Source organism: Anopheles ziemanni, chromosome 3, assembly GCF_943734765.1.
Source record: "Anopheles ziemanni chromosome 3, idAnoZiCoDA_A2_x.2, whole genome shotgun sequence".
NCBI classification, from domain to species: Eukaryota; Metazoa; Arthropoda; class Insecta; order Diptera; family Culicidae; genus Anopheles; species Anopheles ziemanni.
Window position 1 is genome coordinate 44677588 of NC_080706.1, and position 144179 is coordinate 44821766.

The window sequence follows — 144179 nt, forward strand, 5'->3', positions numbered from 1 at the left end:
TTTTCTCTTCATTGCCGTTTAGTACGACTACATTCTTGCTTCAACACACTGATCCTAGGTGGTGGTTGTGTTTTTTCTCGATTGAATTGATATGATTGTTTTGGAACGTGATATGTGTCCAACCATTTAGTCTTATGGTTACGGAATTATAAAACGCTTTTACTGAGTGGAAAGGAGTTTAAGGAAGGTTTGGAATGAGTGCTTATTGTGCATAGAGGGTATAACAGCTGATCCATGGATCCATTGATTTGTTCAGCGCATCTGTCATGTGTTTTGTGTAATTTCCAATGGTTTTTAACCCATTGATTAAACAAATCAATTAAAAGTAATCTGTTTCTGATAGGACTAGTCGCTCATTTAAAAGGCTGGGAAATGTTTTCAAGCTTCAACAAAAACGTGCGTTGTCAATCATACGCTTGTCATCTGAATCAATCCAAATTTTTCTCTGGTCACGAATATCGGTCGAACCTTCGAGTGAATCACGGATCATTTATCATTTTGTCAAATTATGTAAATTAATTACGAATGCAGTGGTATCCAGGGTGAACACTGGAGTTGTCGTCATATTGAGGTTTTGTGGTTTTGTGGTGTTGAGTGATTTCATGCGGGAACATTATTGTAAAGCAAATGAAAGGATTGGTATGAAGAAGTCATGGTTGAAACCAAAACTGTACAATCCCTATCAAGCGCTTGCTTCCGGACAAATAGCGCTAGTGATTGATGTATGAACAACAATGATATAAGAAAACGAGGTCGATTAGAAGCAGCTGCTTTAACACGTTTGACTCGTTATTGTTTTTTGTATAGGAAATATCGTATTCCATGAAAGGTAAAACCAACAACTGGCATCGAAATTGCTTAAATAATGCTGTCTCCTTTGCTTGTTTTTGTATTTTCCTCTTTACAAAGAACAACAGCTCGAGGCCGTAATGGTCCAAGGCGTGCACGAACGTGCTGTTACTACATAAAAGAAAGTCACAACATACTATTTTCTTCATCGTTATCATTTTAGCTTAATGAAATTGTATTTTAGTTGAAATGAAAAATAATAACCACAGATTTGAGATATGGCCAAAAAGGAAAACAAAATAAAGTTTAAATCGATTATTCGATTTAAGAGGCAAAAATACAAAATTCTTAAATGTTTCCAAAGTCATCAATGAAATAAAATCATTAAATAATCCATTTGGTCGGAAGTCAAACGGGCTCGTATTTATTATCATCTCTTTCGGATGAGGCATTATGAAATAATTGTTGAATTAATGTTATAGTCAGTCGATTTATTCCACCATCCATATAGTGTGGTTGATGAGCTGTCGATTCGCAAATGCATGCTTTTTGGTATGCAATACCACATCATCCCACTGAGAGAAAAACATTGGAAAAATTATGCGCAACTCATTTCACCGTGCAACAAATCGTTCATTTTGGTTCGCCAGTTGAATAGACCTAATTAACCATCCAGGGTAGGACATTAATCCAATTTCGTCCTACCCTGACTGCCACCCTCGGTAGCCAATCGAACACTACCGGGAAACTTGACAAAGTACGGATTTCATGCACTGTGGGAATTTTCTAACCACAGCTGCATATTGAATACTTCTTTGCTTTTTTTTCGTTTGAAAATATTTACTCATTATTGCTAATTGCAAACATCGTTCAATGGTGGTTGCTGTCAACATCATGGATGGATTATAATGATGCTATTTGTTTATTTGCCCTGTGCTATTATAATTTTTAACTTGAACAGTACCGTGTTTGATGAAATAATAAAACTTGGCATAGTGTGAGTAAAACTTTTTAAAAATAATATAAACAATCTTTGTGCCGTATATGTATTAACAAAATTATTCCTTCGTGAAAAAGTACTGATTGTATATAGAGTGTATTGTAAGAACAAATCAGAAAATAATTAAGGACATAAACAGTTTGGTACACAGTTACCGATCGATCCGAAAAACGTTCGGTAAGAGACAAATATTAAAACAAATTGAAAACCAATCAAAACCAATGGCAGCTTGCACAGCTACATTAATCCGATCCGGTATTTTGACTTTTCTCGAAACGATGAGCTCATGCATGCGTTCCTTTATTGACGGAATGGGATTTATTGTGACGTTTACAAATTGATTTCCTTCCCTTCGATCGACGGTACGCCGATTTCGGCCCAAACGCCCCACCGGGACAGTTCCAGCTTGAAGCTGGATTGGCCAGTTTACGTCCCTCCGGCCGGTACACGGTCGTACTCGGACTGGCGAAATGGAACGTTTTTCCCCACGGTTAGGCTTTTTTACATTGTTGTGGGCGCTGATTGATTGATTATGTAGAGCACAATTTGTCCGACTCAAATTCAATAAATGTTAATCATGCTGATGATGGTGAGGATGACACGACGGACGGAGCATCCAAAATGAATGTCAAATGTTTCGACTTCTTCAGGTCGGTTGGCAAGTGAAACGTGTATAAAAAAAGAACGACGTGGAATCACAATAAACCGTACAAAGGAGTTGGATTCACCCGGTAGTGACCTTGTCGTATGCGAAAAATGATGTCCATCTATCTTCCATCCTGAATGCCGCATGTTCGACAGCAAATGAATTGAGTAAAGGTGTTTTTCTTGGATATTTGTAGATTAACTATGATTGATCAATATTAGTTTCCTTGTATTTTTATTCGCTTACGATTAAGGTTTGATTGGGACTATCTGCGGCACACAGATTGCCTGCTTATTTGGTCAATCAACTTTTTCAAATAATATTCAATCAATTTTCAAGTATTTATTCAATTCGTTATAAAAACCAAAGCATGTACATTTTAAAATTTTCTACTTTGACATTCCTTCTTGTTTTCTCTCGTATAAAGTAACATTTTACTGCTGCAGATCTCAATTGCAAAATAACAAATGATAGAAATATTGAGTACTCAAAAACAGAAAAAACTTATCTTAAGAGAATAGTTACATAGGAGAGTTTGAACCACTTTACTAAATGGGAGATAAACAATAGCAAAACTATCATGTATTATAGGGCTTTCTTCGTTCCTTTCTTATGACTGGGAGCTAGTTTATGGATCGCAGCGAATTGTATGGTTGTGTAAAGACCGTGTGTATTATTTCCTATAGAACTGCTGAGATTCAACTGCTGCGATGTAAGGATTTATTTTCCCCTTTTTCTCGGGATGCATCCAATTTTTGCAAGCCAACACAATGCGTCAGATAATTTTATTGAAGTCCTATTGAAAAAGTAATTTATTGTTCCATCGAGCTGAAATTTAGAGTACCGAAAGAGCTATCGTATGAAATTGCTTTCACCGTACGATTTTCTTTTGGTTTGAAAAGGTTTCAACTGCAACTAGGTAACAAAAATAGAAAAGAAAAATAGATTGAGAGTCGCCAAATTGTAGCATTTTCGATCGAAAGCAAAAACACTCTCGAATATTTCTCCCACATTTTGCACAGTATCATGATGTGTGTGAAACTCAACTGTGTGCTGGTGATTGTTGATTTCACTTCCTGCTACATCCTCACTTCGCGCCACGTAACTGGTTTAGCATCCTGTGGGAGCTGCTAAGCAAATTTACTGGATTGGGTTCTTTCAATCCACATCTTCCTTCCTCTGTGTGTGTGTGAGAGTTCGTGGGCTTCTTTATTTTCCACCCGTGCATGCTTCTACCACGGCGTCTCCGATTTGGCTTCCTTTAGCAGAAATGGCAGGAAATGACGGAAAATCGAAGACAGCGCACACCGACTGATTGAAGAATATTGATACCGATACGGGGCGGAAACGAGAACATTACGTTTCCGGCGCGACGGCGTCGTGTTCGCGCGGCTTCGGCGGAAAAAGGCGTTATTTATCCTCAACGGTAACGCAATTCCAGTTTATTGGGGATGCTTTCCTTCCGGAATAGCGAAGCGGTGAACGTCTTCCGTAAGCTGAGTTGTTTTCATATTCTGATTCTGAGAAAACATTACCAGCGATTTGTTGAAAACTTGGTAAGAAGCTGATATGCAATCGATGCTTCGTATAAAATATTTTTATCTGTTGAAATAATGAAATCTACCAAAGATTCAGACATCATGAACAATAATGTATGTGCCTTTGTAAAATATTATTAAACAATTAAGTTGACTATATCGTTCAACATTTTGCCTGACTTAACTGTACATTTTAAAACGAGCTTGAAAAACGCACCTAAAATGCATACCTTCATTTTGCGGAAATATGTCTATTTCCTTCAGCAAACCATTCATTACGCATCGTCCATTGCCATATTGTTGCGTCAGAGCGATGTGTTTGCTGTTCTCCCCTAGCGAAAGGTTATCTTTGCCAACTGCCTCTAAATAATGGCGCTTGATTCAACTACGTCCGTGGCTCCAAAAGAGAACGTGTATGGTAACATCGAAGGAAGAGGAAAGAATCCCTGCTGAGTTGAATTACTACCCGTCTTTCCGTAAACCAAGCCCGTAGAAAACATGAAAAAAACTCAGGCAACACCAAATCTAGCTTAACAAAGGGCATCACGATGGCGTTACTTGTTAAAACACCGCACGATTTATGCCAACCGTGATGGCTGCGTTCGCTAGCACCAGTTGCACCAGGGATTCATGTCAGACGCTCCTGGGACCCAGCAAAAACCAGACCAACGTCGTAGATGCTGTAATTTGTTGCTACGGCTCACAGGACACGTAGCCAACGATCGTATTGACACACACACACACGCACACATGCAAATATTGAACAAAACTGTCTCAAACTGCCGGCGTGTGAAACGAATTCTGAGAAGCGCCACGTTACCACACGCGTAGATCATCAGGATGTGAAGCAGTTAAAAGGGGAAAAAAAGTAATGAAATGCAACTCGACGGACAATCAACGGATGGAAACGTTCCGGCGGGTGCGCTGCATTTCACAGATACACGAGGGGCTTGTAAACGTGCTGATGACACCAAGCCCTGGGAGTTGCCGTCGGTCAGGTTGGCACAATCCGACCGCTTCCATCACATCAGGTGAATGAAACACACGCGACGTTGCTATTGGAAACCGTTTTAACTCATTTGGTTTTTCTTTGCACTAGGCAACATTTTCCTGGCACAAGCAGGGTTGGAATGGAAAACGTGTCGTGGGAAGAAATCGTCCCTTATAGCTTTTGTGCCGTAATGTTTAATTGCTTAAGGCTTCCGATTGCGCATCAGGACACTGTTGCTACATGCATTGTAGATTGCTTCGCGGTACCCGAGACTAACGAGGAGCAGGGGCAGTTTTTCTGCTGTTGATTCGACGGGAAATGCAAACCGTAGCGCAATTAGGCACGCAAGGATTGTGTGCTGAACTTGTTGAACTTTCTCTTGATGGGTGTGTGCATCATGAATGTGCAGGTCAGGAAATGCAAGCAGTTAGACGAATCATTAAACCTGTAAACACCATTTGCCGGTTTAATTAAAATGTCTAACAAAAACCTGACAACTGAAAACTGTCACTTATTTAAATATTTTCAATAAAGTTCAGCTCAAATTATGAATATGTAGTTTTACGATGTAGTAATGTTACCTGCATTACAGTATTAGTAACATTTTTGTATAAAATCGTCTCTGGTTAAAATTAAACTATTTAAAACTTTTGTTTTCACGTTCAAAAAGAAAAATCATGATAAACAATACCTAACAACAATAAAATACAGCAAAAGACTCAAATATTTGCTGCTCACCAATGTTATGCGCAACTTCCGACATAGTCGCGTAACTTGCGTACTCAAAGTATTTAAATGGAGGCGCCTGGTTGTAATTACGAAATGGAGGCGCCTGGTAGTTCATGAATGTTTCAATTTTCAAAAAAAAAAAAAATTTCCCTCTAAATTTAATTTCAATAATGAATGACAAAAATGTTTAGTGAAGTTGCAGTTCTAGAAACTATTAAAATAAAAAAAATTCTTCGGTAATCTGTATGTTGCTTACTTAGCCGTAGGAAAACATCTCTAAGTACTGATACAAAATTGTTGGAAATTTATGTTGAGGGGTTTGCCTACATTGTAGCGCGTATTGAAGGGAACATAAGAGATCAAGGAATAAGGAAACACGAGTCGTAAGGAACTTAGTGAAAAGAATTGTCCATTAAGCCAAATGAGTTGTTTTGATAGAATAAATAAAGCAATAGCAAACTGAAGCTCGCGGTGTGAGCTTTCTTTGCACCACAAGAAGACCGTAGAGAAAAATTCTCTACAGAAATATATTGATATGGTTAAGAAACTTGTTTCATACAGCGGAGGTATCCAACGAAATATTTGTTATCGGTTTGTAATCGTTTCGCCGATGGAAGGATTTACGATTTTAAGATCGGTAACCTCCGGCGTTTGTCGTACACCGGCGAGAATATCGTAAAAAAATTACACTCATAAATACAGCTATCGTCGGCTTCATCGTCATCATCATCTTTATTATCATAATCATCATCATCATCATCTTACTTCACCGAATCCTTCCCACAACCATGGATATATGAACCAGCGTGAAGCATTGATCATACACATCTGATAGGCCAGGTTTAACTATGGTAATCGCAAAAATAAATAATCAGTTTAAACGCCAAGCGATTCGGATCGGCCATTAAATATCGATATCCGTTTATTTTTCACAACCTACCCAGCCACACGCCAACGAACTGAACGAGGCAGCCCTCACATCAATTTCCACCGAACCATGGCAAGAGGATTATTTGATGAGCGCTTTTACGGTGGGGTTGGTTTTCCCGCCGACGAGCGGGAAGGAAACCCGAGCGGCGGGAGATTTGTTCATTTCGTGAGGGTTATTATCGGGTTTTATGAGCCGTAGGGAGGCGGAAGGAGCAAAAAACAACAACAGCAAGCCGCCTCACACGATTCACAAGCGAGAGCGGGAGGAGGTTTTCCCGACAAGGGGTGCTCAAACCGGAGCATTAAATTGAAAGAAATCAGCTTCGGGGGAGCGAAGGGGAAACCGAGCATATCCACACGTGGAACGAGGGAGCCGTTTAAAGTTTAATCGAATATGGTCTGTTGTTGTTGTTTGGGTTTGTTGTTTGCTCCTCTAGCATAATTATTGCTGTTTTACTTTCCACATCTCCCACGCCCGCCGGCGGTGAGCAGATTGTTTCCATTTCCAGCACGTCGTTAACAGCGTCGATTTCAAAGCTTTCCCTAAGGTCTAACTACTCGTGGCAAAAGTTTATCTCCATCCCATTCCGGCTGCGGTTCGCTCAACAATCCTTTCCATTATGTCCCTGTGTGTTGACCCCACAGCAGTTTGCATCCGGTTGAAACCAATCTCCGATATCGCTCGGTCTGACCTTGGCAACTCTTTGCTGGGGAAGGGATAACAGAAAAAAAACGGCTTGTGAAAACTTTACGTATTTGTTTATGGCGGTCGTTGAGCGTTCATTTCAGCGTACCCTTTGACACACGCCCAGCCGCTTCCAGTGAACCGATTCAATTTTGGATAATCATTTTACCCTCCAGGCCACTTTCCCAAAATTCCAACTTCACGGCGTGGCGAAGCATTTTATTTTTGATTTCGGGAGGAAAAAGCTAACATGGGGCAGATGGAAAGGATGAAGAAACAAATGTTTCACGCCAATCGAATAAGGGTGCAAAATTCGGTCCTGCTTGCTTGGGCGAGGGCAGACGGTAAGTAATGTACTGCCGAATGGGGAAGGGGGCGGGGGTAAGTAATGACGCTGGCGGATTGCCACCTCGTCCGGAACTCGACCCACGGCGTTCGTGCGCCACGGTCCAGTGATTCCTTTTCCTCCAGTTTGTTTCGTTTTCCACTCTCCCCCGTTGCCGGCTGATTTATTTTATGAAGTTAATGTTTTATAATGAAGAAAGATGAGTTTTTCCAATCGGGATGGAAAGTCGAATACCAGACCGTTCAAACGATATTGGCGGTTTTGGAGCATTTGATTTTTCGTTTTCATTTTGCTTAACGCCTTTTTGTCTTAAATATCACAAGCCCTTTTCTTAGCAAAAAGGAAAAATGAAACAACGGACATCAGAAGAGCAAAAGGCCAAACAATGTGCTACTGGCACATTTGTTGCCATGGAAGAGATATCGCTTCAGATCGCTCCGTTCTCACTGGTCGTGGAAGAACGTGTCAGTTTTCGCTTGGCATTTTCTTTTGCTTTCACTTTTCTTGCAGGAGAATCAGATTGATGGACCCACCAATGGTTGTCATTGGAAATTTATCGCTAAACGACGCGTACCGGAAAGTTTTTCATTATATTTATGAGCTGCCATGACGACGGTACGGCTTGCTAGTCTTTCGGTTCTGTTCTGTGTTTTATCTTCGTTTGAAATTGTCGCATCGTGTCGTCCGGGGACCGGAGAACTTTTGGTTACTGTTCACACTATCATTACGACCGGTTCGGAAGGGAATTGAAAACATCGTAGACACTGAAATAAGCTTCGACAGCTCACAGTGCTTCAAGTTTTATTTCTGCACGATAAAATCTCTGCTGACAAAGTGTCTGCTGGTGTTAGCATAGCTTCGGTACGATTTGGTAATTTGAAGTACAGCCATTTTTTAGTAGCTGTTTTGGTTGGTATGTTAATTCGATAAAGTTTATTTTTCTCGATACACTGCATACAAGCTTTCTAACAAGACACCCAATATTGTGTTTCCAATATGTTAGTCAATTAAAACAAATATTATTTGCTTCTTACCCATTTTCTTTTACCAATTTTTGAATTACGAATTCATAAAAGTTTCTGGTTATTAAAGCAGTTTCTTTGAATTTTATCGTTACTTTTTCGTAATAAAAATCAATCGTCGTCCTAATGAATCGCAACAGAGTTGTAGATAATGAGGCAAAATTAACTACATCCAACAACTTGTAGTTGCTTAAAATCTGATGATCAAGCTGATTTTATCAGCACCTAAGGCTTCTAATCAACGCTCTTCGAGAACGCGTACGTAACGCGTGGAGTATGGAGCGTTGAGTGAAATCTGCATAATCCATCACCACTAGCGTCTAGCTGGCAGGTTTAATGATGCAACCCTTGGCCATACCATGAGAGACACCGGCTTTCGCTTTTGAACGGTGGACACAGAGGTAGGACACAAGCTGAAGCTCAAATCCACGGTCCGAAGTCTTCCGTCAAACGAAGTCCTGTACCAGCTCGGCCATGCTTGCGCTCCTGCACAAGGCTTTGTTAGTGCTGGAAACGCTTTCAGATTGCCAAAGCTCCGTTGCGACGAGCATCAGCCGGATGCAAATGACGCTGGCGCGTTTATGTAATTACGGAAGCAATTAAATTCATCGCTGCTTCGTCAGAGAACGGGACGAGGGGCACCATGCGACGTGCGAGCAGGTTAGGGCTACATTCCGGTAACTGAACCCATTACAACGCGTATCAGCTGCCGGTTAAACCCTGCTAAAAGCTTTCCCAAGCAACGGGCCAAAATCACTCGACAACATCGTTTCTTATTTGCAGCGATAGTGTAGGGTACGATAAGAACCCAGGTAAACGAGCGATATTAGCCTGATCCAACGCTTGTATGCGATTCAACGGTCAGTTGTTGCAGATATCATAAGCTGCAAAGGTATGAAGAGGAGAGTGACAAATTTCTTTACGTAAGCAGGACTGATCCTTTGGGATGGATGCATGGTTTTATGGTAGTTGATTTTTAAAGGACGATAGCGATGAATAGTTTATATTTTAAACTAAGTGCTGTAAAAATTAATTTTCAAAAATTACAATTTCTTGGCCCATAGTATTTGCATGTGAGCACCAAAATTAAAAACCCACGGTTTTGCTATGAAAATCGTTTTTAAAATTGTTTTAAAACCATATAAATATCGAACAACGTAAAAGTTAAAAAAAACTTGTGCCTGAGCATTTTATAATTTTAAGATACAACATTTTTTTTCTAAATTGTCTCTGTCGTTCCTTAGTCTGCTTTGTTTTTTAACAATTCTGTATCCCATAGAATATCTTTCTTAAAACATTACAAACAAAAACTGGTAATGATAATCTTGATCGTGTTGATTTACCTTTGAGGCGCTTTTTGATGTAAACGACCACGGGTAAGTAACACTTGATTTGTTGATTCATTGCATGAAATCAGCTCAGTGAAAGGGCGTGTCACGTAACTGTTCGGATAAACTTCTAACGCCACATCGCTACACACCAGCACCGCTGAAGCTGTAGCATAATCCTTCACTAAGCTCTTCGCCGGGTGCGCATCAGCTAGAGCCAGAACTAGCTTTTTGGTTCGGTGTCGCTTTACTAACAGCCGGTCGAATTTCTTTTCCATCCACCATTATGTTTTTTTTTTGGCTTCCGATAGCTTTATGTTGGAGACTAACTTTTCCCGCCCACTGTCAGCATCGATGGGCATAATTCGTCACGCTTGGAAAGTTTTCCGATCGCTTTTACAAAAGGTGGAAACTTGGAGGAAACGGTTTTTTCGCCTTTTACTTGCTTGGCATGGTGATGGGAAGCAAGCGGAACTGGTTTAGCATTAAAGTTTTGCGAAGATTGCGTGGGAATGGTTTTTGCTTCACCGAGAACGTGGAGACTATATTTTTCTGTTACTCCCTGTGAACCGCCCCCCTCGAAACAGAAGTAGATGAAAACAGTGGACTATGAAGTAATACGTTTTACGTGACTGAATGTAAAGGCGGCAGAACGCGCTGGACAGCAATAATGGAATGGCACCGAAATAGAATAAAATGTATTTAAAGGGATTGTGCGGACGTGAAAATAAAATAGAAGAATAGAACACAAAGGATGCAGAGTGGCTTCTTTGTCAATTCGTCATGAATAAAAAAGACTAAACCATCCTTCACAAATACTGTAGATTCGGTGTCTGGGTTTAACTTTTCTTTTCCTTTCCCTTTCTGATATCCCCTGGTCCCACGCAACCCACCATGTCTTGGCTGTGACAAAGCGGTTCTATTTCCCCCCATCTACCATCACGAATCTTAGCTATGCTTTGCCACAGTTTAAGATTGTTGGCGACGTTTTTTACTCTCGCTTTTCTTATCTCGAAAACAGAAAACCCTTAACGAAGGAAGGGCCTGAAAAGGTTGCGGATATGATGCGGTGACATTTTTTTTCTCTCTCTTTATTGTCGTTAGAAGAAAATATCCAATACCCCGTAGACGACCGGACACCACGTTGACAGGTGATTAATGCGTTCAGAAATTAAAATCCCTTCCGAAGGAAGAGTGTTTTTTTGATTTGTTTGCTCCGTTTTCGCCCACTTTGGACTTTTTGGTAAAAGTTGTGACACCCAAAGTCAGCGGTCAGATTTTTCTTGTTTGTTGTATTTTTTCGTCGGCGGTTTTTTCTGTTTTCTGAGCGTTTGTGAGCCGGCAACTCCAAAGTTCGGCAAACCGCGTGTGCCAGATGATGTGCTTGAAGCAAAGCATCGCGACACCGTTTTGGTAAAAATTAAGCGGTGATTATGAAAACGCTTCCCGAAACAAAACAAAACCGAAAGAATACAAACCTTCACACCAGGTGCAGCGCACGAAGGAGCGAGCGAAGCTCCAAAAACCATCAAATGACACAATCTGATAAGGGCGCTCGGGTTTATTCTCACCACCGTTGACCTTTCCCAACGGTAGGCGCGATGGGCAAAGAGATGGTCAAAGAAAGGTGGGTGATTTTTAAAAAATATCTCATTTGCTTTCCCCAAAACAACAAACACCAAAACCAAAGTGGAACAATAGATTTCCGGAGATTGTCCGAGTCTCCACGATGCGCCCGGTGTACCAGCGTGCGGCAGTTGACAAATTAATTAGACCGCCAAAAGGCCAAACCGGTGCAAAACAAATTACCTGGCCCAAAACCGGTATCACCGTCGTCAAAAAGGTCAGCACCGGTTCGCGGAACAAAAAATCAATTTTTGAACGTTTATCTTTCCATGTTTGCTGCACGATCTTTCGGGTGAAAATTCAAATCCTAAAGAAATCCCACCCAGCTTCAGCGATTTTTCGAAACATTCGAGGTTAAGGGTTATGGCCACGATATCAGATAAAATTGTTTATGAACGACCACCTGGAAGTCAAGGGTGGCGTTTATGCTAAAATTAGATGAAAGTAAATTCGATTGTCACGGGTCGTGGTTTGTCGAGTTTGCACTTTTTGTGCAGGAATGAAACGATCGATTAGATAACCAAAAAGGATGAGGCGAAAAATGTCTTCACCAAGTATAATTAAAAAAGGAAAGCTTTAAATGATAAGGTACAGTCGATTGGCAATATAATTGAGGGATAAATTTCAACTTAACATTGTATGTATAATTAATTTCACCACGGGGCGAATTGTTTGTTGCAATTGTTGCGAATTTAAGGAAAGGTATGGATAGAAATATTATTCCAAATCTAATCAAGTGTAAAAACATACATATGCACCCTCTATGCACGTTGCACTCGGAGGAGTTCTCGATCCTCTGCTGAGAGATACCGGTAGGAAGTGGCTTTGAACGGATCAGCGATCTCTTCACTCGTTTTGAGCATTTTCCTTTAGTGGCTACTGATTCCAAAAGGACAGTCTTTAAACTTATTCAGTTGTAACAGTTCGATAAACTATCGGAACGAGTGAAACATAAACAGCTCAACAATACCTTATCCCTACCGAAAATACAAATACCCTACAGAAACGCTTAACGAAGATCTTATCCTCAACATTTACCGTCAGCTTTGCGGCAGATGGAACCTCAAGTTCTCCGTAGGGAACCCGGCACCATTCACCAGTCGTTTGGGTTACTCTCACAACGATGGCTCCGTCACCATTCGGCTACAATCTACGTACATCTATAGCTCGGCTTCCCTTTCCCCACGATTATCTACAACAACATCTGGTGATCATGCCTAGTGAATTAGTAGTTTGATTTCCGTGTGGCTTATTGATAAATTTGTACTGAGCATAAAATCTCTTCCGTTTTCCCAGCGAAACACATTCACGATGTGCAATGGCGGGTGTGTCTGTGTAGTGTTTCTCGAACGTTTCGAACTAGCACGGTGTAGGATAATAGGTGATACTCTACCGTTCTGCATCTGCGTCTACGTGGCTTAGCCCGTTTGAGTTATAAACCTGTTGACACACTCGCACGATTTCTTACGTTTCTATTCCTTACTCGCTAGCGTTACTCTGCAGCCTACCGCCGCTAGTTAGTTAGTAGTTTGATTTTCTTGTTTAATTCTGCCACTAACATCCCGGACTATGTACATTTACACATTAGTAGCGAACGGAATCTTTTTCCTACCGCCCTGCGAGCGCACGCAGCCCGACCAGACGGATAGTGATGCATCAGATTATCGGCCCGTTGCCACACCTAAACACTAATCTCAATTTTTTGTCTTTCACTTTTGCATTGGTTTGTTTTGTGTTTTTGCTGTACTTTTGTGTTCGTGTGTGTCTTTTGGTTTGGTTTTTGAAAATAAAGTTTTGATCGGTTGTTTCGTTAGGTTCATTTCCATGTTTGATTAGGTTTGTTATTATGTCTCACGTAATCAGCTTTATACTTTTCTAATGTAGTTCTAGCAATCTTTCTCTAATCTTTCTTAGCAATGATCTACAGTGGTTTGGTTGTTTGTAGAATTCTATAAAAACCGTTCTACTATCCAGTGTTTAAAATGGAAACGATCACTACCAATATCGTTGTTGTCCTATTTACGTGTGAACCATCTGGGAGCGCCGTTGTTGGACCACCGAGTGCATATTTAAAAAAATGAGAGATAAAATATTTCAACATTATGAGACGGCATTCCCACGTTCCGCTGCTTTTACCACGGATTTATATATTTACTGGTGATTGTTGTTCGACCCCCTTATACATGCTTGAGTGTTCTGATTATTTGTTTCGTATGCAGAAGACGAAGAGTGGGACTGGTGCTTTGACAGCTTGGGTTTTCGTTTGTGGGTCGTTTAATCGTCACCCTAGTTTCAGTATGCTTTTTTCCACATTTTCATTAAACTACTCTCCGTCAAATTGGAGAACTTGCATTTTTCCTACCTGACATGTGCATTCGTGATAGTCTCGTTATGGTTTTCCTACACACTGTTCGTTTAGTTTTCGCTCATCGCAAGTTGTAAGCTTAAACGTAAGCGGTGCTTTATCTTAGAAAAAGTTTACTATTTATCTACATTGTTTATTCATTTTCCCTATGCTTTGGTAATGGTTGGCACTGGCCGTATAGAAACATTTGCTTTGCCATACATATGCCGATCCACATGCTCATGTGAGGAAGGACCACCCGATAGTCCTGTGCGTTACGGTTCGTTACGGTGATTATTTTGTTTTTTTTCACGATCTGCCTTATTGCAGCACACATGTTTTTCTTGTTTGTAGTTTGCAATCAAGTTTGTTTTATTTCTACGCGAGAGATAGTTTCTGTGATCCGTCGAAGTTTTCAGGTTGCAACCCAATGTATGTTTGTCTGATGGTCTTTGCGTTCGTCAAGAAATATGAATTTAAGTAAGATATTCAATGAGAGATAGAGAGAGAAGTTTTCCAGAGCCAGAGTATAAGAGAAGATTTCATTGAAAAAAAAAGATCATAAAGAGTTTAGTTCAATACCAAATGGGTTTAGTTGGGTAAATGTTCGCAAAGATGAGCATGATAGTGGTACACTCAACAACACATACAACTACCGATTCCGATCCGATGTTCTTACCGTGGCCATTGGTTACCGATTTGGTAGTGGTTTGTGGTCTGGCGGGAAAATTGAAGGATTTATTGGCTTCAACTGAAAACCGGTAGTCAATAGCTGTGTATCGTCATGTCGTTATGTGGGTCAGCTTGTTTAAATTTCCTTGTATGTGTGTGTGTAAGTGTGATTGAGTGTGCAGATTGAACACGTTCTTGCTTCTCATCTTGGCAGCGTTGTAGGTCTGGATGCAGTCTTTCCACAGTCGAGGAATGTCAGCAGCATGTCAGGATTAGGAATAAATAGTATCTACATCGAACTACGTCCGGCACAACGAGTGTCTCCGGGTAGCGAAGTAAGCCTTCGCCCACGTCAGAGTCTCCCTCTCCGGGTGGGTGTGGAGGAAACAGCGTGCCCACCTACACCACCACAGGCCTCCGGTCCATCTCGGGTGAGTTCTCCACCGCCCGGCGATGGTTGGCAGCGAAAAAATAGAACGGTTCCCTACCTTTCACTCTCGGGTCGTGTCGGTTGCAAGGCACACCCGGCCCTTCCCGGCCCCCGTTGGTCACACGTTGGTCCATTGGCTTCCCTCGGCCGGGCGCGGTCCCCGTTCGGCCCTGATCCCGCTTCGAGTCGTTCGAGCGACGGTCGGTGACGTCCGCCAGCTCGACGCACGCTTCCGGCTAGCTCCACGTGACGGTCCGTCGCTGGGCGGCGGCGCCTCGCTCGACCGCCACACACCGTCCGGAACGTTGGACGACCGTTTCCCGAGCGCCTCCACCCTCGTCGTCGTCCGCGTGAGCGCCCGGCCCGATCCGTCCCACTCACTCGATGTGCATGATCTTTTTGAACGCCTTGCGAAACTCGGGATTGAAGATGGTGTAGATGACGGGATTGACGAAGCTGTTCATGTACCCGAGCCACGTGGTCAGAATGAACACCGTCACGCCCGGCCGGCAGTCCTTCTCGAGCTTCGCGCACATTGCGTCCAAGATGTTGCACGTGAAGAATGGTACCCAGCAAAATAGGAATACACCTGCAAGAAGGGAGAGATAACAGTATGTAAATTATGCCTTTAAACCTAGTGGTTTTTCTTATGAAGTCAATGACGTCGATCATTTTTGACCTTACTATAATCATGTTTTACTTTTAAAAGAGGTTTAACGTTCTTCAATACAACCAAAAAAATATAAAATGATTAGTAAGCAAACATCTTCCTGCAGTAGCTCATGTACAATAATAAATTCATAAACCATATTTATCATGCACATTAAACATTCCACAGCAAACTGTTTTGTTGCTGGGTATTATTGAAACAATTATAAACTATTCACATTCTTCTATTTTATAGAAAGGAACCTAACCGCTTCGCACATCTAAGACACTTTGATAGGAGCTGTTTCAAGCTGGTGAGCATTGCCTTTGCTATGATGCTTAAACAAAAAAATCACGTTGCTGATTGACGAAGTGTTAAGGATACTAACGAAGTGCAGACTGTTTGTGTTCGTTCTTGCCAAGAGTGTACCGTCTCTGTTTTGATTTCTGTGTGCGTTTTATTCTTCTTGCAGCTTGTTAGCCAAATGTATCGCTTACGTGCCACAGAGTCTCTGCCCACCATTCGTTGGTTCATATTCCTTCGCCTTCAAAACTTGAGATAAAAAAATCGAAAATCATACATGCTGCTGATGTCAACACGTACAGCGTGAAATGGGACACGTCTGTACATTTTCGGCTCCCAAATTCAACTCGTGCTTGACAAATATTTCAAGCTTGACAATCAGCGTTAAAAAACATTTTTACTCAAGCCAGTTAAATTTTCCTTTATTTTAGCTATGCTTTCGTTACATGACTCTTTAATAAATTGTTAACATCACGATACTGCTGGAGAATTCATATCATGGGATCTTAATAGATTATAGTTTTCCGTAAATTATTTCTAAGTGAAAACCAGCTATTGATAAGTAATAATAGTTTATAACAAGCTTTCCACACTTACCTAAGACTATAGCTAATGTTTTGGTTGCCTTTCGTTCCTTTTTGGCTGAGGATTTTTCGCGCTTCTTTTTCGACGCCTTGTTTACTTTGTAGATGGTGAACCTGTGGGTGAAGTAAGAACAACAATAAGTGAACAAAGAAAAAGCTACATTCGAAACGAACAAAATAGCCTGCGCAAGAAGCAAGGCAGGAAGGAAGGAAATCACCTAAAAGCGACCAAAAATAGTTTCACAGAAATTGCCATGGATTCTCCGTTCACCGTTTGAATGGCTTCCTTTGGATGGCGTCGGTTGAGAATTGGCCGAGCAAAAATGTGACTTTCGGTTGGAAGTATAATTGTGGACGGTGTACACAATCGAATTGGCAAACCGTTCAGAAGGTTTCTCTAGTGGTATTTCATCTCCTGCTTTGGAAAAACTTTTCCAGACAGACTTTGACCTCCCCTGGTTGCCATTGGTTACGCGAGAAGTTTTAGATTGAATGAGAAGCTTTACGCGAGGCAACGAGGGCAAAGTTATACAACTTGGTGGATCAGAATCTTGTTTATCAGTTCTCGGCAAGCTGTCGTAAAACTAGTCATAACGATATTATAAGTTTTGTTCAAAATTATGGCTTTTTATTGAGGTATATATAGAGCAGGCCGATGGTTGGTTGGTCCATTTTCAATTTAAAAATCCAATGAAATATATTTCCCTACCAACCTTTCAGTCGTAAGAGTTTGCCAGAGATTTGAAGCACCTCTGAGGATATGAAAAAAGCGAGTTGACTTGTTCCCAGCCCCCAGCGGAAAATTATCTTCCATCATAAACTGAACGCCCAAGCAATATAAAGCAGTCCCGAATGTATAAGCAAAACCCATAACGGGACGAAATCAAAAAGTATCCTTTCAGGCACTGAAAACAACCATCACCGGGTCGTGCGGGAAAACTCACCTACCGTGCGAATGAATCCCAAACCGTCCGTTTGACCTTTACGAAGTTTGAAGTGGTGTAGCGTCTTTGTCATACGCCGGCAGAAGAACCACTTATCGTTTGCGAACGGGCTGTCAGCCGCACGCATTTAACGGCCGAAGTATTGAAAAAGCAGCGAATTCCGTCCATGAACCGGCAAAGTGCAGTATATCCACGCATCATTTCCCGAAACCCTTTGAATATGTGCGGACCAGCTGTCGGAGGCGTCGTTTCGAGTGTCCAGGATCTGAAGTGGCGTCCCGAGTGGCCCACCGGAGATTCGTCCTAACAACATCGACCATCGGCTTCACACTTTACCCCCGGATGACGTCAAGCGATGCAGTGGAACGTAACGGCCACACACGTGCACCATTCTGCACGGAGGCGGTCTTTTGCACTCGGACCCTCGGTTATTTGTTTTCCTTTCCCGTGCAAAATTAAAACCCGTTACACCTGGTGCACGTCTTTTTTTTTGCCAGGAGAGCCATCATGAATAAATGATTTCATTTCATTCGGGTGCCCACCTGACGGCCTCCGGGCGTTGTTCCAATATTCGATTGACAGCGGGAGTGGGGGGAAGGGGTCAGGTGGGGCGCGTTTCGAATAAATAAAAATGCATTATAATTTGATGGCTGGGCCGGATCGCGGTTGCGAGCACGCAATAAAGCGCGCTGAAATAAGACCCGGGAGGCTGCGTGATAGTAAAAAACGCTTGTTTATTCTTTCGTTTTAAGCATCGCTGAAAAAAGTGTCCCTGGAGCGAGATTCGGCACTGTTGGACCACCACGACCACCGATGGTCGGGTTAAAGGGCAAAGGTCTAACGGCCGGTAGGGAACATTATTACTTCGGACCAGTTCGGTATGGTACAAACTAAACCCGACTGATCCTACGGTGCTTGTTTGCATTTTATTGTTTGCCACTTCACGCTGGCGGCACAAGTGACAAACAATGTCGACCCCGTTTTTGGGGGAGGAAAACATTTTCCAGGCGAATTCGTCTCACCGTGAAGCATGTTTTACACCTTTCCACCAGAGACCGGTCGATTTCCTTCGGGGTGTGAAGGTACTTCTCGCCGGAATATATTTTATTTTGCACGCTTCATCTTTCTCTTTCAATTTTTCCATTAAATTCCGCAAAAAGGGACAAAAACCGCGACATACTTTCCTCGCGCGCGCGGTAACCAAATGTGACACAGTCTGCCGGTTTATGTGCCACAAACTGGAACGGCTCATAATGCACCGCGGCTGTTCGTCATTTTACTTCCATCCTAGCCGATCGTTTCGATGGGAGGAAAAGAACTGCTACGAAGGTAAAAAACTGAAATAAAATAAAATAAAGCAACACGGGAAGATTATCCATCTTCCGGCCCGACCGAAAGCTGTTAAAAAAGGCCGCCACGCGATGATACCAGCGGCTTCGGCAATGAGATGCGCCACCCGCTACAAATCATGGAAATTTCATCACTCGCAGATAAATTTTCCAGTAATTTAACAAAATTTTCATTATTATTTTTATTAAGGTAGGAACGCCGTACAATCCAATCCCATCCCCCCTCTGCCGGTACCGAGAGGATGCTGGAGGGGGTCATGTGAGGGACACGGGGAACAATGGTGTCCTTCGTGAGGTAGCGGAAATTGTCCCCACTGCAATAACACTAAATTTCTTCAACCCATTAAAAGCAACGATGATGGTGGCGTCGAAAGTACCTACCGGGTTGGGTCTTGAGACTGCTCAAGTTTTCCGCGAACCGGATGAAGTGTAGGGGCGGATTAGTGAAAGGATTTGGGGCCGCTTTTTTCCTCACACCCACGATCAGCGTACGATGAATTACGCTGCAGATTACCAACCGGATGGTAAGGAAAGCCTATTTCAGCCTCGTCAAGACAGACTTTGCATTTTGGCTACAAGTTTGTTTGAGCGACGAGTCATAATTTATTCAAGAGTTTTTCCCACCCAAACTGCAATAACCGTCCAAGGTGCATCCCCCACCCGGTGAAGGTGTTATATTTTTAACGAGTTCGGTGTAAAGTTTTCCGTACAGAAATGAAATAACGAAAAAAAACCAAAAATGACTCAGTTGTGATTTGTGACACAATAAAATAAATTACATGACGAGCGTTCATCAGCGGCGTAGCCAAAAATATGGGAAAAAGAACCTCGTTCACTCACAAGCGTTAGTATTTTGGATGCTGTGAACACCGCTTCATTCAATTTGCTTTTATTCAATTTGCAATTTGTTTCAATCAATCCGACAAAGCAATATTGCTCTGGTGGTTGACACATGTTGAGCGCTTTTCGATTTGGTTCGGTTACTTGTTATCAATCGAATAATCGTGCACACGATGGCGTGTGACTTACTGGCGTGACAACTTTCAATCAAACGTTCGTTACATCGGTTTATAATTCCATCACTTTGAATGCAATTTTAATTATGGTTGGTGTCCAATTAACACCATTTTATGGACGTTCATCGAAGAATCATCGATACGAAATCTTTTGGATGGTTAGGTTTCTCACCGTTCAATAAATATTGTTTGATAATGGTAAATAAACTATTTTGTCTCAGTCCAATGTTTAAGAGATCACCACGAGTGAAGCAGATTACCGTTGTTTGGCCATTCAGTCTATTACGGTTGAGTAATTAATCGATATACAAAAAATAAAAAGGTTTTTTAAGCAGTTGCTACCACAACATTGATCCAATCACTTTGGAAAATTTCAAATTAAATTTCATAGTAAGTACACATTTTCTTTTTAATTTTACCCTTAATGTGTTGTGATTAAAACAAATCAAATTAGACAAATGCTTAAATTTAAAAAAAAAATTGTTTCGTAAATCCTCTATAACTCCAGAAACGAAAACTAAGCAACATAATAATACATCCATAAATCAATCGTTATTTTCAAACATACGAAACCTATTTAGTATTGGTTTTTTGTGTGAATCAACTGATTTTTAGGTCTAACATAGATGTTGTCACTCGTGCAAGTCGCTTTGACTTGAGTGATTAAAACTATGTTTATGTTTCTGAGAATAAAACAAAAAAATCTTTTCGAATAAAGTGCTGTAACAGAATGTTTGCTTATGTTTTTATTGTTGTTTCATGTTTTTTGTATGGAAAAACGTTTGCAAATGCTACTTTTTAGCCCATTTCGCTTGTTTCCTCACATTGGAACAGAGACCAAATATCGCCAACATTTTAAATTCTCTTGGGTAGCAGTTACGGAAGAGAAGGAGAAGGAGGAGAAGGAGTATACAACATACCTGGACGCTTGTGTGTTCTTCTTGTCCTTCCGGGAACTGTCCCGGGAGTTCGTTGAGAGCGTCGAGTCGTTCCGATTGAGTGCCAGGGTCGTTTGAACACCGCATCTAACTAACGATAGGGGTTTCAGGGTTACGCTGGACCGAAGACAAACAGAAAAGCAAATTAGAGAGAAACGTTCGCCGCGTTCTGGTCCGGGACGCCGATGGACCAGTCCGGTGAAGCGGAAAGTCTTCCCAGCGACCCGGACTCAAACCCTTTTCCAACCCGCCCCGTCTTACCTGACTTCCTTCCGGGGCGAACCGTTCCTACTCCTTATGGTGGCGCTCTTATTTACAATCACCGTGGCGGCCGCCACGTTGAGGCTTTCCGGTGGGGTGGCAGTCACCGCCAGGGCGTCGGCAATGCTGGAGGGCGCGTAGCCGGAGTCGTGGTTCCCGTTCGGGTCGGACGGTACCTGTTGCGTGGTCGTGATCTGAGCCACCACGCTGAAAGAAGACGTCGAGAAACTTGGATGGTGAAAAAAACCCCCGCACCGATTAGTGTTTGCGTGAGAAACTGTTTGGCGCTGGCAGTGTCACAATTCCCGCTCCCCCCGCTCGGGGGGAGGCTTCCGTTACCCGCAACACCCGAATGGATCATCGTGTACAACAACTACAACGAGCAGCGCGTACATCGAGTGCCGGACATTGAAATGGTGATGGTGTCATGGTTGAATTTACGTTCGCGTGTGATACTATTTTTGCTTAAACTTCTTGTTTTCCTTTGCACCAAATATGTCCGACGTGAGGACAGCACAAAAGCAACGTGTGGATTACAAAATTCAAAAGTGTAAAAAATCAAACAAATAGTATTTTTATTGAAGCTGCAATTATGCTTACATTGTTTATTAAAGTGACTTAATTTAAGTGTGTAAAGCAACGAAAACATGTACATTTGTCCTATTTGGATCGACATTTAACGCCACTGAGCTTACCGAGGCCTCTTCTACCTCGTTTTCACGGAGTAGGAAACAAAACTTGCTACAATTTATTGATGGCGCGGGGTATTGCTTTCCATTGACAAATAAAAACTAAACCAAACACACTACTCGGAAAAGGACACAGTAGAGCGCACAAACACCAAAGGTAAGGAAAGAGCGAAGGGAAAAAACAATGATGGGAAAGGGTGGGACAATCGATGGACGGTGGATGGTGAACACATACTTTCCCGCCTCCTCCACGACCGTTGCCAACATAAATTCTGTTGATTTATCGTTCACAATCACATGACAGTCGTCAATGTCAGGGGACCTGTGAAGCGACCAATGAGAAATGAATTATCATCCCGCAAATGTGTTGAGTCGAAGAGTTTCCCAGCTATGGCCGGTATCTGCTGGAGCCGTTGCAACTATTTTCCGCAACGGTTGATGATTAATGATAGTTAGCACTATGACAGCAGTTGCCACAGTGAAACGGAAGCAGTTTCAGGCAGCCACGGAGACGCTGTGTATGAAACCATGGATAGAACTAATCGAGCAAAGAAACGGGGCAGACGCGAGAGATGTTTCCCTGCAACGTGCAGATGCACAGGCATAACGTACATTCAAGACTGGCAGGCATTAAGATCGAATAAATAATCAGATTGCACGACCAAACATATGGCATTCAAATTGCATCCCCAAAATCTGAAGCACTAAATAAAAGAAAATGTAAGTTTAACGAAGATTCATATGAAGCCACAGTATTCTTATGCTAAATTAATATTTAAATGTAAGTGCATCAACTCAAAACAAAAAACGGAATTGAAGTAAAAAACTAACAATATATTTTAATAAGACCAGCAGTTGGACTATCTCACATGTCTGAAAGAGTAAAGAAAAAAAACTAAACCTATTCTTTATTCTAGAAACTATTTAGAAATGCGTTCAGTTCTTCATGCATGTCAGTTGATGCTCCATGAATAAAGAGTGCATCAAACTGCATCAATCAAATCTCTGGTGAAGCTGCCGAATCGGAAATGTCCAAAGCATACACCAGGGGGCAGTATTAGAATCCGTGACTTGTTGTACACCCATTCGCTTCCTCGAATCCGTAGCAAAACCGACCCGTTCAACTCATGCACTTTTCAGCAGCGAACCAACGTTTGAGGATTTGTAAAAATGCATGCACATCACGAAAACAAAAAAACACAAACCGAAAAACTGTCATGCTGTGGACACCAAAAGCAAAACTACATACACAGGCACACACACACGTACAGGAACAACTCTACACTAGCTGGGTGGCAGATCAGTGCATTGCATAAAATTTATGACGTCCTCAGCTGGAGGATCGCTAGTTTGCTAATAAAACATCCACTAGCGGAGCGTGTGGAAAGGAAAGGCGCAAAAATGGCGTCTCGGCAACGCCAACAGCTTACCCGGCGTTCTCGTCGTCCTCCTCGTTCGAGCCCGACGCCGTGTTGGTTGGCCGCTCCTCGTCCGGCAGGATCTTCGAGCCGCTGCGCGTGCTACCATCCAGCTGCGTTTCCGCCAAGCGCTTCGTTTGAGCAATGTTCTCGATGATGCTTCCGCCGGCCGTGATCTCCGAGAGGTGCGGCTTCCGGGCTGCTCGTTGCTTTTTCGCTCGCGTCCTCAGCGCCTTCATTGAAGTAGATGAATTATGAAGAAGGAAAACAACGATACGTTGCAGCGTATAAGAATTGAGACGAGTTGATAGTATAAAACAAAACTAGCTATTATATGATATGTTTTCTATGGTTATAGTTTATGATTGAGATTCTCCAAATATTTATTGTAATATATTTTTCGATGGGAGTACGTTGTTAAACAGAGATATCCCGTGAATGAATAATAATATTAATTGGACACGTACGTGTACGAATAGATTGTTTGATGGAGCAATTGAATTAATTGAGTTAATAGCTCAAAATTAGATAACCAGTCCTACAAGGACTAGGCTTTTTTTTTGTAGAGGTAGGTAACCAGCATAATAGCTCTTAAATTTGGATTGAAACAGAAGCTAGATGTTTGTAAAACAATCAATTCAAAAATTTGAAAAAAGCAAAATCTACTATCTCGATAAGAACTTATTTGTCCTGTACAACCCATTGTTATGAATCATTTAAAACAATCAAATTGTCTTTTTATTAATACGTTTTGAACTAATTTGTTCACAATAAAATAAACTTTTCCTCTGTGATTTCTTGAATTATTGAGTTTGTATCCTCATTTTTCTAATGTCTTAGATTTTTATAATATTGAAGAAAATCTGCTCTGGCTCGAAATTAATAATTCTATTTACATGGAAATTATTGACTTTTCCAACTTAGTTTTGATATGTTGTTAGACAACATTCGACTTTATTTACAATTCGACTTTTGAATGACAAAATGATTCCCTATAAATATTCTTACGACCCAAGTCAAGAAGAAGCAACACACTAAGAGCATCTTTTCCCAACACGTGTGTTACAGCTGCATGACTTAATGAAATTCTGCTAGCGAAACCATTACCGCTCATTAAAGCAACAAGCGGAACGAGTTCGGTACATTTGTCGTGTTTGACATGTTCCACTACCAGCCGCCACGTCCGACCATCCCTCCAAGAAACGGCTCGAACGCTGGAGTGAGGACACACGCGGAGGCATCTTATTCAATCTGCGAACTATCGTCGGCAAACTTCACTGACATAAATATTTCATGCCCGAAACGGAGGCCCGGCGCCCCATTTGGCGGCAGAAACGGTGGAAGAAAGCTTATCCTCACGGGCCCGGGAAGGTGCGGAGGGCGAGCAGAAAGTGGAAAACACTTTGGGGGTTGGACAGACGGGCCACATGATATCAACAGCGCTAGACGTGTCGCGGTTCGGAAGCATTTCCAGAACGAAACGAAACGCGAAAACCATCCCTAAATCAGGGGGATACGAGTTCGCGTCATGAAATCCTTGAGTGGTGGAAGGAGGTTTGGTACACACACACACACACACAAACAGACAGTCACACGCACGCATCCAAACAAACTGCCACTAGTTTACCCTCTTAAATTGAAATTTTATTATTCATAAACTATCTACAATGTACGTAAAGTCGTACGGATGGTTCTGTCGAGTTGTTTTGGCCCGCTTCGTGCATCGAGCTTGACGGAAGGCGAAGGAAAGTCAACGACGCCCGAGGAAGGGAATGGTGTGCGCGTGTGGCATTGTTTATTTCACTTAGGACCGCTTCCTATTGCTAACACTCCAATCCTCGGTATGCCCTGGTCTAGTATTCAAATGGGACTCACTAAACGTCTTCATGACGATGGTCTCAAACGGAGGCACGGAAGAAAAGAAGCAACCCAACAGATCGTGCCTGTCATGAGCAGCCACATGGTGCCATTTTTGTGCCCGGTTGCGTGTGCTGTGACGAAAATAAAGATACGCCAAACTCCGTACTCCGGGGTGTAGCTGGTTTCTCCATCTCGCATTTCGTTTGGTGACTTATTTCGATGCGTACTTGCGAAGCAACAGAATTTGCATGGCGAGCTATAAATTATGGCAAATATCAGATTATGTGGTTTGCGTGGGTTTTGTTTTTTTCAAACAACTCCACCATCGTTATATTGTAAATTGCTTTATTTTCTATTTCCCCCACCGGCAGCACATTATCGTGCCGAAAGGCAAGAAGGGAAATCTGGAAGCCGTTCCTATTGTTGAAAGGTTTACGTTTCGTACGGTTTGTTTTTCCGCACTTCTCCGCACGGGGCGTATGAAAAATGGTAGGTGTTTATGCAATGCCGGGTTGCAGGGAAATGCTGGTTTTGCTTTGCACCTTTTTTGTTCCATTCTTTCCGTACCGGTTTTTTTTTCCATTTGCTATCGTCATTTGCTTGGCAGATGCAAGGGTGTGATACGTTCCCGCTGACTTTTTCCACCTTGCGCCGGCGAGCCTGTCATAATGCCGACGAAAAGTTCATTTGTTCCGCTTCCGCCTAGAGAGGTGCACCACCCATGTTTGGTTTGTCCCAGATCTACGGTTGCCCACAAACCATTTTTCATCCTTCCGCTTGCCAATGCATGACAAATTCCTTGCGACAGCAACCAGCTGGCAACGAACAACGGAAAGGACTCTTTAACATCAGCGGAACATAGTCCGATGAAAAATTGCTAACATATAAACACGTCCGACTCGTTACGGGTCCAGTCTGGCGCTGACGCTGTGGCTTGTTTTTGTGGGCCTTTGAGTGGTGTTTTTGGCCAAGAGTCTTAGCTGCTTTTCACCAAACCATTCGAGAATTGGTTTGCCTGGGAAAAATGTGCATGGTTTGTGGCTTGTGTTATTCTTTGTACGAGGACGTTGATTTACCCTCTTTCTAATTTAATTCATATTCATGACATATTCAATTTGAACCAAAACATTACTAATTGTGTGGAAAAATGTGTGGACATTGAAAGACACTATTGAGTTATTTGTTTGATGAGGATTCAAGTTTGCTTTCTCTCGCACACGTAGTATACCAAGAAAACATCTTTAAAAGTTTCTTTTTATGCATTTTTTTTAATGTATTGAACTACTGCCCTGCTGATTCTAGCGTGTACTTACCTTAAAAATATTCCAGTATAAAAAGACCATTATGATACACGGGATATAAAAGCTAGTTAGGGACGAGTACACTATAAAATCGGTATTGTAGAACACGCAGAGGGCGGGCAAACGGTCCTGCGTGTTGTTCAGTCCAAGGACGATCGGTGATCCGATTGCGGCCGATATCGCCCACACGAGCAGGATCGTCAGACACACCCGCCGGCTGTTTTTATGCTTCGCGTACTTGATTGGCTGCGTCACCGCAATATATCTGTCGAGAGAGAAGCATAACAGAGGAATGTTAATTAATTTTATGTTATTGCTAGTTTTTGGCATTGATTGTTAACTACGTTTGCAGCAATATGAATTACTTTAATGTACGGAAGACTTTTGACTGTTATAGCTTAATTGGTTCGGGAGAAAGCAGTCCCATAATGATATTTTTTTAAAAAGCACAATATTATTTAAGAAAATTAATATTCCAATAGTAATATTTGAGCACTCTCGAGTGTTTTACTTAATCAATTCATTATGAATTCAACCCTTTCTCTTCCATGCAGTGGCGGATTAACCTATTGGCGGAGTTGGCGGCCGCCAGGGGCCTCGCCGGTCAGGGGGTCAGGGGGACCTCGCCGGTCAGGGGAGCCTCGCCAGTCAGGGAACCCTATTAAACATACTACATAAATGAGAGTTAACCAAGCTCGTGTTTGCAAACAACCGATAGAAGCGAAGAGTTCTTGCAATTCTTGCTAGAAATTACCATGTTACTATGTTCAGTTTGATAAATGTTAGCGACATAAAAGTTTAATAACGACTTCAAAATCACGCAAAACAAGCGACTAAAATTAAGCGGTTTGAAAGTGGATCAGTAAACCGTTGAAAATTAAGAAAGAAGAAGTTTTTTTCATTCTCAAGAAAATGCTTTGGATAAATTTATGATGATTTAAAACAGTTTGAACTTGGTTGACAACAAAAATGCAAACTCTTCAGCCGTCTTTAGAGCACCGGAGATCCTGGAGCCAGAAACAACTACCATGTCTGAAAGCAAACAAGAAACTAAAATAATTGTTTCAACTTTCCAACAACTAATCTTTTCCGATGTTTTCATTTACCACGTAATGAAAAAAGCCTGCAGATTATGAGGATGACATTTACTGTTGAAAGTTCAATACAGTTCATCTATTCGTACTTTGTACGAGCCAGTTTTAAAACCTTTTAAAATACTATATGCAATATGTGATGATGATAGAAAGAACATGAAACTGCAACATGAACCAAATCAATTTATACATTTTCTTAAAAAATGAAATAAAATGTAATTCTTAATTTGTTATCGATGAAGTGGTTATGTCAAGCTAACCCCCCACCCCCCGCCCACCCGCCCGCCCACAATGGCTCGATAGTCTGTATTTTTACAATGAGTTATAATTTGAAGGGCCTCTACTACAATTCCGCTCAGGGCCTCCAAAGAGCTTGATCCGCCACTGCTTCCATGATCATGTTCTTTGCTTTGATTCAAGATAACTATAGAAATAAATCGATCACATTCCCACACTTGAGTTGCTCACGTTGATTCTTTAGATCACCGTTTTGTTAAATTTTCAACGGAAAATTTACAGAGGACACTTGTACCCGTACCCATTAATTTGAACAATATACGACAAATAAACAAAAGTCAAATATACCATTGGGACGCTGGATAAAGTATGCTACTTTCGTTGACTCGGAGGTGTTCCAACTCCATTGTTCTAAATTGTAAGCTCTCTTGGATGTTGTATGAATTGGAGCTGCTTATACATTTTCACATAATACAATACACTCCGAACTCAGGTACCAAGTTAGGACAATGGCCCGATGGTGACTAAGAAAAAATAAACAAGCCAAAATGATGATTGGTGCCCAATATTCCACTGCCGATTACCAGAGCGTACAAATGAATGACGAACGAAAGAAACGAATTGACCATATCCGACAGATATGGCAATTTGGGAAGAGACATCACACTCGGTCATCTATCATTCTACCGGCTGTCGGTAAGAACGGAAAATGATTGTTCGTTCAGAAACCATAGTGCCGTCAGCCGGTCTAAGTTGTGCTGCAAGAATACGAAAGCTTCGTCAGAAATTCTATGGTTATGATGGGACAATTTCCAATAATTTTCTACAGTACGGAAAGCTGGGCTATTTTGGGGTCGTTCTTCTGACATTTCGTTCGACCTGAGACATTGTTTTAAATGGAGTCGTCCCAAGACGAGTGTTCGTAAATTATTCAACATTTTGAACCACAGAGGCCACCAGTATCGTGTTGTACTGAATTATGTTCCTAACGGAAACATCATCTCAAAGAAAAGAAGGATCGAACGTACGTATATCTTTGTTAGATCTAAAGTTGCTACTTTTGAACTCCGTAGCCCTACAATGAACTATTTTTGGATAGTCTTCCGGTATACTAAGGGTGTTTTTGTATTTCTTTTTCGAACGATGTGAAGTAATCAATCACTCACTTCCTGAAGCAATGGGTCGCTCTGTGACCGAAGAGACAATCGTTCAGGCCGAGAAAGGTTCATCGATTGGCGGTCGGTTTTTAATCAAGTTGACCGATTGATTTATGCGTCTACCGGGTATGCAAGTGAGGTTCTTTTCATTCTCTAATGTCAAGCCTACATTGGCCAAACTGGACGACAACTGTGTGATGGATAAGTTTGAGAATTGCGGTTTTGAGAAGGACTCAGCTCAACTGGACTAATAAGAGTTGGTTGAAGGTTTATACTTTGTTTTAACATGATAGTTTTTACAGTGTTATTTAATAAAAATTGCAATCAAATTTACACAAGAAAATGCACAAACAAGGAAAAAGTAAATATAGTTTATAAATCTCTAATCTCCGTGGTGTTCCCTTTCTTTGCCAGATTAGTATTCAAGGATTAAATTTATTTATTTTACAGATGATTTCGAACATAGTATATCCTGAAAATATGATAACAAATAAGTAACAAATGATGTATAACTGTCCTTCATGTAACAAAACATTTCTATTTAGTTGTTGAAATACTCTGTGATTTATTTATTAATGGTTTGAGACGAAGAAGTTATGTGAAAACCTGTAGCCAAACAGATCATTCTAAAGCAAGATACATGGAGCAAAGTAAAATTCACAAGCGAGCAACAAAACTTATTCTAAAAAACTTTTCTAATTTTTCTATACATTCATAGTAAGTTACAAGGTACTGGAAAATTTGGTACTGTACCTTGTAAGTTACAAGGTACTGGAAAATTTCAAAATGTTTGTTACAAATTTGAACTAGTCTATCTAAGTTTGTGCTAAATAAATTTATTCTAAACTGAATGATTTGTAACTTTTGAACACATTATTATAGTAGAATCCAAAGATACATAAAGATCTTAACTGAAAACCACGTATGGAAATATTTCAACTTGACTCTGAGTTCAACCAAAACAAAGTGGCCACTATAGGTCTGAATTTTCAATGCAAGAAACTCCTCTGATCAACAGCAAAAACTTAAAGCATGTTTCAGAGACTCTTCCAGTTCGTGTACGTTTAAAGCTGATGTGGCAGATCTAAAAAAATCCTCAGTGTATTCAACAGTGTAATACACAAAGTATCCTGAATCGCTGTCCTGTCCGCTCCAATTTGTTCGTGGATTATTTAGCGATGTTACTCCGCCAGTACTTAACTTTGGCGCAAACCAACCCGTCCCAAACTGTTGGTAGCCGCATACAGTGCCGTCGTAAATTTTATCGCACAATTTCGTACATCGTTTTCGAGCGAAATAAATGTTGGGGATTTTAGTGAATCGCCGGGAGTTTCCGAGTGCTCCGCTTTGCATCGGTGCATCTAACTGATTGCAGCGCATCACGAAAGCAACATAAAATTGCTGCCAAACTCGAATGCAACGCTTGAGAAGCAGGTGCTTGTGCAGCTCGGGAACTAACAAAAAAAAAAAATTGACAAAACTGCAAAACACTCGAGACGAAAGGATGCTGTGTTTTTGGTAAGCATATTTTAAAAGTTTATCTCCATCTGTTCATTCGCCGAACGTTGTTGCGTTCTGCCGGGAGAGGGTCCGGTCCGCGTGTTTTGGGTTTTGGGTTTGACGGCCGGCTCAAAGTATTACTTTTTCGACCAGTTTTTATGTTTCTGCGTCCGGTTGTCCTTTGGGAACAAATAAATACAGATGAGTGGAAAAAATGTACGTCCGAGATGACCCAAACCATTCCCAGGCGCTCCCAGGGAACGCAATATAATGCAACACAATGTTTCGGCAGCGAACAGCATGGCATCGCCCGCTTATCCTTCGTTCGCTCGCGAAGCACGATTTTGTTTCGAAATCAACATAATCTGTAACTTTTACGAGTGAATGCACCCACCGGGCGATGCAACGTTTGCACATTGCCGCCGTCACCGATGCGCAAATCACGAAGCCAATCGTGAGCCGGGCGAACCATCGAGGGTTAGAGTCTCGCAACGGGGTGGGAGGGGAGGGGAGGGGGATTTACGGCTCGGCGGCTTGGCAGCATTGTAGCGGCAAGTCCGTGACAACTCGTGACATTTTACCCGCTTGTGTCCTGTGGGGTCGTTTTTGACGGCACTTTATGGAGCGCTCCGGCCAGGCTGGGGAATTATTTCAATTAGCCCGATTTATCTCCCCATCCGACCGTTCCATCACGAGGGGGAAAACTTATCGGAGAGTTGGTTTTATTCCACCCCTCCGTGGAAGCCATTTTTATGTGGCAGTCTCGTGTGCTTTTGTTTACAGTAGCGGGTGTTCGCCGGTCGTTGCTACTCCCCGGAGATCACGGACCACCGTCATAAACGTACCAGCGGAGGAGGAAAACAAATAAATGCATTTTTTCCACGTGCGAACGAGGTTCAAATAGTTTTTCCTGTTGTGCGAATAATCAAGGCATAGTTTTTGTCTCCCGTCTCTTTATTTCAATAACCTTTGCCATGTGCTACGCGCACAGCGCGGGTTTATATGTTGTTTCCTTTTTATCCCACACATTGTTGGCGGTTTGCAATGCATCGCAACTATTTGCATAACTGGTTTATTGTGCAGGTAAAGAGTGGAACGTGCTGAAAACGTGATAGTGAAATTGTTAGCTTGCAAGCAAACCGAATTAAAGATTGCTTTTTTTATCATCGCGAATGCAGTGTGCGCTGCATAAACTTATTATTTCGAATGTTAATTTCATCTGATTTTGTTGCCTGGCCAAAAATTCGGTAGAGTAAAAAGCGTGAAATAGTTATCTCCTAACCGAATGTTATAGCATGTTTTTGCAAACGTAGCAAGTGGAGGTATTTGTGGAAAATGTTACCAAATACCGTTTGTCTGGTGGCTAGTCATAAATTTTGAAAATGTTGTTTTGCTGTGATAGATGCGTTTAATTAAACTCCATTTTAACAAAAACCTCCTTTTTACATTCCAGCGATTACGAACATTGTTTTTAGAAAGCGTGAACCGAACCAAAACAATTCACACATATCGCTTGGTATTTCCAATTGTTTGGACCTAATAAAACTAGTGTATGAGCCGTATCTACAACTATTTGCAACTTGTTTTTGTTAATTTGTGTACACATGCTTTTAAGGCGCATGTTTTTTATACAACCAAAGGATAGATCGTAGTGCGATGAAAACATTTGTATTTGTAGCAGTTTGAATCGTTTATTTATTGCTTCGTTCAATTCATTTCCATTCCAGCATCGTTGATTTAGTGGAACACCAAAGCCCATAGATATGACGTTCGATTCAATGGCCATACCGTTTACGAATAGCGCCGAGGGAACTGTTCCATCGTAATGGAGAGTAAAATGCTGACTGGATTCAATTTTTTATGCAGCTACCTGCCATCACTACGCTTAATCTAACCTGTATGAATAACCTCCCGCATACCTCTGGGCCTCTTCTGAGGTCATCTACTACATATTTTAGGTTTTTTTTATGTATGGAGTTTTGTGTACACTAAAAACTCGACCAATACTGAACCGTCGCTTCTGAAACTTTTCACACATAAAGTACTGCAAATGTTGATGAAGGTTTGTTTAATCGCTATTTTTTTATAAAATCATCTAAATTTTACAATTTAAACTCAGTTTTACTAACCCAAACAAAACAAACATGTAAACAAATGTCAAGGTGTATCCAACATAATTACCCTATAGGTTTATACATTACGGGGAAATTGATGAAATATCAAACATTTTAAATATGTCGTTATTGTAACCATTAAATTCAAACATATCTTTCAAGTATTAGTTAAAACCATAATTCTTTTCTCAATCCCTTCGTCACCGAGCAACGCCGGGGCGTCAAGCTAGTATTACTTATTTTGAGAAGGAATGTGGTTGAAAAATACTCGACAATTTCGGATCTACTGCGAATTGCCCAAGGATGAATACATGCTCACGCGTTTGTTTAAAACCGCAAATACTACTGTTTTGAGAGAAACTAACCGTGATTGAAAAAGATGTTCTCTTTCGTGTATTCTATTTTGTTTTAGGATGGTATATTGCCATATATTTTTAAAACAAACCTCTTCACACCTAGCAATTTCTTAAACAATCATATGTGACCATTTTTTAATATCTCATGCTAAGTTTGGTGGTTTAAATAACTAATTTATTTATATATTTTATGTTTTATAATACCGACATAGTAAAAGATGTTGTAAATATCCATTAGCTTATAATAATAGTATGATTAAAACAGTAATTTCATTTTTCATCACTCGACGTTAGCTTTAGATATTTTATTTTAAATTTAACCCGTTTAAATATTATTTCTAATTGATTTTTGTTTTCAAATTCTTCTGATTTTACCCATCAGATATGAAGGAATCACATCTACATGAAACCAATATGCGCGAAAAAAATGTTATAAAACCATGGGCGTATCATCCCAATCTCATAAAGCGCATTCCATTATGCATTCTACTGCAGTGCTGTAGAATCATAGGCTGCACACTGCAGAGCTCGCCAACACCGTGGGCATCCCTTAGAGAGACACTCTCGCTACCAGCTGGTTGGACAAGAGCCGTGGTTTTACCTGGTACTTAAACAGATCCGAACATGGTTTCACAACCGTTCCGTGCACCGTATCCAACGCCCGTTCCCGAGTTCATAACGCAAAAGATGGCAACACTGAGCGACGATCGGCTCTTGTTTAACATTTTAATACAAATTTTAAATTAAATTTTTCTCCGCAACCACTTACCATCGGCACATCCAAAGCGAGCATCGACGCGCCGATGGTACCCAACGATGTCGTTATACGGTAGGCTGTATGGGTTGGGAGAAAGCGATAGCAGTGGGAACCGTGCGTTACGCGATCATAATGTTTAAAAGCCACCCGGCTCAACGAGGGTTACCAAAATATTCCCATTAAGTTTAATATTGAAATAATATAACGGTACCATCCCTACAAATAGGATGCTCACAGCATCCAATCCATAAAACAGAAAAAAACATACTGTGAATGTGTGTGTTTCACGAACTTATTTTGTGGTGTACAAGTAATATTTCCATCCAATAAAGTTTGTATAAGCATTTAAGAAGTTTAGAATCCAATATAATAAAGATCCAATCAATTAAATTGTATTATGACAGTTGGGATGCGCATTTTTATGTGTTAGGATTGTAAGCTTTGCTCTAAAGCTCAGTGCTTTTATGTCTGTCAGGTACGAGGAAAAAAAATAAATATCAACGTAGGGGTTTTCTAAACAAATTGTAATAATCAACAGTTCCATTCAAATAAGTAAAAATTAAATTAAATAATAATCCATGTTTAATGCAATAGAAGCGGCTTTCAAATATCTGTTAGCATCTTCATTAAACAATGTTTTTGTTTTATGTAAGAAAATAAGTTTACAATGCAAATAGTGTATAAAAATGCATGTGTACCGATATTTTTCTACTGCTAAAGTAAAACATTGCAAACCAGGGCGCAATCTCCGTGAACACCCGCACAAACAAAAACTGTGTCACTACTCCGAGAGCAAACATTCAATGTTGGGACGGTTTCATCCAGCGAACAATTGAATTAGAATCGTTTTCAACGCGGCTCTTTCTACGACGTGTCACGCCATGATGGGTGAATACGAATGCAACCGAAAAGGATTCTCATGTTGCGCTTATAAAACATATAAAAAATGAATCAAAATAAACACAATACCCTCGCAGGTGAGCACGTCAGGTGGAATTTCATTTTCAGCTCATCCGTTGCATACGTCGCTCCGGCTTGGTGGTTGGAGTGACGGCTAAGGATCGTAACCGTTTGACGCTTACCACCCACCAGTTTCCGCTTTCGTGTAAAACACGGGCCGCAGAAGTGTTTTTGCACGCCAGCACGTGACGCTAGGCGCCATCAGCCAGTCAACAGTGTGCAGTGCTGCATCGGGTTCGTTTAACACGAGCATTCCAGGATGCGGGGCTGGCGTTGGAAAAAAAGCTGTTTGTAAAAGAATAAAATAAAATTCACCACATTCACCGACTGTGGTGTAGTAAAGGATCAAAGGCATAAAAGTTCTAACGAACTGGTAATCGAATATTCCCGCCACACCGGTTGGATTCGATTCGGAGGTTCACAGGAAGGCAATTGAGGCCAACCCGAGCTGTGGGATAATGGAGTCAATTACCGATCAAGACACGCCAGAGCAGTCAGTTTGCAATTGCACTTCCGAGGTTTGAAAAAGGGGCAAAAGGTGAAGTCACTTACCGTTCGATTTCCCAACCCAAACCGAGCGCCTTTTTGTGTTGCTCAATTAAACTAGAACAAACTGTTCACAGGCAATTCCCGTCGGAGGGTCATGATTTTCGGTAGCTCCCAATGACCAACGTGCATCGGGCTCTATCTCGCCAGTTGGCACCATCGGATCCGTTCGCAAACAGTACCGTCGCTCGTTTTACGAAAATGGAAAATTGCTATTCCGGTGGAACGTCGAAAGACGAATGTGGAGCTTTTTGCGTACCGAGGTTTCGCTGGTTGTAAAATTCATTTGATCACAATTGAAACAAATCGTTGTGCAATGCAAACACGAGTGATAATCTAAGCGTAAATTACGACCCCCCAATGGTTGGGCGAGAAAACCGAGCGGGCATAATTGATCGTTAATGGGAGCACGAAATTGATCGGTGGTTTGGAAGTGTGGGTACGGAGCGGCCGATGTGGGCAGAGAGAAAGCTGACCGACACGATAATCCGTTTCCCATTTTCCACCCCTATTATATGCTTTTAGGTGGGCAATCCGCTTCACTGACCGCTTTATATATTTGTAAACACATTTTTTCCAAGCCACTCTTCGACATTAGAAGTGGAAGTGTGGAGCTTGGCACGGGGTTTCCCTTCGGGACCAACTTCCCGGCTGTGGAACAGTCGGAAGCATTGCATTTTCGGGATTTGCTGCCAAAGTTTATGGCAATCTAATGCGGTAAAGGTTCATGGCACCGGGCGAGATATTGAGCCCATAATACTAGATAATTAAGGCTAGCTAGGTCGATGTTTTCAATTAAAATGTTTGCAAGTACAGATGGTAATTAGTGGTTCATTACCGGATTGGATATCACGCTTGGAGCTAATTCTCAATCGAAATTTAATTGGTGTATTCATTGCATTTCATTGGATGAATATCATTCAAACTGGAATGTATGTCTACGGTGTGATGTACAACGGACACTTCCTGTCACTTTTTGATTTAGTTTATGTTGAATTTACTTTCCATAAAAAATGTAGAAAGTATTTGTTTCTCGACTCTTTTGGCAACTTCGTATGCCTTTTTTTGGTAATGTTTCTGTGAGTCTCTTTAATTTGACTTCACATCCACTTTAAAGCCGGCGTCAAGTACAGACCCAATAACTCTTACCTCGACCGACCTTTCTACATAAATTTCAACCTCCGGTGGAAGCACTGGGCCGGCCCCCGAAACCATATTGCCAAATGTGCAAGTTCAGCTCATATTTCACAATATTGAAGGAAAGTTAGCACCACCCAGCACGATAAATTACGCCCACCATTAGTTTCATGCCGGGGCCGGCAACGAAGAGAGCTCCAGGGATGGCGAGCTGATTTGCAGGAATACGGAACTGTTTCGGTGAAGGTGGTCGACTCCTACTGGGTATGTACGGAACCAGCTTCTTCGGGCCGTTATGAAGGCCGTTGCAGCGATCGAATGGGAAAATTTAAACACCCGTCACCCACGGGGGGTGTGGGAAAAGTTATAGGTTACAGAGCTGTTGGGTGGGGAATGTAGTTGAGATGGAAGAGTTTCACAGTGTGATTTCGGTGCGGTTGAAATTTGAGCCGGAGGGCAGCGATGTAACCCATGCCCCTTTAGCAAACACCCACCCCCCAATCCTGGAGTTCACACTTACCTGTCTATTGAAATTGCAACTAAATTAAATATCGACGACGTTGAGCATATCACATCCATAGCTATGTAGAAATCACAAGCAAAATTTGGCAACGTCCATGAACCTGTGTTCACCTGTGGGGAAGAGAGAGAGAGAGAGAGAGAGAGAAGAGAGAACCAGAACGAAGGCATTAGTGATTAGGAGCGATAGCATGGACGGGCAAGGACCGGCTGGAGATCGATGGGAAATGAAAAAGCAATGAGCACGTTACATAAATCAAGGCACATGAATGGCTAAATGGGGCTCTTAAAACTAAATTTAATGGTCGGGCAAAATGGGGAGGAAAAAAGTGGATGCTTTCAGCACCCGACCGATGACCCATTTTGAGGACCGTATGCCCAAGGGGGTGCTTCCACAAAATGAAAAATAAAAAAAAGTACACGCAACCGAGTAGATCGGCAGATGCTCGGTAATGGGAATAAAACAAAGCGAAAACAAGGGGAAGGAAAAACGAACGCCGCTTCGACCACTTCAGACTGAGAACGGTGTTTGTTTTTTTTGTTCTCGGTCCAATGTAAATTTTCGGGGTTTCAGCATCCGCAAGGATGCTTTAGTGTTAGTGGTCGCTGTCGTTGGCGCCGGGAGCCTCGAGTGAACGCAGGGAGGTTATCTGTCAACGGTGGCAAAGTAATTATAGACTTTCCGATGACCTCGATGACTCTCGATGACCCAATCGTGGAACCCCTTGAAGGAGGAGGCGGGAAATGTGCGGAACTCCTAGGGGTGCCGGATTTAACTGCAGACATTTTTCGCTCATGCTTTCCCGTCACGTCCTACCGGGGGGAGCACGGGAGGCGCACATTGCTTCATTGCGTCAGAAAACTGCAGCCGCTGGTTTGGGCTTTTTTTGATGAGCGGACGTTTTAATGCCACCGCCCCATTTTTGCTCCGTCCCGAAAACTCATCTTCTCCGGTGGCCCGATCACCGAGTGAATTGATAGGACATTAATGCCACGGACAAAAAGCTTTCCACGCGTGGTAGACAAGATTGAGATATTATATTGATTTTTTTTTAGTCGCATCTTACGGAAGACTGCAAAAAATTTCGAAGTCACGTGGAAAACTCACGTAATCGAGAGATAAAAAGAGTAGACTTTAGCAAATGGCAACCGTCCAGACGTCGACCGGGCTGAGATTTTGTCTTAATACGATTTTTATATCCCAACTTTAACTATTGAACATTGTGACAAACAACTGTTGTGGATTGAAAGATTATCAGATTATACTTATTAATCTAAGGATTTAAAACTGCCACATGCTGGTTTTTGTTGTTATTGTTCGTCCGCATAGTTACAACCTTTGGCCAAGCTTATCATTGGTAATTTACTATTTGGTGATCTTCTGGCTTTTAAATTTTTAGCCTGCGATGGAAAAAGATACCGGTTAAAGATAATTTAGTTCTATTTAAACAAGTTCACATTATCTACTGATATGTTTTTTTATACTCCCTCCATTTGACACCGCAACATATTTCTCATGCCTGTTTGTTGCAATTGATTCGTTTTAATTGCATGAACAAATTGTGCATAAAAGTGTAAGTGATCGTAAAGTTTTCATTTTTCTTATGGGGATGTTTGATGCCGAGCTCAAAAGTTTTAGTAAATAAAATTGGTCCATTATTTGAAAATGTACATTGAAATTGCATTATGATTTGTAGTAATTAACACAACACTACTAACATCTCGAACCATTTTACTTACAGTACTTTGTATGGAAATAGGAGTGTGCATCCATAATCGACAAAAATAATCTTTAAATAAAATGAACAGCTCCCATAATTCCAAACTTTTTTATTAACCTTCATCGCCCTTTAGAATTTTTTCTGTCACATGAACCGTGCGTTGAACATAAAAATGACATTTTATTTGACAGACTAGATTGTACGAACAGGGCACGTAAAGAACTCCTGTAAAACTTTATCCTTCGCTAGATCGTATGCATTCCATGGTTAAGCCTGGCCCGGGTACAATTCATTTGTTCGAGGACTTTGTGCACTTCTTAACGATCTCTCTCTGGTCGTCTACAGTTGGGGCTGGTAAAATCCGCTCTTATGGGAAAACCTGGAGCATTCAAATAAGTGCGCAAAACAGTCGTTCCGCCTAATGGAGCGGCGTAAGTATTTCGTGAGCCTATCCGGGTCGCCCAACTTCCAGTGTCGTGTTCCTTACGCCGGCCTCAGGTCGCAGTTTATCTGATTTCGAAAAACCGTTTTGTTTCGCCGGGAAAGCGAGCTACTGGACCGGAAAATGGGCAACGAAATTGCGGTTATGAACGTACTACGGTTCCCGGTCCCGATGATACTGCTAGCTCCGGGACGTCCTGTAGGAGGCCTCTCACTGTGCTTTCATAACTCTTGTTCACGTACGCCCCGTCCCCGGTTAACAAGAGATAAAACTACACCTGCATTCCCCCAACCTCCGTGAACATCGTGGGAAAGACGTCCTTAAAAACTTAAGCTCGCTTTACGCCCTCTCGGCAATGTCCGCCGCCGAGCGTGCGGCAGTAATCGGTCTATTCACATTTGTCACGGGGCATTCGGGAAAGGAAACCAAAAGAAAAAACCGAAAGCCCATACCGTGGGCAGACGGTAAAAAAAGTAACGGAAAACGACAGGACACCCCCTAATGTTTGGTAATCTGCCCCAGGTTTTGCGCGCGCTGTGCCCCACAATACAGTGATTGTTGTTCGCCCGAGATCCGCTCCGGGATACGGCTTCGAGTAATCGATCGTTTCGGCTAAACCGCCCGTAACTAATGGTACCATAATTTCCCTCGAGGAACGAGCCTCACCAAACATGAAAGACCTCTGCGGTGATGGCCGGCGGAGGGTATGTGAACTGGACCGGACCTGTCGGAAGATAAGCGCGTTACAGAACAAATGGTTAGGGGCTAAGAAGATCCGGGACGAACGAAAAAAAAGACTCGAATAAAACCAGGCCAAGGGAAACCTGCAAGGGGAAGCCAAATCCCTTACCATCAGGAAGACACGCAACAGAGGAGAACATCTTTCCAGTGTGTTCTTTCAGTTTTTATTTCAGATCAGCTCAAGCTGGCCGGGTTTGGGTCGCCCCCTCCGACCACTAGCGCTGCCGGAGTGAGTCAACAGATCTTCTTCCCGGACGGTCACTGGCGCCTGGCCGTACGGGAAGCTGTATTGTTAACGTCCGGCCGCCATTCACCGCAGGTCGAATTTCCTTCCGTCGGCCGACTATCGTTTCGGAAGTTATCTTTCCAGGAAAGAAAATCTCCCGGTGTTTGTCCGATCACGCCTCCAGGTGAAATAAATGTGTCATTCAGGGCCAACAAACTGCGCAAACGAAACCAATCCTCAAAACATGTCAAACTCCTGGGAAATCGAGTGCTCCTTTGTAGGTAACACATTTTAGCTAGACGATGAGACTAACAATAAGATATTTGACGGAAAGAATGATTTTTCAAACGATACATAAAAAAAGGTAGTTTTCTAATGTTGTATACAACCGGTGGGAGATTTAATTGTATACTTTTACTTAAAAACAACTTTGCATAACTCGTTAACAAGTGTGAGATATATAAGGAAATTTGGTTGTAACGGTTATAATGAAATTTAAAATAGTATCAACCGAACATTTTACTTTTCGATACTCGCCAAGCACACAAACTTCATAACAAGATTATTTTTTCACAAAATATTCACGCATTTATTAAGCAAAAATGTATCCATCTTCGTAACAATGCTGAAAGAAGTATTATCGCTCTGTTCGCTCATCATTCTAACATGACATGATGGATAGTAATATTGCGAATGTAATCCAACACCATCATGTAGGTGTAATAGTTAGTGCACACAAATGTTTCCCTCCATCGGCAATCTCCCGGACGACAAACATTGGTTTGTACACCCGCAGACGGAGGGAAAATTGTTGATAAGAAAACAAGCATCACAAGAAAGGTTCGTCCGAGCAATGTAATAATCATCGCCGGATGGATCAGTGGATGACCGGACCGGTTCTGCTGATTGGCAAAGCAACATATCGGTACGAAAACATCCCAAGCTCGCCCGGGGTGGTTCCATCCGCGGTGCATCCATTCCCAGTTGGATTCCCAACGCCCACCGGTCCCAAACGTCCTGCTCCGTGGTGGTGAAACATTTCTGACGACGTTCGCTCCTCCCAACCTCATCGCTCCCACGAGCTCAGCGCCCACGGGCGGAATTTGGGAAAATCATCAATATTCGGTTTCAAATGTACGCACCCGATGCTGTTACGGCGCGTTTTCGGTTTCGGTTTTCCGGTTTTCCCTCCCGCCCGGGACGGCACGGCATGACTATTACGCGTGGATTAGGTAGGGAAATTTAGTGGCACGATTTATGGAACCCAGCAGCGCTGCCCTCCGCTCCGGTTCTGGCAAATTCGCAACCCAATGACACGGAACCGTCGAATGGCTCTAATGACGTTTGCCAGACGACCCTGCGAACTGAGGGCTTGGATTAGCATTCAGCGGACGATTCCTAGCCCTGCGGGGGAAGATCTGCTTATCCGGAGCACTGGGAATTTCGTACAAGGTTGTTAATTTCAACCACGGTTCGCGGTGGAAATGTGTGATAATTCGAAACATTAGCTTGAACATTGCTTGTTATGTTTCTTGGTCGGTTAAGCTCGTAGCAGCATTAATCGGTTTACGGGTAATGGAAGAACTTAAAATAAAAAATAAAAATTTCTAAACATTTCAAAGTCTTTTTTTTAATCGAAGTAGAAAACATAATAAATAAGTTGGTTACCACAGTAGTTTTTAGAAAATACCATGCGACTAAATATTTCTTACAAGCACAATATGGTGTCATACCTCTTTTTGGTGTTTTTCTATACGTGATGGAATTGTTTGAGTTTTTATTGAACACGTCAAAAGTTTTAATTAAGATAGAAATTTCATCATATGTTATATTAATGAATTATTCGTCTAGTTTTTCAAATAAATATTTTTAATAACATGTCTTGAAAATAATATTTATAGTCTAAATTAATATAGACCAAACAAGGATACACAAAAGTTTATATTTATTTTGCATTAATTCACATTTTCCACGTTGGGCATAACTAAAGGTTAATTTTTAAATAACGATACGTTGCCCATAGAAGCGGTAATTAATCGGCTTGTAGCGTATAAACGATTCTCCGAAATCAATCTTCAAAACAAATGTTGCTTGCGTCAGTAAAAAGCGTGGGAATGTAAAGGTTGGACGGCACAAATCACTTCAGATTTCTGTCCACCCATTGATCTGACATTTTCCCGACCATTCCATTTCAATAATTGTGAACGGGAGAGAGAAAAGTTCATAAACAACGACACGGTGTCGTTCCTCAGCCTACCTCGGGAACAGGACAGTTCCTCCGGTTACTGTGTTGGCAAAGGAAACTCATTACTGCCACGAGAGATGGATGGAAAAAATGGACGGGGCAAATAAAATCCCCCACTCGATCGATCGATTCTCTCGTGTCCGTCGAAAGGAAAGCGCCGAAGTGACATTGCTCGATCGGGAGACAACGGGTGAAAAAAGGTGGCGTAGCATGAAAAATGAAGCCTTTGTGCGTCTCCGATAGCCAGACCCCGGTTCCAGCAACTCGGCGAGTGATTTACGACAATCTGAGAAAATCTATCAATTTTCATGTTTCCAGCCCCCGAATCAAAGGGGTGGTCACCCACGGAAAAGGAGCTTTTTTGGTACCCCAAACAAAACAACCCTCGTCTGGCCGTCGTCGTCTCTGAGGCCACCCTTTTGACGGTTGGTGAAAATCGGAAAGCGGGCTTGCACTGCAACTGGAGGAAGTCGGTATGGAGTCTAATTTTCTATCATTTCAATGGCCGGAAAAAGCAGAATTTTATCGTGGGCCAAGATACCTTTCTTCCACCGCATTTTGCCCCTCGTTGGTGAAAAGCACGTCCAACAGGATGAAAACGAGATGGTGGGTTTTTCTTTCTCTGGCAGGGCTTTTTTTCCTTTCGTTTACATGCTTGTATTTTCCTGCCGTGCAATGTTACTTTTAATATTCTACGTAGACCTCCGATCACGCTACCCCTGTGCGCTACTACCCCTCGCGCCATGATGACGCACTTCCGGGAAAATCTAATTTCGTCCCACGAAAGTTTTGATTAAAACAACCGCCATGGCGAGGGCCTTCGGTTCGCGAGGCTCGATCTTTTTCCTCAGCTACGCGTGCCGGAGGTTTCCTTGGCTTGAAGTGTATAAATATTTATGGCAGTGGTTGTGAAAGTTTTTATTGCTCCACAGATTTCATTTTGATTACAGCTAGTAACGTTAATTGATTGAACCAAAACGGTTATGGGCCGCGGCTGGCGTGTGGTGCATGGATATGTTTTTGAAGTCAATTTAAAAAGTGAAACAACCACCAGCTTGTAACACACCTTTTCATAGTCAAACATTTTAGTTTAATAACCATTAAAATGTTGTAACGAAAAGTTTTTGCTAATTTTTTTTAAATTTTTTGGGTGACCGGTTGAACTCATGATTAAGAACACAAGTTACAGGCAGAAAACCGGATATACTAGCTCCGCTAATACCTCTCAGGAACTAACCCCATTTCATGCTCATTTGACTCATATTGCATCTTAAAAACATACAACTCACAGAAAACCCACCGAAGCCCTCGCATAGCACTGAACTCGACGCTGAAATGACGATGGCAGAAGATCTTGGTTAAAGCCGCCAGATTTACGATCGAAGTGTTAAATTAATTACGCCGTAAAGTTCCAGGAATGCCCGCGGGCAGGAAACGCCCGGTCGATCGAGAGGTATTTTATCAAGATGGCCAGTAAAAGCTGACCGACCTGGAGGTGGAATAGGTTGCCACCGGCCACCGGGATGGCGGAGGGCTCGAAATAACAAATAGGGCGCGAAACGTGCCGCGAGGATTCAATGAGTGACCGGGCGCCTCCATCGTCTCTCACCTCCGACGTCAAATTGAATCTAAAAGTCCCCGCATCCGGCGCGGTATTGCTTTGCGTGAATAGTACACGTGCTTTTGGGGTTGTTTGATGCTTTATGTAGAAATAATATTGAAGCATAAAATTCACGCAAAAATTGAGCTACGATGGTCGGTATATTGCCAAACAAGCGAAAGCGGAAAAGGGGGACGAAATAAGTCCTCAATTCGACAAACTTTCCTTCCGGGATTCAATTTGGTGAGTTAACAGCAAGCTGTATTTTAATTAAGAGTAAAGAAAGTCTTCAAGGTTATCGAGGTATGCTGCTGTCACACTTATGGCGTTTGAAACATACGTTTCTTGTGGTATTATTTGTACTCAAAGTATCAGGATCTCTTCCATAATATGTCGGTGCATTACCATTTATTTAGACTCGTTAGACCTCACCACATATTGAACCGATATTTTTGAAGCTTGTAAAATTAGTTTTCCTGCAGCTTCTTGCTGGCAAGGTGACATGCTGGTGAAATAGGCGATATTCAAACCTAATTTGTTCGCGCATAAAATGCATCAAAAAATCTTTTCGCCTCGCCGGATACCACCGGTTGGGTACGGTACAGCATAACACTTGCTTCACAAATTGCTTGCCTAACTGCTGGCGGCACTCGGGTGAAGTAAAAATTTAATCTTTATGACCGTTTCGCAAAACTTTCGACACACCGTTCGCCAACGGGTAGCGCTTGAAGGTGATGGTTAAGATTATTCCAACCGAACCGTGGCCTCGTCCTCTCTCAGCAGCTTACTTCCCGCTGCTGGCCACAAGTTTAGCAGTGAGGGGCTGCGAACAATGACGAGCGAGATCATTTTAGTGGCCGAACAGCTGAAACACTGCCGAGCATATTATCGTCATTGTCATCATTATTAACAACATCATCGTTTCTTGCGGATGGTAATGGGCGAAAGTTAAACCCGCCGAACGCTCTCCTCTTGAGCGTGTTGGTAGGAGATGGAAATACTACAACCACTAGGTGGGGGAAAAAGGGAACTCTAAGCAACGAGTCTTCACGGATAGCATGTGTCCGAAAGGGCATAAGATTGTACTGGTAGCCCAAGCGAAGCTCAAGAGGGAAAAGGAGCGGTTGAAAAATGCGGCAAACGAAAAAGCTTAGCCTCCGCACTCAAAGTCTGTGATAAAAGAAAAAAAAAGGTAAAGAAAACATAACCTAACTAATTTACAGCATTTAGTAGCTCATTCATTTTCGACCCTACCCGTTGCTATGGGGGCTATACTTGGAAGAAATTTCAGCCTTAGTTTGTGGTATGGCTGTGAAACATCTTTAAAAAATATGCTTCGGTGCGTGAGAAGTGTCTGAGCCATGTGTACAATACTTTGAGGGTGTTGCGGACAAAATGCTGACCTTCATTTGGATCATAGAAGATATTTAAAAAGTAATTAAAACAAACAGCTAGTAAATAATGCCCCTAGTGGCAGCTGAATGTATCTTTATATTTTGTTTGACAGAGTAAGAAAATATGGTGTATATGGAACTGTTTTAATGATCTGTTTTAAATAAAAGTAGCCTCAGATAATGAAAGAATTTTATGTTTCAAGTTACCATCATGGCTTGGTCGAGGAACTCCATTAATTAGAAATATCTGACAATAAAGATTTAATTAATGATACAGATATATTCAATTTACGTTAAGTAAGAATCCACCGGTTCCCTTCAGCACTTTTCATTGTTCTTGTGAATTTTTAATTATTCGTAGTGTTAGTTATGCTTAGTAAAACAGTCAACTTTGAAGCATAGTTTGCAAGCTAACTCAAATAGCGAGGGTCATGCAAGACAATCAAATGCAATTCATTTACCTTTTTCGTTTAAAACATGCTGCCATTCCAAACATTTCCATTCTGTCGAGATGGTGTGTGAAATTTTGCGAATCGCTTGTAGGTTTATAGATTAGGGGTATTCAAGTTTTGCTACCGGAAAACTTATAGTTTCAAGTCTTGTTCGAAGCGCGAGACGTTAACTTATTATCCCATTACAATGATCGCTGGAAAATTCCTATAAATCCCGAAATCTAGAGGCAGCATCTCAGTGCTGACTACAGATCACGACACTGAGCAAAACGGGCCCCTAGAGGAAATAGAATTGCAGCGAACCTATGATGAACACCGTCGATGATACGCGAGCACTGGGTTCCATTCATGCACGGGAACTTTCGGGAACGTTAATTCACCGGAAGCGAAATGAATGTTAAATAAAGCCTTTGTCTCGGCACATTTACAGTTTGTATATCCCGCTGGGATGCTACCTGGTGGGAATCGTAACTCATTCCATGTTATCAGACGATTCCGCGGAATGAAATAGAGTGCTATCTGAAGGTATGCGGTGATTGTCAACCGCTGTGAGATGATTGTGAACCGAGAACTTTATTTGCTGATAAATGCAAGGATTTCTCCATCGCGGGCGGCACCGCCATGGAATTCGCCGAGGCGACACGTTGTGTCATTCGCAGAATGTCTGACATGTGACACGAATATGTTTGGTCGTGTTTGTTCAGAAAATATGAATTTTTAAGAATTTTTTAAATCAGAATTTTTAAAATTATGAAAATGAAACATTTGCATACGCATGGTGTTTGAATTTATCGTTTCATAAACTACCAACGTCTCCAGGAGAAATAGAAGACAGCATAAGGAAGATTGCTTGTGCTTCCATCATTAAACCATCTGGCCAGCTTCTCACGACAATCGTAATCGTTTCGTGCGAAGCTTTTCCACGGCGCAAGAATTTAATATTTCCTGCTGCATCGAGAGGAACAATAACATTTCCTTATTTAAAAGGAAAAACCGCACCAGCCACACCTCAACGCTATCGCTGGTCTGGGTTTCATGGCGAGAATGCGTTTCCTTGCGGTGGGTTCTGCTACCGTAAAACCACATTCACGACCTCGGTGGAGGCGTTGCTTTACGGTCCAGACATTGGTGGAAAATTATGACATCCGTCATCATCCGTTTGCGGTTCGAGAGCGTGGGTGAGAAATAAAAGCAAACACCACTTGATGGGGCGGACTTTCCACCATGCAGAAAAGTACAATTCGTCCATATTGTCCTTGTTGTACCGAGCGCTTAGTCCGTTTCATCGTTCACTGCGGGGCACACTGTGAAACGGTGCCATAATAGTAAAAACAGGCGCCATGAAACGCGCTGCAGTAATATTTTGCAATTTTGCATGCCGTAACGTTATTGTTAGTTTCACCTTTTTGCCTCTGCTGTCAGGAACTTGCTCTATCCTAATGTACTGCATTATCTCTCTTCTGCTTTGGTGCAACAAATTGGAAAGACACACGGGGCAATCAGATTAAAAGGGTTGTATCTTCCCGTTTGAGGCACTCGCTCATTCACACATTCTGGGGCTTTTGATATAATAATACACTTATGTGTATGGGAAACCCGTCCAAACTATGATAATCAAATGGGAGCGATTCTCCGCGCGTCGTCTGCTCGACAGTTTAGATAATCTGAGATGATGAGAATTGCAAAAGGCGGAAATAAATTACGCGTCCATAAACTAAATGATGCTATTAGCTGGCACTATCGTAGAGAGACTAGGAACCAACGCAATTGAATATTATCCCGACGAAAACAGGATCATTGAATTGCTTAACGATCAGCGTGAAACGTATCTATCGATCGGTTAGCAGGCGAGCCGTGGCCGACGACAAAGTACTTCCCATCCGAGGGTGTATAAGTATAATTAATGAAAGCTTCAAGATTTTCCAAGCACTAAAACTGAAAGCATTTCCAATGAGAGAGATGTTCCAGCCAATTTGTCGTGAGTTCAATTTACTTTCTCGCCGATTTAGGGATAGGAATGGAAAATTTATTTTTTATTGGAAAATCATTGATTTATTTTTCCATGACAGTGTTCAAGATTAGTTTGTTTTGCATTGTGTTCAATAATTAAATATGTTCACCGCAATAATGTGTACTCTATCTTCATTCAATTATTAATCTTTGCCAACATTTGCATAATAATATAATACTATCGTTCGTTTTATCGGTTTTTACTTGTCAAGGTATAAAATTGAGTTTAGCATAGTATATTATTAATTTGACAAACAACATTTATCTAAAAACTACAAATGAAACTTGCCTACATTGCATTAGGAACTAAGTGATAAACATTTTAAAAACACAAATATTGTGCAAATCAAAGAGCCTTTATTGGTTTGATAAGTACAACCTGTCTCATAAATGATAAAGAGATTTTTCCTTGCTTTCTTATTCTATTTGTGCATCATTAAAGAGATAAAAAAAAACACATACACCACTCAATATACTACGACTCGTGTGTAAATATGTCGATTTATGCTTTCAAACGACGTGAATCATAGACGAGCATTGTAGGTTCGGTAGGCATAATCTGCATATTTTGTAGACAAACTGGAAACGAACGGAAATTTTCTCTGAAGGATGGAAAAGCGATAAAAAGAATCGTACAACATTCACAAACTTGTTTTCATTCAAACGACCTGACACATTCTTATCGTCGTAGACAAATCTTATCGTTAGCGTGGGCGTGCATATGGATATGTTTGTGGTTGCCTTTTTACTAGTTAAGCACTGTCATGCAGAGTGGTCGGAAGAAGGGGAAATGAAAGTAGTGGTTTGTTGAATGTAAATGGGAAAGAAAAAAAAACCAACCAACGAACGGGAACGTATGCCGCTGCACGCGGGATCGACGAAGCCGAGAAAACTCCTAGGGTGGAATGGTTCATTAGGAAAGATTTATGATCAAAAGTGTGCAACTGAAATTGCATTCCACTTCCAGGGCTCGGGGATTCATGTGAATTGACGACGTCCTTGACATCGGTGGGATACGTCGTTGTCGTAGTCGACACCGATGTCGCAGCGGCTCGGTATGGTCCGCAAGTCGAGTCCTGCCAGCAGCGCAATCGGATAACGAAATGAAGTGTGGGTGCTGCTGGGAGTGAAGCTTGTCATGAATCTGCTGGGAGTGTTCCTTGAATTGAGTTGGTTTCGGAGCAAGAATAAAAATGAAATAAATTGAATGAAAGCGGAATGGGGCATATTTTAAGTAGTGGGGAACATACTACTGTCTACACTACTCTAATACTCATGAAAATGTATAATTTTAGAAATGTTTTCTTTTATTGTTTCTTGAAAGGGTGCTGCAAACGGACTGGCATGTATACTATAGGAAAATGTTAAATACATGTACAATAAAAATCATAAACATTCTATTCGTTTGAATTTGTGGATTCATGAATCTTTTTTGCGAATTAAACTCCATCGCATAAGAGAAGTGCTTCACAATACAAAATACATCTCGAGTGTTGGATTTAAAACTAAAATCCGTCAATCGTTGCCGAAGCATGCGAACTTTGACGTTTAGCAATGCCATTTCAGTCAAAAATAGAAGATCCGTTTACTTTGCTCTTCGCCAGCGGTTCGTTCCCGGAAGGCTCGGTAGTGAGTTTTTCCAAATGTCAACGCTATTTAGCGTAAGAAGGGTAATCTGCTCCGAAAAGCTCTTAAGTCTCCGCCGCGCGGAATCTGCTCCACTTAACGTGGGTGAATTTTCCGATTTTCTCGGTGAACCGTGAGATGAACTGAATCGTTTACCGATCAGTGTTTGATCAGTTCGCAATTTTGTCACAATTCGAATGGGAACGATTTGCGTACAACGTCGGGCACATACGCATCCGGAGCCGGCAGCGGAACCGGAGAACACTTTGCCACGGCCATCCCCACACGCGCCACGCTCGCCCCGTATGCGCCAAGCCTTTCGACGAGGGACAATTTCCTACCGGGCGCCCTTTGGCCCGTTTCGGTCGATTGATTTTTTTATATTGCTTTTCAACTTCGGCGACTTTTCTTGCGGCATGCGAGCAAACATATTCTGAAGGGTCTGAAAAATTGGTTCAGGTTTTTGGGATTCTGCACGAATGCCAAATCCCGGATTTGGTGGTGGTGGGTTTTATTTACGGTTTATTTTTTTTTGTTTGACTCCTTCACATATCTTAGCTACGCCTTGCAGTTATTGCGAACAACGCAACCGGTGGTTCCGTCTGCCGCTCCGACCGAGACGACTTTGCATAAGGGCACAAGCGCGCGATCGGGATTAGGTGGCTTTTGGGTTCAATTGGTCCCCTTTTTATTCCTTTAGCAATGTCTGTAAATGGAGGCAGAAAAAGAACCAGCACGTCCGTGATTTCGACATCTGCCATCCACAACCTTTTGGTTGGTTATGACGGATCGATACCGTGCTTTATGTTTGACTTATTTTATGTCCCACACTACGAGTCCCATTTGGGCCGGATTTGAGGAGAGTGAATTTAGGACTTAAAGCACATTATAAATCGTTTTGCAGACGGAGCAGAAATGCCTTTGCCAGAGTTAAAAATTGCTTCAGAATTATTGTTCCCGCTATGGTTGTATTTCTTTAATTTTCTTCTTTTCGATGGAGACGCCTGGTAGTTTTGAAGTTTGCTTCAGGATTTTGTTGGTATTCGATCAATTTTGATTTTCAAATGCCTCATGAGAGATAATTTGTTTGTTAATTTAAAAAAAAACTCCATAATTTCTCCCATTTTTGGCATAGTCGTGTGAGACATCATGTGGTGCAAGTTGACAAAGCAAACGAAAAACCCTGATGGCAACGCCACAAGTTGAGTATGATTTACGACGGTGTTCCTTGACCGAAATACTACAATCACCCCCAATCGACGCTGGCGAGTCCCCCCCTGAAGGGAACATTTTGGTGGCCATATTTTTCCCTCGTTACCCAACCATCTATCTCCATCACATAAATAATGATCCCAACAACGAACGGATACCAACGGCGGGTTTGGTTCGCATTGCGGTCGGTTCTTTTAGTTTGTTGAAGTAAACCTTACCCCCCCTCCCCCCCCCCCTGGTTGCTGCTTTTTACCCGTTAACCGAAATAACTCAAGCTAAGTCAAACGGTAAACCCCAGGAGCGCTTCGGTTTGGACAATCCCACGCGATTTGGGGTGGTGACCGATAGGTAATCGTGGCTGGTTTTCAGTTCTTGCCTCATTAAACCTTACATACGAGATCCTTCGCTGCTTGAAGACGGACAGAATAGACGCACTAAATTCTTGACATAGCATACTGACACACACACTCGTGGATTGAAAAGGAAAACGGGTTTGAATGGTTGAGTGAACGAAGGAAACGCTGATGGGCAAGATTGTGAGAACAGTGTGTGTACCAATAAAAATAAAATAAACATTATAAAGCGTCACAAAATGTACACGTTTTGAGTTTTTCACAAACAGTTGTTTCACGCTACGGTTATAGCGATAATATAGTTTGTTTTACTTGTACAGTTATTAAATTTCAGTCGATCGAATTAAGTTTTTGTGAAGTTGCTTAGATTTCCAATTGTTTGATGTAATAGTAGGATTTTGGTGATAATCATAAAAAGTTTTGGCAAGTAAAATAGCTTTAATTTTGATATGAAAAGTACAGCATCCAATCGTTGTATAATAAATAATCATGCTAAGTTCAGGTGAATACAAAATGGAATTGCCTTCCATGAAAGTATTGAGAAAGTTAAACACCGAACCAAAACGACATTAATACAAAAAAGTTATTGTAAGATAAATGATCTCTTTAGAAATTACACCATATTGTTTTAATGATTCCGTAATGTTTTTCTGCAAGTTTTTTAGTTTTTCAAGGTGCGCACACAAGTTTCTTACACCTCCAAAAGATTTATGATAATTTTAAAACAGTTGCTTGACATTTATCTTCACTGCTTGTCAGATAATATTTTTTTGTTGGGACCACTTATAATTGTGAACCATCTGTGGAGAGCGTACATTCATCATTTTGTTTATTATCAGTAAAAGTAACCATTACGATCTTTTGGTGGTAGCAATGTTTGGCTGAACGACACCGTTCTGGATTATGGGTTTTCCATTGTTTTTTGTTTTCCTTCCGGCGATGCTTTCAGCTGCCACGCCACCGTACACGGTTATTTGGAAACGAATGACTCACAGTTTACGACCCGCAGTGCCATGTTCTGCCCACAAATTTGGCAACGCTTAATCAGGTCTCGTCCCGTTAGAAGCACATCGCTCACGAATGTCGTTTAATCATATTCGCGCGTTGTTTTCTCTGCTCCTCCACCGTGCCATATATTTCGTGGGCTGGATGTGGGAAAGCCGCTCGGGGCGGGGCTGGATGTGAACGATTATTAAATTATTACCAGTACAAGACCACCCACGAATGTCCCCCCCTCCCCTTTCCTTCATGCCGGTGGTTCTTTGCCTAAGCAAACAGCGTGGAAGCAGGCCCGGTAATCTTTATTGCCCATAGGATCTATTTTATGAATTATAAATTACTGGATAATTGGACGGAATGTCGGCGGCATTACATTGATTTACACACATCGCGCCTGGTGCGGCACTTTCGTTCGTGCCTGTGGGACGAGCTTTTAAAGATGGCCGGCTCGAGAGGAGTTCCGCCAGCGAACGGAGAACGCGTGGGATCGGTTGGTTGTAATGGTTGTAAAAGAGTCAATAATAATACCGGACGGATTTGATGTTCGCTTCGTGCTGGGCACCAAATCCCGCACGCTAGCAGCGAAATGTCATCTGCACAGATTTATGCACCACCATGCGTCTCCATCATCCCGCGCTGTAATGGGACGGGTCGCACCGAACGACAAAAACCATCGCAAACTGTGAGGAAGTGAAGTTGATTTGGTGGACTGATAAAAAAAACACACACACACACACATAGAGTTTCAAAACCACAGACGCGAGCGGCAATGAGCACGCACGTCGTTTTCGGTGAATTTGTGGCCCAAACGTGTAGGTTGTTTGCAGGACAGAGGACCGACGACGGGAATGAACGATATTGGCCGCACAATCAAAGCACACGAACGTGGCGAATGGGTACACTGGCCGGCACCGATGGCCATCGAGTTCAATGTGCACCCTAATCGCTTTGATGCACGTTCGGACGGAAAGGGCCCGAGTGCAACGTCCGAATCCGTTCGCGTCAATAGCGCACTGAGCTCGAGTCAAACGTTCGAGTAGAGTTGTGATGTTTCAGGGGTTCCAAGCCTTACAAGCGCGAAAGATATGTTCATTGAAATGCGCAATCTGCCAATGGAAATGGAAAAACAGACGATTGGCGTTGGATGTGAATTTAGCTGGTCCAAAATTGGCATTCGTCATGTATCAAAAATGAAAACACTAAAGTTTATGCATAATTTATCTGCATCGTGAAAGCTGCTGTTATATAACGGCTTTTAAGATAAAATTAAATGTTTCTCAGATACTTTAAATCATTCTGTTATAATTGCTAAAGAAAGCTACGGAAAAAGCAAATAAGTTAAATGTAGTAATAAGAATTAAGGAAAGTAAAAACAAAAACCACTATGTAACAGAGAAGTGTCCATAACCTACTGAGACTATAGTTAAACAAAACGCAAATTTAATTGTATATACTTACTACTTAACAGAAAAAAATGTAATGAAACATTTATCATAACTAAACCGGGTGATGTTACATGCGCAAAAATAAGATTGCTTAATGCAGAATCTTGTTCAACTGTAGATTATGGAAAACAACTAAAACTAAAAGATTGTTATTCCTTTCTCCACATCACCTGTAACCGTCAGATCATTATTATCTTTACACATGTGAACATCAGCTTTTAGCAACTCATAAAAAGTGCTCACCCTTTGCTTGCAAATCGGTTCCTTCGTCCACAAAATGGCCAGGGACTCCGAGAAAAAGGCTCAGGAAGAATAACGAGTTAACGAAATTATTAAAAGCCAACTGTAACTAGCTTGTTATCACCATGTCCTCCAGCCGGTTGTCCAATGATAGGCGCTAAGTTTCCGTGTAATTTGTTCTCATGCTCCTTTTTCTTCCGCTCACTCTTTCCTTATCTCTCACAAGATGGAGTTCATTTTTCCCGACAGCAAGCGAACGGTTTTGGGCAGAAAGAAGTAATTACTGTCGGTCCTTTTAGGCCGCACTATAGACTGTCCGCTTCCTTCCACCATTTTACCCGGCCATAACCCGGGTGTCCGGCAGGCCGAGTGACAAATGGGTGTGAACTTGTGATAAATTGTAGCCATACATTATTTTCACAACTTCCCATATCGGAACACCAAACAACACTTTTTCCCGGGGTTCCGGGGAGGAGTTGGGGCCAACCGAAAGAGGGTTGCGAAATGGTGCACCAGAAACTGCCTCACACATACCCACATCGTTACACGATCGTTCTCTCTTGCGTCTATGCGATGGTGACACGATTTGGGCAGCCTTTTATGTTCTGCCTCTGGTGGAGTGGGAAATGAACACAACAACAACGTGTGCGGACACCGGGAGCTGGAGATGGTCGGGAAAGCTTTTCGGCCCTAATTCTCCCTTTATCAGCATGTTCCGGTCGGTGCGTTTGCGGGCCCGTTTGACGACCGGTTCGGTCGGCTTGGGAGTGTAAAAGTCAGGGCCAATGAACACCGCGCCGAAGCCCCGGAGATGTCGAAAATCATGCATAACGCAGCGGTAGGGATTGGAGATGTGGCACCGTACCATGTAAGCCAAAGGGCAGTGGGCCGTGCATGAGTTTCGCTCATCCCGGGGATCGCTACCCGGACTGCTCGAAACTGCTGGTTCGGTCATTCGAAATTGGATCGAAAGAGCGGAATAGAACCTTTTTTTTAAGGAGTCCCCAATCCGCCGTACATTACCGTCTTATGACCGAGCTTCCGGTTGACGGTAATGGGACACCTACACTCTTTTCGCACACGCCAACACAGCGACGTGCCGAATGGGACCAGCTAGGTCATAAGTTTGGGAGTATCAGCAACCCTCCCCGGGTAGGGGCGGTTGTTTATTTGACCGAGAGGAAGTCATTTGGGACCCTAGGCGAAGCAAATGGTATTATCGAACACGCAGCGAGACCGAGCAGCGTTGCCCAGCACGAAACAAATGAAGCTGACAGATAATACGTTCCATCGGCTGGGCGACCATTGTTAGGGGCATCAAAATCATTACAACTGCACGTAGACTTGGGAGGTAAAATTAGAGGTTTTTCTACTTACGATACAGTTGGTCACAGCCTTAAATTGAGCCTCTAGTTACTCAGTTTTTTGTTTACAGTCAAAATAACAACACGCTTTCAGGGCCAGATTACCATACATTCTGAATGAGGACTTGATGCACATCTTACCTGAAAGAATGAAGAGAATGAAAACTCGATTAGTATGTTGTTACTTTACCGAATATCTGGGAAGTGCATACTAAAGCAAATTTAAACCAATACAATATTAAGTGCTTAATATCCCGGGTTGAATAATTATGGCGTTGGTCTGCAACTTTTACTTTTGACAGCTCCGCTAAGCAAATGATTCGATGTATTTTAGTTAAAATTTGCGTCAAAATCAATGCATAGTTTTTCAAACAGTGATTTTATGCTAGTGTTTTGAGTTCAAGCAATAGGAAATTAGGAATATAAGCTGATATCTCCCGTTTTTGTTACATACTTAAAAGTTTGAGCTATTTATTTATTACTTGGAATTATTATTTAAAAACAGCTGTACGCTTTTTGGAACTGTAATTAAAATAATAATTACTATTCAGCCAAATCCTCTTCTATATTCCATCAGGAGGGTGCTAGTTCTTGTAAATATAAAAGTCCATTTGATTTTCGAATTCAGGGGAGTGATGTACTCTGTCACTTTTCGTAACAACATTTTCTAGACATACTACTCGAATTTCAAATTACAAGATTTAAATGTTTGTACTCTATCTTCATTTTGATAAATATAACCGCTTTGAAAACTGTTCGATTAATATATTTTGATTGAACGCTTGATATTGGAATATAATGTATAAATCGAGTTTGACAGCAATCATCATCATAATCATCATCATGTAGAAGAAATCCGCAGATATATTTTACCGAAAGATAATCATCATACATCTCAAACGGCATCTGCCCACTGCTGATGCATGCATTTTTACAAATTCCCCAACGGTCTCGATAATAACCACCATCAATCTGACATCCATTAGTCCCCGGCAAATCCGGCAAACCATTACTATGTATTTTTTGCGCAACACCGAACACGCCCGGGAATGGATTCGTATAGGTATGATTTATTTCCCCTTCGTCGAACAATCCATCAAGATCGGGCCGGCTCATGCGTTCGATATTGTATCGAGCCGATATTTAATAGCTACAGAGATTCACCGTGGTTTTACTGTCGTGTTGCAGGCTTTGATTCTGGGGTTCTTATTACTTCACCGGTAATAGTAATGATCAGCTTATCGGATAACGCATTTGAACGGAAGCCGGCCTACGGTAAGCCATGTTATTATTATTGCAATCGTTCACCGGGATGGAAACGGGTTAACGGGAAATCGAAGGTAACGAGTTCTTATAGGCATGTTCAGCTTGAAGCAGCAGCTGATAGAACAATGGCTGAAAGCTTCTAGATATGTTTTTGCTAAACACTTCCTGGAAAAGTCTTCAAAGTGCTTAAATACCATGTAAGCCGATTGGTTTTGCTTTTTCTGCTAAACGTTCGTCGTACCCTATTCATTTGCCTTTGCTAAAAACGATCACATCTGGTCTTATACGCTTTCATATCTGTCCTAATCATCAATTTTATTCATCAATATTTTGAAACGATACCATTAAAAAATTTAATCCAAACATTAAGCTGTTTTCATAGCTTTCAGCGTTTTACAAAACAATAAAAGCGCCTTCTTCCCTCAGAGAAAGATCTTTAACTATGAAGCGAATTTACGATATATATCGTATGATGTAATGTTGGCAATCTAACACTTTCTTGACCACATTGTATGCCTACGTCGACATTTTTGAGCACTCTTTCGAACAGGAGTTCGTTCGTTCCTCCAACAAATTTAGTCATGAACCTTCTGAGCATATTTACCATCGGTGCACATAACTTACTCATAACGAAAGGCAAAAATAGCCCCAATTCAAGACCCATGGAAAGGAGGGCCATCTGCTGCGTGGACCGCAAAAGCACCGAGGAAAAGTCAAGTTCAAGTTTGTCGCACCTTTTTCTGCGTCCCATCACGAACTACTTATCCAACCGATTAGTCGTTTGCGTTGGTTGGCGTTCTAGGAAAATACCTTTACTTTCCGTCCTTCGAACCCCTTCGGCGAACCGTTCTGCAGATGTCTAGGGCGTCGACGGGAAAACCTCAAACACGGCTACCTTAAGTGGCTGAGCGGTGGATCTGAAACATTCGCAGGCCTCGGGGAAGGATAAAGCTTCCCAAATGGAAGCACTGCTCAGGATCCGGTGCCCAAGGTGCGCGGGTAAACAATCAATATTTAAGCTTTTCCCTCTTCTGCCATCTACCTACTGTCACTCGATTCATGTGTTCAAGTGTCGAGAGCCGCGTGGTTTCTTTAACGTTCCAAGTGAAAGCGTCTTTTCGAAGACAAACGACGACCAAACGATGAGTCGAAAGATTTCCCAAACTTTCCCATCCTTTTCCACCCGATCTCTCCCACACTCCGTTGCTTTTCCCGAACTAAATCATTTTGGGCTTTTGCTGTTGTTTGCCACTCGAGCGACCAAACCCGTTTGACCGATGCGTCGTACGACAAACTCTACAAGCAAAAGATCCTCAGCTGCTCGTCGTACACCGACCATCCACCTTTCTTTCCGATATGGTCGCCTCTCCAGAGTCTTTACCGTGTCGATTGCGCCGGCTCTACCGAAGACACGGCCACTCAGGCAGGCAAATGAGTCCCCTGGTGCCATCGAAGCGACCACACTTCGGGGAGATTGCGCACCCCCAGCGGGGGTGTTTATTTGTGTCAAATTCGGGTCCCGGTTGCCGTCGAGCATGTGCAAATGTGTGCCTGCGATCGATGGTTTCGATGCCGGCGACACCGCCGCAACTGGCAATGAAGTCAGGGACAGTCCCCTGGTGAACACTTGAGTCTCAGGAGGGCAGGAAGTGGCGTAAAACTTTTACAAAGCCGCTGGTCTGTGTTCGGAAAGAAGTTTCTTTCTGGTTGATTTTTTACTTTTTTGTTGTTGTTGGTGTGTGATTAGTTTCAAGACAGGTTTTTCTTGGTTTTATGTTGATAATAGAACGAAACGCAATAGAGAAATGCGTAGTCTTTATAAAGTTTTGCTACTTTACAGAGTGACTATTTCTTTATTTGTTCTTCTCTGTTATTCTAAGGAAAAAACAATATTATCACAAAAAAGGTATATTGAATTTCTAATTCGATCCTCATAAGGACTAAGGTCAATAACTTAATTAGTAAACAAAAATCTTCAACTACATTAAAAAAAATAGTAGGGTTTATTGCCTCATCTCAGCAAATGACTTTGAAACTGAACTAACTAACTGTGTAATTGTTTACTAAATCCTTTTCTTTGATGTTTTACATAATCGTTTTAAGTGTCATGAAGTTTAAATTTTGTAAAATATACGACTTAGTTCTCAAAACCAGCTCTTGAAGTTATTTTCTTATTGAAAACTCAATTTCTCTTGTTAAAGTTACTTGCTCAGAGAACCATTTACTTTAACGGTTCACATTTCAACCAGCGTCGGGATTTTTCTTTCAAGTTTCTTTTAACGCGTGAATTGCCATACTGCTTAAGACCGTAATTGTACAAACAGGCCCCCATCGAAAGTTTTGCCCGAAGAGATTGATTGGGAAAAGTTGCGCTCGCTGAAGCTCACATACGCTTCCTGCCCATCACAAATACACACATACACTCGCAACGAAATTTGTCGAGCTTCCCATATCAAACTCAACTTCTCCCAGCTACCCACGAGCACACTTTTCCCTCCCCCACCGATTGGCACCTTTTCCTAAAGCGCCCGAGGGCAGCTCGTGGAGGAAAAGTTACCCATTCTGACAAAGTAGCTTTCCGCCCGATAGCCGCGGGCAACCAAAGGGCCCCGGTTGGGCGGGCGGTATTGTTGCAAATCGTGGCCACTTTCGACAGACACCCTAGCGTGGCGAACAGCACAATGGAACGCCGGTACATCGACCCGGAACCCAAAAAAGGGGTGAGAGCGGGCGGAAACTTTGTCTCACGGTGCCACAATCAAAACAACCGACCCCGGCGAACGTGAGCCGACGGCGAGGTTTTTAGGGAGTTTAGCGAAAATGAGATAATAATTATGCGGATTCACACATAATTTGTTTGCGAGTTACTAAACTCCATCGAGGTGGCTCGAGGGTACCGTCTCTGCTGATGCCATTCACCGTCGTGGTGCGAGGAAGGAAAAACTAATCAATAAAAGGCTTCTGGTAATACCATCCGGATTGCGCACGATTAAATGGATGGTAAGGGAAAGTCGGGTGTTAACTCTCTACTTTGTGCTCTTCGCTCGCCCGGAGTCAACCTGTATGTACGCAGCTCACTGTTTAATTCTACTCTACACAGGACGAATCAAACCAGACGGTGCATTTTCAATGACTCGTCGAGAAAATTTAAGTGCAACGGGTGGAAATGTATTTCACTAGCATTAAAATACCCCGAAGTAAGAGGGTGGAGCGTTGTAAGATCGATCCGATACATTTCGATTCCGATTTGACTCACAACTGCAAACGTTGCAACAGCATTCCTTCGACGGAGCGAACTATGGCGATTGCAAATGCGTCTTCTTTCCCCAGGAAAGCTTCGAACGAATAAGACGAAAGATGAATTCGAATGGAAATCGATTCGGAAACCGATTCACTCGATCCTTGACATGCTTGCCCTCAATCATCGCATCGAGGCGAGGGAAGGTGTATTTGATTTTGGAAATCGTTAGCCGAATGCACCCGAGCCCACAATCTCCCGGCAGACACGGCGTTCCGCGCTGCACATCATTTTTCCCACCCTGTTTTGGAGTGAAGCGATCTAGAAAAGCTTTCCAATTCCATGCAAAACCACCGGCGGTTGCTTTGAAACTAGCAGGAAGAAGGTAAACAAACGATCCCGAAGACGCTTGCTGGATGTTTCCATCGGCAGCGCAAACACGAATCTAGGAAGATTTGCTAACCGTTCCGTCACATCATTGCTTTGCTCAACCGGTGACCGTAAAGTTTGGTCCGTGTTTTGATCGTCGCTGTTTCGGTGCGTGGTTGAAACGTGAGCTGAAATACAAACCCATCGGCTTCACGGGGCTTTCGGATGATGAAGCGGCAAATTTGAAGCCGTTTAAATTTTTCAAAGTTTTTGTTCATCCATCACCATTCGTTTTATGCTGTTGTACAAAGGCACGGTAGCATTGGGAAGATTGATGTCGAATTGAAAGAACGGCAAGCGTAAAATCGGTTCCCGGTTTCGCTTTTCCCAGGGTTTTGCGAGCCCTCGCTGGAGGAGGAATAGCATTCCTGATCAGCGTATAAATATCGCTCGCGTTTCTCGAGAACGATTCGATGTAATGGTTGAAGTGAGCCGAAAAAAGAAGCCGGAAAGAATAAGTGGCCCTGCCTTATCGCGGAAGGATGATAAATTGTTCGAACCCTTTTGATTAAACTAGCGACGCTGGTTGATTTTTGGTCTTAAAATGCTAATTTCTCCGCCAGCAGGATGGGAATGGAACCCGGGAATAGATTTATCAATTTGAAAGCGACGCAAAATGGCCCCAAACCGAAACGATGGATCTTAATGATTAATTTCAATTATTTGAAAACTGTCATGTCATAGGCAAAGTGTTCTAGACATGATTTCTCATTTATTCAATACAGCAATCCAACATTATCGCGATCAAATGTCACGATAAGTAAATGAAAATCTTCAATCAAACACTAAGTTCACATTTAGTTTACTTAAAATAAATCAACAAAACTGATTTCTGAGGAATCCTGCAACATTTGGTTCTTTCCCCAGTTGGACAAAAATAATGTTGCGATTGAAGTACGTTATACACGTCCTCAAAAGTGTAAAAAACTACATGTTGTTTTATGATTCAGAGCCTTTTCAAAAGCTTTAGCGCGAAAATGGCCAGGTATGCCAGCGACACAACGTCTGCCGAAGGCGAAACAACGCGTCCCGCTGGACATTCCGCGTGGTAATTGGTTTGTTTCGGTATGTACAGCTTGACACCTGTCCGATGTCAACTGGCCGGGCAACCCTCGTCGCCTCACCCCCTCCCCACCCCGCGTTCGCTGTCGACTTCCAGCGCCTTCTGGGAGCAGAACCCATGTTCAAACCCATGTCAGTGCCCTTTTCATCCCGTGGACAGTGCGGAACAGGACTGCTGTACGATTTTCCCCGGGAACGGGAACCCCGATGCTGCGACATCGTCACACCGGGGCATCGATGAAGCCTGGGGTTGACAGGGTGTGAAATGAAAACTGATGACCCTCCGGGCGGACGTGTCCTGTTTGCCAAGGTGCTACAGGATGTCGAAAGGCTTAGCGAACGATGGTCGGAAAAGTGAAGCGGTGCGGGAAGAAACACGTTCCGACGGCGTGCCGTGCATGCTACGGACACGCGGGCATTGCGGACACGGTCTTTAATCTTACTTTGAAGTACGGCACTAATTAGTCCCCCATCGCAACAATGAAGACCCGCTGCGTTACTTCGGGGAAAGTAGTTGCTAAATCGAGTAATACTGGCAATTGTGGAGACTTTCATGTCCACCCTGAAGTTTTGCCCTCATTAAAATAATGACGTTTTAAAACGGAAGCTCATGAACTCTATTTAAATGTTGTCTACCTCTATAATTGATGATTGTATTGATCAACTGAATGACATCCGAATAAATAAATAATGAATAAAGCATTGCGTTCATTGTTTAAAACCAAAGCTGTAACCATCTACTACATATTTTAGCTTTTTTTTATGTATGGAGTTCTGTGTACACTAAAAACTCGACCAATATTGAACCGTCGCTTTTGAAACTTTTCACACATTAAGTTTAGGTACTGCAGATGTTGTTGAAGGTTTGTTTGACCACAATTTTTTGATAAAATCATCTAAATTTTACAATTTAAACTCAGTTTTACTAACACAAATAAAACAAACATGTAAACAAATGTCAAGGTGTATCCAACATAGTTACCCTAAGGTTTATACATCACGGGAAAATTGATGAAATATTAAGCATTTTAAACATATCGTTATTGTAATTATTAAATTTAAACATATCTTTCAAGTACGTAGGTTGCCTTTTAAGTTTCGGGATTTGAAAAAACTGGTGATGCAATCTACCAACTAACAATTTTATCGTAAAGTTTAACGTTTTTGAGGTTATACATACTCAGAACGTTTTGACATACGACCGCTATTTGTGTTGTTAAAAAATTTTTGAAAGTGTCAATGTCCGCCAAATTGTGGAATTGGGTCGTAAACATTTTCGTGCGATTATTTTTTGCAACTTTCGACGTGAATTGACACAGCAGTAGTGCATGAATGAACTTAATTCAACTTTTGGTGATAAAGCTCCATCAATGATCAGTATTTATCGATGGTTTGGAAAATTAAATCGTGGTCGGTGTTCACTCCAAGATGAATTTCGTGAAGGTCGTCCAAAATCAGTTGTCGTTCCGAAAACAATTGATGCTGTGCGTGAACGGATATAGCAAGATTGTCATGAGACTTTTTGTGAGATAGAGACAACCTTAGGTATTACTGGGACCAGCATATACTTAATATTGCATGAACATTTAACTGTCAAAAAAATTTGTTGATGTTGGATTCCACAAAATTTGTCAATCTCTAAAAAAAAGACTCGTGTCGATTGGTCGGAAGAAATGCTCGAAAAATACGATTGCGGTGCTTCAAAACTCGTCTTTAATATCGTGACAGGTGATGAGCCGTGGATTTACGCGAATGAGCCCGTAACTAAACTGCAATCGACTGTATGGGTGTTTCAAGATGAGGCGAATCCAACCAAAGTTGTTCACGCACGAAGCACTTCTAAGCAAAGGGTCGCATGTTTTTTCGGAAAAACTGGATATATCGCAACCAAACCTCTAGAACAACGCAGAACAGTCTATTCTGAGTGGTACACAACAATTTGTTTGCCAGTTGCCTTCCAACTAATCAGGAAATTCAACCGCTGTCGACGGATCACCCGTCATCACGACAATGCGAGCTCTCACACATCGGCTCAAACAACTGCATTTTTGAGTACTCAAAACATCGATTTGATGAGTCATCCGCCATATAGTCCTGAATCTAGCACCAAATGACTTCTTTTAATTCCCGTACGTAAAAAATAAACTAAGATTTCAACGTTTTTCAACACCTGAAGAAGCGAAGATCTCTCAAAAAAGACTGGTCTCGATTGAAACTTTAAACTTTTTTTTAACAACATAAATAGCGCTCGTATGTTAAAACGTTCTGAGTACGGATAACCTCAAAAACGTCAAACTTTACGATAAAATTGTTAATTAACAGATTGCCTCACCAGTTTTTCCAAATCCCGAAACTTAAAAGGCAACCCTCGTATTAGTTAAAACCATAATTCTTTTCTCAATCCCTTCGTCACCGAGCAACGCCGGAGCGTCAAGCTAGTTATGAATAATGTTACAAACACTTTCGACGGGGTGAAGAAAAGAAATGTTAGGAATCTTTTCGCAAAGCACGAAACCAAAATTTTACTATTTATTTCCCGGTGTTTGTAACGGAGTGAGGTTTTTTCCCGCTTCTTCCCTTATTTATCGGTTTGTTTATCTCTAATCGTTCCCTTTCATCTGACAGGTGCTGTTAGAGAGATTTCGGACTTACGGGTCCGAACTGTCTCTGACACATAACATTTCTGGCAAATGTTCTATTGTTCAATCCATTTCAATCTTACATTAATTGCATTGCATCAATGTTTATAACGTGATTGGAGTGGTATTAATTTTTAATATGCGTCAATTTTAACTGTTTGACATATGGTTAGATAAAAAATAAAAGAAGTAAAAGTTTATTAAACAGTTTCAGAATTGTGCCCGTACATGCAAAGTGTTACCGAAAAATTCAACATGAGTAAGGATCATTAAAAGGATCTTCTTTAACTAAAATATTAGGTGTTGAGAATAAAGAAGCGTCAAATAAAAGACTTTTGCAAACAAAATCTTACATGATCAAAATTTAGTTGTTTTCTCACTAATCGCTAATCTACTTAACGATAAGCAGAAGTCAGCTACGCTGAAGTAAACCTTGAAATTCTAGGACAAGGCTGCACTTGGATGTTGTACTATGTGTACGATATGCTAAAACTTTCCTCAGAGTACGGTTCTGTAATGTTTATTAGGTCTATGAATAACAAATGCACTAAGCACAACAAGTCTGATGATTGCATTATACATTTTTCTGCATAGTTTAAAAAATTAAGAATTAAATCAACATGTAATTCCAGCAGGACGGCTTTTGTTGGTTTACATGAAGATAAACTCGTTGTTTAAAACTGATATAAATATGAAAATACTTTTCGTAATCATATGTGGTCAAGTTGTTCTCCACTTCTGATAAAAATTAAGAATAAAAGAAATGTCAATCGTTAGAGCAAATATACTACGAGGTTTCCCCAATTTTTCGCGGCAAAATACAGCAGATACCCGGATCGGCGCAACGCCTTCGTGCCGAAATCTTTTTGTTTCTGCGACAATCATTTTCAATCCGCTTAGACAGGGCAGTGGAATGGGAGAGCATCACATTCGCTTGCAACGCGAAAGTAGCATTAATCTTTCCTTTGAATCATTAGCTCCGAGGCCACACCGAGATAATGCACGTGTCATGCTCAACGCAAACATTATCCCAAGGCTCCGGCACGAGCTCAAGCTTCCAGTTTCGCTGCTGTCAGCGCGACGCAAAACATTCGCCTCACCTTCACCTGGCCGTAAGTCGTTCACGTTTCGCACAAATCAACTAGTTCCACACGTTCCGGCAAGACCGGCGATCCGTTTTTGTGGTGGCATCAGCATTCCAGCCCGTTCCTCCATCTCCTAGCTGCCCACATCATGAAGGTACCGACTTCGCTCCAGGTCCATTTACACCGGAAGGTAAATGACTGCCATTGTCTAAATTGATCCGATTATTGCCGCGTACGGTCTAGCTCTGGTGGATGCGTGAGGGTGCGGGACGTCGGAGCATAGGTAGAACGGTCTTCGCCGTCCGTCCACACGCACGCACATTCCGTTCCGCTCGGATTATCCCCTCCGGGTTGGGAAGGAAAGGATAACGCTGGCGGCCGTCGCACGTCGCACATATTCATCTCAATTTTTCCTCGATTTCCTGTTTCGTGTTCCACCGTCTCTTGGCACCCCCTCCCGTGTGCCCCCTTTCTACTCCCACCTTCCCGGTTCGAACCTTCACGTACGCGCAAGCGATCAAACAAATGTTCAAACCGTCTTATGTGACTTTCGCACCTTTCCGTTGCGCAGGTTTTCCAGCCCCGGAGGCTTTTTTTTTTTGCTGTTCTTCGCTAGCCGCACACCCAGCACCCACGTAGGCTCTTTGTCCGGGCTAGAATGGGGATGCCATCACTCACACCTTAATCGGCCACGGGAAGGGTGTAAAAGTTTCCGCCACCGGGGTAAGCGATCAAGTCTTTCAATTGACAAAAGAAAGCGCAAAAACCGGAGTTTGCCCGGGGGTTTTCTTCTTTTTCCAGCAACCGCGGCTTGACTTTTCAGTCCGGGCGAGGAAAAAAGGATAAACGAGGGAAACAACGGGAAAAGATATGGAACACGATGGAACCGGACCGGGCTGGGATGGATGAAAAGAAATCCCTTTTCTAGGCTTAAGCGCGCGGTTCGGCCGATCAAAATTCATTCAACGTTACTCCAACCCGTCGGGTGGTTCAGGAAGCTGGGGAGGGGAGGGTTTCCCGGGTATTTATGGGTGTTTGATCCATTAACACATACAGGTGCCATGCTAGGGCCGCTTTATACAGGAGCCTATTGGCACGTACACTAAGCAGGTCGGGATACACACATTGAAAATTTGACAACCTTCTCTCGGGCGGGAGAGGGAGAAACAAGGGCGGGAAAGGGGGGGGGGGGTGCCCCACGCAAACACAAGCTTTTTTTCCCATCTGTGGTGTTTCCTTTGAAACACGCATGTCCTACCAAACATTCAAACTCCATGATCGAGTTTTATTCGGTTGTTTGATAAGATCCGGAAAGGTGGGTAACGATGATGGTGATGGTTTTCCCTCTACCCCTGAACGGTCGTCCCATCTGCTCCATCCGGTCGTCCATATTGTAATCTTCGCCTCTTCTCGTCTGCGAGGGACAGAGAGGAGGGAGGATAGGAGGAGAGGGCCACACAAGGGAACAATGTAAATCGACAACCTCCGACCGACCAGCTACCCAGGGCGCTCACGCACTTCAATCCACTTCCAAATGAATTGACATCCTCCGCTCGGGGTTTTGAAGCTCGTCTATTTGGATAGGACACGTTTCCTTTGAAGCGTCCGGCAAACCCTTCCCATTTTCCGAGACGCACCGGTTGCCGCATTCCGATCGTAATGCGAGAGTCGAATGGGAGAGCAGGGAACGGACCCGAAATTGACATTCCATTCCGAGTGGGTTCGGAGGCAAAAGTTGACGATACAAACGAGCCCTCCCCCCGTTTTAGAGCGCCAACCGTTTTACCGGACCGAGGTGGTTACGGATGATTGCCGGAAGTTGACGAACGGATCGAGAATGGGAGCGCGTTTTTGTTTGGGGAAGGATAATGATGCTCGAAAACGATGAACTACTTTCGGGGCACATGTTTGCATTGAGCGCTTGTTAAACATGCAAACTGGCGAATATTTGCCTTCCGTTGTTGTTGTTTCGGCATTCCGGAGGTCAAGCAACACTTCTTCCATACTTTGTACCTTCGTTGGAATTCTTTCCTTTTGGGTAATGAATTATTTGATGAGAGCGAGAAAAATGGCGGCACGGTTTAAATGTTCGTTATTGATATGCAAATGATTCTCGAAAGCTCGATAAATTAAATTCCTACCGCAAGTTAAAAACAGATAAATACCAAGTAAAGGTGGAAGGTAGGAAGTGACCGCAAACCCCATCCGCCGGAACCGTGTTGCGGTCAATTTGATTTCGAATTAAATTCGTTCCCCCGGCCATCTTGGTCTCGGTATTATAGCTTTCTCGGAATCGCTGTTTGTTTACTCACTGACCCTCATCTCAGCTTTCCTCTGCAATTGGCACGTACGGAACGAGCCGGCGTTCAGAATACGACTTCCCGGGTCACAAGGAAAATAAGGACGGAACCATCTGTTCGGTCACGGAATTTGAAAGGAATTGCTGCTTTCCCGAATCGCTCACACAAAACCCTCTAAAATGAGGGTGCCATATTTCAATCGCAAAAGTTTGCCGTTTCCAATAATGGGCGGGTTTCCTTCCCCCCCCGCAGCACGTGAACGAATCGTGGTGGTGTTGGGATAGAACTTAATTAAGACAAGGACACCGTTCGGTTCGGATAAGGTTGGGAAAGTTTTCCCCCCTCTCTTGACCGTTGGCCGACCCCGTCGAAGGCAGACATTTAATTGAAGTTGATGAGCGATCGTTTCACCGCGGTAATGGGATGCAATAAAGATGAATTTCTTCTTCAATGAAAGATTCATTTAAATAAATGCCATCCCCGGCCTCACCGAGTGTCGTGTGAAACCCTATAAACAAGCTACTTTTTACGATCCTAACGATGTGTTCACTTTGCCTTAACGAGCGATTAAGTTTGATTGTGAACTAGCTCTCATTCCCGTCGTGGAAACTTTCTTCCGTGCAACCGGAGCTCGTAGCTTCAAGACTTCCCAGCTCGTCCAAAAACATACCAAAGGTGCAGTGGCACAGGAAAGAAACACTGCACACACTCACACGCACGCCGATAATGCACTGTAATGCTGCAACATAGCTCGAGTTGCACGATTTATCCTCTCCGCCCTGTTTGTCGTCGTCAGGTGTGCGAGCTGTAAGCTTTTCCTATGCCCTCAGCTCCTTGGAATCTGGTTTTCTCCAACACCTCGAGAATGCGCTCGGCACGGGGATGGAAAGAACACACGCTTACAGCCAGATACGATTCAGTGTTTCCAGTGCATCGCCGTCCAACCAACAATCCACTCATTCCGGTCACGAACATGAAAGCAAATTCCCCGGCGTTTGTTGTTAATGTAAACTTTTCGCCTTCCTACGGTGGCTCGATCCCAGAAGGTGGTGTAGTGTTTGCTTGGCTGCAATTTGGAAGGTCTCTGCACCTTTCCATTGCCCTGTTTAAATCGTGGGCTGGCTCCTTCCGTTCGTGCGAGCCCCAGCGTTCGAGGACGGCTCTGGTGAACGTTGGTTTTATGCCACCCGAAATCCGGTAAAGTAACGGACGTATCGAATGAATTTTATCACCGTCATTCCGTTTCCTTTCCATCTCTACCTTCCATCGACCTGTTATAGCCTCTTTCTCTTACTCCATTCTATTTTTATCAACTCTTGTTCTGCTTTTGCTCGAAAGGAATAACCTTGTACCTGCTTTTCTAAATTCTACAAACACATTTCATGCGATCAAAGGGAATGATGTGCCAAGGGACACCTTTCTAAGATTTCTATTGATTGTTTTCACCATGTAAGGCAACGTTTGTACTGCTGAACATATAATAAGCATTAAGGAACATGTTGCAGTTTGTTTTACCCTGGTTGTTTAACAGTTTATAATCCAGCTATTTTCATTCTTTTCAAATGTAAAGTTTAAGAAATATTATGCAAAATCTTAATGAGAACGCTGATTCATGTAATAAAAATTGTATAGTGGTGTTCTTTCTGCAGATCGTTTCTTAGATTTGTTTTCTTGTTAATTATTCTCCATTCTTTATTCACTTTAACTTGACTGAAAAAAAGCGTTTGTGACCGCTTGCCCAGTCCTTTTATACCTGTTTCCTCTCTACCTATCTTTTATACCTTACACTACCTTTCACTAACACTTTGAACTATTCCTAACTATAAGACTTCCTATAAATATAATATTACTTAATGCCTACACAAAGCAGCTACAGTCTTTCAAATGTATGTGTCTCAAGTGTGACGGTTACACTCAATAAGTTATATAAGACGATTTATAAGTGAACTTATATGTATCCGAACTAAGAAACCCAATTTTCGAACTAAGAAACCCAAAGCTACCCATGCCCTCACAAACGTCTGGTAAAATCATTAGCCAAATCAACACTCCGCTACATATCAGCAAGTGCTTTGGCTTTCAACACCCTTCTAGAGCACAAACGAGTGACAAACGCACCTCGCACTCAAGCTTTCGATGTTAATCATGACTTTTGAAAACTGCCTTGGCTCGGTGTTACCAATTCGGTAGCACCATTCATCGTCACCGCCTCGAGATGGCGGGACAATGGAAATGATCTTTTTCCAGCACAAAAGCCTTCCAAAGCGATTGTCCCTCGGGCAGCAGAGTGTTGAACAAAATATCAAAGAAGTTCTCGCCGCTAACACCCGTTGGGGCTTCCCGTGTTCTTATCGCCAGGGGCAAAGGTAAACTTACAGGCGCGTGTAAGTGTATGTGTGTGTGTGTGTAGGTTTGTGTGTTTGAACGGTCTTGGCAGAAACAGCCAACCAAACTACATGTAGGTGCCCGATTCCGGAAGGAAGCAACTACTCACGGCGCCACACGTACGTTCACCTGCCCGTTTGATGTGTACCCCAGGTCACGAATGTCGTCTTTGTGAGGCTAGAGTGCCACTTAAAAGAGCTCCGCTAGCACAATGTGTTGTTGAGGGCGAAAAGTAAACTGTGGAAAATGTACACTTTCGAATGGAGTGCCCTTTCATCCTGCCAGCTTAAGCCGAAAGCGACTCCCATTGTGGGTTGGTTACGTCGCACAAAGGTTGCTGAATTGGCATCATAGAGCGTTCTATGGGATAATGACCAAAAAGGCTACGATGGAGCAGTCAGGAATAGTGAAGGGTGAAAATAACAATTGTTTCAGACAAGACAGTACAAGAAAAGCCAGTAAGTAACCCTTATCTGGTTCGTTCGATCGGAAATTAGTTAGATATTCCTCAATCCAATTCGTACCGTCACATTAAGGTCATTCACAAACTAACTAGATTGTCCACAAGATGTAAAAGTTAGAGCAAACAAAGGCCTTATCTAGAATATTCAATCGGTCGTATTGATTTATTCATCATCAACGCGACGAACAACCTGCGCCGTAATAATCACATCGCATAATTGCCCCGTCAAAGCGGCCCGGATCAATGGACCGGTAATAAGGCCCCTCCCGATATGCTCGACGATACGGTTCGGATAAGGTGCCAGTTGGACAACAACCGTACGCTCGATTACCGTGCGGAAAGATATCGCCGATAAGAGGCCCGATGACAAATGGGGAACTATTAGCGATACACGTAATCATAATTATCGGCCGCTCACTGACCGCGGTCCGATGCTATCGGCTTTCTCAATGCTGTCTTAATTGAGTTTCCTGCCCATGGGCTGGTTCCTTTAAGCCGACGATCGGTGACCGCCTCCAGCCAACTGTTTGATTTATTTGACATTGGCGTCCTCGGGGCTAACAATATCAACCGACTGCAAAATGGATTCTAAGGACCGGAGTCGACTGAAATCACTTACCAACGTCCTCTGGTGATGGAGTTAGTGTGTTCTTAACAAGTTCCAGATAGCTTTGTCAATATCTGTTGGTTCTCATTTGGAAAATAAGCTACATAAGTTCACAGAGAGGGACATAGAGTGAAGAAAGCTAAAATACTTCGGTTTTAACTTGCCTGCATGATTGGCATTGCTAAAGTAAACACCAACATCATTGAAATGTCTTCTGAGATATGTTTGCCTCATTTTATTTATGATTTTGTTTAACTAGTTTACCTCCAACACACCAATTTTCGAAGATTAATTTACATTTCATTAAATTTATAAAATAAAATATTGTTGGTTCCTTTTCGTCTGTTAATAACAACCGGAAATTCAAAATTCCGATGTTTTATTCTATGGAAAACTACGTTTACCTCAAGTGGCAGTTCGGTCATTATTAATTCTTATATTTTTAAAATAAATCTCGACTAGTTTCTATTCCAACAGTTCCTAAATCTATCTGATCTACTTTAACCAACCAATTAAAGTCGCCATTTGTTGGTGATATCGAATGGACATATTTTGGAGCAAAAACAAACTCCACACATACATTTTCATTTCGTACACTATTTGTCACCAAGCACATTGTTTGCGCTTGTTAGCTGCAACCGCTTCTCGCTTTCGTAGAATCGCCACGGCGGAAATCCAGTCACCATCAAACCAAGGACACCCGCAGATCAAATAAAACCGAGGAATTTGTGTCAAGCCGAGTAAGTATGGCGACGTGGACGCGAGTGTGTATGTGCTTGTCAGTGCCAGCTGTGTTCAAATTTAAGCAGATAAGGACCGTATGTTCCTAACAAGCAGAAAAAGAAAGCACAAACCGGTACTGCTCGTCTGGCCAGTGGAAAGCACTGGCCACATTTGGCAGATTGTTGCCAAAGGGCTGCAAACAACGGAGGGAATGTCGGTTGGAAGTGAACGAAAGCCCAACATGGGCAAACTCGGGCGTAAGCACTTCCGGCGTGCCCTATCACGAAAATAAAAACGTCAAATCGAGCACGAAAGGTGCGCTGGAAGGCGAAGAAAATGGGAAAGCAATAAGACATGTAGAGGTACCTCACTGAAGCTGGCGCAGGTTGGAGAAAGCGAGCAGAAAAAAGGGTATGAAACTCCGCGGGATCATAAATCCTTCAATCCGTCCCGGCAAGGCGGTTTAGCACACGGCATACGGTAGGGCAACAAATATGTCATCCCGAAAGTCGACCACTGCCGGGTCAAATGTGATCCTCGTGTCGTTCCACCCGGTGCTGCCTCGGAGTCGAATTGATAAAAGCTTATTCGCAGCCGATTCGTTGCGCCATCGAGCGGATTTCGTTTCACTTCCCTTTCCCCGGAAAGGAAGCCTCGTCGAGCCCGGATGGCCTTTGTTCAAGAGAAATGGCAGCACTCTCCGTACTTTGAGTGAGTTCTTTTTACTTCGGCTTTAGCTCCGATTCCGTCGAACGGTGGTCAGGATGTACTAGACTTAGCAGCACTTCGCAAAGATGGTTTTCAAATTCCAGCATGTTATTGCGCCGCTTTTCCAGCGATCACGGAGGTTCCTTCCGCATCGCACACAGCTCTCTTTTATTTGAAAATATAATCATTTTGCTCCACATCATACAAACGCCGGTGTACGTCGTGTTTGATGACACACCATCAAACGAAATCGAGCTGCTTACTCGACCTACCGGCACCGGTTAAGTCAGTTGAGCCTGGGGCAAGTGATTCTTGGTACCGCTGGCAAAACCCACACACACTCACCGTCCATTTGTGTTGGGGATTTTTGCCGCAAAGCCCGAGACCAAAACAGCTAAAAGCACCCGGAGGGCTACGCTTTGCGAAAGGATTTGGTTTTAAGGAATAAAAGATTTCCCTTCACATTCGTGGAAAATACTTTTAACCGCTCTAAACAATCAATACCCATCCGGTGGGTACTTGCAAAAATGTTTTTCCATCGTTCGTTCCACGAAACCCGGTATGGTACCGAGCGAAAGCCGATTTTAATTCACCATGACGCCATCTACACTGTTATGTTTAGGGATACGAGCGATAAAGAGAAGAAAAGAAAAACAGCCCCTATAGCGCTTCTTGCAAGCACGAGGAGTGGAGAAAAAAAGCCCCGACTGACAAACTGTGGCAATGGTTTTGGCGTCGGGAACAGATTAGAGGCAAATATGAAACGGCTTCTGGGTGTTAAATTTGATGAGTTTCGTAACGCAGGATTCGATTGAGTTACGCCACCGCCACGTCCTTCCAGGGGAGGTTCATGGCTCGCGGGGACGAGCCGGAGGGTAGAAAAAAAAACACACACGAAACGATTTACGTGGATAACATACGCACACCCGTAGGCATAGGGAGTTGGAGATAGGGCGGGAAAAAAGAAAATCGAACCATCCTTCCCATCCGGGCCGCAGCATCGCCCGCGAGGGAAAAGTGAACCGGTTTTCGCACGCAAATCAGTTCGGCAACGTTTATGACTACGCGGGTTTGCGGTACCGCGGTATTACCGTGATTTAGATGTTTTCATTTTGTGCCGCCACGAAACCGCCACGTACACAAACGTGCAATCACGTGCACCACGACAAGAGCTTAACGAGTAATGTGGGAAGCTTTCGGCCCGTTTGACATTTGCTGTTGGGCGGCTTACGCCGTACGTATTAAGCCTGACAGATTATTTGCGCTCTGCAGTCTTTGGGAACCGGTAAATATTCATATATATCTTTCTTTCTTGCATTGTTCAACCTTTATTTACAATTTCGTGCTATATATTCAACGGCAGATTAATTTTCTATGGTGTTTGGTCTATTGAATTGTTTTATACACCGTGATATTTTTAATGGAAATTTTTCACTCGTGAACAGAAATTCACTCAAACATTGCCTCGAAAAACGAGGCTACATATCGAAAACACAACAGTAAAGTGTGTAAAAATCTTCATTAGTATAAAACAGTATTATAAATGGAAAATCAAAACTAAATTTACAAAATAAAATATTGCTTTTCACTGCATGAGTTTGGCCACTACAACATAGGCAGTACCAACGCTAAATTCTATATCAAGTACTCACACAAAAGAATTGCAAAGAGTTTTAAAACAAAATTTATAAAACCAACATTTCACCCTGGTTCCACACTTTTCAACAACGGCTGCACTACATAGAGGAAGTAAAATTGCTATTACTAAAGAATTCGTAAAGTAGAGCAACAACTACTGTAAATGGTGTAGCACAGGTCAAAATAATGTAGGAAACCGAGCTTCCAAGTGGTTCTAATAAGGAGAAAGTATACTTTCATTGTAATTAAATAAGTTTATTGCTGGTTGGGATAGAAAAGGTAAGTAAAAATAGTGTCCAGCATTAATAAATATAATTTTGTTTTCTTTGGGATTTCTCAAATCCGTTTACTCCTTTCGATGTAAATTCACCGTAATGTTAAGATAATCTTAAGGATAGTAAAACTAGCATAACATTGAGCACCAATGAGGAGAGATGATACTGTACACTATTATATCCAAATTTGACTTCACAATTTTACAGACTTATATTCAACATATGAAATAAAAATATATTCTAAAAATATCAAAGACTTTTCACATATTCGCAAAATGCGGGTGGCATTCTATTGATACAGGAATCTAGGAACTCTTTCATAAGAACTCTTTCATAAGACTAACTCTATCAACCTGATTTCAAATTGAGAGAAAATAAGTTATTGAGAATAAATAGCCAAATGCTTTGCAAATTTTTATGAAGCAAATGTAAGTAAAAAGAAGAGAAAAGTTGATGATTATTTAATACACTAATAAAAATCTCACCGTTCCAGGTCTTACAGAGCATAACTTTTCCTGCAAAACTTCGATCAGTCCTAGAATCATTGCAAACCTTCAACGTATCTGATCTGATTAAAGTGTTCTATTAAAGTAACGTGAACCCCTCAATCGTTTGCCTCGTTTGCTGTCCAGAAACCGATAACATGATTGCATGCGTATAAACTCCTTGGGGGAACACCTCCGAAAACAGCAAATCTTACATCCCATTGATGCCCATAAATTGCCTTGTACCGTCCGCAACGACCGCCCATCGGTATGGCATCGCGGGCGAATACGTTCGGAAACAACAACGCCACAATAAATTAAATATTGTTGGATAAATTTCACCATCTCCAGCGCGATCTGGTGCGTGCTACTAACGTCGACACGCCCCAACACTTTCGCCAAGTGGTGTGTGTGTGTGTGTGTGTGTGAGTGAGTGTATTTCTTTTTTGCTTTTTTTTTGCTTTTCATGAGAGTATGGTGGAGTCGATCGCGCAGGATATACGGATCCCTTCGGCATCGTAAACCATTTAATACCAAGGTTTTCCCCCCAAATCCATCGAGCAGCATTCATTTGCCCATTTACGAACGTACTCGGTCGATTGATTTTTCCTCTCGATTGGTTATTGCATATTGGATCCGTGTGCGTTCGGTTCGCACGAAATCCTCCCTCCTCTGCCTTTCGAGAGCTCGATGGAGACGCCTGGTGGTTCAACTGCTCTGGGGAAGACGGAGTGGAGTGTACCGCAAACGGGGTCGAAGTGAAAGCAGATTGTTGCCAGAACAGACCCTCGATGTTGGCTGGAATCGTGTCCGATGCGGCAGAACGCCAGAAACGGGCGAGCAAACGGGCAGCGGCATCATTAAAGTGTCGCAAAATCATACCAAACTCATTGCCCACGGGTGACACTTTGTCTCGTTCCATCCCGAGGGGGAAACTTAGCCTCGTTAGGTAGCCCCAGGCGAGATGCGAGATTCCATTGGCACATGTTTACCACTCTTGCCTCCTTTTCAACCCAAGCACACGTTGAGGGCAACTTTCACCACCCGATAAACAGCCGAAAATCTGTTTCATTGACTGAAAATTTTTGAGCTGTGAGGAGCGTCCCGAGCAACGGCTTCACGGAAGGCAGCTGCAAGCGAACCATGAAAGTTGCAACCTTTTCGCCTCGATCCATTCAATGCCTCCCCTGGGATAAGAACTTGTGAAGGAGTGTGAGGAGAAGCAGAAAAACGCGTGTATGTGCCGGGAATTGCTGCCAACTTTTCGCATCGAAAATGCGCGTGCTTACTTTCCCCGTTCATCTTTTTTCCTTCGTTGTGCAACAACTTTACGGGGCTTCTATTTTGTCCGAAGAAATCATGCAATGATTTGGCGTACGCCAGCACAAGTTTTCTTTAAACATGGCGGAATGTTTCGACTGGAGCAAACAATATCTCGTCCCATTATCTTGCGATGAAATGTAGTTTTTCGTTCCGTTCTTCAACTCCTTTTCTCAAACGGATCGATTCTGTTTGACATCTCGTTGGAAGACGCGGGAAACTCCCTGGGGCTTTGCTACCAATTGGAGCGTACAAAACGACATCAAATTGCTCCCCGCCGGGCAATGGTTGCATTTTATCGAATCGTAGACATGATCGGTGGTTTTGCTTTCAAACTATGGTGGAAAAATAACACAGGAGAAGAGATTCAAAGTATTGATTTTTATTGATAAAATTATGTTTCGTGAACAAGTCATGTTGACAGAATTCTGTTGAAAAAAATTGGTAAATCCAAAGAAAGAAAATGTAAACATACTGAAACATTCTTTAAACATGCTTATTTATTGTTACACAACGATTAAATAAAGCTAAGTAAACATTAACCCTTTAAAGAAAATTAAAAAGTACATTTATATCGTTTACACTATTCATTTAATATAAAGATTTTATGATTTCTAAAAATTGGAAGGAATAATCTTTCATATTGCTCAAAATGAGTTGATACTAATATCAAAACTAAATGAAAATACGAACAATATTTTCAAGGTCTTATTCATTCATTTCCCTGCTTGAGCAACGGGCGGTTAATTTTCTTCATTGCAAAACTGTAGGATGAACATTTGAAAAGTGTGAAATGAAGCCTGACAGACCGCTAAACAGGGACGCGATAAATAGACCACACTGTTTTCCGCAGCTCGGCAGCGCTTATTTACATTCCAACTCCCCCTACGCACTGCGTCGCTTAGGAGCACCATAGTTCTCCGGAGCGATCGTGGATAACTCGAGCTTCCCGCGACCAAAGCGTAACCGCAAGTAAGAAATTGTGCACACAAAATATGAAAGACTGTCGCTAGATTAGAAAATCCGTTGTTGTCTTTTATCTTAAACATCCTCGGCAAATATTTGCTGAACGTCGCGCCTCGGTCCGTTTTAGCCGGGCGCTTCCCCATTTTGGAGGCATTTTCACTCGCAGGAAGGCAACGTGCAACCATAATGGAGGTGCAAGATATGCTTTCTGGGGCTGGGAGGGGTAAGGGTTGGTGGTGGATGCTTTTATGAAAACTCGGGTTTACCTTCTTTTCAACAGGTGCTTTGGGAATGTTGTTTTTTCCCGTAGCCCCGCGGCACGATAGGGAAATGGGTTTGCACGTGTTTTTCTTTTCTCAACGTTAGAACCGCTCTTCATGTTGCGCCTCCTTTGCTTCCTTTTATAATTGTGATGATTTTATCCATTAACGATGGTTATAAAAGACTATATACCCGTTATGATCGGGGTGTACTCGGAAAGCTAAAGGTGTGTTCGTTATGTTCAGTACATGAACGTTGTATTTCATAGAATCAGTCCAGTTAAAGTAATAAACCGGTTCTGTAACTCGTAAATCTGTGAATACCATATTACCAATATTTAAAAATCTGTATGCATTAATTGTTACACTAAAGACTAAAGCAATCAGAATGCTTAGTTAAATCAAACACCGAACATCAACAATTGCTGCATTGTTTATAAACAAGATCAAATAAGTTTCTTGGGTGTATAATCTATGTATATAAATTAATTAATATCTCTCCAATATCATATGATATTATTTCATTCATCACTCAATCCGTCTTCTTCTATTGTACTATTGATGCAGCTGGAGAGAGGGATGGCTGTTTATTATTATTAAAAGTTGACCGTGCCACGTCGCTGACGGCAGTTTTGCTCAACTTTTTCCCAACCCATCCACACAATCCACTCACACTCCAACCAATCCTTTCGACTTTGGCGATAAAAGCGACGTTGTGAGAATTCTTAACCCCCTCATCCGGTTGAGTTCCACGAAATGCAGCTTGAGATGCCATTTTCCGGACGGCAAAATGCAACAGGAAATGTGTTTCTTCAACCGACGAACGATGAGTGAGAGCCCGTTTCTGGGTTGATGCACTTGTCTCATTGTTCACACACAATCTTCTCGATGCAGTCTGATGTCAGCAGTTAGAAGGTATCCCGTCTCTATCTAAACCCCTCGTGTGGGGTAGAATTCGAAAGATTCCACCAGAAGCCCATGGCATGCAGAATTATGATGAAGCTGGGGTCATAAACTCACTTTTTCTGACAAAAAGCACCACTATGCATCAGAAGTTCCAAAATGTTCGCAAGGTAGAGTTGAAAAAAACCATGAAAAAGGTGCCTATGTTAAATGAACGATCAAACAAAGCATCTGCATCGCTGTATTAACAGCTCAACTTGTATGCTTGACTGCAACTCTGTTGCTAAGTTTCTTTCAAGGTCAGCCATAAACAAAAGCACCACGGAAAGGAGTAAGCGATGAAAAACGATTAAAAAATTATAAAAATGCGCAGACACATTAGCCTGGAGGTGGAACGTTATTTTCTTAGTCAACGTTACAACTCTCGCAATCGCTTTAAAGGTGTGTCTCCTGTCCATTGCCACTCGGTTGCTTACGGCACCGTGAAAAACCTGCACGTTCTTCCGAAGGCAGCCATCTCACTTTCGGTGAAGTTTTTACAATCACCGAAACAATGGTTGCGCATTGCATGCTTTTCATATTGTGTTCCGGGCTTGGTTTTGTTTCTGCTGCAGGCAGACAAGTTTCTTACCCAAAGGTTATTTTCTAGGCAGTTTTTTTTTTTATCACGTGAACGGTTTTTCTTTGTGAGGTATGGTAGCAGAAAATATTTCACGCTTGCTTTGTGTTGATTTTAGTTTTTGTATTACCATCTGCCATATCCACGTTCGGGCGTAACTCACGGAAGAAAAATGACGGCTCAAAGGATGGAGCATAAATTTTCCAGAAGCTACCCCTCTCTTAGAAAATGCTGGATGGTTCACATCTTTAACATCGCAACTGCCACTAACGCCAAGGGCATTGGTCACCTGTAGCGGGAGTGTTGTCGGAAAACCACTGGCATAGAAAGAGGGGGAAGAGAAAATGTTTCTTCCGCAAGCAAAAATCGGAGCATTTTAAACTGCAACAAGGAAAACCAGAAAAGGTGCAGTCACAGATGCCAACAGCGTTCACCAGTTTTGCAAGAAGCGTTGCTAAATGGTGAGTAAAACAATAACAAACTGAAAAACAACAGCCTGAAAAACGCGGCAAAAAAAACAGCTCAGTGAAAATAAACAATGCAATCAACGAATAAAGGGAAACGCAATGCAGCGAGGCGGTGGAAATGTAGCTCGTTTGTTCATTACGGCAAATTTAGCCTTCCTTTGTTTTTGAATCTGTTCTGAGCATCTGGGTAGGGTTTGTAGAGGAACGATAGTAAAATGCCAACTAAAGCCACTTGTTTGATGATTTCGCGCTCGTTTTGGTCGTCTGCAAACTGTTTGTTTGTTAGCAATAACATGGTATGTTGTACCATCTTGATTTATTTCTCGCTAAGGGTCGCACAAAACTACCATTTCGGTCTTACTGTGAATTTTGAGCAAACTAAGGTTGCAGAACAGTGGAAGAAAAAATATGCTTTTGATTATTGTGCTATATATTTTTGTAGTTTTTACAAAAACCCGTCACAAATATTTTTAGATGACTAGCATGTTGTAAAAATTATTTAGAAACTCAACTCATAGTTCCATCGAGCACAATGATGAGCATTCACTCTAATTGAAGATAATTAGTGATAGCATTTCTTGTTCAAATTGGAATCTACAGTTTTTATCAACCGGCACAATAATCTTGCAACTTTATCGTTATTTTAATTACTCCTTACTCTGCGGGAAATAATTAAGAAAGGAATAAATTGAAACACAAAAAAATGATGCCACGTACGCGACCAGCCATTACCATTTTCCCACATAGTACTTCATATTTTTTAATAATCATTTCTTATGCATCACACGATGCCAGCCTCATTAATGCCATTCCGGTGGACTGATCCGCAGTCGGGCGGACAGTTATGACCGCAGGAACAGGAAAATGTTCTCGCCAAAGTTAGTGGCTCTGCTCTGGGAAGTTTTCCTACCCTCCTCAAACCTCCCTCTCCTCCCCACCCTCTCACCCCTTCGATGCCATCGACCAACCCGTAGACCAGCAGACTTTTGAGCGGCGCTTTACAAGCATTTTCCATCGTGACGATTCAACAGCACCTTTCTTCGCCATTACTTTTCGCTTAAGACGCCGCTCGGTGCTCTTCCGCTTCGGAATACGAAGCAGGAGATGGCAGGTAGAGATGGTGGAAGTGAATGAGACTTTTTAAGACGGCAAAGTGGCTAGGGTGTGAAAGGCAGTGGCAACCAACGTCTTCGCTTATCATAAGTTACGACACGCGCACCACTCGGTGAACGTGGAAGGAAAGTGAAAATCTATTTCAGAAGGCACACCCCATTCTAGGTTTACTTTCGCACATCGGTGAAACCATGCCCGAAGCCGTTCGACTGCTACCGGGCGATGGCAATGAAAGTATCTCTTGAATGCAGCGCACTTCACTTTCTGCAACACGTCTAAATTAATTTCCAACCCATTTATATCAATCTTTTCCCATGACAAAAGAGCCTCCGCGTGCCTTGAGGAGGGAACCTTTTCTAGCGCAGCTCGGGTGCAATTATGACTTGGAAGTGTTGCATCGATCGAGTTTCAGTCGGAAAGGGGTGTTCGTATCGTTTGTCCGTTTAGCTTCGAGAATCTTTCAAAGAGAGAGGCAACAGTAACGGTATTAGCTGCCGGGTGAGTCAACGGGGCAATAATTACAAACTATAAAACTGGTTCCATTTGCTAGGAATGAAGTAATTTCTTTGAATACATTTGCCTTGAACCGACATCGACAACACTGTCAAACTAAAACAATTTATAATCATTATGACATTTCATCGCACGGATCCTGATGAAAACGGAGCTGAAATTCAATATCCACATGAAGTAACGATTGCTGTTATTCAATTAGTATTATCATAAAAGTGCTCAATAAGAACTAGGTGATGGGTAAAGATTGAAATACAAGAACAAATGAAAGAGTAATTGATGCCTTTTTTTTTATTTCAATCAATTCCTACAACCGATCGCACCGGCCGATGGAGGCGCCTTGTGCTTTGTATTGAAACGGTATGTTTTTTGTCCGTGCATGATACTAGTGGACCAAACAATAGATACATTTCGTTTTTCTTGTTTTGATAATGAAAACAATCAAAACTTGTCCCATTTCATTTCTATCCACAACTTATTCAACTTAACCTTTCACTATGCGAGGTAAAATTATGGAGGCGCCTAGTGGATTGTACAGAAATGACAAATGAAGAGAATCCGTTAAGTTAAATTGGGAGACAATTTTGCTTTCTACAATTTGCATAAGGAGCACAGTCAAAACAAAAATCTCATTAGTAGCTGCTAGCAGTATTCTCACATTTTCATTTTTCTTGTTATCAGTGAAACACTTTGATCATTGCATAAATTTTGTTTCAGAAATCAGTCTTTTTATATCTATTTATTGTGTTCTAGCAGCGACAACTCTAAAACAACATCATAATAATGATTTTTTTTTTTATTTCAGCATATTTTTTGTTTTCAAGCAGTTCAATCATTAATTAGCCCTGTAACCTGTAACATTGTTTCCTCAATTACTGTTACGCACATTTAAAATTCATGACTCAAAAACATTTATTCCGTTGACACTTGAGCTATAATCAGCACAACGACGGCTCAAGCGATTTCAATTGCTAAATTGGTTGTTTAACTATGAAAATATTTAAGTTTTCTACTTTGAAATATCGCAGGCTTTTATAAAATTTACCAATACGGCACCTGGTGAGACTGCTTTGTGTAAGCTAAAGATATTTTCTAAACACAAAACAACCATTCGAGTCTCTTCAATATGTTTTGAATGAACTTTTGCGGAATTGGTGAAAATATATGCACAACCATCCCACGTGCACACTTGACACCGACGATATTCAACCCGAGCAGCCCTTCGAACCATCAAACCTGCGAAAAAATGGTAATACCTTTACCTTCAACAACACTTTTGAGTACCCAAAAGGCTAAAAAAGGACGCAACGCGAATGTCATTCGATCGTTGTACCACAACCTCCCGGGCGATAGGCTCTCACAAGAAACAAACGAGGAAAACCGTGCGTATGATAATCAGTGCTGCTTTGGTAAACCGAATACGAAATGTCACCAAATCTAAGCCTACCAAACCCGACGCTCGCTGCTAATACAATCCATTTCGAGCCGACCCCGGCCAAACACTCCAAAGAGTCGTAGGTGTTATGCAAACAGTGCGTGAGAAAAAAAAATCGCCCCTTCGTTTGGACGTATTCGACGGTTCATGGGGCGGAGATTGGACACCGTTGGTCCAGGGTTAGCGTCTAGCCTAGGGAATCGCACGAAACAACGACCGCGATAACCAACACCGACCGAGACAATCGAGTATGTGTGGCATTCGCTTGTGGTCCTGTCAGGGTCGCTTCCTGTCAAGAGCCGGCCACTTCAGGATGTGCAAAGATGTGCGTTTTATCGATTTGCCATCTGTCGCTGTTTTATGCGCGTCAAGTTGCGTTCCGGGGGCACTATCGTTCATTTGGACGTTTGCTCGAATCTTCCCGACTGCTTTTAGATTCGTTTCGCTTTTTTCCTTTTTACTTTCTTCCGCCTTTTTTTTGTGCGTCGATTATTTTGCCGTGAGATGAAATGTGACCGGATCAGTGCCAAACCAACATGTTTTCGATGGCGTACGCAGTCGATACTGCACGCAACCTTAGGTCTCTTGCTGGATATTGCCTGCCAAAAGAAGCCCAGAATACCGGCACTTGAACAAAGCCGACTATCGAACGACACTCGAGCCGAACGCGAATGAAATTGAGCATTTTGGCCAACACTTCCCAGAAAGAAAAAGCAATGGTGAACGTGAACGCACCCAAACACAGACTCGGGGAGGGCACGAGGACTGCGGCCAGCGACGTATCGATAAATTTATTTGACACAATTATCTCCACGTGAGGCAGCATCCCGGGGCTGGGACAGCTGATAGCTTGATGGGTGGTCAGGGAAAATTGTTTATGGGAACTGCTACAAATTGTGGGCAAGTGGTGGAAAGGAATGGTCGCTGGGGGCGAAGCTGAGGTATAAATCTTTTCCAACGTGCTCTCCTGCCACGGAGCGAAGTGGAAGCGATCGACCGTAGACCACAGCAATGCGACATAAATACCAACTTAATGGAAACCACATTGAGACAGCCGCGTTTGGGACGTTTTTCTTGTTTTCTTTTTCCCCGCACTACGTTTCTTTCTTCCGTTTGGACTCTCCGTTTCATCCGAGACGGCGATCGTAGGCCCTTGCCGGAAGTGGTCGTTTCTGGTTCGATTCACTTTTTCTTCCTCTTGACTTCGCTTTTCCCACCGTGGGGCCTCATTGCGGTCGAGATGACCAATCCATCCACACGCAAGCCCCCGGAAAAAGGAAAATGTGTGGGTGAGTGTGTTTTATTTTCCTTTTTCTTTCCTCTCCACTTCTCCGACCGTGGTGCCTCCGGCCGTTCGCTCATTTTCTTTATAACAATCCCATTCGATTCGATTTGTCAGTGGGTGGTTATCTTTTCCGTTCCCGAATTCTTTTCCCTACTTCCTTTTTCATCTAGCGATTTTTTTTTCTTCCCATATTGACTGTCGGCACCACCGACCTCCACCGTTCCCGCAAGACATTTGTAAGATTTTTCTTTTGATCCTTTGACCACCCAGCGATTCGAAAAATGTTCGGTCCGGGGCGAAACTTTTCCTCGCTCCCTCGCTGGAATGGCACCGAACAGGATGGACCACCCGGAGTGGAACCCAGCGCTCGCAATCTGGAATATTCCGCCCCGCTTCCACTCTCCTCGCCGGTGCCTGTTGCCTTTGTTCGGGTGGCATCTGGGGCGGTTTAATATTTATCTTCACCCATCTGCAAAATTCCGCCTACCAATTTTTCGGAATGTATCCGAACACCAGATGGACGAACGAAATACGGCAGCTGCGGATGGAAATGAGGAAGGAAGTTGGGTGAGGGTGTTGTTTTTGTCAAAGCCCACCGGGTTTCTATTCGTGGCCAAAGATCAATGATATTGCACACGGTCGAATTTCGCTCTCTCGAAAGAAAACCGGAAAACCGAACGATTGCGTGGAGTGGAGTGGTGAAGAGAATTCGGTAATTCAATCCCGAAGCGGAATTAGCACCGTAGTAATAAAATAAACGCCACGTGCAACCAACGGAAACATCTGTCCCCCCCCCACATTACTACTCAACACAGTGAATGAGACAAACAAATATAATCAAGATGCTTATAAGGATGGCTTCGCTAGCATATCTTATTGTTTATTCTAATATTTTACTTTTTGTCTGTAGTATATTTAATTAATGTGGAATGAACCCTTAAATTGGACAATTTGCAACATAGTTTAAAAATACCTCTGCTACTTTTCCATAAATATTCCATTATTGAATGGTGAGATAATTAGATTATTTTTAAACTATTCTATGCTGGAACAGACGCTAAATTTTCTAATTATCTATTGTCAGACTAAAAGATCAAAGCTGAATTACAGATATTTTTATTAGCACAAAAGAGTAAATTTTGATCCATCCAATCGATCTTTGAAACAGTAATAAAGTAAAGAGAAACCAAACCAACAATAAAAAATGTTAAACTAACTGAAACAAAATTGCATAGTCTCTATTCAAATTGTTCAATACCAATAAAACTACGAGGGTCAATACTATATGTTTGTTGAATTCCTGTACGGCGCTCTTATTATTTGATCATATATTGTTTTAATATTTGTACAATAAATGATGGCTCTAGGGGATTATAATGTAGAGTTTTGATAAGAGGCATAAGAAAGCAAATTGAAAAATCAAATTAGATTTTCCAAAAACGAACCTCTAAATAAAGTAACTGTATTAAATTCAAATGAAATGTTCTTTTAAGTGTACAAAGTATGCAGCAAAATGCGTCAAACACAGTGGACTAAATTAAAATGTATTCCTCCTCATTGAGCATGATCCGCCTTAAAGTACAATACTAAGAAGTATCTCCAGCGGGCTTGTGACCAACAACCAGCCTACTTGTACCAACTTTACCCAACCGAACCAGCAAAGATGGTAGTCGAAGTTCACCGATCAAACTTTCTTCAAACGGCTCGCAGTGCGCCGCAACACTTTACCCATTACCACTCGACCGTTAAACAACAGCAAATCATCGACAAATCATCGCCTACCGTGGCAGTCGCGCTTTGGGCGGCTGGTGGGAGTGCCGAACATCAACAATATCACCACGAATGCGCTACCCCCGGGGACAGAGACGAGATGCTCGAGACGCTTCTGTTGACAGCAGCGGCAGCGAGCAGGAAATTATTTTCCTCCGGCTGCCCACGAGCCTCGGTTTTGTTGGGTCGAAAGAATTTACACGCGCGCCTCAAGACTTACTTCCGACGAAGAATGCGAAATGTCAGCCCGGAAGGCGCGTTTGCTTTCCTCTCGCTGATTCATTTTCTACTTCTGACTCTCTTTTTAGTCTTCTCTCTCACTTTCGTCGACGTACATTTCCGTGATCTGCATCCTACGGCTGGCTCTTATCGGCGCCTGGTAGCAGATACAGCAGAGTACAGCACACTGGCAGCACGTTAAGGATTGACGCCATAACCGTAGGCGCCCGTTATCCTCGTGCCTGGGCACAACCGTTCGCTTTTCCGTCACCAAGGACACCGGTCCGTTTCCGGTACGCCCAAAACCCAACCCATCGTGGTGGCACATCAAAGGCAGTTTAACTGCGTTGGAGTTTCGCCCATTCAAAGTCCTCCTGCGATCTCCCCCGTTCTTCCTGTCTCGCTTCCTCCCATCCCCTCTTTTCCCAGACGCAAAGAGTCGACCGACAACAACGAACTCTTCGTGCTTTCTCACGACGTTCCAGACCGCGTGCCTCTTTTGCTACCGCTTCTGCTTAACGGCATTCCGTTTGGCCTTCCGGGGTTATGAGAGTTCCCTGTAACCGACCCTGTCAGCTTCTTCTGCCATTTACGTCCCGTTCAGCCCTGGAACGTGGGATACGAAAACGGGAACGGTTCTAGGAAGCAGCTCGACGCAATTCATAATTCATGAAAACGTACGCCTTGGTTCGGAAATTTCTGAAACTAATCATATGGATGCCTTCGGGGCATCCCCTTCCTGGGAAAGTGGGCAAGTTTGCCAAGCAGTAAGGCTAAAGGTGGCCTCGGTGGCCTGTTTGCTTCCGCCAGTGAGGGAAGCGGAAAATATAAACTTACAAAATGTTACAACGGGTCGGAAAGCGGTCGGGAAAACCCCCTTTCCCACCCGAGGGAAGCCATTGTCGAAAGGTGCTAATGTAACACTAACGGGCCGGAGTTGCCAACGCGAAGCCAACAAAGTGTCGCCCGGTTGGGCGTGTTGGTGCGTTAAGTAAGTTCCAAAAACAAGCGGTATCGGGGTACCCGGCGTTCGCGTGGGGAATTTTCACAAATCTTACCACTCCCGGAAAGGACTGGCACAGGCTTCTTGGGCGAAATTGTGAAAATTGCGCACGTCCAAAGCGTACCGGCGTTAACTCACTCACGGAAAAGGCAAGAGAGACCGGTAAGAAAAGTAATTAAGTTTAAATAGCATTTAGCGTGTTCAGCTTTCCCGTCCCAAGAATGGACGGTAGCCTCCAATGCCTTTGATGCCACTGATTCGGTAAGATACCGAAAAGTGATCGGTGCCGGAAAATTAACCCACTCACACACCCACACACACACCCATACAAACGGTCAGTCACTACGACCGCACAGTGTCTGGCACATCCGGTGTAACCAAATTTTACCTTAATACCACCATTATCCCCATTACTTGAAGAAGAGTGGAGAAACCAGACGCAAAGAACCGGGGGATCAGGGGCTAACCGGGGGACGGCTGATTCAAATTGGATTTACTTCATTTATCATCAATTACAGTTTCCCGCCGGGTGAAGCACTCACGTGCTCATTTCCAGGAAAGAGTCAGAACCATCTTAGCCTAACGATTTCCATCCCTCGGAATCGCAACGAAACTATTCATCGCGTCAGTTGCATTCTTTTCTTTGTGGGCCGCACTGACGTCAGTACCATCTCCACTCTTCGAGAATTGATATAAACCAAAGGCAAGAGTCCGAATGCTGCCGAAGGCGAAATTCACTTCCAAACCAAAGATGATTGTGGATAAAAAGATAGCTCAAGAGCCACGTCTGAGAGACGCAGTTCTGATTATTCCTATTTTCATGTGTGCGTGTGTGTGTGTGTGTGTGTGTGTGTGCCAAGAAAGCAGGTAAGGATGAGCCAAAAGCTATCCCATCCAGACGGACGAATAAAAAGCATCCTTTCCGTTCAATTTGTCAAGCAGAATAAAAATGCTTCATCTGCAGAAGTCGGTGGCAATTTCTTAACATTTTCCTTCAGCACACGTATGTGTGCATTTTATGAAGCTTCCTTTCGGAACGCCAACGGAAACGGCTGTAAGTGAATTATCTGCTCCACAATATTTGTGCCCGTTTCCTCTACCATTTGTATTTGGAGCTCTGACGCAAACGATGTAGCGAGAAAAGTTGCTGTCATATGTTTACGACAAATTGACAAGCTAGTTGCATACAATACAAAATTTTACAGCAAGCAACATAGATTAAACGATAATATTTAAGTTGTTTGCAACTTTTCAAAATATGGAGAAGTTTATTTTATTTGATTGTTTCTTTAAATGTTTTACTCTTAATCTAATGAACATACAATTTATTGTGTAAATAATATATAATTCAACTAATAGCTCGAAAGGATTTATAATCCAAACCCTGGAAAGGACTTATATCCCTATTATTTAAGTACATAACATACATTTTTATATCGGGTTGCTAACTTTCCAGACGGAAAAAAACATTCGACCGGTTGCGCACAGCAATGCAGAGCAAAGAAAAAAAAAAAACCGATTCCTACCTAAATCAAACAAAATTAAAACTCACCACAAATGAACGAACGAGACCGAAAAGGTACCATGGATCATTTCCGAATGATATCTGCTTTAAACGCCTGGCCCACTTCGCCCCCTTTGCCGCCTTGCGCTCCTTTTTGGCAAATAAATTCACGAAGCTAATAATTTCCCATAAATTACCATCATTTCCCTCCGCTTCTGCGGCGCCCTCCTTCGTAAAGCCTTCGTCCCCGTGCCCGTGTGGCTTTCAATCGGAAGCAACATTGGTCCATAACGAACGGGGGCGCAGGGTAACGAATGCAAATGTTATGCAAATATATGGATCTGTTTCCGCCGCCCGCGCACGTCGATTGCTGACGCGGAAGCGCTCGGGCTTGGGGGGGGGGGGATCCGGCCCGCCCAAACATCGTTAATGCCATCGCGGTGCGTCAGCCTTGGAAGCTCATAATCACCACCGACCGGGTGGCGAGCCGGGGGCACGGTAGGGGACATTGGAGGCCGGCCCATTCAAATCACAAACACACACTCACGAAGCGCGAATCATAAAACGTCCGATTCCGGTCGCCGGATGAAGTAGCTCCGCTTCGGAGGGAATCCGAGCCGGGACCTCCCGTGGGCAGGAAGCAAATTTCCAATTAACCTTCAAACAAAACTCTTTCGCTCCGGCTTCGGTTTCGCAACCGAGCACCGAGAACCGCCCAGTAATAAGTTCCGAGCGAAGGAAATAAATTTGCCGGCAAAAGAAACGCAATTGGAAACGTGTCGTGAATGATAAAGACCCTCCAGGTGGTCTGCCCCTGCCTTCTTCGGGGAGGAGGCGGCGAACGATTAACTGTTACAAGGGAGCTAAGAAAGGGAAACCCCGTTTCGAGAACCATGGGTGCGTCGGTGGGAGTTTTCAACTCCCATTTCCATATCTATGACTTCCGGTGGACTGTTTTCCGTGTGCTGACTCGGTGTAATGATAAGCTTTCCCCTTTCCAACCGTGACCCAATTCATGTTTTGCTTTCCCTTTTTTCAAGGGAATTCATACCGTTCCCGAAATGTTAACTACCCACGTGGATCTTGTTAGGTAGACCCTATTGTGTAGTCAAAATGATTGAGATATGAGCTTCATCCGTTTTCGTAAAAATGAACCAACTTAATCATGATGTCAAGTTGAGTTTGCTGTTTACGTAAAACTAATGTTGCATCAACTTATAGACACGTAACTTAAATATTTAAAAATAATGTGGTAATTTTAAATCAACATTTATATCAAATGAAAAAAGTACGGTTATGGAAATGAAAATTTATGGGAAGCTGACCAAAAACCAAATCAAAATTTAAAAATACATTTCTACTTACAATATAACAAATTGAACACAATTTAACATGCTTATAACTAACCAAGCAATTGAAACATTTCAAAAGAAATTCGATTAAATGAAACATTAGTATACAAACAAGCGTAAAAATTCAAGGTAAAAATTCCCTCAACGTGAAATAAATTCTGATCGAAGATAACAACTTCCATAAGCAAACAACGTTCAGTAAATAATGAAAAACACGATACTTCGTAGCTCATGGAAGTGTTTTTAGTGAATCAGTCAAATAAAAACCAACACTTTATTGTTCATTCCGATACCAAACCGGACAGACGAGACAACAAATCAACCAGAGCACAAAACTGAATCAACAAAAGCTCATCCCCCTTTTGCCGGCACCCCTTCCCAACCCGAACATGATCCACCCCCAAGGTGGGTTGGTGTGGTTACGACGATGACCGCGAGCGAAGTGAATTTGTGTATTTCACTTCCACCGTCCGGCGCGTTTGGTAGTTAAAAATTAATCCAATTTCACAAACCGATTCGAACGCTGGTGCACCGGGAATCCCACGACAGGCGAATCTGTGCTGGGACGCTGGGACTCTACCGGGATCCGCTTTCCTCGGTCAGCGGGAAAAAGAGGGCGTGGAAAATTTACCCCAGGACGAGCTCCAGTGGAGGGTAGCGGTAGCGAGGTGCGTTCGTCCTATCTGTTCCATTTAGGGAATTTTCCACTGCGCTGTAAAAATGGCCCCGGGTGTGCTTTGCCACAAACAAACGCAGACTGACTGAGGTTGTTGGACTTGGAAAATAAATTAAAAAAAAAACACTCACACACACAACCGTCCCCGGGTTATCGTTGCAAGCTCGTTGTAATGGAAAATGGAAAGAAAGTGCAAATGAAAGATGAAGGGGGCGAAACGACCCCCACCCCGAACATAAAAGGGTAGTAATGGCAGAGAAAAACAACCCCGGAATGGCTGCCGGTCCCGTAATGAATGGCTTTGGTTACACGGCACACTCCACGGTTCGTTTGTTTGTGTGCTTGTTTGTCGGAAGCATTCGTTCAGTCGTCCCAAATTCGCGCTCAACCCCGTGGTTGTCCATTTTTCCCGGCATCTCCGGAACGTGGAGAAAAACTAAAAAAAAAACCCTCTGTAAGTGAGCAACCGAATGGAAAGCCATGGAAAAGATCGGCTTTGGGACGGAAACGAAAATCACGTGCCGATTGCATCGCAAAGGACATGCAACTTCTGACACCGTACCCCAAAACAATGCCGTTAAGCAGCGAACCGATGCGTGTGCTACGGAACTACGGTGCCATTTTCCGCATGCGTGACCTGCATATGGTGTGCAAATTCACAGGATGCGCATTGTAACAGCGTTTCGCTGTCTCCTTTCTGGGGTTTCCATGTTCATACGCTTCTTGAATCGGCAACGTTTAAAGAGATTTTCCGGCAATAGTTCATGGGGTTGGATTCTGCTTAGTGCGTCAATTTTATTTCCGAAATTGCAATGAACTTCATATTTTTCTGAGCTTTGAAACGTATCTCGGAGAAGAATTGAGGATCGTTTTTCAAAAACTTTTACTCTACAAAACATACAAGTATCTGAAGATTTTTATAAACAATATTAAGGTCAAACTTTTTTTTTTTCGAATTGGAGTAATTGCATTCAGATTAGCCATAACATCTGTCATGAACTTGTCACGAAATTTCTCACCAAACCTGAGTGGTTGAAACTGAGGTCAATTTCATACGGAGGTCAATTTGAAACTATTGACAGTTAAACCTCGAAGATGGAGCACTTTTCGCACTTTCCTTTAAAAACTTTACTGATTCATGGAGATGAGATCGTGAAAGTTTAAATTTGTTCAAAATGTAGACCAAGCTAACTCCACAAACTGTCTATTCAGGCTAAGAAACCGTACGTCCAAGAAAGTTCGTTCGTTGAAGTGCAAATTCAATCAACTTAATCTTCGTACGTCTGCTGCACCATCGATGCAACGAGCAAACGAAACACAATCTCTCAACATGCCACATGTGTGGAAACGATTCATGCAACCGCAGTTAGGGTGCGTTCTGTTGATTTCATTGTGGCCGATGTGGGACGTCGGTTTTTTTTTACTTTCTTCTCTTCGTCAAATCAACGCCAAAGTGGCATGATTGGAATGGAATCTGCCTGCGATCGAACCTATCCTACCAGAACCCTTCCGAAACCATGGTCCAATGCAACTGCGCCTAACTGTTTGCTGGTGGCTTTCCAGTGACTAAGACTTTGCCAGTACGGACCCGTCCGATAGGGATAGGAATTTCTCGGCTTAGCAGTTTGCCATTGACTTGACGCAGAGTTGCGACCACAACTTACGGTCGGTGTTGTTGTGCAGTTTGCTATCGCAGTTTCCTTACGCTGGGAAATGCCTCTCCGTTCGAGGCGACCGTCTTCGGAACAGGCCGAACTCGCTGCACTCGGGTGCACATTTCGAGCAGCGCAGGGCGTGCCGAACCGCAACCGTGACATCCATGACGATAATCACACAAACGTGTACTAAATATGCAAAGTTCCAACCGAAATCGCATTCACCGGCGCGTCGAGACCGAAACCGGAAAGCCAAAGTGAAGCTGCATCGCATTGCGGTTCGTTTGGGAAAAGGGTTTGGCTTGATGGCATGATGCGGTGGAACGGACGGGTAAATGGTTCGTTTATTACAGTTTTGCAATTTCATGCGGCTTGCATGCCATGTAGCCGTAATGCCTTTATGCTTGAAAACGAGTTTTTTGCTCGTGAAACCGCAGCAAAGAGTAAGGATACTTTAAACGCTTCGAGGGTGATCTGGAAAAGTTTAACGATACGATCGGATTGAGTTAGGTTTAAACTCTACCGTGAAGAAATAGCTTTAGTCATTAGTGATTATTTAATTAAAGGATTGAGAATATTGCTCATGCTTTGTTCTTTGCTAGCCACTGACGTTAATGACGTTAAAAATGCATACTAATAGACATCAGTTGCACTATTTCAAACCAATTTTAAATGAATGAGGTAGTTCTTATAAGACCAAATGTGTACATATTATAAGAATATGATATAAGTTAGATCTGAAAATATTTAAACACTAACTAATGAAAGAGAAACTAAGAAATAAACAAAATTGAAATTTAAATTAATTAAGAAATTAAATAAACAAAGCTATGTTCTGTTCCTACATAAATAACGTGATATGCAATTCATATTCTTCTGAATTTGTTTAGAAACATCAGAAACATATGATTGTCTCATTTTCCACAATTAGTGGTTTGATTATTAGCCAAACGTATACTAACAAATTAAAAAAAAAAAAGTTCAATCCTGGCCAAAATTAGTTTCTCAACCACGAAATGTAACGTTCTACGCCCATAGATTTTAATTTATGTAGCACAACTTGAAACATTTGAAAGCGAACCGGAAAACAAATGTTGTTTCTGATCCTAAAATATGAAAACCATTATTCACAATTGGAAGATAAGATTGTAAAATAAAATGTAGGAGTGTTTTGATCGATTCTGCTAACCTCAACCAAGAACGACCGCTCCGTGCTTGACCCTTTTAAACGGAACTAATTTGTAAGCGATCCGCACGAAAGCACCACGGACGACATGCCAGGCCTCGTGGAAAGGAAATTGGGAGTTGTCCAAGAAATCGATTGACCTATCGACTACCCGGGAGTGTGCCTCGCCACCCTGGCCAAGATGGATGGCCAGAGGATAAGACAAGAATGGCCGAAAGGGTCACTGTAATTGGCGACAGCAGTGCCGGCGACGCAAACATCGTCCATCATGTAGTCTATGAATAACAAATGAGGGTGCTTATATATTACGACCGGCCGTTCTTCTCACCCCGGACGGGCGGAGGGTGGGGCGTGAATGGCCACCGAAGCGGAATCGAAAAGAAAGCATCATCGCCGCTGGCAAACGGAAGCAATCGCCGGACCGGAGCAACTTGTTATAATGGAATGTCTCGCCGAGGCAGCACTATCATGGTATGTCACCAGCTGGGTCCAGCCTCACGGCTATCTGATGGAGACTGTTGGCCCCCGGCCGCACCGTTCTACACCGTTCTGCCATCCCTTGCGCAACTGATTGGGGACGGATCGGGATTTCACGACCGGTTTGAATATTTGATAAGTGTTTTGGTACGCGGTATCCGGGCGGGCGAAGGCCAAGGAGGCCCAACCGTTCGACTGACGTTCGGCATGGCAAAAGTCCTTTTCGCATCTTTTTTCGCCCATCGGTCTCATATTTCCTCTTCATAACTATCATTCCGTTGAGCTTACGATAAATCAACATTTGCGTCTCTTTTTACACGTAACTCGGAGTGTCTGTTCGGTGCTGTTTTTGTGTATGTAGGTATGTTTGTTCGCAGTTTTGCTCCTTGCACCACAACCGAAGGAAAGCACTCATCGCCATTTTTCGTTGGACTTTCACCGGACGCACTCTTCTTCCCTTTTTTCTACCGCTTCTCTCACGCTTTCCTTCCTCGAGCGTGATGAAAGAACAAAAGCACACCCGACGCTTTCCTCGATCGATTCTAGCACTTTGGCCGTGCGGAAGGAAAAGCCGTCGCGAACCGACGGAAAACTTCATCCCCGAGGCCGGCAACGATCTGGTAATGATTGCCGAACGTTTCGCACACTCTCAAACATTTACCGCAACCGGCAATCGATGTCGACGGAGTAAAGGAAAAGAAAAACAGCATGACAACGATGGTCTTAAGCCTCCGTTATCGACTGGGAAAGTGTAGATAAGAGCTTTGCGGGGGAATGCCCGACCGGAAGACAAAAAACTACATTGCATTGGTCGGAGAGAGGAAACGAAAGGGCAAACGGAAACCTTGGAAACAGACTAAAAAGTGTAGCGCAAAGAATTCACAGGACAACGGACAACAAGGCGGTGGTTCTATGTCACAAAATAAAAAGGCTACAGCGGTAGACCAGGGTTGGAAACAATAGGTTGAGAAAGGCGAATGTTCGCTTCTGAGTTACACTGTGTTTTCTGTTTTCATTTTTGTTTTCTTTACATTTTCTAGAGTCCACAAGATGGAAGATAACTACGATCGATATGGTGCGAAAATAGATCTTGTTGGAAAGTTTTTCTTCTTTCCCTCAAACTAGTCAGTGAGTTACAAGGAAAGTGGAAAAGAATCATTGCAATCTATGACAATCAAGGCGGTATCTGAACTGTTGGAAAACATTGTAGATTTCTTGAATATCCAACAGAATATAGTGCGCGTAAAACTAATTAACTTAAGTTAAATTTGGATAAACAAAACGGAAGAATTTCGATCTCTAAAAATATCAAAATTATGAAACTTTATCTATTCACAGCTACTCAGGAAAGCTATGTAAAAACCGAATCCTTCACCAAGGACATTAGTCAAGAGCTGAGGAAACTCACCAACCATTTTCCGGGATTATTGCAGTCGAAGTGGAGTGAGCTTTCAAGCCATTGAGCTACGAATGTTTTCATGCGAGGTTGCGTTCCAAAGCCATCTCTCAAAGCAACGGTGGCCAACTGGGACGTTCTTCCATCCTGACCCTCGGAACAGGCGATGTTGTCAAGCGTAACCAACAATTACGAGTCGTTAGCAGATAATCTAGGGGGGAGGGCCGACGAGCCGGAAACTTTTCCCAAAACACGGCACACCACTTAGCGTCGCATACGTCGACTTTAAAACCACGAGCCACACACTGTACATGCGGCCGTGTCGGGCCACAAACATCAATTTTCCGAGCGTAAACGCACAAGAAAACGGGCAGACTTCCCGGCGCGGTTGGCGATAACACGCGAACGAAGGGCAGTATTTAGCTTGCCACGACACATTCCATTTCGAACTAGTTAATAGGACTTAACGCCGACCGGTTTTCGGCCGAATAGGGCAGACAGTATCACCCCCTTTCCCCCCTCTCCCCATGAGGGAGAAGGATGGTGGTTTCACAATTAACCCCCGGCGCGCACCGGGAGCGCACTAAATGTGCTCGGGAAAATAAACAATCCCTCCCGGAAAAGGGTAAAACCGGGGTTGTCGTGTTTACGCCAGCCGAAAATTCCGAAAGGGTGGGCTTTTTTGGTTGAAATATTGGTCCATGGTTGCGGCGAGCAAACGCATTTGTTAAACGCCACTATCTGCTTGGCTCGCACTTACACACACACACACACCCACGGTTCCTAGCTCAGTAGGCAGCAAATCTCGGCCAAACAAACTGTCAAAAGTAGTTACCCAGAATTCGAATAACACCTGGCTGAAGGCTGGCGCTGGAGCGAAGTACCCACGTATCGTGCATGCAGGCCGATGCGGGCCGGAATGTTGGCCAACCGCGGCTTTTTCCGCAAATCTTGTCGTCAACTCGTCAGCCACCCCAAACCCTCACCCTCTTGTTTAACAGGGACCGTGGGAGCCCGGGCTAGGTGCCAGCTCGCCGTTAGATAGCCGGAAAATTGTCGGAAACAATTAGGAGAAGTTTTGGCACCGACCGCACCGCATTACACTAGCCCGGCCGAGGTTCGGTTCGGTGCTTCGAGCCTTTGCGATAGCCCGTGTTGGTCCAGGGTTCGCGCACGGTTGAGAAAGGCAATTCAGCTATCTTAGCCTCAACTTTTAACGCTCGTATGGTTCACGTATGGCGAAGGTGGGAGTGCGGTAATTCCTTCGCCTACATCGTCAACCGTTGAGTGAGAAATGTCCCACGCTTCGGACGGTGTGCTAAGCAGCCTTCCATTGGGAACGTTGGAAAACAGTTGTTTAATGAAAATCGCCTTCACCGACGGGAACCCCGCTAAGGCATTCGATTGGAGCATTGCCTTATTAGAAGGGATTTCTCACTTGCTAGTTCTAACAGATTTTTTTTCCCCTCAACGTTTTAATTAAGATAAAAAAAGAAAAAAGAGTACTTAATTGCATGGTGCAAATATGAAAGTTCCTAGTGCAATAAAAGAGCATAAGTAATATTTTTAAGTCGGTTTCCCATTCGACTACCAAAGATCGTATTCTCATGTGTATAATTACAGTATTTTCGTTAACATTTTTGGTCCTAATTCAATATTATTTTAACACTCTTTAATGTTTATACCATAAAAAGTAACAAATTACACGTGCAAACGAGGGGTAATTAAGCTGACAGAAGCATTAAGTAAAAGCAGTTGAAAAATGTTGCAGCTCTTGATGATGTTTAACGTTGCTGTTTATTTTACGACGACTAGGTAAAACGGCCCGGTTACACGGCCCAGTTACAGGACCCAGTTACAGGGCCCGTTTACAGGACCCGCTTACAGGGCTCAGTAAGGGGGCATGTTGACAGGTCCCGGTAACACGGCCCGTCTACAGTCCCGTTTATAGTGCCCGTTTACAGAGCCCGGTAAGTGGGTCCGTTTACAGGGCCAGTTTACAGTGCCCGGTTACAGGGCCCGGTAGCACGGCCCGTTTACGTGGCCCGGTAACACGGCCCAGTTACAGGACCCAGTTACTGGACCCGGCTACAGTGCCCGGTGACACGGCCCGTTTACAGGGCCCGGTAAAAGGCCCGTTTACTGGGCCCAACATTATGGATGTAGTTTTATTGTTGATTTTATTCTGCGTTGGTTATTTTCATCACGTTGCAGCACCACCTTTCCCAGTAGTAACTGCAATGTTCGAAAAAATTGTCCCCCAAATCAAAAAGTTTCATTTTCTTCCTATTACAAACTTTAAATTAAACTGTGTAGCAGATTTCCGCTTTGCTTTGTTTCATTTTCCAGCAAAGTAACCATCGATCATCAAAGTAACCATCGATTACCAAAAAATCGTTCAACATTCATCAGCTCGTGCAACAAATCAGAGCGCAAGGAAAATTTCCCCTTCCATCCTGCATCCTTGGTATCCTTAGCAACAGCAAAGCGCGTAGGGGAGGCTGACGCGTCAGCACAGTACATCTCGCTTTCGCGCTCGCTTCGCTCGTTCACCTTCGCTATTGCTATCTAAGCTTAAGGTCGAAATTGTATCTCGCTTTCGCGCTCGCTTCACTCAATCGTGCTATCTAATGGAACCACTCAGTTACTGCAATTTGTATAGCGACTAGGTAAAACGGCCCGGTTACACGGCCCAGTTACAGGACCCAGGTACAGGACCCGGATACAGGGCCCGTTGACAGGTCCCAGTTACAGGGCCCGTTTACAGGGCCCGGCAACACGGCCAATTTACAGGGCCCGTTTACATTGCCCGTTTACAGGGCCCGGTTACACGGCCCAGTTACAGGATTCAGTTCACAGGGTCTGGTTACAGGGCCAGTTGACAGGTCCACGTTACAGGGCCAATTTACAGGTCCTGGTTACAGAGCCCGTTTACCGGGCCCATTTACAGGACCCGGTAATACGGCCAATTTTCAGGGCCCGTTTTCAGGACCCGTTTACAGGGCCCAGTTACAGGACTTAATTTACAGGGCCCGGTAAGTCGGCCCGTTGACAGGTCCCGTTTACATGCCCTGGTAACACGGCCCGTTTACAGGTCCCGTTTACATGGCCCGGTAATACGGCCCGCTTTTAGGGCCCGGTAAGCAGGTCCGTTGACAGGTGTCCCCAAAATCTCGAAAACGTTTCATTTCCTTCGTACTGCAAACTTTGAATGAAACTGTGTAGCACGTTCACGTTTTGCTTTGTTTTATTTCGGCAAAGTAACCATCGACTACCAAAAACTCGTTCAGCGCAAGAAAAATTTCCCCTACCATCCTGCATCCATAGTATCCTTAGCAAAAGCACAGCGGCTGGGGAAACCTGGGGAAAGTGCGTGGGAAAACCGGAACGTCGAAATTGTCGAAATTGTGCATCTCGCTTACGTGCTCGCTTCGCTCGTTCACTTTTGCTATTGCTATCTAAGCTCAAGGTCGAAATTGTCCAAATTGTTTGCATCTCGCTTACGTGTTCACTTCGCTCAATCGTACTGTCTAATGGAACCACTCAGTTAGCGGAGTTTGTATAGCGACTAGGTAAAACGGCCCGGTTACACGGGCCAGTTACAGTACCCATTGCACGGGTCCCAGTTACAGTGCCCGTTTACAGGGCCCGTTTACAGGACACGTTGAATGTTCCCAGTTAAAGGGCCCGGTAACACGGCCAATTTACAGGGCCCGGTTACACGGCCCGGTTACAGGACTCAGTTCACAGGGCCCGGTAAGTCGGCCCGTTGACAGATCCCGGTTACAGGGCCCGTTTACAGGGCCTAACCTTATGAATGTAGTTTACTGCTTAATTTTATTCTGCATTGGTTATTTCCATTACGTTGCAGCACCACTTTTTCCAAGAATACATGCAATGTTCGAAAAAATTGTCCCTAAAATCTCGAAAACGTTTCATTTCCTTCGTACTGCAAACTTTGAATGAAACTGTGTAGCACGTTCACGCTTTGCCGTTTTCATTTCGGCAAAGTAACCATCGACTACCAAAAACTCGTCCAGCGCAAGAAAAATTTCCCCTACCATGCTGCATCCATAGTATCCTTAGCAAAATAACAGCAAGTGGGGAAACCGTACAGTGCGTGGGAAAACCGGAACGTCGAAATTGTGCATCCTACTTTCGCGGTCGCTTCGCTCGTTCAACGGTGCTATTGCTATCTAAGCTCAAGGTAGAAATTGTCGAAATTGTGCATCTCACTTTCACGCTCGCTTCGCTCGTTCACCTTCGTTATTGCTATCTAAGCTCAAGGTAGAAATTTCATCTCGCTTACGTGCTCGCTTCGCTCAATCGTACTGTCTAATGGAACCACTCAGTTAGCGGAGTTTGTATACGGGACTAGGTAAAACGGCCCGGTTACACGACCCAGTTACAGGACCCATTTTACAGGACCCAGTTACAGGACCCGGTTACAATGTCCGTTTAAGGACCCGGTTACAGGGTCCGTTTACAGGGCCAGGTTACAGTGCCCGTTTACAGGGCCCGTTTACAGGACCCGTTGACTGGTCCCGGTTAAAGGGCCCGGTAACACGGCCAATTTACAGGTCCCAGTAAGTCGGCCCGTTGACAGGTCCCGGTTAGAGGGCCCGATAACACGGCCAATTTACAGGACCCGTTTACATGGCCCGGAAATACGGCCCGTTTTTAGGGCCCGGTAAGTAGGCCCGTTGACAGCTCCCGGTTACAGGGCCCGTTTATAGGGCCTAACCTTATGGATTTAGTTTTATACTTAATTTTATTCTGCGTTGGTTATTTCCATCACGTTGCAGCACCACTTTTCCCAAGAGTAAATGCAATTTTCGAAAAAATTGTCCCTTAAATCTCGAAAACGTTTCATTTCCTTCGTATTGCAAACTTTGAATGAAACTGTGTAGCACGTTCACGCTTTGCTTTGTTTTATTTCGGCAAAGTAACCATCGACTACCAAAAACTCGTTCAGCGCAAGAAAAATTTCCCCTACCATCTTGTATCCATAGTATCCTTAGCAAAAGCACAGCGGGTGGGGAAACCGTAAAGTGCGTGGGAAAACCGGAGCGTAGGAATTGTGCATCTCACTTTCACGCTCGCTTCGCTCGTTCAACGGTGCTATTGCTATCTAAGCTCAAGGTAGAAATTGTTGAAATTGTCTGCATCTCGCTTACGTGTTTGCATCGATCAATCGTACTGTCTAATGGAACCACTCAGTTAGTGGAGTTTGTATACGGGATTTCAAACGGGAGGGGAGTGTTACACAAAATAAGGTGTTGAGTACATGAGTAAAAACGGTTAATTTTTATTGAAATGACAAAACTGATTTGATTCAACACTGCTTTTATAGATTTATTATCAAAAAAACTAGTTTAACAAAAAGTATGTCAACCGTTTTGAAGCTGTTTTCGGATGGATTATTGTATTATATTTAATTTTACTTTTCTTCACGTTAAAAAGCCGCATCCAAACTTTATTACGTCTCTAAATAAGCCTTCCAATAGTAACAAACAAAAAACTGAATGAAAAATAATTCCCAACACATCTTAACTCAGGGTTAGAATCCCATCATGGAACCTATTTCCGGTATTCTCACCCAAAAGGTTCTTCTCTAGGGATAATCCCAACGAATCAAATATGCTTTTCCACACTTTGTCCAATAGCATCGATCCACGTCCGACAGCGATGGGAAGAAAGAAAATCCCTAACCTCAACGAATGGAACATTCCATCCATTTCCATTTCGCCCGGGATCCTCATTCAATGGTGAATTATTCGCAAGCGAAGCAAAAAAAAACACAGCATACCACAGACCTCCCGCATTTGCAAAACATTGGTAAAGTTACCATTTTTTATGCATTATTTCGGTTGTAAGAAAAGGCCGCACCGCAAAAGGGTCCATCGCTATTTAACATGCATCGGATGAGCCCCGATGGAGACAGACGCATAAGCGCACCCACAATGAAGTTATTACGGTTTACGTTTGCTACGATTCTTCGCATATCCTTTCCGCCCATAAGCATTTAAATGGTCAGAAGTGAGGATAAAAAAAAAAAGAGACACTGCACAAGCGTTGTGTAATTCTCAATTTATATTCTGTAGGAAAGTTGAGCGTACAATCCCGCCATCTGGGGTTCTTTTTGCAAACGAAAAACCCTTTCCAGAGTAAATTACCTATTTATTAGCTGGAAAACTGGTTAAACTGATCAATGCATTTAGTGTCCAGCCCTCGAAAGACAGGACAAGTAAATGGCTAATGGCAAGGCCTAAAAGCTTCTCCCTTTGCGAACCGGCCGCAGTAAAGGTCTACTACGTCCAACTGACCACACGGCAGCCGATCGGGTTGGTAGATTGATTAACTTCTTAATCAACGGACGGAAAACTGATTTTCAAAGTCGTTTCCCGGCCGCCCAAATGACGCTTTTCCCAAAGCCCACCAGCACAGTAATTAAGCGTTCAATTAGTCATCGCCAGGCACACCCGCCAGGGGCGACAGTGTTGCATCCATCGCCATAAGCCAAAGTCCGCCCGGCCCAAAACGTGGACAACGGTAATGCATTATCGAATCTATCAAAAACTACTTCCAACCATCGAGGCCCCGGGAAAAAAAAAACTAGGTAATGACCGATGCGTAGACATGCCCGAGGGCTGATGTGTGCCCGGCACTCCGGCAGACACTAATGGGACAGAGTTATTTGGGTGTAGCTGAAACAAAGACGAAAAAAGTCTTAATAGAAAGGTTCTGCTCAAAGGCCACGTGGTACCACGAGGATGGCACGCATATAGGAAGGAGGTAGTATAATTAATGGATCGACCAGACACGTTGCGCAAACAAGGAAATAAGGAAGATGTAATTCGGGAAGAAAATTACACAGCTTCGTGCGAAATTCGTCAGCTTTTGCGGGGGGGAACCATCCCGATGAGGTTTTTCTGGAAGCACCAATTCCTAATCTCTATTTGATGAGATTGGTCTTTTCGATAGACCGGGTCCGATTGTGTCGAGGAAATGAAAAAGGACATTCTTTGCTGTCCCGGGCGATTGGATTATATCCAACGCTCTCGAATTCATCACCGTTTGACGAGGTATGCTGAAGGGCGCAAGGTGTGATTGAATGTTAGAAGCTTGAACATGTGGAGTTCGGAGTGAATCCCCAAATAAATTCATTAGAGGCATACGTTTAATTGTTACCATTGAAAATTTAGTACCCACCCCATCTACCTTTCCATCGCCTCCGGTAGGTTTGATTACCTCGTCGGAAGTTCTCGTACAACAGCTGCTAAGCAACATTATCTCATTTAATTAGACGGGACTAAAACGACACTTGGATTCAACTGGCCATCGAGTGTAAACTTGATGCGAACATACTGACCATTTTGAAGCAAATAGCTTCATTTCAAACGGAAAATGAAACGATCGGACCGACACCGGGATAACTTTTCCCCACAACATTCCCTGTACACGGTACGAGCCCGGAAAATTTCGTTTGAATTAAATATGACCGGACGACCAGCCTTTCCTTAATTAAATATCATCAACTATAAGTGGCTGTGTGTGTAAGTCTGTGCTCGTATGCATTGTAGACCTGTCCGGTAGGGGAAGAGAAAAGTTCCACACTCTTGCCACCGTTTGCAGTGACACAACACAAACCAAAGCTCGAACCCAAGAATCCATTAGACCGGAAACTCCGGTTGCGTTTTGGCAAAGGGTAAAAGCTGAAAAGGAAAGGAATTGTGTGATAAACCAGGACCAATTCTACGGCTTCCGTACTGTTCAACTCAAAAGTGGCCACTCACCGACCAAAGGAACGTTGGTAAGAGGCGCAAAAGTTGATAAATAAAATTGCTTATTAAACATTAATTTCAGTGTGTTGCAACATCTTAAGAGGCACACGTGCCCCGGGAAAGGTGGCGTGCTTTCTGCGGCCAAACTTTCCCAAAAACCGTTCGCAAAAGGTTTCATTTTCTTTCATTTCTGCTCCAATCGACAGCTGTTTCTGTTTATGTTGAAATGCTACCAGCCCACAGAGGATGAAATAATTTCGAACGTCTTCTGTTGACCGCTTTTCTCGAGAAGTTCTTCCAGAAGTTCCCATTGTAAATTTCTTCGGCATGAAAATGCCCCGAAGGTTGGCCACCGGTCGGAATGAGGGCTGAGAGTGTGGTGATGTTTGTGGAAAAAAGGGCAAAACATTCGGAGTGCTACGCCCCAAATGGAGCAGTTGTTCGAATTATTTCAAAACTTTTCTGATGCTTAGGCATAAGAGAAAAGTTTGCAATAACACCAAAGGCTGTGTACCGTTTGTCTGCCGGCTGGTTAGACTTTGCAGATAGAAAAATCCACCGGGTTGGTGATAAATAAATTAAACAATTCATTCATCAATCACAACATCAAAAATATAATATTGAAATTTAAATGAAACTATTTTAATCGCTGTACAATTAACTCTCCAAAACAAATTTTTCAAACACTTCCAAAACTAGTTTGGATAGTTCGAAGCCCTCGTTAGCGTCTTATTTATTTCCAAAATGATTACTTACAACTTTTTAAAAATGTCATTTGATGATCCCAAGACGATAATTAAATACATACAACGAACGAATGTGCGAAATGAAATTAATAAACCACTAATACCGTCCGGAATGTGAAGGTAAATCGAAAAAAGAACGTTCTAATTAATCCTACCAAAGACATTCGTGAACGCGATGGAATGTCAAATACGCTTGGAATTTCCGAAAGTAAATACCCTGAAACCGGAAAAATGCTACTGGTTTTGGAACAATAACGGTCGGACAAAGAATTCTCTCCTTCCGGGTTTCGATTGGAAGCATTGCATCGATAAACCAACATGTCAGCCAAATGAAACCGACACAATCATTCGCTATAATTTGTTTTCCCTCCCCACCCAAGGTACTTACCAAAACGTACACCGCAAACGGCATCACGACCACGGCCACTAGTAGATCGGCTATCGCCAACGACACTATAAAATAATTGGTCACTGTCTGTAAGGTCCGTTCGCGGCAGACGGCCAGTATCACCAGCACGTTGCCGAACAGCGTCAGGATGGGGAACAGCACCAGTATCAGGCACCAGTAGTGGTACTCTTTCACTGTGAATCAAAAGAAAGGGTAAAGAAAAAGTGTGAGTTAAAAAAGAGTTTGAATTATAGTGCAGACGTTAATCAAACGAGATCACACTACGAGTATGAAGGTACGGGATGGAAGCTAACGACGTTTGTCCGAAACGGATGTAATTTCACCACATAACTCATGGGCTTTCGTTTGCCGTCTCAAATCTCGCCGCAGAATGGTTGGTGAACGTGCTCCGGTGCGTTGCTGGAAGACCGATGCAAGCAAAAGTAATTAGTTCGGATAACCGACGGGAATACGGTGTCGCTCTTCGAACGTTCGCATCGAGTGCGGCCTTGCGAAAGGAACCCATCGGATTGTAATTACTGATCCAAAGCCTGATGAGTGTTGATGGTAACGAGAGTGCAAAAAAGTGACACACAGAAACACACGGTTGAGGCAGAGCAAGTGTCCCCGATACAACGATGTCTATGTGAGCTTGAAGGCAAGCGACAGTGTCAAGCCGCATCACACGGCCCGCCGATCGATGCCACTTCACAGCATCCAATTGTTTTGTTTGTTCCGTAGCAGTTCTTTACTCCAAAGTTTGTGGACACCTTTCTCTCTCCCCCAACCCGGTGGTGGAGGTGGTGTTTCGCTAGTTCAATTTCTCCAGAATGTCCGTCCCACTTGTGGCACAAGCACGATGTCGGTCAGCAGGCAGACACGAGTTTTCGACATACGCTTCGTGCTACGTAGAGGAAGGATCCATGGACCCGAGGAAGATCTCCATTCCAAGTGACACTTCTTCACGCAACCGGAAACCATAACCAATCAAGTGGCGGTGGGCCTGATGTGCCAAATGCGCCGAGCTGGCTGTGTCCGTGTTTCGTTTCGGTCCGGCGCTCAACGGCTCATCCCCGGTACGCACCGGGAAACCGGATAGGACTGCGGTTTACTGAAAGCCAATTGTTGAGTGGAACCATCTCGAGCACCGTCGGTCTAGACGTCGGCTACCGCACGTCCATCAGCTCCGCGGGGAGTCTTGCTTATCACCGTACGAGCAACAGAACCACCCGAGCAGGATAGTCCCGAGCTCGAGATGACTCGAAAGCCTCTCCTACGTGAACCTACGGAGAAGGCAGCCAGTCTGGTATGGTGCCCGAACGGAGCTCGGAAATGAAACCGCTGTAGCAGATCTCTCCACCGCAGAGTTCCCGGCGGCGGTAGATAAATAAGCACATTTTATTCCGTCCGTAAACACCGAATTATGACATCTCAATATTAATAAATCTTAATGCGCTGCGCGGCGGAAGGGATGGTTCGCGCCGCTGGCCCGGAGTTTATCTGGGATGCTGTTTGCAGTGCCTTCGCAAACAGGTAGACGCCACTGGAGCCCTGTCGGAAGGCAAAACCACAAAACCGACCCAGCTAGGGCCTGAAGCGCGCTCGGATAGGGGACCGGTGGCATTGAAGGAGAGTGGAGCAGGATAAAGCTGGCATAAAGCTGGACGGGTTGCCTTCACCCCAAAACCGAGGCACCGGAAGCACCGTAAACACACTAACCCTACTTTAACGTCCTTCGGTTGCGGTGCGCTTTCGAGTTCCGTTACCGAGCGGAGCGGCAGAAAAGTCACAGAATAAACCGTTCATCCGGGCAATGCAAAGGGTTGAGGTTCCCGGGAGGATTCCAGTCATACATGGAGCGCGGGAAACAGAGGAAAAAGAAACACTCGACTCTGGTTCTTCGCACCATTTGCAACATCAACGGTGGAATCGCGGAATGGGCAGAGGGTTACAATAGAACCCAAAAAAACAACAGGCAAAATACAGTATCTTCCTGCACACAGCAGCACACCGTGAGGTGTGTTTGAAGTTGTACTTAATAAGATTTTTGCACTTCTGCTCGCGGGCGGCCACCATTTCCGGAAACGAATTTACGGCCCCTGTTTTCCCATTCGGTCTCAAATGTGATGTAAAACATTCAGCACGGTACGGCTTGCCGCTTTTACTTTTCTTTTCATTGCATCGCCGGGCTCCGGTTTCCTCGGTAAAGGGATTCACTTTTGACCTTCCAGTGGACTTTCTTTTAACACTTTATTTTCATACTACGGTCACACATGCGACCTCTCAAGATTGGGTGGTTTTATGCTTTATTTATTTTTTTTTAGGATGAAAAAAGTAGCAAATCCACTTTACTATATATTCAGCAAATCCGTTTTAGCGTAATGTAGCTGTAAAAGAGATTACTCAAACGTATTTTAAAATTCCAGGAAAATAACAATTTAACACTAAAGTACAGTGCTTTGGAATCTTGCGATAATTCTTCTCATCTGTCATTTTGACCTCTTTTTTAAGTAGCTAAAACATCACAATCACTATAAGGTTTATATGATCCACAAACGGTTTCTTTGTAGTATGTTTGATGGCTAGTTTTTGGCCTTTTTTAATTGTTTTAATCCTTCCGTCATTCCACTAGCAAGTTGCAAAAAAAATCGAATTGAACGGAGCTATCTTTATTTACTTTCTGTTACTGTATTTGAACTGTTGAACTATAAGGAACTGTTGAACTATAAGAATCTAAAATAAATTAATAAATAATTATATTCATCTGGATTCTGGAGCAGTAGCTCGCAGTTTCAACCTGAATTGGTAAGCAGTAACTAAATTTTATTAATGGCTTTTAACCTAAATCTACAAAATCTTTGAATTATCATATCAACCAAAAACACTGAAAAATGTAACGTATATCAGGAGGTTCATAAGCTTTTTTTTAAGCAGTAAGTGTTTATTATGATTTTTCAATTTTCTTATTTGAAAATCATCGATTCTTCCTTTGAAAAAAATCGATAAAAAAACCTTTGAAAATCCACTTATTCAAATTCTTTCAAAAATTCAGAAATTTTAAAATTTACTTATAGATAAATCCAGAATAATATGTGTTCTAAATGTAACCCAGAGCATAATCTGGAGGAATATTCTGTTGCGTTTTTTTGAATGTTTTTTTTTCGAAGAGCTACCAACATAGATTCAATTTGATGAACACCTTTGAAACAGTTCAGATGGCTCAGTTCATTTTCTCTGACCAGAACCGTGCCTCCATTCAAAACCGTCGAAAGACAAAATGACTCAATCCAATTCAGCAAATACACCCTTACTTCAACTTACTCGCCCGGTGATTAGTACTTGCTGTCTCTCTTAATTAGCTTTTTTAAGACTGTTTCATTCTCGGACGAGTCGAAAGAGTAACTTGGCGATCGCGAGGAGCCGATGGCGTTCTCGACTTGGTTCAAGCTAATCTCTAAATCTGGCTCGATGTCAGATCTAGCCATTCCCGGCGCGGAGTACAGCTTGTCAGGTGGTCAAGCGCTGCCACAACAACCATCATCACTTGAAGTGCCAGTCCGACACGGTCCGAGGCCCAATCGGCGTAGGCATTAGGATCCCCGGAGAAGCCGTTGATGCAGACGAACTTAACGTTCAAGAAGGTTCAATTGTGGAGGTTGTGTTTGGAGGCGAATGATAAAAAAAATCGTACAGCATTCTCGAAAGGGAAGCACATTTATAATTATAATTTATTCAGCAGATTAGGAAAATGAATTCAATTTCTCTGCACACAAGCCACCCAGTGAAGGATGGCGATGACGGGGTGGGGCAGGTGAGAAATGGTTCTATTTCTCCTCATCTATTCCGTCAACCACAAGCAACGAAGCGATACAGAGAGTACAATTTTCCAGCCCGAGAATAAACACTGAAATGCTTCTAACGGACTTTTTCTTGCTCCTGCGTTATCCGGAGCCGTCCGTCAACAAATTGTCCGCTTTGAAGGGTACCGACGTTCACGAACGACAAAGAGCGGAGGGGGTGGGGGGGGGGTAGAGTTGGAGAGAGGCGAAAAATTAAATCAAGTGAACCACTTCACAGCCCGCCGGAACACTAATGCAATTAAGCTCTCGCTTCGTCCTTCGATTGTCCCGTCGATTGTTCCCGTCGGCCCTCGGAGTACAAGCGTCCTTTTTGCGAGGATTTTCCATTTCCTATCCCACTTCTTTCTTCGCTCGATTTCTATGTGCAGCTCTCCGTCGCACAGCGTCCCCTTTTTTACGGTTATGGCAGGTTGCCTGACACTGCTCCGCTGGGACATTCCGAGCGAAATTAAACACGAAGCTTAAAGCCCCAGAAAATTACTTCGAATGCTAGGCTTGGAGCGGGTCTGCCGAAGCAATCGGGCTAGTTTCAATATTATAGTAGCCCTTTTGCAGTCCACCTTTTTTTTGTGTTCATTCACTTTGTTTCTGCGTCTTCTTCTTTGCATTAACCATTTAACAGCCATCCCGTCGGGAAATCGGCTCACCATCCAGAAGGTTTCGAAGGCGGTGGCAAGTATCACTTTTCTCGCCGACCGCACCGCTGCCGCCGTTAATTAGCGAGTGAACATTCTCTTGCGCTTTTGCGAACCCTGAGACGCACGGCGCCTACGACGTTTGATCCCTTCGTGAAGGATCGCCCGTCATCGGGACGAAAAGGGCCGGGAAGTTGCTAATGGACCGCGGTTTGATGGGTTCCGATTTTTCTCGCACAAAATTAACACCTTCAACCTTTTCTCATCATCATTTGCATGCTCGTCTGTTCTTCCTCGGCATGCATGTACATAAATATGATGGTGAAATCCTTTCTTTGCCAGGAAAAATGTTTAAGCAATCGTGGAAAATCAAACTAAATGTTGTTTTGAGAAATTCTCAAAAATAGCTTAAAGATGCTAAAGTAATTTTTCTCACAGCTAAACTTTCAAATCGATTTAATTTAATCTTTGAATCCCGTAAACAAGTCTTCCTTCCGGAATCGTCTCCATCGCCGGAGGTGTTGCTTTCACTTTGCACCAACTTGGAAACTTCCTGCCACCCCGAATTAAACGAAACCAAGGTGTCCTAATCGAAACAGACAGGACGCGCCGGGATGAGACGCCAGACTTTTCCGGCTGCCGGATTTTATGAGTGATTTAATTCAATTATTAATTAAACGCAAGGATTGCCTTGTAAATTGATGATGAATATTCCTCCACCGACGGCGTGGAAGTAAAGTTTAAACCGCGCGAACTAAAGTATACAATCGTTGGCCTTTGGGGTGGCCAAATTAGAAAGCTACACTGTAATCTGCCCGGGCCAATGCCGGCCGCCACCTTTATGAGCCTCAGCCCATGGCGCACGGTTCTGGATTTCGAATCTTTGGTTCGGAAAAATCCACCTCAATGGGGCTGGCCGCGTGGGATGTTTTCTTGCTGGCAAAAACAGTACCTTTAGGGCTGGCTGTATCGCGGTGAAAACGCGCACCGGACGAAAAGCGGACTGATAACGAGGATTTGCTCGAAAACGGTTGCTCTTTTCTGGGCCCGCGATTGTTTAATTAAATATTTGGCAGCGAATTTAGATTAATTTTGTGCGAGCAGCACCGAAAGCGGATCGAGCATTAAGATGTTTCCAAGCGTAAGCCATGGAGCAGAAGTTGAATTTCCTGGCGACGAGAAGCAAAGATGAAACTTTGTTTTCTTCAAGTCACCTAATAAAAAATGATGAAATGTTTAATTAATCATAAGTTTCAATCAACAGTATGTTTCGAAGCCAAGCTAGATATATGCTATGCAATCAAACCGTTACTATGCGGTATCAGGATAATGATTTATGTTTCTCTGGATAATGTTTGGTATTGCATGTTTATCACAAACAAAATATTTGAAGCATACTAAACGAATATAAAAAAAAACACGTTTATTTTCTTTTCAGAAATTCAAACACAGCTCCGAAGGACCGGATATTGGAAATTAAATGGTCAATATTTATGTGTCTAACATTTGTAAGGTTTACAATAATGCGCATGTAAACAATCTTTGGCGAAAAGATCGAATCAAACAACCTTTAGTTTTTCATACCAATACCTTTTTTATGAAAAAAGCAATATTTCATTCGAGAAAATAAATTACATTATTTGCATTAAAAAATTGAGCTTGCTCGAAATCAACATATATAAAATTGAAACAATTGGAAAGTTCAATCATAATATGGTAAAAAATTCAACATGTTGCAAAATAGCATCACAAAAATTATTGTAAAACTACGTATCTAAACTAATGAAAGAATAGTTATTGATGCAAATTTGTGTTCCCATAAAAGTTAATTTTCTAGTTGAACAGTTTCATACATTCCAGAACTTTAATAATAAATTGGTTACCTCAATGAAAATATTTCTTAAAATTATTTCCAGCATGTTTATAAGCATGTTTGTTCAATTTCCATCCTAAATGGTTTGCTACTAAGTATTGTTCATAAAAATTTCCATCCCTTCTGCTATGCAAACATTTCATCTGTGATCCAAAGCGAAAAAAAAACAGTGGTACATAACCCCTTATTTTGGAACACACTACTTTCCCACAGAAAAGGGCTTTTATTTTGTAAGTGTACGGTTCACTTAAGTAGTATTGTTTTTGTAATGCAACCCACTACCATCACCATTGCAGCGGCCGTTTAACATTGTTACTTTTTTGCGAGTCTACGAAAAACGACGCCTAGAAAACCCCCCAAAATGTGTAGAGCGATCGTTTGAAAAACCTTTCCATTTTCAATGTTACCCTTCACTCGCACGCAAAACGCACCCCAACACAGACGGAATGCGTTACGTGCGCTGGCGAAACGGCTGGAAAACGTGGGAAAGTAACCTTTTGGTCGGGTTGCCGGACAAACGGGGATGGCTCGTAATGATGCCGGCGAGTCGGGGACCATTACCGAAAACTGAAAGTGAGAAGCAGACGAACGTTTGCCGAAACGCGCCTTCCGGTGGGCCGGCGCAGCTTCATAGCACGGAAAAACAAGTCCAATGCAAGGAGTGAAGTAGCAGTACAGCCTTGTCCGTTGCGTTCGTGGAACCATGTTCGTTGGATTTTTTAACTCTATTCCCCTCAGCAGAGTCCGAGAGCACAACATCCGACCGGCACATCATCGGCAGCGGCGTTGTGCCGTCCGTGCTTTGGAGTCTCGCTGGGAGCAAGCTAAATGGACCCTAGCCCTGTGCGTCTAAATTCCGCCAGCCAGCATCCGGTGTGGTGTGGTGGAAATAATTTTAATTTATTTCATGCAGAGAACTCGTCTCCATTTTAATTAACCGCTCGGATGGAACCCCCGGAGCGTGCACATCGTGCGGCCAGGAATGTTTCTCGCCACTCATCGGCCATTGTCCGTCGTGTCAAAACCGCTGCATATTGTTCCTTCCGTTCCTGGCGAGAGAATTGTGTTACTTAGCGCTTAACATCGCTCCAGCATTTGACTTCAGTATTGTACCCGGTTAGTGAAGAGCAAGGTTCACTTATTATTGTTTCGTACGGTGGTAAATTAATTTTCCCTTGCACTTTCCCGGGCTGTATCAATATTTGTCTTCCATCATTTTAAGGTGAACCGGTACAGCTTGACTGTTGCCGTTGTGCATCGTTATTTCTTTTATGCTGAATAGCTTCATCAAAGAGAGAGGATCGAATAAAACTATGTTGTTTTATATTAACGCTTGCATTAAGCCAAATGGACAAACTAGCATCGCCAATAGGAATGAAACTATGCAAAGTAGTTATTTGACTTAAATTTTATTGTTTAGTAACATCAGTTTAGTACTTAAAAAAATATGTGAATAGCCTGCTAGGTGACATTTTTTTAAGTTCTTGTGTTGACTTCACGATTCAGCTGATGCTTCCATTGGGCTTCAAAATTGTTGGAATAGATCCTACTTTTCAGAATTGTAATATGTTTCGACTTCAGTGTAGCAGTGTTGTATGCATTAGTGATACTTGACTACTTGGTACTCTTTATAATGTTTTATGAAAAATTTAGCTAAGCCCAGGCGGCAGTGCTTCCCCTTGCTTTTATATCTCTCCATTACGCCAATAAGACTTGAAGGAAAGAATAGAAACATTGGCGCTCCCTTCTCGATGATTGTCAGCCCCAATTCGGTCTTCTACGGGAATTTAAGATCTCCAACACCTTTGAATTGTATTGTAACATGCCTCAAAAATATATGCTTACCAGCTTTAAATAAGTTATAGAATCTATGACCGTCTATTCTAGGTTTTTCCCAACTCCTTAGCCAGTTAAGGGGACCTTTTGACCCAAGAAAAGAAACTAAAATATTTTACCTTCTATTTATCACTTCGGCCAGCATTGCATTTTGTCTCAAGTGCTGCAAGTTCAGCAGCACGGTCTATGGCCAGAACTAGGCTTCCAACTGAATTTTTAACCTTTCTCCATAAGTGATACTGGCAAAACTGTCATTCCTTTCAGAAAATTGTTTCTTTTTCTTTTTCATTTAATGCAAACATCACCTGAATTATTTCAAAATATATTGTTTGGTTGAACTGTACCGTAAATGATTAGTTTCAAAAAGAACCACCACAACAAACTCATCATCGCTCATTACGAAGATTTGCAGTTTTCCACCATAGACCCTTTTCATCACTTAAGAGCGTTCATCAAATTCTAAGCGGATGCGGGGTCACATTGCAATAAAAAACAAATAACAAGACACACCCACTACGAGCGCGCAGAAACATCAAGCGTTTTGTCCAAACTCACCCAACGGGCGAAACCATTCTTGAGTGGAAAATTTATGTTCGCTCACTGCGAAACAGGAATTTGCTTTCACTTCCGCTGGTGGCCCACTCCGGTTGGAAGAGAATCTCCATTTTTGTTTTTGTCCTTCATTCGGACGCCAGTGAAAATGTGTCCCTTCCGGGATGGCCAATGTTTTTGCTATCTCAGAAGGAATCCTCATCTACCTGTGCTTGTTTCCATTACATTGAAATGAGCATAAATAAATAGCATCTCCGGTTGGTTCCTACAAACATTGGTGGAACAAAAAGTAGAAGAAAAGACAAGGATTCTTGGTTGAAACGTAAGCAACATCCTTCCTTCTCGGTAGATCCATCGTTCGGTCCACCATCCCACAATGAGACTTTTGGGATAATCATCCTAAAGTAACCGTTTACAGCATTGAGATAAATCTGCCTTTTATCAGACCGGTTTTTGGACACTTTGTCTGGAGGAAACAAGAGAACATAGGTCACCACAAACCTTGACCACACACCGAAAGCAAGGGATAATCGTAGGTAGATTAATATCTCCTCACAAGACAGAGAATATGTTTTACATCCATTTGTTCCCGGTCCAGTCGCTTTGAGTGATTTATCTGATTGTTATCATCGGTTTAGGCTGGGTTACTTTAAAAAAAAACATCAAACCATCGGAACCATGTTGATCTAGCCAACGACCATTATGTATTATGTTTCCGGGAAAGCTTAGGACATACGAAACCACAAATTGAAGCCACCGTTTAGTGGATAGTTTACCGACCAACGCCGAAATTAAGCGGAAGTAGAGAGGCACGAGCAGTTGTCTAGGGAGACGAACCAATTAGATATAGATTACATGCTCGTCAAAAATTAATTACCTCAAAATGATTGCATCTGTAGTGGAGAAAATTAAATTTACCTAAGGTTTCGCGCTCGAGTGCACCACTTGAAACAAAGCAATGTTTTGCGACGGAGTTAAAAATGCGGTTATATCTCCACATCCGATATCGGGTGTGTCTCTTTAATATCTTTCCATATTTAAGGAGTGCTTTAAGTAGAGAGTGTCTCTTGATTTCGACAAACCACCACCAGCGGAGGTTGGGCACGAAAAACAATCTACCCCCATTCAAGTTCAACCCTCCGCTCGAGGGTAGCGTTTCGAGTGAAAGTTTATCTCGTTAACTCGCTCGTATGGACCAATGGCATCGGTAAAGTTAGGCGTAGCGAAGGCAAAAGTACCGGTCTTTGGCCCGTTGGTAGTCGATTCCTAAACCCCATACAATCACCATTTTCCGAGGGACAACACTCGGAGTTCGATCCACTCGATGGCGCGCAGAGGTCGTTAATCAGAGTTTACGATGGCCTACTGACCACTGACAATGCGCCGGACCGTGTGTCTGTTCGTGAGCGTACCGAAAGTAGGCTATCTGTATGAGCGGGCAAACGCTAACACAAAAATCAATGTTCAGCCGGCGGCCTTCCGCTTACCTTCACTTGGTCCGATGCAGGTCGTGTTGGTCAGGGAGCAGTTGGCGGGAAAGCCCGTCCCGTTGCCGTACGTCCCGTTGGGATTGTTGAAGAAGTCTCCGATGTCCTCGGCCATCAGCTCGAAGCTGCTGCCCCGGGCGGCTCCGGCCAGGAACGACTCGTTGAACGCTCCCGGATCGTCGGCGTAGTACTGGTAGCCGTCGTAGCTGTCGTTGACGGTGCCGACCGCCGGCCCCGGGCGGGAGGATGCGTTCGAGAGCAGCGTCGCGGCTGCCATGGTGGCCGCCATCGCTACCGATGTACGGTTGTCCGGACCTCCGGGTGACGGAGCGGCACCACCGGGTGGGCCAACCCGCACATCCAACGTCGCAGTGTCGTTGGGGGCGCTCGCCGAACTACCCGCAGCCTCACCGAACAACCGGAAGTAGTCCGACGAGTCCCAGCCGACCCAGTCCACCGCCGTGTCGTTCTCGAGTGCCATCACCATCCTTCGGCTCCTACGTGGAAGCGAGTGTCTTTGATGGAGTACCACAGCAAAACCCAAATCGGGCGCCTTGCGGAAAAGCCCTGGGAAGCTAGACGGCGCGCTGGAAAACTACCACTGCCCCACCGGGGGCTCCGGATTGGGACGCGTTAATTTCATTTCACTACCACCTCGCACGTGCTCGTGTGCGAAATCGTGGCGTTTTCACAGGAAACGCACGCATCAGTGCCACGTTCACGGATTCGCTGTCTCTTCTGCGTGCGGTTGTTTTGCAGTTCGTTCACTCGTGCACAAAGTAGGACGCGTTCGGTCGTTAGCGTCGGTGGCTGGCGGTATGGAGCAGTGGTTCCAAAATGGCGGCCGATTACCCGGTTGAGGATCGACGGTGCAGCATTCGCTTCATGACGCGGTTGAACCGTACACGCGTGTACACAAATTGGCAGATATCTCTGATGGGAAGGATACCGGCATAAATTTCGAGTCGTTCGTTTCCACCGACCACACACACACGCACACACACACACGAACACGAACACTTTCCGTCAATTCATACGCCTTCACTTGTCCATGACTTGAAGTTGCTTAGCCGCGCCGTGGAAAGCGGGTGCTCCTAATGGCGAGGAAAGGGTCCGGAAAAATCAATTCCCGCAACCTTTTGCCATCGTCCTCGTCGTCATCGTCGTCGTCGTCGCCGTCGTCGTGGATGTTGGTAGTGTTGCAAAAACGTGCCCAAACGAGCGCTTCGCCGAATGGCGCCTTCTGCTTCCGCCCGGGGAAAATGGCGTATCACGTACACGCCGCTACCGTAACTAACCGAAACCACAGCGCGCACACACGTTCACACACACACACACTCCCGGAACGCGGACTTTTCCACCCCGCTACACACCCGCACACATGACGATGGATCGCGCAAATAGAACACAACCGACGCGGATGGCGAGCGAAAATCAACGCAAACAACGCACGATCGCACACTGACGCGTTGGCGGGAAAATAGCCTCCCGCTCGCTGCTGCACTTTTCCACTGCACCACGCAACAGGTAGGCTAATTGTTTAATTTTTCCGCCAGCACTGCACTCAACACGCGCGACGCCTGACGCATCGTAGGGCACCATTTGCCGTAACGGAGGTTCCCGCAACGGGACAACACTTTCCATTTCCTACGGGACGCTACACGGGGCAGAGAGAAGAAAGAGCGAACGTCAGAGAAGGATGTGATAAAGCTTGTTTGTTAAAAATGAGGATAAAATTACAGCGCAACGACGACGCGATTCAACTTTCACCGAACGGCTTACCATCGCTTTAAACTTTTCACATATTCAGTGCAAAAAAAATAGAAACATGAACAACGGCTCACACTCTTTTGCATAATCCATCCCTTTCCCGGGGTGGATTTATAATTAACTGCTAATTATGGAATGAATTTTTTATCCAGATCCTTCGATTCCCCCCTTCCCGCCTGTCAGCCGATTCGGGCCGCTTCAATTGAGCAAAAACTGACACATAGCGCAAACACGACCAGCCACCCCCCCTGCCTCCCATACAGTGGTGGTTGGTTAATTTGAAGAGTACTGAGAAATAATGAATAATTACATTTACACTTTCCACCGCCACGCCACGTTCCGGTGCGGAACCGAATTAATTCGGAAAATGTAATCTGATTCAACGCTTGCCAACTTTCCTCTACGGCCGGATGCTCGTCACATTCCTGTTCGCGCTGTCTCGCGTGGGCCGGTTGGTTTTTTTGTCCTTCTGGGCCACCATTTTATCTCACTTTGGTGAACACGATCGGATCACAGTGTATTATATTTTAATTAATTGCATTACAGTTGCCGTTGGATTGAGCTTCGTATTTTTTTTATTTTCTACAAAGTCGTTATTTGGATAAACTTTATCGGGCAGCTTATTATGAAACTCGACAAGCTGATCATCCGGAATGATGACGCCTTCGGGAAATGGACACTTGCATGCTGCTGATTATCTGTAACGGAAAAGAGATGGAATAAAATGGAACATTACTCACAGATTTTTAAAAAGTTAACAGTCAACAATAAATTACCAAAAAAAGTTATAGTATCCTTATTTATTTGTCATCCAAATGGAATGCAATTAAAAAACAATTTGAAAAAGTCCAACCTGGGATAAGCAGAAATTCAACAGGACGACAAAAACGTTTACACAAACCACTATAAAAGTCACTATAATGTTTCATGTAGAGCTCTCCTGACGGTACTGAGGCTTAGTGGACTTGTGCTTCAATATTGATGTAAGAGAGATCTTGTTCTGAATTCAAGATGACGCCATGAAGCATTCTACCAAGTGTTAAAAACTCCAAAGCAAGGACCTGGTCGAATGTGGAAAACCCTCTTCAGCAGTACGTTTATTTATTTTATTCATATTATGAACCTATTACTAGCGGAGTCAGAGAAACGAGGAACTGTCGTAACTTTAAGTACAAATTATGACTCTTAGATGACTATACACATCTACAGCAACGACAGATTACGCTTCTAAAAGCTTTTAAAAATTAAAGCCATTCGTCGGTTGACTTTGCGTCGAGTTCGTTAACTTCTACGTGCACAATATATAATGGCAACCGACGCAACCGAGAATGAATCGGTAATGGACAAACTTTTGCTCGACTACTCGTGCAAACTCAATCGTGATGGATTGTAAGAATTGCGAATGCTTACACAATGCTGTGATCGTCTCACCGGGAGTGCAAGCGAGCCAACCGTAAAACGCACTGAGCTGAGGGTGAGTGAAACGTCTCGTACCTGAGCCGAGCCTGAACTTTGGACATTAAATTATGATTTCGAATTAAATATGTCATCCCCCGGTTTGGAGCCGGAGGGGGGGCGAGCGAAAAAGATGAGAATAAAAACATGGCAACCAGAACGCAACTCGCAAGCGAGCGCCACTCCAACCTGACATTACAACTGTCGACAAAGTTCTTTATTTTCCCGCTTCGTCCCGGGGACCCGAAGGGGTGGCCCCCTTGGGATGGGCTTGGCAGGCGAAGGGACGCTCTTCGTACGCTGCGAGAACGAGGTACACCAGGAGTCGCGAAGAAGTCACTTTCGCGAGCGTTATTCCCGGTGCTTGCAAGCGGGGCCTTTCGCCGGCGGCCAGTTTTCACTGATTAATACGCCGGGTAAAGAAGTTTCCCAGTTAGTTTAGCGCGGGAAGGAGAGCGAAAAGGAAAGACGGTGAACATGACTTCAACAAGGTTCTGGTACTCGCGCTCGAGCGAAACTTCGAATCTAGATGCGCAGGGAAACTTTAGAGCATGTTTAGTTACGTCCCCAGCTCCAAGGCAAGGTAAAGCTCGAGCATAAAACTACAATAAACCCAACATGACACGGGTTGGTGGCTCGTCAGAAGGTTCGGTACGGTAGGGCAGAACGGAGGGAACGTTAAATGGACGAAACAGACGAAGCAGATATCCACGAGGTATTTACGAAAAACATTAATATATAGTGCTACGGGGAATCAGGGTTGAAGAGAATGAAGTAGCGATAGCTTGAAACTATATGACTTGACACATTTCTTTTTTCATCAAGCGTAACATTTTTCAGTTCACTGGCATGGCTATGATTTTTGATACTAACTGTCATATGTTTTAAAATGTTGTAGTCACATACTTTAAAAGCTAAGTTTTAGTTTGGTTTTCTAAACCCGTGACTGTAGTGAAGTTCTTAAATAATTTAAGTCAAATATGATTGTACTAAGGGACAAATAAAACAACTATAAACTTACAGCGTTGAGAATGTAGAAAATGTTACAAAAAAACTCAAACAAGTTAGCATGTTCCTATAAATGTAGAAACATCATGTTGCTGTCCAAAGCAAAAAAGTAAAATCGCTACAAAATAACACCTTCTTCAATACAATAACAACACGCTTACATGACGTAATAAAAACAAATATATTTCCGGGACAACAAACTCTCCGGAGCCCTACTTTCCAACAATAATCCAAATGAACTCCCATAAAGACCACTGCCGATGCCTTAAAGTTTCCAGAAATCCCCCCCCCCCCCCCCCCCCCCCCCGTGGGCACCAGAACCGGCCCAACTTCTGAACGGTGGTCCTAAGGAATCTTATAGTTTTGCAAAAGTTAAACCGTCCCAAAAGTTACCACACGTACGGCCTCGTTCGGATCCTCCGCTCGTGCCGAACTTCTGTCCGCTCCCGTGACGTAGCTAAGCTTTTCCGATTTTATTTGAATTATGGTTTTAAGTTTTACACCCTGGCGGTCCGGGAGTAAAAGTGAACTCCGGGAGTGGGAAGGGTAGTTTCCAAGATTCCGGAAGTGCCTCTTCCACTGTAGTTTTCCGGAGAACGGCGCAAATTAACATGCGCGCGGAACAAGTTTACCAGAAAGAGGAACACGAAGGGAAGGGCGTCGGACACGTGACAGCAGGTTCGAAACGGTCCAGCTCTCGGATAAAGTTCTCGCTGGATAAAAAGGTACATGATAAACGGGAAATCGGGGCTCAGAACCTCGGGACGCCGCGAACGGGACACTTAAAACGAAATTCTAAACCGTCCACGCCCCAACGCTCCACAGGTTGCGCTCCACATTCTCGTGGCATAGTGCTCCCATTTTTCATCCTTTTCGTCGTGAACGTCGGGGTTGGCTGTGTGTCTCTGCGTGTGTACGTATGTCTGCTAAAGCATATTCCCTTCGTGGTCCAACGAAATCTCGTTTACCAACAATCCAATGCAACGTGTTGCCTTATCCGGAAAATGGGTCCTGTTGCTTTTTCTCTCGTCACACACACACATAGACTCCCTCGTCACTCAGTATCTCGTCTATGCACATGCAACGTACCGTCATCCACTTAATGCATCAGGTACGTTTGCGTCGTTGGAGGAGCACCGACGGTAAGAGCTGTCACCCTCGTGGTGGCTTCTCGTACCTCGCCCCAGCGGAAGGGATAGAAAGAACGCTAATGCACCAACAGAACCGACACACCACCAACGCCACCAAGTAGAGCATCGTAATGCAGTCTCCAGTGCTGTGCCGCTCACACCAGGCTTTCCCCTCGCCTTGAGCACGAGCTTGGTTAAATTGTAGGTTATGTTACGATTTTCCTTTGCGGACACGACCGGGCTGCGGAGCCGAGCAAACACGGGGACGAAGAAGGAGCGCCCAAAGTGCACCGTGGCACGTCATGCCAAACCGAGCACGCCCGTATTGAGTGCCAGGACCGTTTACGGCAGCGACGATGCAGCGACCTGGTAACATTATCCGACAGGGTGCTGCTGGAATGGAATAATGCTGACACGTGAGGAAAGCATAACTACACTTGGCCGACAGCAGAATCGATTCATGCTTATGCCGGGTTGGGGAGCATGGTGCTCTTTGAACGAGACGAGGCTGGGGAGGGTTCTACGATGGATGCTGCGGTAAACCGATGACTCGGCGTAACCGTCACGCAGGAGAACTTCACGCCAACCCTCCGAGACAACGCAAATCGGTGAGCGACTCATCCGATCGATCGCTCAACCGCAAGGCTGCGTTCTGAGGTCTCCGGAAGGGACTAGAGCAGCGATGTTTGGAGGAATCAATCAAAGCAGAGCAGTACTTCAACAGCAGGCAGCTCTAGTACTGGCAGACGATGAAGTACGCGAGGACTCGCCGCGTTCGTCAGCTTTAGTGATGTTAATTGGAACTTCATTTCATCTTGCCTGCCCGACCGCGTTGGAACATGCTATCCCATTTTCCCGTCCGCTCTTCCACGAATAGGCTCAAGTTACGAGTTCGTGGTGAGAAAGCGATAGCCGTCAAGCGATTGGTGCGGAATTGGTTCTTAGAAATCCGTAGGAGGATGAGCTGTCATCGGATGGAAAAGAAAGGCCCGCAACGACACGGACTGTGTTGTGTAGGGGAACATTAAATTTTTATGACACTTGCTAATTTTCCCATCCTTCTCACACCACCTTACAGGACCGTATAAGTCACTGGCTGACGGGATCGTCTTTTAGGCGCTCCAGTTCACTAGGAACGCTAGAAGCGGCTTGAGTATTTTAAGAAAAGATTCCTTCATTTCTCCATCGCTTGTGGTGATGGTGGTGGTGCGACTATGTTAGCATCAGTCGTTACCGACATGTCCCCGCCGAAGCTGTCAGATGTAATGAAGGAAGTGGAAGTGAAATTCTTTCCGCACTGAGTGACATTTTCCGAAACCACATTTTTCATCCGAAAGGGCGGCAGCGACGACATTTCGCGCGCCACCAACCTCCGAATGGCAGTCAAACCTCAACAAGCGTTAAGAAGGTGGAAAAATCCGGCCAAGGCAAAGGGAGGAAAAAGACAGACATTGCAAATACCATGTATGTGGAATGTCCTCCCACGTACCGTGCCGTGGATAGGAGATAGATCGTTTTCTTCGGCCACCGAACACTCATCGCGTTTGACAGGCTCCTCGGCATTCCGTAATTTCTAAGCAACGTTGTAATTTTCATAACATCCCTTTTTGACGACGATGTCCTCGACCCCGAGCCCAGGACGCGGGTGCTTTTCAGCAAACGAACCCAATCTCGCCCGCCATTGGGTTCGCACATCTTCTCGCAAGTATGTGCGACCATGCGAAGCGTCATGTCGACCGACTTTAAGCCGTGCACGTGAGCACTTGGAGCGGTTGAACGGTTTGGCTTGTGCGCCAATTTCGAGTCCTCAAAAACGTTCTCGAACGCTCGCGTTTCAGCCCGGCTCGTGATTTTCCGACGAAAATGTTCTCTTCTTCCCGCTTGAACCATCATCACGCCCTGCCGTTTGGCGTAATGTAATGAAGCGCATCCAGCTTGTCGCCACGGTGAGAGGAAGCATGTTTCTTTTTGTAGAAATTTTATCATCGTGGCGCACAACCGTTCAATTATCTTCGCATAACGACGTGCGCTCCCCGCGTTCTAGCTACGGCAAGGACAAACGCAACGTAATTTACGAGTGAATGAGCTCATGTATAAAAATTATCGGTTGGTTTTTCTTTTCTGGTTAGTTGCTAATGAGTGTGGTTCATTAGTAAAATGAGTCAATTTGACCATGGTCACGATGATTTTTATTATAATTTATTGTACGAAAGATGTCAAAATCTTCTAACTTTGCTTTAATACAAAGTACAGGTAATTTATCAATCTACTAGTATTTATCTATCTCTCTTTATCTATATATCTATCGATCTATCTATGTAGTAAATTATAAAATTGAGCAATCAACTGTTGTATTGCAAAAGGTTGTATAATCTCATGTTGCATACAAGAATGCTATGCAACCAGTAGCCTACTACTGGTTAAGGAAAAACGTCATGCAAAACTGGTTGAGGAAAAAAACAAATGCATAACACTACAAAACACAACACAAACAAATCTTGTTTCGAATTTCCTTAATTTTGTCTGTTCAAATATCGGGATACAAGGTTCTTCAAATAGTTCGGGACACTAATCGAACACAAACGCATGTAACACAGTGATACACAAATTGAAAAAATAAAAATCCTCTTATAGCACACCATCTTCCTGAGATTACTACACACCTGACGTACAAAACAACACAAACACAATCCTCATTAGGTCTCTACATAGAAACAGGAGGACATGTTCTATCAACTATAATTTCAAATCATGTTAAGATTCATGTGCAATTGGACTGTATCGACATGAAGGGCTCGACAAGGACCAGTTCCTTCCCCACTGGACTAGAAACCAATATTCAATCAATGTAATATTTGATTAAAGTTTTACATTTCCCTACCATCTAGCTTTCACCTTTGAAAATGCATCATGTAGTCCATGTAACCGGGCTTGTATGTTAAATACATAGAACGTTCACAGAAAGTGCGTCCATTAGCTTAATTTATTTCTTCCAGCCACAATTTTCCACAGAACGAACGAACGTTCACAGACGATACGTTGATTAGTTAAATTTAATTTTTGTTACCACCATTTACCAAACCGTTGTTTGCTTCAGTTCCAACACTGGAAATTCTCGTGTTTTGAAGCCATGCCGGAGAGACGAATTGTGAAAAATTTTAAACCGCTTTTCGCAGCTCCTGTGCCCAGTCCACCGTCCGTGTAAGACGAATCATTCTTCAACCGGGCGACTCGTCGTGGCTTCGCAGGATTTACACCACGATGATTAATGAGATCCGAAGCGACGGTTGCTGCACGATGAAGTACCTCCGCTGCTTCGAAACTTGTTTGCCATGTTGTGAGGTTTCTTGTTGTTGGCTCATTTTATTTCGTTACGTTTTTTCTTCCATCTCTTTGCCACGCAATGAGCCGATAAAGGCGCGCTACGCTCCGAGTCACCGATACATCGGGTCGCATCTCTGCGTTCAATCACGTAAAATTCGGTTCCCTTGATTTATGTGTACTTTATCAAATGAAAACTCTCGCACTCTTGACGTTCCGAACAGTGAAGTATGGGGTGGATGATGGCACATTTTCCCTTTTCCCTGCCCACGCTTTCTCGGCCGGTAGCATTTTTCGACCCATTTCGCGCATTTAAAACTCATCCTCGGCTTACGGGGACGAGTCTGAGGGAGCTGTGTGTGCAGGCAGCGGTAGAGGTGGATAAAGTTTGAAAAGAAAATTCATTTGAAAGACGCTAGACGTGTCCTGTAGCCCTCCCAACAAATTTCTCTCCACCGAGAAGCGTCCACTGGGACCCAGATTCAATGGGCGGCCCTTCCACGGAAATGCTACTTTTGACAAATGGCAGCTCTTAGCTCCGATTTCTCGTTCGAGATGCCAATATGATGTGGCGTGTTTTCACGCCCCAGAAACGCCAGAAATGCGTTCGTGCAATTAAATAAATTGCGTCCTTCCTGGTTTGGGCAAGCAGGAAATACTATTAAACCAACGGAGAACTGTGGAGAACAAAAAGTTGAGTAAAAAAGTGTGTGAAAGTTTAAGTACTTTACGTTGATTGAAATGCAAATTACTATGTTCCAAACATATGTGCTCCTATCGTAGTGAAAAAGATAAATGAATAGTAATTCTTCAAAAGTAATTAACATTCGTTTTACATTCATGAAAGTTATTTCAAATAAACTTTACATATCCATTGCCAATGTATTAAATCACCCTTTCTATGAATATTGAAGATTAAACAAAAACACGGGGGAATTTAATTAAATGAAAACCACTTCCCCATTGCGGATTCAACAGAGGATCGATATGGCGAACTGGTTTAATACATTTTACCGAATGTAACAAAAAACTCGTAGCTACTAGCTTCACAGAAAGCTTAGTTTAGTCTAGCACGAGGTAAAGGCAAAATCCATCACCATCCGAACGTTCCTTACTTTATGGTCCCGCCAACTTTTTTCATATTTTTGCATCAACATTCCACACGCTGCGTTCTATATTCAGCCGGAAAGGATACACGGGAAAGTGTACGTATTACAACTTGAGGTTTAAATATTTTCCTGTCTACATTATGACGAACATCGCGGATAAAGCTAACCATGCACTTTTCTATAAATAATAGAACAGTTCTCCAAAGTAAAAATTAGTATTTGTTTCCTAATAATTGTGATAACAAACTTACGAAAATGTTTCTTCATACAAATGTTCAGCTGTGTGTTTTCAAATTGATGATAATATAACATGGCATCAATAACATGTTATTTCATCACATAATTATCGCATTCTCTCAAATTCGGTACAATTAATGTTTATCACATTTGATGACGTACATCGACATAGATTCATCGAATCCATGACCAATCATGACATGTTAATCATTTAATAAATTGTTAAAATTAAAGGAGAAGAAAAGTTTACCAGATATCGATATAATAAAGTTTACCAGATATCGATGTGCTCGAAAAATGCAATAAAAATAATAAAACTTGATTCTTCTTCACAGCGAAAACTTTTTCATATTTTCGATTCCATTAATCTCTGTTCCATTTAGTTTCGTTCTTCGAATTTCCATTCATTTCTGCTCATTCCGTACCCATTATCATAACGAAGGATGGCATTTAGTTGAGCTCTTCATTTTTATTTTAATAAATAATGAACCTGAACTACTTCAAATATGTTCACCCTTTTCAAATGAACGTAAGAAGCGGAAACATGAGATCATCCAATTTGGAATAACCGGCATTTCTAATTGAATTTATCTTTCTGATGGTTCCACAACAGAGCTGATGAAATGAAATACGAAGTGTTCCACGAGGAAGCGACCCTTTATTGCATCTCGCATGACGAACAGTCACATGCTCGGCGAGTGAAACGTTCGTCTTCAATGTCTTATCGTTTTCCTGCGCCATCCGCACCCACCCAACGCACCCACGGTGCACGTCAATTTCTTCCAAGATAGAGGCCAATGATGTGTCCCTGTCGACTGAGCTGTCGGCTGATAGTGTAAGGTAGAAAGATGGCGACGGGTAAAGCAAGCACGGTACAATTTGCATTTGCATCCAATTCCATCCGAGAGCAAGTGCTTGCCTTTCAGAGGCGCCCTTTAAAACTCCTGCCGTTTTCTTTCTCACAATTCATTTCCCAGACTGCCGGAGCAGCCAGCTCGACTTATTCCCCCCATCGCTATCCTCCTCGGGAGGAATGTCAATCCTGCAACGTTTCCACTTTCCAACCGGAAGAATGCTGATGTATGGGGTTCATTTTAACTACCACCCCGTCGAACGTGCCGCCCCGCGCTCACATGCTTCTTGGTGCCTGGAAGACGCCCCCTTTTTAGCATTCACCACTCGGGCTGGTTGTTATTTCATCGCTCGACCACCCCACACGGCCTCCAGCATCCCCATTTGTTCCATCTGGGCGAAGACAAACTCGTGTACGCTGGACACGCTTTCTCCGACCCGAAAGGCATTTGACGTTCGCTTATCTCTGCGGAAGATCGAGTTCTCCGACTTTCCCTCCCATTTTTCGTTCACCAGTGCAGTGGGTGCGTTTTGCCTGCACAATCAAACCTCGGAAACGGTTTTTCATGCAAAATCCTTCGTTTTATAATTTCTCACTTTTTTTGCGGTTTCTCTTCCATTCACAAAAACTGCTCAGTTTCTTTTATTTTGCACTCCCTGGAGGAAGATGTTTAGCTTCCTCGCTCTCTACAAAACACCTTTAAGCGCCACATGAACGACATTTTCCGTGCGTCTCCGCTATGCATAATAAGTGTGCAGATTCACTCGATCGGTGGGTTGGACTTTCACTAGCCACACTTGTGTGCCGTTGGAGAAGTGGCATGCAAAGAGCACCAAATAAAAGGCGAGCGTTATCAAACGGAACCAATGGCATAGGCATACCTTCTTGCGTGGGGGATTTCACTAGATTGCTTTAGTTTTCCCTCCTCTTCCTTACCGTACCCACGTTTAGAGGGTTTTGCGAAGCACCCGAATGATAAGACTCTCCGGTATGGGATCCTCCTTTAAAACGTTGATAGTGGCGCGGATCCTCGATAACAGCAGCGACCTGTTTTGCATCGTAATCGACCTCATCATCGGTCTTAAGTGCTCCCAAAACGACGCACCAGGCAAAGGTCTCGTAAGGCCTCGTCTTACGTTTGCGCCCTGCCACGTACTTCACCTGCATTAACACACACACACACACACACCGACCGGAAGGAACGAAGGCAAACATGCATAAGAAATGAGAAAAGGGATTTGTTTTTACGTTTTGCTTCGGTTTGGTTGTGCTTGCTTTTCGCCAGCTTCGGATGTGCGTGTGTGTGAATCTTTCCTACATGGTGCCGGAAGGTGCACGTCGGTTTCCTCGGGAGAGATAGAAGAAAGATCACTTCGGCAGCCCATCCGTCCCAGGCGGAACGGACGGTCCCCGCACAGAGCTGCGATCCTTCCGGCTTGGGCCATGAATATGAAACTATTTTCTTTCGCCCGCAAAGCCCTCCTCCTCGAGCCGGGGGTGAGTCAATGAAATTATATTTCTTTTCATTTTCAAGCCAATCACTTCACCTTCGCCAGCGTCCCTTCCTCCGACAAGCCTCGCTTTCCCTTGATTTTTCCTGGATGAAAATTCCTTAACAAACACCGAGCCTACAAAACGAGCCACTCTTCATGAGCAAGGGGAGGCTGCAATCCGGGAGGGAGAGCATTCCTGGGGCCTCTAGTGAAATATTTCCTGCCACATCCGACACGCTTTTCCGGTAAGGCCGAGGCACACCCTGAGAGAGAGAGAGAGAGAAAGAGAGAGAGAATGGCTTCATCCGACTTTGCCCTTATTGCTCCCAAGCGGATGCCGGATGAATTGCCTTCGCCAACCTTTGCCCCGCGAACCAACCGTAACTCAGCAGGGGTTAGCTATATATCCTGCACTTTAATGGGCGCTCCTTGAGGAAAATGATCTCTTAACAATCAGCTTAGTTAGAAGTCCGAAATTATTTTATTAAATTATTTTGCATTAGCATTATTTCCCTTGCAATTACCAAATGTTACCGGCCATGTAAATTTGTATAAACTGAATTGAAACATAGTTTTTTTTTAAATTCAAATTATTTTGAAAATCTCAATTATTTATGTAAACGCATGAACAGGTTCATAAGATTAGATTAAAATATATTTTAGTGTCGTGTCGCTTTAAAAACTACTTAATATAGAAATCAATATAAATCAATCAAACATAAAAATTAGGATAAAATCGTTTATTAGAGACCAGGAGATTGGACACAAATGATTTGACATTAAAAACATCATCAAAAATAGAAAGGGATTTCCATACCAAACCTAACCCGCCACCCGATGTTTTTGATTTATACCGAAACCCGACCAGCAAAAAAGGTCATTCACGAATCGTTTCCATGTTCTCGCCAACCGTCCGCCAGAGCCCACAAAATAGGGCATTTTATTGCATTCCATTTCGCGTGTTGCGCGAAGTGTTTTTTTTTTCCTTCCACAACATACAACGTGGCAGAAATGCTGGCTTTCCTTGTTGAAGGGGCTTAATTTCTAATTATTGCATTCCATTGCTCTGGAACGTATTTTCAGGGGACCGAAGAATCTCGACGATACTATCCATGGCTCGCGCTAGCCAGTTCCCGGGGCGCCATGTCCGCCGTCCGACGCACCGAAGTGCAAAATGTCCATTTAAAATTAATTACAACCGTCCTAAGCAAACCAAACCTTTCGTGGAAGATACTTTGTGCAGTCCGGGAGTGTAAAATGTGTTGTTTTGTTTTATTTTGAACGAACATCTTTGGTCAAGCGATTTTTTCCATCTCGAACACTGGGGGAAGAGCGTAAAAAGAAAGAACTTAACTGTACAAGACTTGAAAAGTTTAAGTCTGTACAAGACTTGAAAAGTAAGTTTATGTTAGAGTCTTCGTTTTCCGATATTTCGTGTCATTCGAAGGAAAATACACCGGGGATCCCTCGGAATGCTCCCAGGCATAAATGAATGTCCTGAAGAGTGCCTATAAACATACGAAACCACCTCTTGCGAAAACTGTGGAATCAAGGAATCAAGAAAATTCGATTGCAAAACCGAGGCAAAGTAAGTGGCCTGTTGCCGGCAAAAGTTTCCTCTCGGGCTGTACCTTTCATTTTCTTCTCGAATTCACACTTTCACTGCCGCTCTCGCTAAACGAACGCTTTCGGCGGCAAATGGTGGTGAAAATGGGCCTGGTTTCGTATTTTATTCCTTCTCATCCTACTTTGAGGCTTCAGGTGACCCATCGCAATCGATGTCCATAAAAGGAAAACTTGCGGAACTCTCTTGGCAAATTGTGTTACGCCCACTACCAAACTGCGCCCAGTGAATATTGTGAGAATTTTTGTTTAAGTTAAATACATTTTCTGTCTCCTCACACCAAGGATGGTTGAGAAACTCGTTAACAACGTTTGGTATGACACATTTTGACAGGGATTGAAAAAAATGTCTGTCCCATTTTCCCGGACCTGCATAGTTTGTCGTCCAAACGTCGGTAGATGTTTCTTACAGTCGGTGGCTAACCAGTGCGCATGGAAAATTGGGGAAAATCTCGGCCCCGTAGACAAAACATTGAAAATACCAAAAAACAAACACACAAACACACAGAACCAAAACCTAAATTTCAGGCATTTCCTTTTTCCTTCCCACGAAAATAGACCTGCCAGGCTCACCCCAACTATGGTTCGCTGCTGCAATCATCACCCGGACACCATTAACAGTCGGGTTTTTCGTCGGTACTAAAGGATGGTAGCCTACTTTCCTACGTATTGGGATTGTTTTATACCTGGTAGAAAAATTCGCACCCCTCGACGAAAAGCTCATGAAACAACCATTGGTGAAAAACACTTCGCAGCAAAAGGAAAACAAAATGGGAAACCTTACCGGGCAAGTGGCAAGTCAAGAAACAGATTTTAACGAGATTTTGACTCAAAGTCGACACCGGGACTGAGCAGGAAGGCATTTTTTATGTCCTCCCATTATAAGAAGCTTTCGCACTGCTTCCTTACCGTGTTCGCTTTGCCTTTATTTTCTTTTTTCACTCGTTGGTTTCTCATTTTTTTCCCTAGCGATACCGACTACCATCGGATTGTCAGTTAAAGGACCCAACGAAGGGTAATTAAAACCATTCCGACAAGTGGAAAAATGTAGCGAAAAACGTCGGAAGCTTTCATTGTAATGAATTATTCTAAATCAGGCACTTTCCTCAAGCTAATAACATTAGCTAAACTAGTTTTTAAAGCTTTAAGTCGAGCTAAAGTGCATTACTAATTTACTGTAAGTTAAGTGCTTAAGAATGATCACTATAAATACGCATAGTTTACCACTTGTTTCTACGACTTCCTTGAGAGTTATGCAGCGATGTTTCATTCGGATTTAGAAATACACAATCTAAGTCCTTCCTTTCTTTAGCCTCGAAATGCTGATGAGCAAACAAACCGTATCCAAATAAAGCATAGTAAAATGATTCAATTTCATTTCCATTACCATGCGTAATTCTCCGAACCCATACTTTGATCCGGTTCCGTTTGAATAATTCATTCGCTCTGAAATCTAAAACGTAAATAAATGCGAGAATAAAACAAACAAGTCCCGTCCCTTCTGGGACGCTGCGTCTTCAGTTTTATTTGCTTGTGCATATGTCACTGTCGCAAACCGCCCAAGGTTTAATCAAGATACGGGTAATTTCGACGTTTCCATGACACTCCGTTTCATGCTTTTCCTCCGTAGACACCGGCGAGGATACGCTGCGCTTGGAAAACAAAAGCACCCTGCTTAACCACAAATTGGAGCGTCATCGGAAAAATGTGTATCCACGCTACTGCCTCTTTGAGCAGAAAGTTGAACGGCTGCCTTACGATAGATTCATATGTTTGTCACCCGAGTTTCCAATAAACCGTTCCTTCCATCTGTCTAGTTGCATATGGTCGGGAGGTAATAAAATCGTAAACGGACGGCACATATTTTTATCTACGTTGCTACATCGTACGTCGCTACATGACCTTTTTCACTTAAGCATGACACAGCGGACCCGGGCTTGAAGCGTACGGTTCGTCGTAACGAAGATTGACAGTTATCCTTTTCGATTGTTACTGCCAGAAAACACTGGAGCGAGCAGTGGCAGAACGATGGGGCCAACATTGTGTTATGCATTTTCTTACATTTTTGACATCTTCGTGCCCACCGAACAGAGAATGGAAATCTTATGCTGTTCTGCATTTTGCTCCATGTTCGATGTCGGCCATCGGGACCCTTGTTTCATAACGCGAGAAAAGTTTCGACTCGTCTCGATGCAAAACGATCGTATTTCTCTTCCGTCCCATCCATTTCCCCAAACCGGATCCGGATGGCATGGGCTTTCGGGAGAAAATTTTGGGAACGCACACAAATCCACCATTCCATATGCCACATTCCCGAAAAGTCGCCTGGGCCGTCGGAAGGGGCCCACATGGTTCCGTTCCGAAGAATGCTACAGCACCTTAAAAATTCATTCAAATTCCAAGTCCAACGTCACCGCAACAATTCGCTGCTGGAATTCGGTCCATGGCGGACTGCCTACCGGAAAGGGACAATACGAGAGGGGCGCTCGGTATCAAAAACTTCCTGCGAAAGCTTCGGCTTTCTTTGTTGCCGAAAATGCTTACCCTTCGAGAAGACGCAGGCTTCCCGGTGTGTTGACACAGGATTGCGATCGGAGATGTCTGCAGAAATGGCGTATCGAACCGTTTTCTTTTTCTGCACCACTGTGGGAAATGCGAATGCGAAAGCTCAGGACGCTTCTTGAGCGCATTTTACATTATGCTTTGCACGGCAGAACCTTACCATATCAATTCTCCGCTCCCGCCCATCGGCTGACAGGGGAAAAATTTAATTAAACCATAAGAATGGGCGATTTATCTTTACTTTCTTTTTTCTGTAAGAAATTAATATTAAAAAATTCTATGCGCCTTCGTTTCGTTCGCCCTACGTTTGCCAATCATTGTGAGCATAACAAGCCCTACGAGAGGGAGATCGTATATTTTAAAATATTTTTTTCCCCCTCCTGATTGTGTTTGTACGACTTAGGTCGCTTGGATACCCTGTAGAGGTTTAAAACAGTCGAAAGCTTCATAAAACTGTACAGTTTATAACACGCTTCGTTCAATTAATACATTGTTCAAATAAATTAAAGCTACTCCTTCCACTTCAGCACTTTGTTCGAAGTTATTTTAATCACACCTGATGGTAATCCGGTTGGCTGCGTGTACCCATTTTCAAGTTCAACCTTCATATTCGGCTAACGAATGGGTTCGCTTTTGCAAACAGCGTAAAAATGGCTGCCGCTGACAGACGTCAAACAAATCGGATGTTACGTTGTTTGGTTGCTGGAAAACGTTAAGCAAAGAAGCAAACAAACGTAAAACACACGGACACAACCGCGTGCACTACCATCGGCAAGCCCGAGGGGGGGTGAAAAATACAGGAAACATCACCAAAAACAACGTCCACAACACCGTCCACCTCATTCATCATGGGGCAGGACATCCTGATTGAGCAAATCGATTTTCCACGCCATGTTGACTCACGTGCCGTTGTTTGACGTTTGACGTGGTCGCAGTCGGGTGCGCGTCTGTGTACACTGTGTGCGTGTTCCGGGTTCGGGTGGGGGGCGATAAAGGTAAAAAAGCAAAACAAAAAGGAAGCATGAAACTACTCCCAGTTTTGCACCGTTTGTGCTGTTTGTTTGGGTTGATCAGCACGCACGTACGGTGGACCGTACTCACACACACACACACACACGCAAACGTGACGCCCGAGGAAACGTGGTGGCTGTGGCAGTAAAATCCCCTCTTTGATTTTTCGCTTCGACCGATGAAATTTTCCCAAAACCCTTCATTAATAACGGAATTCATGACAATGTCAAGTGAAAACAAATACAAACACCCTCGTGTACCCCAAAAGGATACCCCAGACTCGACGCGGGAGGAGGGGGGGGGGGGGGGGAGGGAAGGAAAATCAGTCCCAACATGGGCTGGAGTAGAGGGGAAAAAACCTCCAAGGACACACAATCCTACGTGGCCACCTGTCGAACGACCCACCAGCACACCAGCTGGGGATTGAAATCAAAGTACCGGATCGTGGAAATACGGCGCAGAAGGGTGACGGGAAGGGAGTAACCCATTGCCATCCAGCTGGCACCGGATCGGATTAAAGCTGGGAAAGCCTCGACTTTGGGACCGAAAACACACAAAAATGCCGTGTTAACCTGGCCTCCCAGCTCCAAACCACCGACCCCGACGTGCTCCATCACTGACATTACGTGGCCCGGGGCGGGTTTACCGAGTGCCGGGAGCACCGAGAGGGTGGAGGTAGCAGAGTTGGGTTAGTTTCTCCCTCCTCCCAGCCACAACGCCACGAAAGCACTTGGGAAAGTGACCCAAACCTCAACCGGTCGATTGCGTGCGACCCAAACAACGCCAGCCCGAGCACAGCTTTCGCCGGATGATTGATGAAAGATTGCTTCCTTACGTCGCTCGGCTGCTTTCACCCTTCGAGGCGAAGCCATTTACTCTTTGTACTCGCTCGCAACCAGCTGTACCGCTGGCATTTTCCTACTAGAAAATCGATCTTGTTCACACCCGCACACATGTGTTGGATGTTTGTCGGATGTTTCCCTTCATACTCCACGCCATTTTGCGCGAGAAGCACTTGCCAGAACACCATGATAATAATCAGCGCGTTCTTCCCAACCCCAAGTCTTGGTGGTGAAAGTGCAAGCCAAGTTTTCCACCCAGATAGACCGTTGAAGGTAACGTGTCAGAATAAAAAAACACAGAGAAGAAAAAGGTGTTCAAAGAAATGGAAAAATTCTCATAAAAAGTATACGCAAGATTCAAGATCATGCAGCCTCCTTTTCCGCATGAAATCTCGCCTCGAACGAATCACGTGAAGACCAAATCCTCTTAAACACATCCCCACAAACCGCCGCCCGTAAAAAAAAACCGCAAGTCACTGCTTAACCTGCACAAACCCCAGAGCCAGAGGAAGCGTAATTTTTCCAACTTTCCTCATTCATCGTCGACTGCGGCCCGCGGATCAGAAGCCACGGGCCAAGGTGGCGCTTGGAGCACCTTCGCGAAACCTTCTAAACGCTCCACGCTGGGGTTGGAATTTTCCCGGTAGGCACACGCTCACATCACCCGCGATACGTAAGGATATTCGAAAAATGTTTTCATATTTTACAAAGAATTCAAATCTAAATCGAACCCATACCTTTCCGCCGGGTTCTACACGTTCGCTTGGTTTTCATCGGTGGTATCTTCATCATCGTTGGAAGGTTCACTTTTGCCCCCAATTTCCGACCCGGGATGGAAATTCGTCGTCTTGGGAAGTCATGATGGTGGCGATAAGCTCGGTTGCCTGGTGATTGGCAGCTTCAAAATTGAGCCGCGGGAATGTTCACGCCGAACGCGGCACAAGGGAAAACCACGTACCGAGCAGGAGTCGCAGCCTTTCGGAGATCCAGCCAGAAGTTAAAGTACTTAACCTTTGCGTCGGGTTGCTTACTCCCGGGGCGCCAATTGCGTCCGGGACGCGCGCGTGTTGATCAATGTAAACAGTTCTATAACCGCAATCCAAGCTGAAGCGAGGATGGATATGGAAATGGAGGAAATGAATTCGGAAAAAGCTCGGAAAACCGCCAATATCACTATAAATAAACCAATACCAATACAAACGAACGAGCCATGCAAACCTCGGTGCAGCTGAAACTGGCCTGCTTTGACGAAGGGACATTTTTTTCCCAACCCTTTCACTTTGACAAACTTCTCAGGATAACTTTTTACCAGTCGTGATTATGATTCATCAACCAAAACGAATGCAATTTCAAAGGGTGTGTGAGTGTATATTTTTGTAAAAGCGGGAGTCTGATGGGGTTCAGATGCGGGTGAAAGAAGTCATTTATTACCTCCATCGTACCGAAAGCGTGCCGTAAACTCCCGCCTTCCCCATGTTACCCGACGACAAAAGCGGATTATTTGTAACCAGGCAACAGGCCAAATGATGATAAGTTTGCCTACGGACGGTTGCCATCAGAATCATATTTTCCCTAATGAGTTCATAGCTCAAGGATCGCTCAGAAACGCTACCCGTCAGCTCTTGACCTTCACCCCGGAAGGAATCGACTCTGTGACCTAGCAGGAAGCACAGTAGGAAAGCGAACAAGCGGATGGGGTCAAAAGAAAACCTACTATCATATATCTGAAAACATAAAATTATGAAGGCAATCAAAACGCTTTTACTAACAATTGATATACAATTTTTGTTCAAGCAACATTAATTCAATTTCTAATACAAGGTGTGCATGAATCGCAGAAGACTAAAAATACACGCGTAATCATCAGTTTTGCTGTAATCTATTTGCATTTCGTGTTGACGTTATTATTTGTGAGCCGATGTAAATGAAAGCGCATGCATTGTTGATTGGATTGTTAACCGACTAACATCATTATACTTTTGGCAAAAATTATTTACACTTTATGTACACTAAGCATAACACGATGAACCCATGTTGCTAACAATGCCTAAATTGCAACCAGAAAGTTATCCAGGCCTCATATTTGATAACAGCTTGAACTGAAAAAATAAGCTTTATTTTTTAAGTGGTGTACTATAAGAAGATTTTTTTTAATAGGAGAAATTTGAAAAAAGTATCTAAATGTTTGATCTAATTGGCGACTCTTCCAATTTTCATGTAATAAATTAAATGTCGACAAGAGTTGAACAAAATTCTGCTGTTTTTTATTCAAAGATTCGTAATATTTGTGGAAAAGCGTATTTTTTTTGAATAACTTTTAAAATAAAGTAAGTGGAAAGGCAAAAATAATCCCACATTCTGATATGCAACTTAATGTTACTACAAAAAAAATAAAAATAAAATTGACATTAGTGGAAGTATCCTCTAAGTTTTCATTTTGTATTCCATCGATGTGCAATTTTCTGAAGGGTGAATAATTTTCCCGTTCTATGACATCATATGCACTCGAATGTCCACGGGTATGTTGCTCACCACCTCAGTGTGCTGCGAGCCCGTGTGCTTCGTCAACACTTTTTCATCCATCATGTTGGCCCCTCGGTTTGGACCGTCGTAGGGAGAATCCTGTTTACCGTCGGCTTCGTCATATTTACCTCGTTTGCCGAAAATAGTACCGACATTTCCACTGCTGCTGACAAGTTTTCCCACGTCAGAAAGGCTTCCTTCATCAGGAGGCGATTTACCTTTCGCAATGGTGGCCTTTGGTTTGTTTCGCTCTTTTCCACTTGGCATTTCCCTTTCGCTTTTGTTTCCCCACCAGTTTGACCATCCCTCGTTCGATGCTCTTCGATGCTGCCGCCATCAACATGCAAGCACATATAACAGGGTAGGTTAAGTCTTTAGTTTTCCCTTCCCTTGCTGCGAGAGCAAATGTTAGTTACAGCACAGCAGAACCTTTTTCGGAAGGACGGCCTCAAAGGGAACGTACGTCAAAAGGCGTTTGTTCGTCGAAGCGTATCGCATATACTTTTGCGATGGCAACAAACAAACGCTTCCAGCAACCGGTTGTAACGGATGGTTGGTTCGGATTGGATTGGTGCTGAAATCATTTACCACCCTCCGCTTTTGGCTGTGGAAATCGATTGGAAATCATACACAGTAACAGCAAACATCATACAGGGTATGTTCGTACGATATGGAAGAAAACAAAAATGGATGCCTTTCTCGTCCGAACATCGGGTCAAAGAAAGTAACGAGCGACATTGAATGGAAGACCCAAACATCACATCTCAACCACACATCGTCGGGCAATCCAACACCACTTCCTGAGTGAGCTTTCGCCAAAGCATAAGCAGGATCTTTTTGGTTTCTCTTACAATTCCATTCGCCAATATTTCGGTGAACGAAAAAGGAAAAATCACTATGACGAATTTCAACCGCCTTCAGTATCGATGTTCCGTCATAACCATCGTTCCGATGTATCGTTTTTACTTACCAAACACACACACACACACACAAATGGCATATCATAAAAAGCGGCGAAAAGGATAACTCATTCGGAACGATCGTGATCATTCCGGAGTATTCGCCGGGCCTAAAGATTGGCCGGCTCGGACCCGCCTGAAAAAACCATAACAGAAACGGTCATCTACTATGGGCAACAACACGGGTTGAGTGCTCGTCGGCCATGGCCATCGGTGGCTCTAACCACGGCTCGTTGACAATCATGCGGAGCGATATGGCGTAGCTAAGTCCTTGCGAATACGGAGCCTCTCGAGGAATTTTCAGCTCCAGATGGTCTCATAAGGAGCTTTCGGTCGATGCGGCGATACTTTCCCCTTTCAAACCTCCCACTCGATGGTTATGGGTGGGAAGTGAATATTTACGGTGAGTCCATTTCGATGGTGTTATTCTACTCGTTTTGTTGCTTGTATTTTTTTTCAAACGCGTTTTCCTCGCTGCGGGAGGGAATCCAAAACACTTACGGTCTTGAAGTTCTCCGTGTTGGGAAAATGTTTGCTCCCAATCGAATGTTCTATACTGAGCTTCATAGGAAAAACTGTGTAACATAAATGACAGAATCACTATAAAAGCAAATAATTCAACGAGTTTAGACCAGCAGAAAAATGACCAGAAAGTTACTGTTGATTTTAGTTCTGCATGTTTTCATCCTTGTGGATCCATGTTGTTCACATCAGCATACAATTTGAAAAAAGCCATTCTATTAACGACTTCTGGTTTACTGTGAATATCTAACATGTGACTCCTCGTAATCAAAACTGGGGGTTTTAAATGTATTAGTGTCTAAAATATGTCTGTTAGCTTGACATTAAAAAGTCCACAAGCTGGTTTTCACGCTCATAAGCCGCCAAAATTTCTGATTTGCAAATGGTCTGATTTACATTTTACTTTATTCTTGACTTCAGTGTAGAATAGAATATAATATTTTATTTTTTCATAATAAAATCTCGACAGCATCACGGTTGATATTTTCTTCTCTATACTCGATACTCTTTGGTTTATCCGTTCTTTCTTTCTTCAAACTCGTTGGAGAATATTCCTTAGATATAGAAATGAAGGATTACTTCATCGAGCTTCTACGATGGAAGCGAACATTGCCATGTTCTGTTACGAAGAAAACATTTCGTTAATCAACGTACTCCCCAAATGATCACGTAATTTTTGCCAGTGTTTTGCTTTGTTTTTCTCTTATAATCAAAGTTCGGTTGAAGGAAACAACTACGGGTCGTGTTGAATCGTACTAATCACGATGCGGAAGGCACCGTCTTCTAAGTGGCCGTGGGCGAAAGTATTCCATGCACTAATTACGAGCCATCGACACGCACCCGACTCAACTTTATCCTTGGCCGAGCACGACTAACGATACACGATTTTGATTTGATGAACATGTTCGGCCAGATTTGCGATGGCGATGAAACCTGAGCGCCAACGCGATTGGGACACCAGGAACTTAATCCGGAGAGTGGAGAAATTAATTGTGATTCTAGGCGTACCTCGTGCCCGTCTCGCTATCCTTCCAGTCACTTGAGTACGATTGCATGTCCTTGTTTTTATGGCACTCTTATCTCTCTCTCGCTACCCGCACCGAATGGTGTATTATTCCGGTGGAAAATATGATGGCCCACTAATTAAAGCCCCAGCGGGTAGCTGCAGCCATTTGATGGAATTGATTCAACGATCGAATCGCGTGAAAACAATGCATTCGCAGCTTATTAATCCCCGAGCATGCTGCGTTTCCCTTTAGTTTCCCTCCGCCGGGGAAAACTGGCCACTTCAGGCCGGAGGGGCGCGCGAAACATGAATTCCTCGCATCAAACGGCGCCCTCGCTGCCATACATGTGATTAACATATCATAGTACCGCAAGCGTTTCTCCTTCTTCCAAAAATCCTTCCACTTCCATAATTCATTCCAACAGGCAAAAATAAAACCCATGTTTCGCCCGGACACCAGCATCGGGCAATCCGGACGCAAATCATGCTACCCTCACCCCCGTCCGTCCCGACTATGGGCACCCTGTTGATAGTTTTCGACCATTAAGTTTGCGGGTTTTCTAGCACCAACGAATGGCGGGGTGTAGGGCGAAGGACGGCTGGATTTCCACGGCGTCCAACGGAATGCGTAATGAGCCGTGCGACCCACGCAACGACCACAACGATGTCGACCGTTTGCATACTGATTGACGGATTTCGAAGTTGCTCAAATGGACGAGCGAGTGGTGAATTAATGAGAAGTGTGGCCGTGGGAGCGACGCGACTTTCGGTCCATCGGAAGCGGCCGCTTTCCCTCCGGAGGCTTACATCGGCTGCCCGACGGCTGGCATGGTGTTGATTTTGGTTGCGTTGTTCCTTTTTTGTTTACCACGGTGTGAACATTGCACAGATTACGGAGAACAACGAAGTCAACACGTTCAATAATCGTGTAAAGTTACCACCAAATCACTTCAGCAGGGAGAAGTCGTTATTGAAATACATGATATGGTATTTTTATCGCCTTAACACGTGGTTCAAATCAAAGCGAAAACTACAGAGCATAACGCTAGTTCACGGCAGCTTCAAAAATATTAATTTGTCAAAGGAAAACTGATTTAAAAACACGAATCTACACTAAATACTTAACTCTAATCCTGCCTAGGGAATCTAAAATAGATTAAATATTAAATTAAACATTGGTTATTTGATGTTTACAATCCCTCTGTTCTTCCAAGAAAACAAGATAATGAAAACTTAAGCCACCACTTTGGCACCATTTTTTTTGACAGTGGATCACAGAGTGGAGCTCGATAGTACAACAAACAGCTTACTGACATCTCACAGTCCACGTCCGAATGAACCGAGCAGACACTGAACCAATTTGTATCTCTCTATTTCTTCCTCTTAAAGTTCTAATCCTTCGCAATTTGTCTATCCGCCCGCGCTAATGCAATATTTTTCTGCGGTCCTTGGGAACAGTTTGCTTGCTCCCCTTCGTAATCCACTTAGCCCTAATGTATTTAAATCCACTTCACGCGAGTGTTGCGCTTGTGTGATGCGCTAAATTTTCACAACTCCCCTCCAAAGCCGACACCAGGCTGGGGGGGAGAGGAAGAAAATTTCAATAATCGGATTACAACTCGATATGCAAATCGGTGACGAGTTTTGGGAAACGCGTCGGAATGCCGGACGGGGAATCATGGGATCGGTGCTATTATGCGCTTTTCACGTTGTCTGAAAACTAAAATTTTTTGTTTCTGTTATTGATTTATTTTTCCCTGCTTGCGAGAAAAATTAGTCTTAAACGCTTGATCCAGCAACGACACGAACTACGCCAAGCGTCCGTCGATTAGGCAAGCCGGCGTTCGGTCGACCGGAAACCGGGTCTGCCCCAACTCAGGCCAGACGCTGCTTCAAAGGGGAACCGCTTCCAGCTGTGGCGGAAATGAACCCAATTCACTACGGACGAACGATTCCGGAACACGACCTCGGCACGTTTTCCGTCAGCGGCGCTCCGGCTGGTCGGTCGGAAAATTGGGAAACGCTGTAGGCTGCCGGTTGTGTGCCGTTTCATATTTTCCAGAGACTTCATTGAGTAATTGCTTTCATCGGAGCTAGATGTAAATCATTTCATTTTTTTTTTTCTATTCACAAGGAATTTTTGTTGTGTTCGGCCCCTTGCCCCGCATCGCACATCACGTTTTTCCTTTTCCTTTGACCGACCCAGAGCTTGTGGGGGCATATCATTCCTAATGGACTATCAGTCCTCTTTGTATTTAAATTATCGCCTCGCTATTGAAATGATCTGCTCCGTTCTGCGTTTTTACCGGATGATTTTCCCATTGTTTTCATTCGCTTTCACTCGCGCGGGCCAAGCAAAGGGACGGTCGGGGGGAAATTAATTATCCCGGAACCATTCTCGGAATGGAGGCGCAAGCATCCGTGCCGTGCGAAGGCGAGACGCTGCGAGGCGAGAGCGTATCGATTTTTATTCCCTCCCCCAGGATCCCGCCCGCGCTCGGGAGCCCGAAAAGGACACTGACCGAAGGAAGGCTGTCCGGGTTGTCGACGAATCAGCGGACAACACTCGCTGGGGGGTTGCTAACCCCAACGGTACGGCCTGATTTCCTGAGTGGGCCCAAGCTGGCCAACCAATGGGGTTGGTCGTCGCGGTGGGGCAGGCTGGAGTGGGAGATTTTAATTTTAGATCACCCGCGCGTCCGGGAACGAGCCGAGCCGAGTTTCTGAGCCCTCCATCAGAATGTCTACTCGGCTTTTCCTCCTTTTTTTCCCCTTTCCCCGCCGGTAGGGAGGCAGGTTCCGGAAGTCAGGGCGGGTCCACTCCAGGGAGCCTGCCTTAACGCTTCGGCGAGCCTTCGATGAGACTGTGTCTAATGAAGCGGAAAATTCAATCCATAAAATAAAGTGAAACCGGTGTTTGTATGTATGTGAGGGACTGTTTTTTTCCTCCACAATCGAACTCTCTCCTCCTTTCAGCCACAGTACGCCGGAGATTACCGTAGAGCAAGCGAGACGGGTAGCGGATATTGATTAGATAAACGAACGGGATGATGATGAGTTCCAGCTCGACGGTGCAATTGGCACGACTCGATTGGCAGGGGCCGGGGTAGGCTGAAGCCTTAGGCAGTTGTCGAATTTGCGGTCCCCGGCATTAGCTCATGCATAAACACATCGGCCGGCAGCGGGTCAATCGGTGCGTTGCGAGTGTTTCGTCAAACGAGCATCAAGTAGATTGCTTCGGCCAAGCCAACCGGACCGGACACTGAACGGATGTCCCGCGACTGGAGCGCGATTCGGTTGAGAAGAGGCAACCATTGGAATGAAATAACAAGCAACCCCACCATTTTCTTTCTCCCACGGGGAAGCAAATTCGCAAATTTTGACATCCACGATTTGTAACGATATGTATGTGTGAGCGTGTGTGGGTGTGTTTTTTTCGTTTTTCTTTTAAAGCAGGGGTCGGCAATGTTTGATCCGTCAGCTGATTTAATCCGGCACGTTACAACAATGTAGTACATTTTTCACGGTGTACGTTAAAACTGTTTAACGAGGCGTTACTTTTTCGATCCCTTTTTTTATTATTGATCGTGTCAAAAATTCTCAGTCACGTAGAACTTATCCACGAGAACTACGTTCAAGGAATAGTGTTTTTGACAGCATTGTGGTCCTAAGTATTCAAAACATCCCGAAACTGAGTTATTTTAAATATTGAGAGTAAGCCAGTAGAACTTTGCAATGGTAACATCATTTGAGTAATAATTGATTTCAAGTATTATAAAAAAAAACTAATTCGTACTTCAACGAACAAAAATTTATTTATGTTAATTGTACAAGTATCAAAATTGATGATTAAGCTGTCAGAAGAAGGATGCAATTTTTCAGTGCAATGAAACAAAATTTGACACTTCTACCATAAATTACAGTCATTGCAATATTTCGATGCTTAACCACCCCGGTTGGATCATTGCAATGTTGCAATGAAATACGCACAAAAATATTGCAATGACTGTCACTTTCGGCTGAAGTGTCATATTTTATGTCATTGAATTCACAGATTGCATCGGTCTTCTAGCATCTTTAGAAGCAAAATTTTGAAATATATTATCTCATGTTTACGTTCTATTTTAGTTAAGTTAATTGATACTCCATTTAAAACAGGGGTTAATAACAATTTTGAAACATTAAATCATCCTTTAAGGTACCTAGCCTACGGTTTCAGGGGTCTCTTTCATAACCTGATTTTTTTCATGAAACGTTTGGCGACCCCTGCTTTAAAGATCCCCATCGAACGGAACCGATCGATCGATGCGAATGAATGCAAGCGTAATCAATCAGATGGAAAATTATCTCAACCTCTCCTTTGTGTGCATCCCCCCCGTATCACATCGGTGGGTCTGAACAGTGTCTGATGTTTCATACCAAGTCGAAGAGTTTTCATTTAAAGTGTTCCCTTTTGATCGGCGCCCCTTTTAAAGAGCGATTGTTTCTCGGCGTCTCGTTCGTTGGCCCCCCGGAGGAGCCATATTTCTTCACCAGTGACACCAGAGGCGGCCAGACGAAGCTTCCCTGAAGCAGCTGCGAACCAGCCCCATCTCAAGCGAGCTGCCTCGGAAAATCGCCCGACGTCCCGTGCGTTTCCTTCCACGTAAAAAAGGAAACTTCGTCCATTTCTGCTCTGTTTTCCCCAGAAATGGTCCATCCGAACGAAACCACGCTACTTTCCACCGCGCCTTCGGCTAATGCTAATCAAATTTTGCTTAGTTGTACGCAAACGAAACGTGCACCAGGGGGACCAACTGTCGGGCGAAAATGCCCGTCTGGGCCCCCGAAGTTTGCCCGCACCGCAAAACTTTTCACTCCAGGTGAGGACCGGGCTTTGGTTGTTCCTTTTTTCATTTTTTGGTTATTCCTTACTCGCGCTTACTGGTGCTTTATTTATTTTTATTTTTCTGCTTTCTTCTATCTCATTTCCGTCCGCAAGCAAACGAAGCAAAGCATCCTTCTGAATAGATTCGTTTTTTTCCCTTTTTCCCACTCCTTGTTCGTCTCGTCGTGCCTTCTTTCCTACGTCTCTCGCTCGAAGTTACATAAACGCGGGGTTGAAGGGCCCGGCCGACGGTGTAAGCAAACGAGCAACAAATACAAACAAACAAACAAACAAACGTACACACCTTCCACAGTCCACACCGCTATCGACGATCTGCGAGAAGAGCTGCTTGCGGAGGATGGAGGCATCAAGTGCGACGGCCATAAAACAAAAGCCCCAAAAGATGATGGGGAAATTATGGAAGCTGGCAAAAAAAAGCAACACACCCAAACGGAAGCAGTTCATTCCGAACGGTGCGCCAGAAGCGGAAAAGCAACGTGTGGAAAATGAAACATTTGCACACAGATACGGCGAGCAGATAAAACGTCCTATTCGGCGTGGGAGCGGTACGTGATGTCGAGAATAAGTACGCGAATGGAGGATAACCGGGATGTTGGTAGCATTTTTCCTGCAGGACATGTTTGCTTAGTCCTCTATTATTTCACTCTCACTTTCTCTATACCCTTCCCGCATCCTTAACGGTTAAGCTTGGAGCCCTCAGCCTAGTTAAAATAACAAAACAATTGTAACTATTTGTACTGTTTGAAGTTTTGAGTATGCCAAGTGAATCGAGTTAAGATAGCGTTGGTTTCTTTTTTCATTTTAAACAAACAATATGAAAACCATTTCTAAAGATACACATAAAAGAATAAAAACGATGCTTATTGAAACTAATAAAAATTTAGTCCCTATTTTGTTTGTTGATGTGTCTCCAATTCAGAATTGGAAGAAAAAGAAATGCTAAATAAACATGGTAAAACAAACATGCGATATATCAATCGCATCCTACGGCTGAAAAACAGCCTCAATCTATTTTGGCAATGTAACATCAAAGTTCAGGGGAAACTTGTTCTTTCAATAGAATGTTTTCTTAAATGTTTGTTTCCAAACTTCAAAAATATTTAATAAGGAGTTTTTCAATCGCATAAAATATTCATATCATGAAATAACCTTTGTTCTCATCTTACTTGCTTTTACAAACTGAAGGGTAGAATTGTTGAAAGTCCCAAAAACCCTTGTATTTGATCGAATCTTCATATTATTAAACAAATCCACCAACCTCACCCGAAGGCCGAAGAAACATGACGGCTTTAAAGCTTCCATTAGCGAGTTCAATTTATTCTCATTTCTTACCAAACACACTGCCAGAGGCGAACATTTCAGCAAATCAGAAGCACTCCTCTGGGAATCGTCAGGCCATTTGTTAAAGAAGCCTTGTCAGGAGCCAACAGAAGATCATCAACCGTAAAAACGTTCTTGTGCCGTTTGTGAGTACACAACCGGAAGTGAGTACACAACATCAATTGCGACACGATTATTCGCGCGACCAATTTTACAATTATTGTTTCCGAACTCACAAAAACTGAACGTAATTGGTGTGGCGTAAGCCTCGGTGTATGTGCCCAGCATAATCCGGCATCTTGTTGCTAACAGCTTCATTTAGAAACCCTTCTCAATCAAAACCGACCACCAGCTTCCCCGAAAAACACGGCGCTGACAGACAAACCCCCCGTAGCGATAATAGTGATTCTGCGAAAGTTCATTCAACGTCAAAAATGTCTGGCAAGCAAGTGGCTGCTAGGGGACTCCTATTTCCCTGGCGTCGTCGTCTATGACTTGTTTAGAAAATACTTTTCGGCAATTTTGTCTCCCTTCTCGGCGGAAGAAATTCCCAGTCTTGTGGGGTTTGCGGCACAAAATGGCGACGCCACCGACAAAGCCCAGGACGACACCGACACAAAAAAACAACAACGAAATAGACGCACTAGGGAAAAAAGTTTCATGTTTTTCGTTTTTTTTTTACTGTTCCCACGGCCCGGAACCAACCCACGACCGTGATGAGATTCCGCCCCGATGGAGGAAAAGTTCAAATTTAATCTGAATTATCAAACGAATGTCACACGGCACCGAATACGATACGGAAAGAGAGTTTCACTTCTTCCGCGTCTCGTTTGATGTCGGAATCGAATCAAATTACCAAGCCTTGTGAAGGTGGAAATGTAAAAAGCCTAGCGCGGAAGTAAACTGATATACTTGATGTACTTTAAAGCAGTTGCAAAGGCCAAAAAAATACAACTAAGGTGCGCGGAGGATGAACAGTACGATGGAAATTTGATTGTGACTGAATTATACAATTCAGAGTACATAACGTATTCCATCCATGAGTCAGATGCAAAATAAATACGTAACAAGTCGGACGAGAACTGTGATCTTAATAATTGAAGGGAATAAACAAAAACGGTATAGAATA

At 43.3% G+C, this 144179-nt stretch overlaps 1 protein-coding gene across 1 annotated transcript; it reads right to left on the reverse strand.

The window, feature by feature from the left end:
* Positions 1 to 15453: 15453 nt before the first annotated feature.
* On the reverse strand, positions 15454 to 113905 carry LOC131284836 (dopamine D2-like receptor). The gene is made up of 10 exons (XM_058313696.1): positions 113419 to 113905; positions 103176 to 103369; positions 36767 to 36879; positions 26401 to 26653; positions 23240 to 23460; positions 22045 to 22131; positions 21121 to 21327; positions 20842 to 20976; positions 16626 to 16726; positions 15454 to 15665 (listed from the first exon to the last, which is right to left on the reverse strand). Exons 1-10 carry the CDS (start codon positions 113903 to 113905, stop codon positions 15454 to 15456), a joined length of 2010 nt encoding a protein of 669 aa, XP_058169679.1.
* Positions 113906 to 144179: the final 30274 nt, after the last annotated feature.

What these genes read in the sequence shown, in the direction of transcription:
- LOC131284836 (XM_058313696.1), bottom strand. Translation starts at nt 113,905, where the DNA reads ATGGTGATGGCACTCGAGAACGACACGGCGGTGGACTGGGTCGGCTGG. An exon ending in TATACTGGAATATTTTTAAG is followed by an intron (nt 23,461 to 26,400) that starts GTAAGTACACGC and finishes ACTTCAATGAAG; the next exon opens with GCGCTGAGGACGCGAGCGAA. An exon ending in GTCGTGGAGGAGGCGGGAAA is followed by an intron (nt 21,328 to 22,044) that starts GTATGTGTTCAC and finishes GTCTTCTTTCAG; the next exon opens with CGTGGTGGCTCAGATCACGA.